The sequence below is a fragment of the Lissotriton helveticus genome, chromosome 1_2, assembly GCF_964261635.1.
Source record: "Lissotriton helveticus chromosome 1_2, aLisHel1.1, whole genome shotgun sequence".
Classification (NCBI taxonomy): Eukaryota; Metazoa; Chordata; class Amphibia; order Caudata; family Salamandridae; genus Lissotriton; species Lissotriton helveticus.
In genome coordinates this window covers 100,333,157-100,477,335 of record NC_136058.1, presented here as the reverse complement: position 1 = coordinate 100,477,335, position 144,179 = coordinate 100,333,157, and the positions used below count along the sequence as shown (strand labels likewise).

Here is a 144,179-nt window from a genome sequence, read left to right as displayed (position 1 = left end):
CATCAACATGCTATCTCTCACATAGCATGTGGTAGTAGGTACAAACTCTTTTATGAAGAAGTCAACATATTGACCCAAGGGTTCCAAAATGGACCCGCAGCCAGAAACTATGGGCCTGCCTCGTGGACTCGTGAGATTTTTTTGAACTTTTGGGAGCCTGTAAATCACGGGTATCCTGGGTGATTTAACATTTAGGAAAATAAATTCTTTTTTTATTAATGAACCCTTCATTTAGTGCCTCTGTAGTGATCTGTCTGATGAGGCCCTGTAGTTCTTTAGTAGGGTTGGTGGGCAACCTACAATAGTGGTCGGTGTTTGCAAGTTGGAGTAAGATTTCAGTTTTATACATATCTTTTTCCTGAAGGACAATCTCGCCCCCTTGTCAGCACATTTAATAATGAGAGACTCATTAGATTTGAGGGACTCAATAGCTTTTTTTCATCTTTCATCAAATGACAAATTATAAGGAATAAAGTGTCTCTTCTCCTCTAGTAAAGTGAGATCCTTCAATACCATTTTTTCAAATGTCTTGATTTCTGCTGGTATCATACTTGAAGTGGGAGAAAAGGTAGAGGGAGGGCGAAAGGGTGTGTTGAATGTATTAGTAGGTGTGGGATTCAGTTGGAAGTAGGCATGTAGACGTAGGCGTTGAAAGAATCTCAACAATTCCGTGTGCAGTTCCAGAAAGTTAGGATGAATAGTAGGCACAAAGGAGAGACCTTTACTGAGGAGGGATAATTGAGACTCTGCCAGGATATGTTTGGACAGATTAAAAATAGGTATGATCTGAAATTGTACCACATCAGTGCTGTTAATATTCACCATTGGTAACATTTCTGTCGCGTCTGGCGTTCGCCTGGTTAATTGTACGAGCGCTGTGTTCATTTTACTCGACCTCGTTTGGGTGTCTCGCGCTGGCCTCTGCCTAAAAAATTACCACTACCACCAGGGTTTCTATTGGAAGTACTTTGGCCTTCCCCAGCGTCTTAATTATCAGATGAGTCTGCAGATAGTCGTCAGACAATTTAATCTGTCAACGAGTAAATAGGAGCACAACAATGTTCCTCCCCTCTGCAATGAGTGTGACTTTAATGCTCTAGATCAACGAGGTCACCGAGTAGCGCTGTGAACCTTGACTGAATGAGGATAATAATGTGATAATTAACTTTGTCAGTAAACTATTTTTGCCAATATTTGTTATTTTTTTCTCTCCCTCATTTCTTTACAGAGACCATACTAGGTCAACATTTTTCACGCTTCACTGAGGGCCAACTCATGCCCAGAAGCTCAAAGAGGTGGCCGATTTGTGCTACCTTTTTGTAGGACAATAGGCATATCTCCTTAGAACTGAGTACTATATTAGAGGGACCATTAGAGGTCCTGATGAATAAGCAGTAGGGGACTGCTTATGAAACATGTCGACCAGGTAGTGAGCTAATAGCCCTACCTCACAAAACCCCTTTTTTAATGTTCCCAGCCAGAGAAGTTAATAAAATATATTTTTTCTACTTGCCAGGGAATTTTTAACTTTTTTATCTTGCACTCACTGAGTTAGGTCCCTACACTTCACTGATCACACCTACATTGCACCTACACATAGTCTGTCAAAAACAACAGTGCTCCCGCATAGTTCGTAGGTCGTAGCCCACCCCGCCCCGTAGAGGGACGGGAAGACCCCAATGATGAAGCATGACACTGAGGGATTCTTAGTGTGTGAAGGGTATTTTAAAAGCACATAGTGCCCTCGTCTTGTCACTCCAAGAGAGAGCCTAGTTCGCCATTCACGTATTAGTTTTCCACTAAAAGATAAAGATAAAAATAAAAAATCCACCATCACACATTGATAGAATCCTTTTGTTTTTGAATATTAGCCAGGAGGGTGATTCTATCATTACCTCTACACTCCCTCTATTGTTGTTTTGAAGTTATAGGCAGCGTGCAGCTGCGGGAGCTTAATAGAAATTGTGCCACCAGCACACTACGTGATTCTGCACTCGACGACACCACACAAGTGGGACTATTAACGAAAGTTATTTTTTCGGAAAATGGCTGATCTGGGACTAGCATTCACTGAAGATGAGATCTCCAACCTTATGTCATCTTTGGGTACTTTTGACGGTCTCAGTACTGCAGGCTCTTCCACAAGAAACAATGACTGGGATGAGTTGGAAGAGTTGAGAAGAACCCAAATTAAGACCGCAATCCACGGATTGTTAATGTCCGAATATCTTAGAGTGAACACAGCTCCATCAGGCCTCGTAGTTCGTAAGGAACCATTTATCTTCCTTGATGACAAGACCTTTAAAATTGACTGGTCTCAAATCTCATGGCGATGTACACGAGATTGGATTGTACTGATAATAAAAACCGCAAGCAGGTTAGCATCTGAACTCAAGGTTGAAATACAAACCATCGAGGTACGGCTGAAAAACTATGAAACTCCTGCAAATCTTAAAAAATACCTTGATGAACTAAACAAAACACTAAATGAATTTGAGTCATCACTTAAACAAAGTAAATACGAAAAACTAAAGAAAGATACCAGTAGGTGGAACAAGGAAAGAATGTATCCTCATATAAAAGATGACTATAGATCGTAGACTCTTCAAAATGTCGAAACATTCACTTGATTGATTAAACTGTGTGTCCGGCTGGACACCATGGAATATAGCATTAATATTGGTCTGTATTTATTATTTTGTCATAAATGCTTTTAAGGACCATTGTTACCAATATAAAGTTGACACCCAGGGTCCTTATTTACCTATTGGGTTCCCATGTTTCCCCACTACTTAGCAGCATTGAACGAAGACAAATAAAATTATAATAACTTGATGTTGTTATCATTTTATTTGTTCCTGCTATGGCATCTTGGCTAGGCAGGGCGGGTCTGTTCTGCTCACAGAGCAGGGTCAAGGAGGAGTGGTAAGCACACTTTTTTTTTTTTTGCAGAGTTTTATATAGCGCGAATTAGACCCGAACCGAATCAGGTATCAGAGCGCTTTACATAGCACCAGTTACATTACATGAGGACACACTTTAATTTTTTTTTTTTAGGCACGGGGAGATTAAGTGATTTGCCCAGAATCACAGGAGGTTTTTGCTGTCGTTACCGAGACTCGAACCCAGATCTCCAGGTCCGAGGTCGAGCGCCTTAGCCGTTAGGCCAACACCTTTCCACACTGTAAGTGCGCATGACACTTTGGTGGGTTGTTTCAGGCCGGTCAAAGCGTCATGCGCACTTAGCATGTTCTCCACCCAGGCTGCATTACAGCTGGGTGGAGAACATGGCCAGGCCCCCATTCCCTGGCTGAGCACCGAACCATGGCACTCAGACTAATCACAACTCAGCATTGCAGCGTTGTGATTGATTCAGGGGAGCCTGGGTGCCTTGTGCTACCTGTTCGCCCGGGACGCGGACGAGAGACACGTGGGAGAGACGCGGCAGTAGGGTATGTTTTTTTTCTCTTTACTTACACCCCCCCCCATCTCCGATCTGGACCGACCGCCACTGTCATTTCGGCTAACGTCTGCCACAATACACCATGATTCACTAAATCAAATGCACTGCTCAGGTCTGCAAAGCATAGGTGGATTTGTCCCTGGCGTGCTACTGTGTCTTTGCTTATTATCAGATGTAAATTGATGCCTTTCTCCACTGTGCCAATTTCTCTTCTAAACCCTTATTGACAATCAGACAATATATGATTGTCCGTAGCCCAGGATTCTAGTCTGGCCCGAATCACCTTCCCCATTATTTTTACAGAGGAGTCTAAATGGAATATCGGGCGATAACACATATGGTCTCTGTAATAAAGCTGATTATTTCATGAAATAAAGATGATTGCTGGAAGTAGTTTCACAGGTTTACTTTAATCGCCTCACCCACGAACAGCCAGATTCCAACTGACAATATTCACATAGGATTCTCCCATTCTAAGAATCATGGAAAGATCTAAACTCTAAGAGGGAGCAGGAACTCATGAGTAAAGTAAGACATCACACATCTCCCTCCTTTACATATAATGTTAAAACTAATAAGAATATAAAATATAAGAGGTAAAGATAAAGAACAAACAACTTATTGTTACTAATGATGGAAACAAAAGTGGGTCAAACATAATATTTCATATAAGACAGTGGTCTGCGTAGTCTCTGACTTCTCAAGCGATGATCGGTGAAATTGTTAGAACTGAAAACAGGAAGTTTAATAGAGGAGGAAGATTCACCATCAGGATCAGAGTCACTTTGAGAAACATTCCTTGATCTAATTATAACCACACAACTTTTGTTCCAGATCCTTCCATCTTGTGTCTTAATGGCATTACCGAATACCTTAATAACAGGCCTGACATTAGTGTATTTAGACCAAGATCCTCTCCCAACAGGTGCTTTAATCTTGACAAGATCACCTACTTTAATTTTTTGAAACTGAACACATTCTTTTAATGTTTTGTTGACCCTCTCAACTGCCCCATTAGTTGCTGGGTGATATAAGGAGGTCCGTTTGTGCACAATGCCACATTTATAAAGAAAAGCATCAAACATTGCTGAACAAAATTGAGGACCATTATCAGATAAAATACTGTTGGGAAAACTTTCTCTCATGAAAACCTCAGACAAAACTTTGATAACAGAATCAGAAGTTATCTCATTTACAGCACTCACTTCGATCCAACGTGAATATAAGTCAACTAAAACTATCAAGTACGGAGTGTCTGAGACACCTGTAAGAGGTCCCAAGATATCAATTGCTATTTCGTCCCAGGGATGGTTGGGCAAAACTCTGCAAACCATAGGCATCTGCCTTGTCTTCAGTATTTTGTCACTTGCACAACATTCTACACAATCTCTAACCATGCGTTCTATTTCTAAGTCCATTCCAGGCCACCAAAACTGTGTGCGTAGCATTTCTTTTGTTTTCACTATACCTAGATGGCCAGAGTGTGCATGTAACAATAACTTCTTACGCAATGTAGAGGGAGGCACAAGTCTCAAACCACGTGTTAAAAGGTCATCAGTAATGGACAACTCCTGAGCAACTAATGACCAAGGCTTTTCTAAACATTTATTGCCTCTTAGTAGGGATATTACTTTGACTAACTCCTCATCTTTTAACAATTCATCTTTCCATTCATCTTTCCCAACCACACCTTCAGTGACCTCACAGACATTGAGAAAGTCATCTACATTCTCAAATACCTCATCATTACAAAGTTCATCTCCTTTTACAAGTCTGGAAAAGCAATCAGCAGCTTTATTTGAAACGCCAGGTAAGTATTGCACCTCAAAATCAAACTCCTGCAACGATATGATCCATCTTCTAATCCTGGAAGAAATAGAGTCCAAACCTTTCTTACAAAAAACCTCTTTTAAAGGTTTGTGATCAGACCTTACAACAAACCTGGTACCCCAAATCAAATTCTTAAATTTTTTCAGAGCCCAGAAGATAGCTAATGACTCTCTTTCAATAACTGAGTAATTAAGTTCTGGTCCACGAAGACACCTTGAGGCACAAGCAATCAGAGACTCATTGCCATGCTTATTTTGCACTAACACAGCTCCCAAACCTTTGTCACTAGCATCTGTAAACACATAAGTTGGCAAACCAGGAACAAATGCTTGAAGACAGGGAGCCTCTTTCAACTCCTCTTTGATCTGATCAAATTCTTTTTTACAGTCATCAGACCACTCAAATATTACATTTTTCGCGATAAGTCTTCTCATATTCTTTGTTTTATCGGCAAAATGTAGAATAAACTTACCATAGAACTCTACCATTCCAAGAAATGACAGTAACTCATCTCTGTTTACAGGTTCAGCTATGTTATCAATAGATGTTACTAGATCTGACTTTGGAAATACACCTTCACTCTTAATGCAGTGACCAAGATAGTTTACTTCTTCTAAACCAAACTTGCACTTCTCCTTTTTAAGAGACAAACCAGCTTCAGATAATCTTTTCAAAACTTCACACACTCGTTCATTATGCTCTAGCATACTAGCACCATAAATTAATAGATCATCTTGGTAGCATTTCACCCCTTGAAGTCCTTTTAAAATATGTGTCATAATTCTTTGAAATACGGAAGCCGCCGATATTAAACCAAAGGGCATCCTTTTGAATTTAAAAGTTCCCATTGGAGTTATAAAGGCGGTCAAATCTTGGCAAGAGGTATCTAGCTCCACCTGGTGATAGGCAGATGCTAGATCCAAAGTGGTAAAATACTTTGTCCCTTCTAATGTTCCAACAATCTCATCTATGTTAGGCAAAGGAAATCTGTCTACTACTACTTCTTTATTTAATGCCCTTAAATCAATACATAAGCGAATCTCGCCAGTTGGCTTCTTAGCTACAACTATTGGAGCCAACCATTCTGTAGCTTCAACAGGTTCTATAATTTTGTTCTCAATCAATTTTTCAATTTCCTTTTGTACTTTACCTTGTTCCGCTAAAGGAATCCTTCTTACTTTTGCTACTACGGGTATTGCATTTATTTTTTAGCCTTATGCAATGTTTGTAACCTTTTAAACATCCTAACTGTTCTTTGAATACATTTGGAAATTTTCTTGCAAACATCTCAGACAAATTTTCCACCTCTTGTATTTGCACTTGAGGTGAAGCATTCGGATTGAGCGTAACTCCTAAGTCACGTTGGTCTCTCCAACTAATTAATGCATCACCAACACTAGTCACATAGATCTTGCCAGGAATAATGCGACTTCCCAATTCAAGAGTGGCCATGAAGTAACCCAATATTTTAATTGTTTTTTTTCCATATCCTAAAGGAATAATATCGCTTTTGAAAAGTTTGACACTCTTTCCAAAAGTCTTACATAACAGTTCTTCATCAATCATAGTGATTTGGGATCACGAATCGAACTTAAACTCAATCATGGCATTATCCACTTTCACTAAGTGCGAGGGATGACCTAATTGACCACTATTGACTTGGAAAGTAACAGTTTTCACTTGAGGCTGAGACCATCTCCTATTCACATTATCTCTCTTATTGCTTTTAGTTCTGCAACATTTTGAAAAATGACCTCTTCTACCACAATTATTACAAATTGACTTCAAAGCAGGGCAACTTGCCGAGTTAGCTAAATGACCAGTATTCCCACATCTAAAGCAAGAAAATTTGTTAGAAACATTAAAGTTCGGATTGAAAATATTCATCCCATTTTCATTTTTTTTACCATACATTTTTTCTTCTTTCTTTACTTGACACACAACTTCTTCAACTTTAGGTTCATCTTTCTTTTCAGATTCAATTGTCTTCTCCTTTTCTCCTTTCAATTCATCAACGCACTTCGTCATATGCTCAACTTGTTTTGCTATAACTAGAACTTCTTCTAGTGGTGGTTCATCCTTCAACCATAATTCCTTTCGAATACTATCGTGTGCGCATTTCAATACAAATTGATCCCTTATCCTTTCCTCCAAGGTCTGTCCAAATTTACACGATGAAGCCAACTTTCTTAGTGCAGAAACATACTCCTCAACCGACTCATCCTTCTTTTGCCCTCTTAATCCAAAATGATACCTTTCCATTATCGTACTCAATCTGGGGAGATAATGTCGGTCTAACTGTTCAATTGCTATTTCATATTCATTTAAATTCCTTTGTTCTGATGCGGTGAGTTCTGGTAAATGTTCTAAGACATCTTGACCTTCTCCTCCTAAACAGTGTAGTAGCAATGAATGTTTTCTTTCTGCACTTAAGTTTGTGCCACATACTCTTGCATAGTTTGCAAAGATCTTTTTCCATTTTTGCCATTTTACATTAGGTTCACCTGGACTTGTTAAAAAAAATGCGGGTTGCGTTACATTCTGCATCTTTTTTTTTTTTTTTTTTTTTAGTGTGAATTTAACTCATATATATTTTTTTTTAAAGTATGATATAAATGCTCCTTGTAAGAATGAAATAATTGCCTCCTGTTAATACCAAGAGAAGAATATAATAAACATCACTTAAGTGGATGATTCCTATTGTATTTCCACGTGTTTTCTGCAGCAATAACTCCTTTTTTCCTTGTTAAATTATTCTTTCTTTTTTTTTTATGCCATTATGAGAACATAAGCAGTGAATGGGTTCTTTATAATGCAGTTCTCCTCTTGCAAATGTTCTTAGAACTGTCACAATGCCATAGTGCAGACAGACGCAGAGAGTACGTTCTTTTTAGTTGTCTCTTCGTTGTCTGTATTCTGTTTACGTCACAATCCTCTTTGGTTCACTTATGCGCTGTAATTACAGTTCGTTCTCTCACAGATTGTTCAGTAAGCCGACAATATTGCATCAATGACACGCAGTTGATACGTCATTGAAACGCACGGCAAACACGCATTCATTTAGTGCGCACATACGTCATTGAAACGCACGGCCATTGTGCTTTTGATCTCTGCGCGAGTAACCAAGCTCTGATCTCAGCGCGAGCAGATGCGCAAGTTATTTTAACAGTTAACTTGAGCGAGCAGGATTTATACCCTTATATTTTCTTATTTTAATTTAATTAAAGCCCTTTTTTCTCTTTAACCTCCCGCTTTACTCCTCACCGTACAGGCTTCTTTTTTAAACGGTGATTGTGTAGATGAACTGCCGCTGGGAAGACAACGCTTCCTTTTAAGTAAAAGACAGCCACTGGAGAGGTCAGAGGAGGCTGCGTGTTGAGGCGGAGAGGTAGGATGATCGTCGCCAGTGTAATAAAGCTGATTATTTCATGAAATAAAGATGATTGCTGGAAGTAGTTTCACAGGTTTACTTTAATCGCCTCACCCACGAACAGCCAGATTCCAACTGACAATATTCACATAGGATTCTCCCATTCTAAGAATCATCAGTAAGGAAAGATCTAAACTCTAAGAGGGAGCAGGAACTCATGAGTAAAGTAAGACATCACAGTCTCCCCTCTCCCCTTTTTTAAAATTAGGGATTAGTAAGTGCACTGATCAGGAAAAAAGATAGGGTACTGGCACATTAAGTTTTTAATGATGTAATATAAAGTATATGCCTTAGTGAGTGAAGGTTGAGCATACTGGTGAATAAATTCATTGTCTTCTCATCGATTGCGAGCCTGGGCTGAATTTTTCAGCAATTAAGGAAGAAGTCTACTAAAACATATGTTTTCCTTTTTGTCTAGAAGTGGTAGGTAAAGTAGTCTGATGTTCTGTAAATCACACATGATGTTCAAGTAAAATATTTTAGCAATGGAATTTCACATTAAATTTGAATTAAATATTTTCACCAGAGATGTTCTTGAAAAAGATTGTGATTTTATATAGAAGAGCAATTCACCTATTTATACCTCTACAATAGAGATTATGGGGCTCATTTAAAGTGTGGTGGAAGCCTGCCAGTTCGTTGGAGATGCTTGCCTCCATCCCAATAGGGGAGAACAGCAACCACATTTAGAGATACCTGCCTTCTTGGTGGGGATCTCCGTGTCTTTAATGCATCCGCCAGTGCACTGGATGCACTAAAGGCAAGGATGAATGCTAAGTGATCATCATGTTTATTTTGCCCACTCAGCTTCCATTTTTTGGTTTCACTGAAGCAAACACTCAAAGCAGGAGCTTGTTTTAGAAAAACAGGTAGTCTTGACCCTGCCACTTATGATGTTCCCCCCGGTGCATAGGGGTCATTGTTGATTTTCCTTGTCTGGGTCCACATTGCTTTGCTCTGTTTGCCCAACCCTAAATAGGGTGGCATGGCCATCGCTGTGACCCGGTGGTCCAGTAGTGGACAGACTGCCAGTTCAAGGGTTTATCACTGTGGAAACACCTGAGAACCTGGTGTTGAAAACACAGGGTTTTCCCTGACTCTAAAGGAGGATGCAGCTCATGGGTTTGGCAGGACAGGAGTACTTCCAGTTTATGGTGGTGCTTCGATCCTTTTAAACTCTAAATGAGGCCCAATATCTGGAGTGAAGCTTTTTAAGGCTTAAGTGCAATGTGGTTTTTTGCAAGATGTAATGAAGCCAGGTTTAACCCATGATTAGAAAGATGTTGTACTCATAGATGGGCTTTGTGTGCTAACCAGTTGCAATACTTTAATTTTGAAACAGAGAAAAATTGGAGTGAGGGGTGTAAGTGTACTTTTTGTGGTAGAATGGGCAGACATTGTTTAGATATGAGGTAATGTTATGTTGTTTTTCCTGTCCCAAGGGGTTTTATTTAGCTCATAATTTACAGATTCTTGGATGGCTGTAGTGTAGTGAAGAATAACAACACTTTCATGTTGGTGTTGTTTTGGCCTTTTGGTGGTAGCTAGATTAGACTCCTCCTTTTATTCTGTGCTCCTTGTCTGGTTCCTATTTTTCTTCCACTCTTTATCCTTTCACCCTTCTTCTGTTGAAAGGATTCAGGCTCCTTTGTGTACATGTGTTTATTGAACAGTAGAGCCTCTAGTACATTTGTGTACCTGTGCTTTTATTGAGCATTACAGCCTCTAATACGCACGTTTCAATTTTCATATAGGGGATGTGCTAGGATTTTCAGAGTCCCTAGTAATTGCTTTTAGTTATCAGAATGGATTCAGTTTCTTGCTGGCATCCTGGAGGATTTAACACAGATCTGTAACACTTTCCCTTGTACTCATTTGTATGTTTTTCAGTTGTTATTTCACTTTTCTTAAAGTCGTCTGAAGATTTTCATGTTATACTAGATTATGTCATCATCAGTTTTATATTCTGTTGTAAATATTTTGGTTTTAGGAATTCACCTTCCTACCTTTGCAGCAGAGGATTAAAAACATGGACCAAAGGTCAACAAGTAAAACATCAGACAAAAATGTAGAACACACCAAAAAGTAAAAACATGAAAAATGGATGTGATATGGATGAGGTTATGTGAATTTTAGGGCTAGGGCTAGGGTTTGTCTAGGGGTAGGGATAGAGTAGGATAATATTGTCATGTTCATTAAGCTGGTCCTGTCATGGCCCCTTTTACATATATTGTCCCATCCACAATGACAATAACGGTTCTGAGGGGTGACCTTTTACCTAGTAGCTCGCCCTACGAAGATAGAGAGTGACCTCTCTATCTTCGTGAGAAGAGGTTGCTCCCCAAGCTCCCTGGCCGGACATCGCAGCGCTTGGCTCTGACTGCTTGCTCGAACAAGATTGCTGCCTGGGTATCGTAGTTGTGACTGCCTGGCAGTATTAACAGTGCAGATTGGTTATTTTGCGCTCGCATTGCTGGATTTAAAAAACAAATATCATTGCCTGATTGAATCGTAGCTCTGACTGCTTGCCTGTATTAAAATTGATGCTTGGTTATTTCTGCGCTCACATTGCTGGACTGAATTATAACTAGTATTGCCTGATTGTGCTGGTACCACCGCCCATAGCGCCATTCCGCTGTCTGCCCCAATCTCGTCCTTGTATCAGGTTTGTTTATCGCTGCCATTTTGTTTGTTGTGCCTCGTAGCGAGGATCCCCAGCCCGCACCCGCCTCCCAGCTGCCCCTCCCTCGCCCCTCCCCCTCCACTATCCACATATGACAGATGCCTCCGCGCGCAGCGGCCGCGCCCCATGCGCGCCGAATCGCGCCAAAGGTAAGCCCGTCTACGCCCGTCCGCGCCTGGACCCCACTCAGCGCCAGACCCACTGCTCCCCGCAAATCCCATCCCACCCTTATTACCTACGACGCCGCAACCCTCTCAGCCCTTAACCCCGGCCGATCACCAAACTGCTACCAAGCCGCACCAGGACACACCCATGGACCCTTCACCTGCCTCTCCTGCAAGTTCGATTGCATCAGCAACCACACCAAATCCACAAACTCCAAACAGAACTCCATCACTAACCACCTAAAGTGCATCCTGATCAACACCCGCTCAGTCCACAAACACTCCATCGAACTCTGAAACCTACTCGACACTACATCGCCGGACGTCGCCTTCCTCACAGAAACATGGATGAACGCCTCATCAGCGCCCGACATCGCCATAGCCATCCCAGATGCCTACAAGATCATCCGAAAGGATCGCACCAACCAAACAGGAGGAGGCATCGCCATCGTCCATAAGAACACCGTCCGCATCACGACCAGTTCCGACGACAACCTCGCTTCTGCCGAACACCTTCACTTCCAGATTCACACCAACCACAAAACCACACTCAGAGGCACCCTCATCTACAGACCCCCAGGCCCCCGCACGCAATTCAGCGAAGACATCGCTGACTTCATCAGCCCACATGCCCTCCCCTCCGAAAACTACATTCTTCTGGGAGACCTCAACTTCCACCTGGAAAAGAAAAACGACAACAACACCACCACCCTTCTGGATAACATGGCAAATCTAGGACTCAAACAACTGGTAGACGCCCCCACCCACTCTGCCGGACACACGCTTGACCCTATTTTCACCTCCTGCAAGCACATCTCCTTCGTTCGCACCACAGTTCTCCTTTGGACGGACCACAGCTGCGTTCACTTCAACTACAAAAAGCCCACGACACACAACCCCCCCCCAACCCAGCCCCAGAAGAAATTGGAACAAAATCACCACCGACCATCTCTTCACATCGCTTCACCAGAACCCCCCTGCCAATTCATTGGACCCTAACCAAGCAGCCACCAACTTCACACAGTGGATCACCCTCAGCGCTGACGAACTAGCACCCCTGAAAGACCATCTAGTCAAACAAGGCAGCAAAAAAGCCCCCTGATTCAACGATGACCTTAAAAAATCCAAGAAGTTCTGTCGTACTCTCGAGAAAACCTGGAGAAAAAAACCCAACCAATGACAACCTAGCCACCTCCAAGAACGCCACCCGCAAACACCATCGACTGATCCGATCCACCAAGAAATCTGCATTCAAGGATCGACTTGACAACAATGCCCAAAACAGCAAGGAACTTTTCAACATCGTCAAAGAATTCACTAACCCCACCACCGGCACAAACGACATTTCTCCCTCCCAAGACCTCTGCGACTCACTTTCCTCATTCTTCCACAACAAAATCGCCGAAATACATAACAGCTTCGACAACCAGTCCGACGACATGCCCACTCCACCCATTTCCAAACCAACACCGCCCTCTAACATCCTTTTCGCCTGGAACACAATCACCACCGAAGACACCATCCGCCTGATGAACTCCATCCACTCAGGATTGCCTACCGACCCATGCCCCCACCACATTTTCAACAAAGCGGACTCCATCATCGCACCCCATCTCTGCGACGTCATCAACAGTTCTTTCAACTCCGCTACCTTCCCGGAAAGCTGGAAACATGCCGAACTCAGCGCCCTTCTGAAGAAACCCACAGCAGACCCCACTGAACTTAAGAACTACCGCCCCATCTCGCTCCTCCCATTCCCTGCCATGGTCATTGAGAAAGCCGTCAATAATCAGCTCGCCGCCTTCCTCGAATCCAACAAATCCCTCGACCCTTCACAATCCGGCTTCTGAGCCAAACACAGCACCGAAACCGCCCTCATCGCAGCAACAGACGACATCCGAACACTACTGGACAACGGAGAAACAGTTGCCCTCATCTTACTTGACCTCTCCGCAGCCTTCGACACAGTCTGTCATAACACCCTAATACAACGCCTCAGCAACATCGGAATACAAGGAATTGCTTTGGACTGGATCATCTCATTCCTTACCGGAAGAACCCAAAGAGTTCGCCTTTCCCCCTTCAAATCAGAAGCCAAAGAAATCATCTGTGGCGTACCACAAGGATCATCACTCAGTCCCACCCTCTTCAACGTCTACATGAGTCCCCTTGCATCCATTGCGCGCCAACACAACCTCAACATCATCTCCTACGCAGACGACACCCAGCTGATCCTCTCCCTCACCAAAGACCCGAACACAGCCAAAACCAACCTACACGATGGAATGAAAGAAGTAGCCGAGTGGATGAAGAACAGACGCTTAAAACTGAATTCGGACAAAACGGAAGTCCTCATCTTAGGGTCATCCCCCTCGGCCTGGGATGACTCTTGGTGGCCACCAGCCCTGGGAACCGCACCCATCCCAATGGATCACACACGTAACCTGGGCTTCATCCTGGACTACTCCCTCTCGATGACCAGACAAGCCAATGCCGTCACATCATCCTGCTTCAACATCCTACGCATGCTCAAAAAAGTCTTCCGCTGGATCCCCACTGAAACAAGAAAGACGGCCACCCATGCACTGGTCACCAGCCGACTGGATTACGGAAACACCCTTTACGCCGGAACCACAGACAAACTACAGAAAAAACTCCAACGCATCCAAAACGCATCAGCAAGACTCGTATTGAACATCCCTCGGCAAGCTCACATTTCCGGTCACCTGAAAGATCTCCACTGGCTCCCCGTCAACAAGAGAATAACGTTCCGTCTCCTCACCCACGCACACAAAGCCCTCTATAACCTAGGACCCGAATGCCTCAACACAAGACTGTCCTTCTACACCCCCACCCGCCAACTACGTTCATCCAACCAAGCCCTCGCCGCCATTCCACGCATCCACAGATCCACCATGGGGGGAAGATCCTTCTCCTACCTAGCGGCCAAGACCTGGAATTCTCTCCCCACCCACCTCCGCCTAACTCAGAACCACCTCTCCTTCAGAAAGCAATTAAAAACTTGGATATTCGATAAGTAAATACTCCCGCCTCCTCAAGCGCCTTGAGACCCTCTGGGTGAGTAGTGCGCTATATAAATTTTTGAACTTGAACTCGCCCTGTCTCTTCGAGAACAGGCTCTTAGTATATTGTCAAAATAACGCTCTACCTGACGTACATAAACATGTCCCCAGGCACGTCATAATTACTCTGTATAAGGGTCACCACTTTTTTCATCCTTGGCCAACAGCCCGCTGTTCATGATTGCAATTGTTTGGAAAAACATTTATGATTGGTTTCAAAACATTTATGAATGTTTTGAAAACATTGATTCTAGAAGAAACCCTGGAGTGACCACTCTAGTATATAAGACCCTTATTCCCCTCTGAAAATTAGAGGAGAATTCATTCCAAACTGACACAGGTGCTGCATGCTGAATCTTCGATACGCAGCTGTCTGACATCCTTTGTGGTGTGTCATCCTCGGAGAAGAGACGGGGTCCTTCGTTCTCTACCATCTGGTGAGGGGGTTGAAGCTTCTCTAGGGGATTCTTGGCTACATACACATATGCACATATACATGCTACACCTACATATCTAGGCTAGGTACATTTAGGCAAATTCTATGGGGGGGCGCATTATAGGAGTATGCAAATGCTACTGTTTATCTGAACTGTATATGTTCATCTTCTTAGCACTTTGGTAGAAATGTATCTACTGTTTACCATATTGGCACTTGCAATTTCTTTTGTATGCTACTGCCTCCTGATTGTCGCAGCAAATATGTTTAACACTAGACTGTCGCTGGACCAATAAATACTTATTGAAAACATCCTAATCGCCATCCTGGGTACTTCCTGAGAATAAGTGAGCACAAGTGACTGAGTAAAAAGTACTGTCCTGTTTTCAACTATCCATGAGGGATCAGGGTTGTCCTGTTCAGTGGTTGCCAGAAACTACCTACACCACTGTAGGATACAGGGGGTGATAGTGGCACTGTAGAGCTAGCTGGTCTAATGGCTGATGTATCCTGTGGGGGTGTCCAGCCGGTTTGGACACCAAGACCTCAGTTTAGGTCATCCAAACTGTGCAGGTCCTGGGGATTCCTAAGAACTACACAACATGATGAATTATGTAAATTGCCATGTATGGATTAAGGTACAACTGAAAGTATGGGTAAGTACTGTGGTACAAATTATGGGTTAGGAAAAGGACTGGCTTTGGGTTAGGTTAACTTTAGGGACTGGGTTATGGTTAGGTTTACAGGGAGGATTGTGTAAGGAAAGGTGTTATGGTTAGAGATAGAAGAAGGTTTAGTGTTAGGGACTGTACTACTGAATATCAACAGGAAGAATATCGACATTCAAGAACATCGAGGTGAAAAATATTGAAAGGTAAGTGCATGTAGAGAAGTCTAGATTTACTATTCAGAGCACCACATTTATGTACCTTAAAGATATATGTACTGCATAGGTACATGAATGTGGATTTTAACACACTTACCTGTTGATTTTTGTTGTTGTTAGTTTGTCTTCGATATTTAGTACCCTCAAGATAGTACCCTCGATATTCCGACTTCAATATTTGTAATGCACCCTGTGTTAAGATTTGGGAATTAATAGGGTGTGAGCAGCAAATTAGAATAAGGTTTATTTGGTTAAGTGGCTAGAACATGGCTTGAATTAAGGTTATAGTAATGGAAGTTGTAACAGATGGAGTAAAATGGAGTGGGAGAAGGATAGCACAAGAATTACAGGGGTAACGGCAATGTTCCCACGCAAAATGGCAGAGACAAACTGGTGAAAAGAGAAAAAGATTAGGATTTGAGAGAAGGAAAGAGTGGTATTAGGAATGAGTTTTATGAATGTATATATAGAATTATCAAATGTAGTGGTAAAAATAAAGAATTTTCCCTCTAAATTTTCCACTGAAATACATGTTGGCCACAACTTTTGTACCAAGAGAAGCAAGAGAAAGTCACATAAATATGCATATTTAACTGCTGCCTGAACCTAATGGTTTGTAAACCATGAATGTTATTCAGAGACGTTTTAAGGCATGTGCAAAGTGGGTAATTGCTCAGGGTCCCAACCTTCCAAGGGGCCCCCCAGGTAAAGTAGACTTTATATTCATTTTACCTCTTTTTATTCTAATTATCTATCTAAACCTCTATCCCTCCCTACCTCCCTACCTCCATTTCAGACTCTGTCTCTCTTCCCAGTATTACAGGCAAGGTGTATTTCAACTGTTTTCTGTGATCCTGTTAAAGCTTTAACATATAATTTAATATTGTTTGGCATCATGCAGGCTTGAATTAGCAGGAAGTGGTTAATAACATTAAAATGTATTGTATAGAGGGGCTGCAAAATTTGTCTTGCCCGGGCCCCCAAAATCCTTCAGTTGGCACTGTTGTTATGTTCAGACTCAGACTTAGTTTAACACTCAGTACTCAACAGTTTTTTTTTTGTTCAAATCTGTTTTTATTGTGAACACAGCGATAAGCCTACAACCCCATTTCAGGGCCGGCCGCGCAGATATAAAAGGAAAAATCAATGGGCAGTAGTAACCGGGGGAGGTGGAACCATTAACACAGCGTTCTGCCTACAACCCCTGGAGGGGCCGGCCGCGTGGCTTAGGGGATAGAGCAACAAGAGGTGGTCAGATGACGGTAATGCATCGGTGCACGGGGGAGGTGCGTACGTAAGGGAGAGCAATGGTGCCACAGGTTCAAAGGCCCAACAGGGGCCGAACTGCCCCAAAGAGGGGTGGAAGCCAGAGTGGCAAGTAGGAAAGAAGAAAAGTCAGAGGAGGAGTGAGCTGTAGCGAGGTGGAGAGGGGGCCGGGGTGCGCGGCTGCAGTCGCCAATATGGGATGGAAAGCGCAAATTGGCACTGGGGGAGGCGACTAGGCGGCTAGTCTGGTCGGGTCAGCAGGGATGAGGGCATCCTCAAACAATTGCAGGGCGCGGAGCCTGGGGGGCATGTGGCGGGCATAGCTGATGGAGCACAGGTATCGCACGAGAGGTTCCCACACTGCCTTGAAGCGTATCCCCCGTGACTGTATCCGCGCCGTGAGTAGCTCCATGGTCAGGACGTGCCAGAGGCGCACGAACCAAGAGGCTATCGGCGGTGCCTCAGCCCGCTTCCAGTATAGAGCAATGAGTTGCCTGGCTGCACCCAGCATGTGGAAGGAGAGGATCCAGTCGCTGCGCGTGAGGGCCCTAAGTGTGGGGGGTCGTATGCCCAGCAGGAGTGTGCAAACCTCTTCAGGGAGGGGAAAACCCAGCACCTTCTTAATGTGACTAAGGACCTCCTTCCAAAAGACAGCTAAGATAGGGCACGACCACCAGATGTGCACGAAGTCACCAGTCGCAGTGCCACACCTCCAGCACAGCGGCGAGGAAGCGGGGAACATTTTGCTGAGTCTCAGGGGAGTGTAGTACCATTGTGTTAGCATCTTGTACGCGTTTTCCCGCTGTGATATGCTGCGGTAGATTTTGGGGATGTCGTTCCAGAGCCGAGTCCATTGAGATGGCGTGATATCAGCGCCCGTCACCGACTGCCACTGCCTCTGATAAGGATGTGTAGGCGGGGCGACGGGGTGTTGCAATATGTTGTAGATCTGGGAGACGAGCCGTTTCAGTCCCCCGAGGGAGCGCGCCAACTTCTCAAACGGGGTATATGCCCTGGTAGCAGCCTGATACATGTCGTCTCCCGAGAGCCAGTGGCGTAGCTGCGCATACTGTAAGCTAGCGGTGAGAGGAAGGCCAAATTCGTCTCTGCAGTCCCGCCACGATTTAGGCGACCCACCAAGAAAAAGATCTCCTGCGACCCTGCAGTCTCCTTGTACCCAACTCTCGAAGGCTCGGGTCTGGGCAGCAGGGGGAAAGTGCGGGTTACCTGCAATGGGGGTGTGTGGAGAGGGGAACGTGGGGAGACCCTTGGGCACTGCCACTCTGTCCCATACTTCAAGAACCGTCTTTGTGGGGACCGCCATATACGCACTTCTGGAGCGCGCCACACGCGGTAGCCATGGTAGGTCCCATATGGTGCGTCCCGTGACCACTCGGTCCATGTGGAACCAGTGCTTGTCGCTTTCGCGTGCACCCCATTCGATCACGAACCGGAGATGCGCCGCCCAATAATAGTGGAGGAGATTCGGGCAGGCCAGTCCACCCCTGTCTCTCGGCTCCATTAGGACTTTCTGTGAGAACCGGGGCCGTTTGCCCCCCCATACGAAGGACGTGAGGTCGCGTTGGAGGGTCCTGATGCAGTGAATCGGGATCGGGGTGGGGAGGCACTGGAAAACATACAGGATGCGGGGGAGGATCGACATCTTGACAGCGTTGAGCCGCCCCAGCCAGGAGATCATCAAGGGTTTCCATTTCCGCAGGTCCGCCAGGACTTCCTTGCAGCAAGAGGCCCAGTTCCTCGGGGACCACGAGTCGAGGTGAGGTGTGAGGTCGAGACCCAGATATTGAATGTGGTCATCCGCCCAACGGTAGGGTGTGACCCCCTTCAGGAGGGAGACCTCCTCTTCGGGGATGGTGAGGTTAAGTGCCCAAGATTTGGTTTGTGTGGTTAATTTTAAGGCCGGACGCCTGCTCAAACAGTGAGAGGGCTCCGTGCACCGCTGGGAGGGAGACCCGGGGATTCGTAAGGGTAAGAATCAGGTCGTCCGCAAATAGCGCTACCTTGTTAGAGCGTCCTCCGTGGGGGATACCATGAATATCAGGAGTGCGCCTAATCAGCTCCGCCAATGGCTCGACCGCAAGAGCGAACAGGAGCGGCGAAAGCGGGCATCCCTGCCTCGTGCCCCTGTGAATCGAGAGCGGCGATGTCAGCTGACCGTTAACCCGAATTCTGGCCTGCGGCCCAAGGTAAGGGGCCATGCACCTGGAGATCATGGTAGGGCCAAGACCAAGTTTCGCGAGGACCGCCCGTAGGAAGGTCCAGTCGACCCGGTCGAAGGCCTTTTCTGCGTCCAGCGAAAGGAGGCAGGCCGGGATTTTCCAGTGGTGCACCTTTCCCACTAAGTGTGCCAGCTTGCGAACGTTGTCGGCTCCCTGACGGTCCCGTATAAATCCCACCTGATCCGGGTTGACTAATCCCGGCATATGCGGGTCCAGCCGCTTGGCCAAGATCTTAGTGTAGATCTTGAGATCAGTGTTAAGGAGGGCGATGGGGCGGTAGGAGGCACACAGGACAGGGTCCTTCCCAGGCTTGGGGATCAGGGCAATTTCCGCCAGGCCCATATCAGGGGATGGGCCGACGGTATCGGAGAAGGAGCTGTAGAGCCGCAGCAGATGCGGGCGGAGTTGGGTCAAGAACAGGCGATAGAAGGTCAACGGCAGGCCGTCCGGTCCCGGGGTTTTCCCCACAGGGAGGTCTTTGACCGCTTCTGTTATTTCCTCCTCCTGTAGGGGCTCCTCCAGCGTGGCCGCACAAGCAGGGGACAGTGAAGACCCCCCGAAGTCCGCGAGGACGGCCTCACGCGCCTCCGCAGAGGTGGGCTCCTCAGCATACAGGGAGGAGTAGTAATCGACAAACGCGGCCTGTTTGGCCTTTTCTGAGGTGGCACTGGTGCCATCCTGCCGCTTGACACTGGCAATGTGGGCCCTAGCTGCGCGCGCCCGCAGCCTGCCGGCTAATAGACGACCAACCTTGTCCCCTCCCTCGTAATACCGTTGCTTGAGCGCTAATAGGGAGTGTTCCGCCTTGTTGGTGCGCAGGGCGCGGAGTTGTCCCCTGAGAATGGCGAGAGCTCTCTTTGACGCCCGTGAAGGGGAGTCCCGATCCCGAGCCTCCGCCTGTTTGATCTCGCTAGCCAGGTCGGTTTCCATCCGGAACGCTTCCTTCCTCCGCGCCGCCGCCAGGGAGGTGATATGGCCCCGAATGGTGGCCTTGAAGGCATCCCAGATCGTGTGAAAGGGCAGGTCGGGGGTGTCATTGATAGCAAAGTAAGAGTCTATGGCGGCTCGGATGCTGGCGACGTCATCCGGGTCCCGGAGGATCCTCGGCGGGAGCGTCCACCTGCGCTCACGAGTGGCACAGGTCAGGGGGTCCTGCAACAAAAGCTCCACGTGAGCGTGGTCCGACAGGGAAATGTCGGAGATAGTGGCGGCCAAGGAGTCTCGGGCCAATTCAAGGGAGGTGAAGAGGTAGTCGATTCTAGAGTACGTCCGATGGGAATGTGAATAGAAGGAATAGTCCCGGGTCCCCGGGTTGTGGTAGCGCCACACGTCGACTAGTCCCAGGTCAGTAAGCTGTGCTCTAAGGGCAGAGGACATTGCTCCCGCGCCGTTGAAGGGGGTTCCCGCCCGATCTAGCTCAGGGTCCCAGACCAGATTGAAGTCGCCGCCCAGGATCACATTACTGTCGCCCGATGGGAACTGTTCCCGCAGAAGCGCCTGGAGGTATTTGTCCTGCGACTGGTTGGGTGCGTACACACATCCTAGAGTGAACTGTGCTCGACCCATCTGTACCGTGGCTCGGAGGAAACGCCCGTCAGCGCTTTTGAAGGGTTTCACGGGTCCCCGCCTAATGCCAGCCCTACAGAGGATCGCCACCCCCGCTGTCTTGGTGTCAGAGGATGCCCAGAACTGTGTAGGGTATCTGGGGTGCGCCATGCGGGTGGTGTCTCCCCTGAGAAGGTGTGTCTCCTGAAGGAGGATGATGTCGGGGGAATGGTGTAGGAGGTAGCGCCATATCTGCTTGCGCTTGTTGGGGGAGTTGAGCCCTTTGACGTTGAGGGAGAGGACCTTCAAGGGCGTAGGGATGTTCGCTGCCATAGCACTAAGGGGGTGTGGAGTCGCGCATGACCCAACATAGCAGACCCACCCGCAGACAGGACAGCGGCAGCCTCATCTCGCCCCCAGCTCGCCAACCCCCGCGGGACCCACCCCGCCACCCCTTCGCAGGCGCGGGGGAGGAGTGATAAGAGAGGGTAGTGAGGGGTAAAGTAGGAAGAGGAGAGAGAGGAAAAAGAGAAAAGGTGCAGAGAAGAAGTAGAACCAAAACAGGCCAACAGGGCCAGTGTACATTGTCCCGGATACCGGACATCCTCTACCCGAGGGTTTGGATGAACTCAGGAATGTCACTTCCTATGGGACAAAGGGGGGGAGCGAAGAGCTAGGTAAGTGGAGTGAGATTAAGTCGTCTCAGAGCCCGTCCACCCCGCTGCTCCAAGGTAGTTCGGGGGCGTGTCGGGCCGCGGGGCCACTTGGTCCATGCAGGCGCCAATGGGGCGCTGGGGCTCCTTGATGCAGTACATGGCCTGGAGGAGGCAAAAGGTATCGTCCAGTCCTGCAGACCCCCGCAGGCGGGGGGGAGAGAGAGCCACGGATGTGGCCTGCCAGTGAGAGGGGGAGTGCCCCTCTTCCAAGAAGAGTGGGGTGGAATCTCCATGATGCATGAGGACACATCGGGGTGCCCAATGGGTGAGCGCATGCCCAGGGCATCTGTGAGCACAAAAGCAATGATCAGTGTTCTTCCGTAGTCGGGGGGCGATCTCCGCTCTCAGATCCAGAAGCGAGGAGCTGGGAGGCCTGTTCCTCGCGGTCGCCCTCAAGAGAGCGGATGTGCGCGATGATGTCCTGTTTGGTCTGTGAGGCAGAGAGTGCATCCACCGGAGGGGATCGTCGACGTTTGCGCACAGTGGACCATTCCGAGTGTGGAGGGGCCTTCTCCAGGTGGGGAGGTCGGGCTGGACTGTGATCCGGGGACTCCGGCATGCCTAGCAGTTGCGCCGCTTCCTGATAGGATCTGAGCGCCCTGCGCTTGTTCTCCCACCTGAAGATGAGCGCGAAGGGGTGGCCCCACTGGTAAGGGATGTTGAGGGTCCGGAGCCTCTCCGTGATCGGGCGGAAGACCTTCCGTCTGTAGAGGGTAGAGGGGGCCAGGTCGGGGGCCAGGTCCTGAAAGATCTGGATCTTGTGGCCTTCGTACTTCAGGTCCGGGTTGTCTCTAGCCGCCTTCAAAATGGCCTCCTTCTCAGTGAAATAGTGAAGCCTGGTGACGATGTCGGGCAGGAGACCCGCTTTCCCTCCCGCTCCAAAGACTCGGTGCGCGCGGTCGAGGCGCGGTGGGGGGGCGTCCTCCTCGCCCCACACCGCTTGCAGGAGTAGGGCCACATAGGCCATGGTGTCAGTCCCCTCTTCTCCAAGTGGCACACCCCGTATGCGGAGGTTGTTGCGGCGTCCCCTATTTTCCAAGTCCTCCTGCTTGACCTGGAGCTGGATGTGTTGTTCTTCGAGGTTCGCCACCCTCCGCCAGATCTGCTCCAGGTCTTCGGTGCGGGAATCGACCGTCTTTTCCAGGCCGTCGACCCGGTCGCCAAGGTCGGTGACTTCCTTGCGAAGTTCCTTGACGCATGTGTGGACCTCCGACCTGAGGGAGCCAATCTCAGTCTTCAGATCAGCCATGAAGGAGGACATGAAGGCCTGCGTCACCGGCGGGGAGTCGGCTGGCGGTGGGGGTTTCCCCCCTGAAGACGCTGAGGGCCCCCCGGAGGACGACGGCGAGCCCGCCTTGCCCCACATGGAAGCCACTGATGTTCCTCTGGTCGTCGTGGGCGGGGGGTCTGATTTGGTCCCCCTGCCGCGGGTCATGGTCCACTCAAGGCAGCAAAGGGCAGTGGGGGGTAGGGTCAGTTGCTGTGGACAATCTCTGGTCAGCGGCGGGGGATATGCTGTGGGAGGCCGCACAGGTACCCCGCGTTCCAGCCGTCCGGGTCTCACGATCAGGGGTTCAAGTCCATGAGGCTAGAGAGGGCAGTGCACGCCTTGGCCCTCCCGAGTCCAAACAGTTTTTGATTTAGAAATGTTTTACGCAATTTAGGCAGTCAGTTTACATGGAGCAGTGAGATGTGTTCAAGGAACTTATGCCTTAATTACTGCAAACATACTTGACTGAAAACAGATACCGCAAATTCCCACAGTGTTAACCTTTACGGTTAAGGTGCATTTTATCAACCTTAATTTGTTGCAACAATTGAAAAAAAAGTTCACTGCATTTCATTTATTCTCCGATCAGCTCCTATCCCTGGACATTATGTATTGCACTTCAGTCTATATGTTTGTGTGTGTGAGAGAGTGAGAGTGTGTGTGATTCTCTCAATCGGCGTTTTCTAATAACAGATCATTTCTTTTTGTCTAACTTTAATCTGGACCTGCTTGACAAGCATCATCCTTTTCATTGAAGGGTAAGACCACTTAGAGAAAGGCCAATAAGCCCTTGCACTGCTCAGCTGACGAGGGTGATTTGTCACCCTGTGCGGTGGTGGCCACACCAATGGATTTATCTCAAGGTAAATGGAGATGCTGAGACCTGGGACCAGGAGCTTTGATTAAGGCCCCCTTTTTGTTGCGTTGATAGATGTTGCTTGTGTTTATCTATTTCAAATGCCACTAAATCTGTGAACACAATGGCAAAAGAGAGTACCTTGCTGCCGAAAACATATTAGTGATTTATGCTTCACTAAGAAGCACAATAAAGAGACAGAGAGTATTAAAAGGAGCTATATTCATGAAAAACATGCCCCTTTAAGGCCATTACCAGCCGAGCCTTCATAGAGATGGCAGCACGAGCATATGCAATCTCATCCCCGCCTGCCGTCAGTGCATTAAAATACAAGTGACATATTTACACCGAGCTCCTAATAGGTTAACGAGAACCTCTTAGAAATGACAGATGATTTTGGAATATTTGTGCATGTTGACTCTGTTACATGCACGGCTCTTGCCTGTTTGTTAGCCCACAGGGATGCCGAGGAGTTTATACAGAATTCATACTCCTTAAAACCGGTCCACATTCCACTCACAATTATTTCCAGCATGTGGTCACAACATTCGAGGGGAAGTAACCGGCGGGGTGACACTTTAAGAGATTATAATGCATTGATATCAGTTCTAACATGAATCAATGTCACGAGCGCGCACCCATTTCAATGAATAGGGTCAAATGAGAGCGCTGTATCACCCTGACGCGTGTGACAGTTACAAATGCGTAACCTGGTATGCATAATAGGAGTGTACAAACCAGCAGAGATTTGTAAACTTGGTTCATCTCAAGCAGAACTGTCCCACAGGACCGGGACCGGGAGAAGAGCGCAAGCTGTCTGCGTAATAAGTGATTCCGCCGTTCGCTGTTTACCCTGGGCCTAATAATCAGCTTTCATCCTCTCAAGGTTGAACGGGAAACGCACACAATCATAACACCATTAAACAGCTCGTGCGCTGTTTGGGTAATGCATACGGATTTAATTTGAAAAGAAGACATTTCTGTCAGAGACGCAAACAGAAGCCCGTGGCTGCCTGCGCGACCCCTGGCAGCGTCTGCAGTGGAAATGTGTTGGAAGGGCCTGTGCTTTGTGTCACAAACGCATATCCTGAAGAGATTCCGTCTTCTTGCCCTAATAAACGAGTGAGTGGGAAAAGGCCACAGTGCTGCAGAACGCGCGCGCACCTGGCGCAGAGAACGTGGCGGCGGCGTCAGTTACGCACCAGCAGGCGGATGGATACTCCGTCTGCGGCTTGGCAGTGTGCTGACAGTCTAGGAAAAGCTCTTAAATCTGGACAACACCTGCACCTCATTTGCTTTGCAGAAGCGCCATGACCTGACTGCTGATGGCGAGCCTTCCCTGCCATCCCCGGGATTATGACAAGTTATTAATTGCCACCATTAGCCGCAGCAGCCTGCCCGAGATCTCTGCTGCTCTCTGGAGGTGAGAAATGGCGCGCATCTGAATGCGGAAAGCTAGGCCCGGAAGCATCGGGGCAAACAGCGCAACAATCTGCCCAAAAGGGATTGCAGGATGGTGAATAATTTATTAGAAAACATTTTTCTTTGTCCTTCCCGCAGACCCACAAATCCTCCCTGAGCGCTCTTTAGCAGCCTTGCAGATAATGTACTTACACATCTCAGAGCTTGCTAAATAGACTGGAGAGGCCACGGGGTTCAGCGCTGTAACACTGCTGTTTCTGAGCGCCCGGCGCGGGCTTGAAGAGTGTCATTATACCGTGAATGTTATGTAACGGGCTAAGAATGTAATAGGGAAAATATGGCGGCAAAAAAATGGAGTGTTCTTTTAAACAGTCCTGTGTTCGTTTTGTTGATCCCAGGACAGAGCCCGCCTTTGAGGGAGCCCAGCGCCTAACAGTCATTTATTGTAACTGCCCAGATGAGGCTTTGTCTGGCTGGTTCAAGCCTTATTGTAAACATGGCAGAGAGTACTGGCTTTGTGTTATTTTGAAATATCTCATTATCTTATTTCGGCATTCCAAACGCATATGGTTCAATACTTCTGTACATGAGGGCAAACCATAACTCACACTGCTGAAGAGAACACAGTTTGAAATCTGGTCTGTGGAGTATTGTGAAACAAGTGCAGGCTCAGCCAATAATGACAATTTACCGAATAGAGACAGGGAACCTGGTGGACTGTAACCCATGAACCACCTGCACGTTACATGAGGATGGTGTGTCCCGACAACGATTAGTGCTCCGAGACATTTGTTAAAACCTGAGTCGGGTCGGGGACAATCGATATTTGCCCGGCGGTATTGCCTCTGTGACCCTCTAGTTATTTAATCAATGAAGAGGCAGGCGCTGGAGACTGGAAAGCAGGAAACAAGGTTTTTATTCTCTCCGGAGGAGAACACAGCAAAACGGACAGCAGGTATCGTTCTAAGGTGCTCTAACTTACGTTTGAGGCCTGGCCCCTTATATACAGTGTTTGTGGTTTTTATTACAGTTTACATACATATGCTAAAGCTTTGATGTACGGAAAGACATTCCCGGAATCCCCCTTCGGGCCCGTTCCCACACATATCTACAGTAGAAGTCCCCACCCTGGTCACAGCAGGTGATGACTATCGCGCAGCTGGATATTCCGCCAATTCATGGAATGCGGGGTTCGATCGGATCTCATGGGGTGGGGGCTTTGATCAACTCGGGGGTCCTTTGATGAGGGAAGCTTTCTATTGCACGGGGAGGGGCAAGGGATAGTATCGGCAGAGCTGGGTGTCGGCCTGGGAACGGGGAAGACAAACGGGCACACGGGGAAAAGGGGGTTTGCATCTAAGGGCCGGGGATCATGAAAGGGAAGAAGGGAGGTGTCGCGCTGGGAACAGGATGAGGGCCTGGGGCAGAGCAGCGCCGAAGAGGGGTTTATGATTCAAGGCAGGTGCAAGCAGGGGGTTGGTCAGCGTGCAGGCTTAGTGAGGGCGAAGGGCTATGTCAGGGGCCAGCGGCATGCGAAAGGGTTCGTTCTGATCAGGGCATCTTAAAATGGCGGGTGCGCACGACAAAAGTGTGGCATCAGGGGAAGAGGCAAGATGGCGCAGATAATGTTCACCAAACCGTACTAATTTTCAACAGTCCTCCCTTTAACATATTCAAGACATCTTGCTGGTTCATTTTCTACTCGGTTCTATTGTGGTGGGCATGAGAAAGAAAACGGTAGGAACCCTAGATGAAAAGAGTTGTAAACAATACATTTTTTGAGATTTCTAGTTTTTAGGAGGTGGACCTATTTGATAAACTTTGATAAACTTGTTCAGCAGGAAAGTCATAGGAATGCAATACAAAAACGATTCTGTAGCGAGAGCAGCAAGTACATTTCATAACGTGGACTGGCAGGTTGTTACATATATCAGATTCGGATTGGAGCATGATCAATACAATGGCGGCTGGGATAGAAATGAGGCGCAGCAGGAATGGTGATTGAGGACGTCAAAGTGTTCGTAGTTAACGAGTTCTCAGTATTCTTTGTTGTCTTTTCGTTGGCGCTGTGGAGCACCGGCGATGGAGCTACGGGTCCAGCTCTATTCTAGGTCTCGCGTTGCAGGGCACGACCTTTCCCTCGTATTCCTGGTCGGAAAGGTCCTTTTCGCCCTGTGTCCTTTGAGGTGATTGTCAGAAAGTTCAGATGGAAGAAGAGCGTACAAAACAGTCCATAGGGTAGGTCGGAGGAAAAGGGGGATGGAGCAAGGCCAAATTAGGAACAAACTAGGGGAACGAGAGACTTCAGATGGGCGGGCTCGTGACCGAGTCTAGAGAGCGGGGACCTTTCGGCACACATTCGGACATAGAGCGGGGGCATCAGGTTAGCCCTTCCTTCTCACTTTGCTGGAGGTAGTGCCTCGTCCTGTAGCTCTGTTCTGTCGCGGTCTCGCCTTGGCCCATGTCGCAGGTGTTCCATAGTCTGCAGTCAGGCCTCGTGCTCCCACATCCGGTCCTTCTCTCTCCTGACAGCCGTACCCTTAAACGAGTTTGAAAAGACAGTCTTTAGAGAATTTGCAGAGGAAGGTAATCACAAAAGTCTATTTCTCTCCCAGCTTCAGACAGAAATGAAAACGTCCGTTATTTTAGGGTTCACAACTAACATATAAATGACCGATGACGGGCCTGTTGGATGTACTATGACTTTCCTTCATAATTATTTATTACAGTTTCGACAGTTTATCTGATGGAGACCCACCTTCGTATGACGGGTTTGACAAAGATATGCCGTTCTCTAGGGCTTTATATTTACCAAGGGTACTATGTGCTATCGACATGGTACTAAACAGGTATTTTGCTGAGGGACGAACATAGGCTAAACATTTCTTTTTATCAATGCGTCCTGTTTTTCAACTAAACATTTTTCACTTTCGGGAGGGTTCATTTCAACTATTTCTTCACTTTGGTCTAGTCTTTTAACCTTGTAAAACATCATTCTGGTTCCTACGTAGCTTCCTACGGCCTGATCACTTAATCAGAAAAGACAGGGGTTTTATGGGAAACAACTAGGGACATAGAAAAGTTATGGTAAGGGCGTAAATCGACCCATCTCTCACAACCGGGAGTGAGGGGTAGTTTCATAACTCCAGTTTGGAGCGGCTGATACAGGGGATGTAACAGGGGTGATCATTTTTCCTGTTTGGGTATTGCGACAATTCGGGGCGGGGAGGGTCGCGTATTCTGAGGTCCTTTTTTTTTATACCATAGGAGCCGTTGACATGTAATTCCCTTATTACGGGTCAGATTAGGGAACCTTTGTCGTCTTACCTGTCCTTTCCCTTACGGCCCAACCTCGGTTCATTGACTTCTAGCGGAAAAGGAGAGGTAATGACGCGGTCTCAGGGTGATTGTATTAAAGACAAGTTTTTGTGCAAATACTGACGGTATTTGAAGCCAATTAGGTGGTGTGCTAGGGGTGGCAGTCTGCCAATTTCGGGGCTAACCACTCGGAAGAGTGGGAGTGCAAAAATAGAGGGAGAGAGAGAGAGAGAGAGAGAGAGAGAGAGAGAGAGAGAGAGAGAGAGAGAGAGAGAGAGAGAGCGCAACGGCAGGCTAAATAGTACACGTGCAACAGAGAGGGTGGCAGTGTATTCAAGAAAGGCTATTTAGTGCATTACACAGTAAAGGACATTCACGGGTCTGCGTTAGAATCTTGTAATCATGCAGTTTGAGCATTAGACAGGGTAGAGGGGACGTGCCTTGAGAAAAAGGAAAGAAGAAAGGAGGTACCATTTTGTCGCACTTTCTCGCATTCTCGGTCCTTCGACCAGTTGGGTCAACGCCTCAGTCACACACACACACATTCTCTCATAGTTTCGCATCATACGTGACATGGGTTCATTCGTGTGGTCTGGTTTAAGGGTGATCACTTTTTATCAGGTCATACTAATTTTACGGGTTTGTTCGATACGTGAGTAGTTAGTAGGCGTGCTTAGGCACCACCTTGCAGCCCTAGTCTGCTTCGTACATTTAGACATGGCAAGGCTTCAGGTCTTCGCCATACCTCGGCTGTAATCTCTGATGTAACCTGCAGAGGGAGGAAAAAGGGGGTGGGGGAGACAGCATTCGCGCATATTCAAATACATGGATTCATAAGTCCTTTACTTACCTCTTACTCGTCTTTCCTCCTCGGGGCAGAGTCCCGGGGGTATGGTTTCTGGGGTCGGGAGGGGAGAGGGGCAGTGTGCCCTTATAGGTCAGGTGTAGGAAAACGTTAAGAAGAAAACCAAAGATACCTAGTGTGAGGTATCCAGTTGGTAGGTGCATCCAGCTATCGGGGTCCTTAAATCTCCTTCAACGTTGTGACATTCTGCGGTTCATTAGTTCTTTGGTCAACTCTGTTCCCTAGTACCTTCGAGCGTTGTACTTAATAATATTTACATCATTTCATTTCACCCTTCTTTTACATTCCCCATTTACACCGTTCGTTTTACCCATCCTTGGAAGTCGAGGTCTTCCTCCATGCGAGAGTTCATGACTCAGTCGCGTGTTTTGAAGGCAGAGTGTCGTGTTGTCGATCCGATCCGACCTCCAGGGCTGGGCAACCATCTTCTTTCAACCTTAAAGAGAGAGCAGAGTAGGGTGCACAGAAAAGAACTTTCCCACCGATCCCACATTTTTAAAAATAAAGCATGCAATACCCGTCCATAGTTTCGAAAACCTTTATTTGGCAAAATCATTTCAGCACATGGATTATGAGGGTGCGGTCGTATTTGGCCGGACGTGGCAATGGCTAAAGTGCGTACAGTGGGGGTGTCGTCTTGCAGCAATAAATACATTGGAAAGTTTTATTCATTCATTTGTAAGAAACTAAAACGTCTATTAATTGGCTGGGGGTTCGGGGGCATTTATTTCATAATTTAGAAGCATAATCATAATAGTCGCAATCAGATTTCCTATATGCATACCGTATGTGTGCGTCATAAATGGGGTTATACATCAGCAACGAAAATATAATACACCGCACATTTGTAATCGACATTTTTAACGGGACCCCTTCACAATGTTCGTCGAGTGAACTCTCCTTGTCTTTTCTAGCCAAGTGTACGAAGGATCATATAAGTCTCAGAACATCAAGTTTGTATTAGTGCGAAGGAACACCACGAGGTGTTCGCAAGTCCCTCTTGATACCGGAGCCATTTTGGGCGGGGCCGGCTCAGTCCGGAAGTAGCATCAGGGGGAAATGTTTCCCATTACTGGCAGTTGGACCAGAGTCCTTTTCGGCAGTTCTAGAATTCATGCTAACAGAGGGAGTGGCAATGTCACGTTTATTTCGTTGGCGATCAAGGCAGCCGTCCCTTACCGGAAGCCTGCAGAGGCCGAAGGCTCCGCCGAGGACCTTTGTAGAATCTTCAAGGCTGCGGAGATGCTGTTGGAGATGGGGGCTCGTGCCCCAGTGGGCAAGTGTCCGAGTTATATTGCTGGTCAAAGTTACTCTAGCGGCCGGGGCCCGCCTTCCAGCGGACCCAGACGCCATTTTGAGGCCCTACAGGGCCCACTCTCGTCGAGTTTGCAAGAGTGGAAGAGACCCTTCGGAGTGAAAGGAAGAGGGCTCTGTTTTGTGAGAGCGGGACGTTCGGCTGGGGTGCAGCTGTGATGCCCCCACCTGGGGGCGAGGGAGACTCGTTCGCGCCGTCTCCTTCTTCCGGGGCACCCCATGCTGCTCTTTTTCATCGGCCCGCACGAAGGTCTCTCCCCATCCGGTGCTTCTCAAGTCGTGTGCTCCGTGCCGTGGGAGTATGGCCATCTGTGGCGCACACTCGGTGCTCCGCAAGTATCGGTGCAGTCATTGCAGGTTCAGTGTTCCGAAAATATGGGCACCATTGCACGTTCGCTGCTGCGCAAGTATTGGGGCACCATCGCCTGACTGGGGGTGTTCGGCGTTGGGCCGGGGGCTGGGAGACCTCCTATCGGTGGAGGTGGGAGAGGCTCGTCCGCGTCGCCTCTCCCTCCCAGCCCGACCTGGACGCTTTCCTGCAGAGGTATGGACAGGGCATCCCGCCGCCCAGAGCTGCTGCGGTTGTTACGGAAGGGAAAAGAAAGAGGTGCCTCGTTCTTCTCTGGACATGTGGCGGGACTACCTACAACTGCCCAGGCTGCTGGCTCCTGCCTCTCCTCCGGCTCCCCCATACGTTAAGATTTCCTGACCAAGAGTTGGCAGCAGGGCCCGCCTTATATGGGTTGCCGCTGGTTGGGCGTAGCCGTAACCCTGCCCTACTTTGGAAGGTTCCAGAATGTGGGGGGGGCGAATGTTCTATTGACTTTCATGTTCTACAGTTTACCGTTCTTGTTTTTCTAGCGTTATTGTGTTTTCTCTTGCCTGTTATGTTAAAATAAAAGTTCGTGTTTATCAGTGGCTTACTGATTTCGTTTCCCATTTCTTTCTTTCCAGGTTGTTTCATGCTAAAATTTCTATTAACATAGTTTATGTAACATGGAAGCACGTGCAGGGGGATGACGCAGATTCATATATTACGTACACACAAACTCAGACGGGGGGTAGTAGAAAAGTATGACACGCAAGATCCGAAGACAAACATAAAACAGTGATTATTTGGCCAAAATTATCTTTTTCCGTCTGTTAACTTAGAACTAGGCTGGGTTCCCGTTTTTATATTGTCCGACCTAGGAAAACTCGAACATGCCGCTGAAATTGTTCTGGCGAAATCTGTGCCATCGGGCATAATCGAACGTGGTGGTTCTATCTGGTCTGTCCATGTGAGTCTGATTCTTCTTTGTCTCGCGCCCTTTCCCTTTCTGTTGGCCTGTTACTCCTGTCGGCCCTCTGCCCCTACTCACGCTCAGTAGAGTCGGGCATTGGGCTTTCCAGTGTCCGACATATCTACAAAAAGCACATTGGTCTGGCCCTAAGTCTGGCCGTCCTGTGCGTAGTGTCGGGGGATAACCTTCGGGTCGTGGTGTCCGGGGGTTGTCCTGTTGATATGTTCCTCTACCTGCTCTGTCCTCGTCTTTTTTCTGTCGTTGCATTGCCTCTCTTCGCCACATACCGAGACTGTCGAGCATAATAGGCGTCGTCTTATTATTACGAAGGGCTATTTCTAACGTTTCTATTTTATCAAGGTCGAAGGATCCTATCAGTGGCCACTGTTTGTCTTGACTTTCTTTGGTATACCTGTGCCACAATTTATTATAGGCTATGGTAACTAATCCATAGTTTATGAACATGCCCTTATTAGGGGTACCCTCCAGTGGGGCTAGATGATCCACCTCTAACAGACGGTCCGGGTTGAACCAAGTATCAATCAATGGGGAGAAGACAGACATGACGGCTCGCAACGAGGGACAAAAAGTCAGCACTGCCTATCTTATCACTGTGTGCAAAGACTAGACAGAATATTTCTATTCTACGTTGTTTGCAGGCAGTGAATACCTCATGAACGAATATCGAAGAATAATCAATAATAAAGAACAATCAATGATAAAGAACTAGAATAGAATCAATGGGGAGAGTAAGCAGGGGCGCAAAAGTCTGCGTCCTCTACCCTTTCACTATCCGTAAAGAGGAATCTGTTATTCCCTGTTTGCAGACAGAGAATCTCCAGAAGACAATCTGTGAACCGCAGTTCGGGGTCAAGGAACCCAGTTAATCAGTGTGGGAGAGGGAATCTCCTGAAAACCGTTAATAAATAATAGAATCAGTGGGGGAGAAAAATAGGTACGACGGCTGTGTTACCTATCCTTCACTGTTTGCAAAAGGGAAAGAGCCTACTGTTTCTCCGTGTGCAGACAGTGAATCTCCAAATAAGTCAAATAACGAGCAATACTAGTATTTAAACAATCAAGCAATTATTTCGCACTTGTCGTGTTTACACGACCTTACCCGGACCGTACGGACAGTTTCTTGTCTTCCGAATCCAGCGCCCGTTCGTCCTCTTTTTCTCGTATTTCTCGCGGCACTCCTAATGGTTCCCAGTCAGGACCGTAGATCACTCGAGAGAGGTCTGTTCGGAGCTAGTGAAGTTCGGATGATCGGCTGCCAGACGAGGGTCTATTGGGCAAGAGCTCTCCCGATCGTTGCAGTCGTTCACTCTGTCGTCGGGACCTCTCCCACTGGATCCACGAGTCGCTGATGGGCCCCACGCTTGGGACGCCAATTGTTAAAACCTGAGTCGGGTCGGGGACAATCGATATTTGCCCGGCGGTATTGCCTCTGTGACCCTCTAGTTATTTAATCAATGAAGAGGCAGGCGCTGGAGACTGGAAAGCAGGAAACAAGGTTTTTATTCTCTCCGGAGGAGAACACAGCAAAACGGACAGCAGGTATCGTTCTGAGGTGCTCTAACTTACGTTTGAGGCCTGGCCCCTTATATACAGTGTTTGTGGTTTTTATTACAGTTTACATACATATGCTAAAGCTTTGATGTACGGAAAGACATTCCCGGAATCACCCTTCGGGCCCGTTCCCACACATATCTACAGTAGAAGTCCCCACCCTGGTCACAGCAGGTGATGACTATCGCGCAGCTGGATATTCCGCCAATTCATGGAATGCGGGGTTCGATCGGATCTCATGGGGTGGGGGCTTTGATCAACTCGGGGGTCCTTTGATGAGGGAAGCTTTCTATTGCACGGGGAGGGGCAAGGGATAGTATCGGCAGAGCTGGGTGTCGGCCTGGGAACGGGGAAGACAAACGGGCACACGGGGAAAAGGGGGTTTGCATCTAAGGGCCGGGGATCATGAAAGGGAAGAAGGGAGGTGTCGCGCTGGGAACAGGATGAGGGCCTGGGGCAGAGCAGCGCCGAAGAGGGGTTTATGATTCAAGGCAGGTGCAAGCAGGGGGTTGGTCAGCGTGCAGGCTTAGTGAGGGCGAAGGGCTATGTCAGGGGCCAGCGGCATGCGAAAGGGTTCGTTCTGATCAGGGCATCTTAAAATGGCGGGTGCGCACGACAAAAGTGTGGCATCAGGGGAAGAGGCAAGATGGCGCAGATAATGTTCACCAAACCGTACTAATTTTCAACACATTCAGGATTGTTTACAGTTGGTAAGCTGCGAATTTCTTTTTACCATGAATGGACATACACAAATGTCCACACAAAGTTTATTAAAATCAAGTTCCTAGTGGTAAAGACACATCTCTGCTAGGCTCTACATATCGGGTACCTGCCAGTCTCGAAACACAAAAGCAGATGCGGCCCAGTTGATAACAGAACATCCAACCGACGATCGGAGAGGGTCTAACCCAGTGCGGTGTTGAAGATAGACTTGTTTCTGTGCCCTTCATGCCTTAATTTCCATTAGCTTGGGCTTGCTGACAGCATCCAAGATGGTGGGCGGACCTAGGTGTCAAGTGTTGGAAGTAGAGGCCGCCAGCTGTCAATAAATCAACAATAGCCGGAGGGGTGCCTAGTGACAGATGCACCTGCAAGCAACAGACCCCATGGTTTAGTGCTACCTGGCCCTCGGCTCAAGACGCTCAGGCACTGCCTTGCAAGATGGTAGACGCTTGTTCGAGTGATGTCCTGTGAAGGAAAGATGGCCCCTTAACTAAGAGTCTAGACCAGCGCTGGCTGTCCCTGGTTGATGGAGGACTGGGTAAGGAACCGGAGTTTGATAGGGCAGAGGTGAGCTTGCAAATAGACCAGAGACCCACTGGAGCACGCTGCCGATTAGTGCAGATGGGAGAGCCTCTGACTGTCCGCTGTGGGTACATGTAAGAAACCTCCCACCCTGGAACATCTGCGGGGATAGAGTGAAGGCCCAAGCAACATTACAAGGAGTGCTACAAGAGACAGGATCCTGCCTGGAAATCTAGTCAGAAAAACCATCGCCACACAGAAATTTCCCATTATGGAACCTGTGAAAACCAATAACATGGTGGTAACAATCATCTCGCCCCAATCATGGTCTCACTCCTGATGTGAAAAAAACTCAAAGTCCGAGCATTTGACCCAGGAGCTAGCAAAGCTAAGCGTATTTGAAGGAGTAGTGAGGGCCTTCCTCCTTTGGGCCCAAAGTTTACATGTCCTACAAAGGGACCAACGAAACTAGCATGTAACACAACACACTCGAGTAGACCTGATAATCCCTGTGCTTCAGCCACTTATTGTCTAAACTTGGACAGCAGGGTAAATGGCTAGTAACAGGGCAACAACTCAGAAACCAACATCCATTAAAGACCTGCTCAAGTGCCAAAAGGCTGGCATGGGTCGGCCATCCGGCAGTTCATGCACAACTTGGAAGGACCATCCGGATGACTAATTAGTCTCTCAACCGAGAGCCCCATGTTTGGACTCCTCACAGTGCAATGCTCTGGCAAAATTTTTTATAAACAAAATAGATAACATCTATGCAGATTTCAAAGACCCATCTGTTCCCTCAATAGCACCTGAATCTCCCAAAATGATTTCTCACTCTGACAATGCTGTACCGGACCCATCTTTAAATGACACCTCTCAGCACTTAGTAAACTGGGACTCGCTCAACTTGTCACCATTACGTGAGTTCATTAATAACATCAAATCAAGTTCCCCTTTGGATCCCTTTCCCCCACAAGTCTTCCTGACACTCGACACCCCCTCCCTCAATCTCATCCTGGAGCTCCTTAACTCCTCCCTAAGGGAAGCTAACGTCCCCAAGGCATGGAAACATGCTATGATAGCACCCTTGCTGAAGAAGGCTAATGCGGATCCAGATGACCCTTCTAATTTCCGCCCAATCTCGCTTCTACCCTTATTTTCTAAAATCTTGGAAAAACACATTGTCACTCAACTCACTCACTTTACGGAATCAAGGAATCTCCTTCACACATCCCAGTCGGGATTTAGGGCCGGATTCTCAACCGAATCGACCCTTCTAGGGGTCTCTGAGACCATACGCCGACAAGTTGACAATGGGGAAACCGTGGCACTCATCTTACTCGACCTTAGTGCCGCGTTTGACACGGTTTCCCACACCATCCTCCTTAACACCCTGCAAGTTTGTGGCATCTCTGGATCTGCCCTTGCATGGCTCAAAAGCTTTCTCAACGATAGAACTTTCCAAGTCTTCTCTTCCACATCCTCCTCAAACTCACATAACTCTCAATTTGGGGTTCCTTAAGGCTCGATTCTCAGCCCCATACTGTTTAATTTGTACATCAGTCCCCTTGCTACTCTAGCGGAACATGCCGGGCTGACGATTTACTCATACGCTGACGACACCCAGCTTATTTACTCACTTTCCGCTAACGCACACTCTAACCCGTCTTCCCTCTGCTCCTGCCTTAACAACATTGCCAAATGGATGCATGATAACAAACTTAAACTCAATGGGGGAAAGACTGAATTGCTTCTGTTTGGTAAACACACTGCCCTGTGGGGTCCCCAACATTGGCCACCTCAGATGGGACCCACACCCTCTCCTTCCAAAACCGCTCGCAATCTTGGCATCATTTTTGATGACCAAATGTCCATGAAACAACAAGCGGTCAGAGTTGCTGCCACTTGTTTTACCATCCTCAAGTGGCTCAGGAAGATCATATGGATGCTCCCCCAGGACACACAAAAAACCGTAGTCCAGGCTCTAAACACATCCAGACTGGACTACGGCAACATCTTGTACCTGGGAGCCTGTAAGGAAGTCACGAGGAAACTTCAAACAGTACAAAACGAAGCGGTTAGGCTGCTGTGCAAACTGCCCAAAAAATCTTCCACCTCCTCTGGTTTACGTAACCTTCACTGGCTTCGAATCGAAAGCCGCACAAAATTTAAAGCCTTGTGTTTCATGCACAAAATAAAATCAGGTAAAGCTCCATCTTACCTGAATACCCTTGTCCACCAATACTGTCCCTCAAGAACCCTCCGCTCCTCAAGCCAACATAAGTTTCAGGTACCCAGGATTAACCGAGTAAGAATAGGTGGTCGTTCCTTCTCATACCTTGCCCATTCCCTTTGGAACTCCCTCCCTATCTATCTTCGAACAGACTCATGCTACCTCCAATTCCGCAGGAACTTAAAAACATGGCTGTTTAACCAATAATCTTCCTATTAGGCCCTTCTGTCCCCCTACTGTATTCTCGCTTAACGTGTCTTTAGCGCCGGGAAACCTCCGGGTAGCTGCGCGCTCTATAAAAATAAATATAATAATAATAATAATAATAATGCCGGCGACCAAAGAGGACATCAACATCATCCCCCAGGAAATTTAAATGGTTCTGACCTCATTAGGAAAGGGCCTTTCTGGGAAAATCCCAGAATTACATTTCTCTCTCCATGGGGCGAAACTTTGGCTGGACTGGGCAGAGAGTAGCTTGGCCAAACAGTTGCACAAACAAGACAAACAAACCCTCCAGATCAGGGCCATAGAACAACACCAACAAATTGTGACATTCAAATTGACATCATCAAAGATCTGGTCCAGTGCAATAATATTCATCTCAGAGTTATTACCAAGGTCTTGCCAAATCATGATGGGGAGGCCGATGTGCAGGTGCTTTTCAAAACACCTGCTTCAAAAATCGCCAGACCAGTCAATTCTTCCCAACTGTGTCCATAGGTTACTTTTGTCCTTCCAGCAATGCAAAAACCTACTCCCCGTTATGCGGACATGGGTCCACTATTTCCAGAAAAAGAAAAAGATCTTTCTAGAGGCCTGAAAGCAAATGCACCCTCTCACTCTACCAAGATATATCAGTTATTGAACCACAGTTTCCATCCGCTGAACAGGCCCCATCCCCGACAAGCAGCAAAGAGGGTGGGTGGTGACAACACAAACTATAGCCCTATGGAAAAAATAACTGCACCATCAATTCTGTCTGTAAGACATTGTGTTAGTGTTTGAGGAGGGTGGGAGTCCTACTCAGGCAACAGCCATAACCCTTGTCACGGTGAAGCACAAAAGTCACTTTTTTAAAAATAAACTATTTTATTGGATGTTAACAGCCAAAGTGAGCCCAACAGGAACAAGGCACACATTTAGCTTATAATATCACATGTATAAGTTGCAATCAAGTGAGCCAGGACATATACATAGGTGAATCAAAAAGTCTCCCAGGAGTCGCAGTTTGGATACAGTAAGTCAGATGTGAAGCCACTTCCCCCACTCACAGGCGTGCTTTTGAGGAAAGCCCCTCACCTCAAACGCCACACTCTCCTGCTGGGCACACCAGTCTACTCCGTGTTGCCTCTTTCAATTAGCAGGAGGAGAAGGATTCAGCCACTTTGCTACTAAAAGTCACTAAATTAACCTGTGCTTATCCTTTTTGCGGCTTTCCACAAAGCAGTAAGGCTTAACTTAGAGGTAAAGCGTAAAGTATTTATGAAGAACACAAACAGTAATAAAGTGAAAATGTGATGCATTCCTATAGGTTCTGTATCGATCCCCCTATTCCTGACCCTATTCTGGTTAACAAGTTAACTAGCAGCCATCCCATGATGCAGAAACCGTTATCTGATTACGCCAGACCACGGCACAGGAGCGCGTTATCTGATTAGGTCATAACGCTTGCCATCTAAATAGGCAAAGCAATATTCCTCCAGCCCCTGATAAGGCATACGGAGTTCTCAAAACAAATCAAACCTATGACAACCTGGGAAAAACCCTGCGGCCATTGTTTTGATTTCACCGAGAACTTCAGCAAAAGAATGTGCTAACGACCAGTTCGTATGACATCCTTATTGACGTATCTATGTCCATCCTTATGTCAATCTCGGCACCTTACAGGTATAAATATTACCGATATTGCCTTAAGCAAACACACGCGGTGGTGACGAGATCGGAGCAGCCAGACTTGCCGAAGCCCAGAGCAGAGCAGACCCCGCTGGCGCAGCCCCGCCTTCCTGACGCGCTGAGAACGAGACGCTGCTTTCTCCTGCCGAGAAATCCAGCTCCGGCGCTTCCGGGCAGCCCTTGCAGGCAGCCTGGAATATCGAGACCAAAGACGAGAGATACCATCCCTCAACCATCCTAAATTCCAGGTACAGAACTGAATAACCCCTTGCAGAGAATTCTTGAGTCAGTCACTTGGTAAAACAAACTTAACTTAAACTGCTACTTTCTATTCCCGCCCACGTATTAGGCTTAGGTCAGGTACACCGGGGTAGGCGTAGTTAGAAACACCAGTTGAGTACGATTAGTCAAATGTATATGTGTATGTATCTATTTCATCCATTTTAAACCACCATATGGCTTAGAAACCATATAAATGTTTTTACAGTATTATTTTATACTTCTGCTTTTATTGTATGCACTTTACTTAACCATAAGTATTGCGATAATATCGATTCATTTCTCTTGTATGAGAAAAGAGACTGATCAATAAATACCATCTTTTATTGAACACGCCCGTCTCTTCCTTTTCTCTACAATCTGGTGAGACTAAGAATGCACGTACTGACTGAGTAAAATAAGTTGTCTTTTGTTTTCACACGACTCTAGAGATACACTCTTGATTAGGGGAGAGCAAAGTTGTCATGTTCTATGGTTGTCAGAAACTAAATCCCTTCTTGTCTATCCAGGGAGGTTCAACTCCTCCTTGCCTATTCGACAAAGTTTCTAGTGAACTCTGAGCTAGCTGGCAAACCCAAAACTTTAAGTCTAATATCGACAATAGAAGACCTAGTTAACGTCTGGTCTAGGCCTATACTATTGAAGGTATTATTCCAATGCGCAGAGCCTATTGGGATAATAGGAACTACACTACATGGCGCCCAAACGTTTGGAAAGGCGATAAAACTAACGCAAGACATTAGAGTAACTCAGTCGTGCTTTTTCACTCAGACCCCTTTTTTCCCATAATACTCCAAAGACGTCTGGAGTGGGTGAAAGGTAATATCCGCCAAACCTCGCAGGAGGAAACTCCTATGTATGGTTCTTGGTTTAGTCAACGTTGAAGGATAAACTGTTCCAAAATATTGTGCATCTAATCTTTGTTTCCATAAGAAACCTGATCTGCAAACAAACGGAATAACCTTCTGGACAGTACAATGTCAGACAGCGAAGGAGAAAGAGAGGCAGCTAGAATAGCAGCTGAACTCGTAGCAGCTGATAATACTATGCAAGAAGCAGACCCGGATATAATACTCATCCCGGTCAACATAAGAAAATCTATAACTTTAAAACTTATAGAAAATGGACTGACACCTAGAGGTGGCACAGTCATATTCGTAATAGAGGCACACGAATATCGGCAGACAGAGGTATTCTATTCATGGATACACTTTCCAGCAGCAAATGCTGTAACAAAGCACTTCCACTATTACAAAACAGAGGAACCTCCTAATGAATACACTCCTTTCGAGGAGGTGGAAGTACCACTTAAATTTCAAGAGCACCTGCTCTTGTTTAATGGCGCCCTAAAACATAATAATCACATCACCAGGCTCGGTCCATTAGGTAGACCAGGAGCAACGTGGCCGGTCCTAGCCGGATACACACCACATCCAGACATCGAAAGAATGTCTGCAGCAGATCTTTTAATACAACTAAAACAATTAACAAAAGTACATAGACAATTAGTCCAATATGTAATGCGGACTTCAACAATCCAACCAGCAATTAAAATTCCACAGCTGACCCCTCATCAGGGGAACACAAATAAAATTACACCACAGAACATACAGTCCTGCCTAGGTAAAGTACCAGCTAAACGGGAACAAATACCATTCTGGTTAGCACAAAAAATCACCCAAATAGAGGCGGTGTTTCCAGACACCACCCCGTTAGAAAAACACAGGATTCTGACTATCTGTCTTCCAATGGGAATCGCACCACACGTGGAGGACTGTGACACTTGGGGTACAGTCTTTGCTTCCATTTACACAAAAACGCATGGTGTTCCATCCATCTCGGTAATACCAGATGTGCTAAAACAAATTCAAGATGAATACGGTCCAGAACCCGCTTTAACTCTTGGTATGAAATTACTAAAAGACTTCAAGCAGGTCTCGGCAATACTACTAGCCAACATAAAGGGAGAAGCAGCAAACGTGGCGATCCGCCAAAGGTTAAAAGAGACAGATTTAGCAGACCAACCAGCTGAAGTTGCCAGAATTATAGAAAAATCCTATGAGGAACTAGGTAGAGATAGTTTAGGTGGAATACCAGTAAAACCCCGACTGATTGAAAGTCCTGAAAAAGTATTTTTTAATAATAATTTAACATCACAAAAAAAGAGCTGGGATGGAAACAAACAATCCAATCCTAAAGAAAAGAAATTCCAGTCCAGAGGAAGGTCTCCTCGGCGGAGAGAAAGATCTCCAAACCAAGGACACAGGTCTCCCCAAAGTGAGCCCTCTGGGAAAAGATACAACCTTAGAAATAGGGATAATATAAAGAAGCCTGATAGATATCAAGAAATTGATACACGCCCCTCTCAATCTTTTCAGACTTCCACGCAGAAATCGGAAAGAAGAGGACGATCAGAACAAAGAGAAGAGCACGTCAAGTCCAAAGACAAGGAACCTGCTCATCTAAAAAAGAAATTACAATTTCCAAAAAAGAAGGTAGCCAGTATTAAAGTAATTAACAATGCCGAGAATACTGAGGACACAACTGAAAAACGGAGAATGGGCTCAGACAATGCTAGACAGCGCAGCAGAAGTGAGCATAGCTCGCTAAGTCCTTATGAATCATCTGGAGACAGTGGACACGAATGAATACCTTCAAGTGGAAACTGCAGACACCAGAGTTAGCAAACCTCACAAAATATATGAAATAACTTTACGTATAGAAGGGGATAAGACTAGAAAAATAAGGGGCCTATTTTGGGATAATCTCTCCAAGGGCTATGACATCCTTCTAGCTGAAAAAGACTGGCCACCAGAGTTTGTCAGGGAGTGCCCACATGGCGAAGAAATAATTATGCCTGCCTTCTCAAACCATATTCCAATTCATAAAAAATATACACTTGCAAGAAAGTGGGCAGTAGCTCAAGCTCCTGCTTTATATAAAAATCATGTAGGATGGGATGAGGACTCTCCTCCTCACAAAATCCAGTTAAAATCACAACCTACTGCACAGAGACAGTACCCAATTAAGCAAGAAGCTAAAAAACAGGTAAAAGAGATCCTTGATCAACTTGAATACCAGGAGGTGATTGAAACTTGCACCTCACAAATGAACAACCCTTTGTTTCCTGTCTCCAAACCAGACAACTCATATCGTCTAGTTTTGGATTACAGACACCTTAACTCATGTTGCAAAACTTTTGCAGTGCAAAACTCGCATAGTGCAGCGCTAATGAATAACATAGTGCGCAAAAAATACAAAACAACATTAGACATCTCTAATGGATTCTTTTGTCAGAATATAGCACGAGAGAGCAGATACTTGTCTGCGTTCTCAATAAATGGCGCTCAAAAACAATTCTGTCGGTTACCCCAGGGGTACAAGAACAGCCCAGGATTATTCTCAGCGAGAGTAACAGAGTTACTACAAACATATGATGACGAAGCATTATCTTATGTCGACGACATATACCTGACAGATGATGACTTGGATACTCACTTGAAGAGAGTGAACACCATAATACTTGGGTTCGCAGCAGAGGGTTACAAATTCAACTTTAAAAAATCTAGAATAGCCCATCTAACAGTCCTGTTCTTAGGATATGAATTATCAAGTGAAGGCAAAAGCCTGGCTGACAATTTCCTAGAGAAATGTGCCGTACTCCAAGCACCTAGAACACTGAAAAACTTACAGTCAATTCTAGGCTTCCTAAATTTCGGAAGAACATACATTGCAAATTACGCAGAAAGGGTGAAACCCCTTTATGATCTAATAAAACCGGATTTTAAAAGAACCAATTGGACTCAAATACACACAGAAATTCTGAGATCCTTACAAACAGACATGTTAATTAAAACAAAATTAGAAACACGTGATAACACACGCAATCTTGTGATTCGAGTCATCCCAGGAAGATGCGGATTCACATACCTGACCTCTAATGAGGGAGAAAAGGTACCAATTGCATTCAAATCACACTTGTACACAGAAGCTGAAAAGAAGTTCAGCATTAAAGAAAACATTGTTCATGCAGTTCAAACAGCAATAGCTAGAGAAAAAGATAAAGCTGACGGTAGACGTATCACAGTCAGAACAGCAGAATCAGCCTTTGAGGCATTAACAACACCGTGTAATTTACCAACAACAGCATTGAATCCGGAATGGATACAATGGGTGAATTCAATTACAACGGACAGAGTAAAATACTACTTTGATCCAGAATTAAAAGAATTGAAAAATCTAGAATATGAAAGAGCATTCCCTCTGCCAATCGACATTCTGCCATTACGACAGTACGCATGTGTAATCTATACAGACGGACATGCTCAACCCTCCGTTTGGGGAGAACAAGCATACAACCCCACATGTGAGATTACAAAAGAAGTGTGGCGCGGAGGTAAACTAAGACCTCTATTAACAAAAACACACTCAGTAGAAACTAATTCAGAACAACAGACTGAAATAATAGCATTGAAAATGGCGCTAGATAATGCAGATCGCGAATTCCCGACACTCATAGTGTCCGATTCGTATTACTGCGTCAAATCATATAACAGCGATTGACAGAAATGGATTCAAAACGGTTACAAAGATGACACAGGTGCAACAATAAAACAAAAACTGCTTTGGGAACAAGTAGCTCTTTTACAAAAAGAACTATCAAAGACTCACGTGACACACTCACTGAGTCATCAGCGTGATGGCGTTCACGTTGCAGGGAATTCATTGGCTGAGACAGCCACAGCGGTAGCAACTAAATCGGCTTCCGTAGCTAGAAAAAAGCGTACAGTGAAATACATTGACGGTGAAACAGTGCTGGCGGTGAAAACGTCATCAAAAGGCGACTGCTCAGCGCTACCGATCAACTATCCACTCAATTATACATACATAATCGATGCAAACTCCGTCCCTTTTGCTCGAATCCCTGGAGTGGGGGATAGAGTAATTCCAAACATGGGCAGGAGAACTTTGTTAATTGTAGACGCACATATAGGTGAGGGTCTTAGTCATCTCAAACTAAAAGATTCTCTGGAAGAACTACAATCAGTGTACTGGTGGCCAGGCATGAGCCTGCAGCATCACATTTTTGTAAATAAATGCCCGGACTGCAACAGAGATCGCAGTGGCGAGAGAAACGGTATACTACCGTGGCGTTTCACTCCAGAAAGGATCAACAGTAAAAAGCATAGCGTCCGATTAACATATACAGGCTAGTTTCCACTTATAATGTAGATCCCCAACACTCGGCTGACGTCTGAACTGTTATAAAAAGATTTGCAAGTCTATAATGGCATATACGCTAGAAGCATGCTACGTTAGGCTAAAGTTTTTCCACGTGCCTTATTTGCGCATGGAAAAACAAGGTCAAATGAGCATAGCATGGCGGGACTCTTCTCACTTCCTACCTGAGGGAACGGGATGGTGTAAAGAAAAAACCAAGGCATAAAGCTATCTATAACGGAAAGGATATTAGGTTCGGGAGCTGGGTGGGTCAAACATCTAATAAGAGTCCAACGTAGTCTAAACAACCTGCCAAGAAACTCTCTGAGGGGATTCAGTCCGTACGAATTATTGTTTGGAACTAGGATGTTGGTCTTAGATCTTGACAGTCAGACTTCAGTGGTGAAGGAAAAAAGCTTTGATATCAAAGATCGTTTGGCTATTTTGCAGGACTTAAATGAAACAAGAAAAGACCTGAGCAACATAAAGTTGAAACAACAGCCAACAACCACTGAAGAACCACCACCTGTCCCAGCAAGACCTGTCTGGATTCCAAAAGTCGGGGATCTAGTCAGAGAAAAGATCGCGGTAAAGAAGGAATTTGGGCCTTCTTACAGAAAAGCAGTTCCTGTCTTGTCTATCAACGGGACAAGATCAGTTGTACTACCGCCACTTGCTGGTAAAAAGGAGAACCGAGTTGTATCCATCGACCTGGTAAAACCACAATCATGTGGCCGATAACAAACAGTAGGCCAAGTGGACTCCCAATAAGTAGCAGAACACCAAGATTTCCTACCAATACAGAGGTCCTAACTAAGAGGCTAATCACATTCGAAACGCCTACAGAACAACAACAAGGACTATGCAACAATGCATTGGAACTCAGACCTCTAAAAACTCAAATAAAAACATTTAGTAGAGACACACCAACATACAATGAAGTAACAAATGAATATGCTGAAGTTGCAAGAAACAGTAATCCTGAAGCAATTGGAACAATTGACAGAACGGCATCCGGCTACTTCATAAACTTCGATGATTCCTCTGAAGACCTCAGCGAATCAAAGACACAGCCATCAACAAAAACCTTTAAAGATAAAGCTAAAGAACTTTTGAAACAACTGAAAGAAACCTATCTGATTTCTCCATGGATTGAATTTTGGGTGGCCTTTGGTGCATTTATCCTCATACTTTGGCTCATCATGATACTATGCTTGGGACGCTTCATTGAGGGAAAATATGCTAAAATGGACACAGCAAGCCAGAAAATCAACTTGATCCTCAAACCACACACATCTTCACACGTCGAGAAAAGAGAACTTTCTTCAGTCAACTTCACAGCCAATCCTATACCGGGTGGGGTAGCATGGGACAACTCTGACTATGAAATTTATGGTCCGGTTGAAATCCTGAAATATCCACACCAAATCAAGATCTCGTTGAGTGACTTTGTAAAACCGAGCTCATTTGCTGATGATTGGGACTTTGAAAGTATAAATAATATGATGTCTGACCTAGTGATGTCTGCTAAATTTACCAAACATGATTATTTGCAGGGTTCGTCTAATTATGATAGTATGTACTGTTACAACCACTATGGTAACCATTTTTTACATAAATCTGCACAACCTAGAATTGTTTTAAATTATAATCAATGGGAACATTGTGCAACCCCTCCAAAAGGAAGCTCAGGAACCTTTTATGACAAATATTCATACTTTTCAGGGTTCAACACAAGTAATGCTGAAACATTTTATTTCAAATTGTCAAATAAGACAGGAACAAAAACCATGCAAACACGAAATTGATATATTCAGACTCATTTTTTGAACAAATGAATACTTTTGGTTTTGATTATTGGGACAAAAATGTTGAAGTAAAAAGTGTTTGGGGTACAAAAGAATGGCAAGTACAAGGTATAGAATCATTGTTTAGAGCCTGCATGATCCCAGAACAAATTATATTTTTGAATGACACTGTTCAACAAACTACCTGTCTTGGCCTAGCCAAAATCAAAGACTTAAATAAACCGTCTATTCCAAAGCCAACTATAAACAGCAATAGCTCTACAGATGAAGAGATAGACGTAAACTATGTATTAAACCAAAACAGAACACATCCTGATTGGAAACAATGGTTAATCTGGCCCACAGATACTAATACCTGTCAAGACAGATTCCTGAACAAAATACAGGGGTTCACATTGACCAGGCCAGATCCTAGATATTCCCAAAGACAACACCCAGGGATAATGACCACCTACAGTGTGGGCAAACTCTGCCTTCAATGGCTACAAACTTCCACACTGACAGAAATTAAGCAACACCTAACTTTACTTACTGATGGTGCTGACTTGCGTGATTTCATTATGGGACCACGCAAACAGCGTCAAAAACGCTTCATAGCAGCCTCTGTATATGCAGCTTACAACGAGGCCTGGAAGGTAACTCAAATTGAGACAGCAGAAAGTATACGGGAAATTGACCGTATTAATTTGGAAAAATCACTTTCTGTAGTGGACAATGGGTTAATGACTCTGTCCTCCAGAATTTTTTCTTTGGACAGCATTGTGTCTTCAGCAATCGACATAATATCGCAAGACTTACTGTTATTACAACACGGTCAGTCGCAATTGCGTTCTATTGTACAGCTTGGCTGGACGTTACAAAACCTGCGTTCAGGCTATGTGCCTTGGCGTTTAATCAACACAACGTCACTATTCAATATCTTTAACCTTACTGATAAACAAATCAGTATGGCACAAAAGGGTGCTGATTATACAATCCTGAGCATTGAGAAACTCGAGAGATTACCAGTGACAATGTCAGAACGACCTGTCAGTGAATGGATAATACATGGGATAATTAATATTCCAATATCAACCTTCAGGTTTCAATACTGCCAAAAATATATACAGGCTGGCATGTACGAAAAATTGGGAAAAGGGTACATTAAGACAACATGGAACTTGCCCTATTCACATGCATGTGTTAGTAATAAAGGACAGAAAGTGTTTCTTAGTGGCAATAATTGTGCGATGTCACTAAGCGGTACACTTCTGTGTAATGGAATTAGTTTGCATGGAGCCTGTGAAGGGAACTCAAATAACCTTTCATGTCACCAGCTAGGCGCACCTGCAACAGAGATAGAACCATTCTTTAAAAGACTCTATAACGGGAGTTACATTCTAATTGTGGATCGCAGATGTTGTAGTTTACTGCCCGGGGTTCCTTATCTCATAAGTACGACTGCGAAGGTCATGTGCTGTGGACGCTTATTGTTCCCCAGCTCCTTTCCAGACAGGGAGGCAAGGGCATGGCCTAATTTGAAAATTACTTCTATTCGAATAGATACTTTAAGCAGAATGAAAACAGTGCTTCTTCAGACGCCGACCAGGCTCACGTCATCAAAAGAAACGTATGATCTCCTAGTCGCAAGGACGACTGCAGAGATTCACTCATTGCTATCAACTAATTCCCCCATACATTTCGCAGAAATCCTGAATGAAATCTTAAATATTTCTGATACCAGTGGAGTCTCAGATGTATTTAAGACAGTATTTTCGATGGCATTAACACCATTCAAAGCCATACTGGGTATTTTTCCAGACTTCGTCCATTCGATTTTTGGCGGACTGCCCCTCATTTTGGGACTAATTGCAGGAATCCTATTCTTGGTCCTTATATTTCGTTATGGCAAACCATGTCACAGACAAAACACCTGCGACAAGGGAAGAAACAATCCGAGCCATTGGATACCGGGACCGGATATCAAAAATCCTGGGACTTTCCCGGCTTAGAGACCTAAACATGACTTGGTTTCTTTCATTTCGACCAATGTGGCATCGATGTGTTTTACCTGTATTAAGGTGCTTGCTGTGCGGAGAAGAATGCGTGTTGGACACCTGTCTGACGCTACAATCGGATGCGCCAATGGATGCAGAAGCATTGTTGGGTCCGGTACCGGCCCATGCATTGTGCTGCCCTCAACGGCTGCCAATCCTGATGACGGCATTCGTGGAAACTTCACCACTACGATTAAGGGGTAGTGAAGTTCAAGATGAAAGCAGCATCGATCAGGTACGACCTTCTGTTAGCAATACTAATCAAAACGTCAATGGAGACAATCATGCACACGAATGCATGGTTACATCTTTTTCCGAGTTAGTGGAACTTTCACAGGAAGCTGTTGACAGCTTTTTCGACAGTCTCAATGATATGATGTTCTCACCAGAGCAGAAATAACGACTTTTGAGCAGGCCAGCACACGGCGTTCCCAACACCCTGAATTTGGCCTTCAACTTTAATAATAAAGTAACATGAACAATTTTCCCTCCAGTTCACGGACAGCAATTTTTTCAGCAGCCCCAAAATATTTTTACGATTTTTCGGGACACTTATCTTCTGCTTAAAGTAAGAACTATTCTTAGAGAACTAAAATTTCTACTTTTAGAAACTTTATAGACATTAGCTGCCCGCTGGTATGTTCATAATTATTTTATTCTGCGATGAAATGGTCTCGAACTTTTCTTCTGTATTAAGAGCCATTTCATGTGTAATTCTCATATTCAAATTAGTAATAATGTATACATATGCGTGATTAATTTAGCATTATTCTACAGCTTGAGTGCATATAGTACATGTGACTATTTTTTTTCCGTATATTACATAATTTCGAAATGCATTATATGTATTTTGGGGTGGTAAGGTATACACGATACTCTACAGTATGTTTTACTATGCCTAGATTTGTAAATATGGCCATAGTTAGCGTGGAGTGGGTGTGATGTATTCCTATAGGTTCTGTATCGATCCCCCTATTCCTGACCCTATTCTGGTTAACAAGTTAACTAGCAGCCATCCCATGATGCAGAGACCGTTATCTGATTACGCCAGACCACGGCACAGGAGCGCGTTATCTGATTAGGTCATAACGCTTGCCATCTAATTAGGCAAAGCAATATTCCTCCAGCCCCTGATAAGGCATACGGAGTTCTCAAAACAAATCAAACCTATGACAACCTGGGAAAAACCCTGCGGCCATTGTTTTGATTTCACCGAGAACTTCAGCAAAAGAATGTGCTAACGACCAGTTCGTATGACATCCTTATTGACGTATCTATGTCCATCCTTACGTCAATCTCGGCACCTTACAGGTATAAATATTACCGATATTGCCTTAAGCAAACACACGCGGTGGTGACGAGATCGGAGCAGCCAGACTTGCCGAAGCCCAGAGCAGAGCAGACCCCGCTGGCGCAGCCCCGCCTTCCTGAGGCGCTGAGAACGAGACGCTGCTTTCTCCTGCCGAGAAATCCAGCTCCGGCGCTTCCGGGCAGCCCTTGCAGGCAGCCTGGAATATCGAGACCAAAGACGAGAGATACCATCCCTCAACCATCCTAAATTCCAGGTACAGAACTGAATAACCCCTTGCAGAGAATTCTTGAGTCAGTCACTTGGCAAAACAAACTTAACTTAAACTGCTACTTTCTATTCCCGCCCACGTATTAGGCTTAGGTCAGGTACACCGGGGTAGGCGTAGTTAGAAACACCAGTTGAGTACGATTAGTCAAATGTATATGTGTATGTATCTATTTCATCCATTTTAAACCACCATATGGCTTAGAAACCATATAAATGTTTTTACAGTATTATTTTATACTTCTGCTTTTATTGTATGCACTTTACTTAACCATAAGTATTGCGATAATATCGATTCATTTCTCTTGTATGAGAAAAGAGACTGATCAATAAATACCATCTTTTATTGAACACGCCCGTCTCTTCCTTTTCTCTACAATCTGGTGAGACTAAGAATGCACGTACTGACTGAGTAAAATACGTTGTCTTTTGTTTTCACACGACTCTAGAGATACACTCTTGATTAGGGGAGAGCAAAGTTGTCATGTTCTATGGTTGTCAGAAACTAAATCCCTTCTTGTCTATCCAGGGAGGTTCAACTCCTCCTTGCCTATTCGAGAAAGTTTCTAGTGAACTCTGAGCCAGCTGGCAAACCCAAAACTTTAAGTCTAATATCGACAATAGAAGACCTAGTTAACGTCTGGTCTAGGCCTATACTATTGAAGGTATTATTCCAATGCGCAGAGCCTATTGGGATAATAGGAACTACACTACAAAAATACAATACAAGAAAAATCCCAAACCAATTTAGAAAAATAAAAACCACCGCAATGGAGCGCACACCGCTAGCCCCTCCTCCGGATCGCCCCTCGGGATTCTGGTACTTGTAGTTCAATAGTGGATCACCCAGGTGGGTGCAAGTCGGTACTTGTTGGACTGATGAATCTCTAGACCCGATACATGTCCCGGGTTTTTGGGTATCGCCCAAAACATGGCTCGGGTTTTGGGATAACTTCCCTCATCAGTAGAGAAATGGTTAGGGGTGGAGGAGAAGGCCTCCAAACAACCGTCAATGGCCTCGATGCCCGAACCGGCACGCAGGGCAGCATCCAGGAGCCCGTCGGCTCAAAGCTCAAGGGAGCCAATTAATAGAAACCACCGCAATGGAGCGCACACCGCTAGCCCCTCCTCCGGATCGCCCCTCGGGATTCTGGTACTTGTAGTTCAATAGTGGATCACCCAGGTGGGTGCAAGTCGGTACTTGTTGGACTGATGAATCTCTAGACCCGATACATGTCCCGGGTTTTTGGGTATCGCCCGAGACATGGCTCGGGTTTCGGGATAACTTCCCTCATCAGTAGAGAAATGGTTAGGGGTGGAGGAGAAGGCCGCCAAACAACCGTCAATGGCCTCGATGCCCGAACCGGCACGCAGGGCAGCATCCAGGAGCCCGTCGGCTCAAAGCTCAAGGGAGCCAATTAATAGAAACCACCGCAATGGAGCGCACACCGCTAGCCCCTCCTCCGGATCGCCCCTCGGGATTCTGGTACTTGTAGTTCAATAGTGGATCACCCAGGTGGGTGCAAGTCGGTACTTGTTGGACTGATGAATCTCTAGACCCGATACATGTCCCGGGTTTTTGGGTATCGCCCGAGACATGGCTCGGGTTTCGGGATAACTTCCCTCATCAGTAGAGAAATGGTTAGGGGTGGAGGAGAAGGCCGCCAAACAACCGTCAATGGCCTCGATGCCCAAACCGGCACGCAGGGCAGCATCCAGGAGCCCGTCGGCTCAAAGCTCAAGGGAGCCAATTAATAGAAACCACCGCAATGGAGCGCACACCGCTAGCCCCTCCTCCGGATCACCCCTCGGGATTCTGGTACTTGTAGTTCAATAGTGGATCACCCAGGTGGGTGCAAGTCGGTACTTGTTGGACTGATGAATCTCTAGACCCGATACATGTCCCGGGTTTGTGGGTATCGCCCGAGACATGGCTCGGGTTTCGGGATAACTTCCCTCATCAGTAGAGAAATGGTTAGGGGTGGAGGAGAAGGCCGCCAAACAACCGTCAATGGCCTCGATACCCGAACCGGCACGCAGGGCAGCATCCAGGAGCCCGTCGGCTCAAAGCTCAAGGGAGCCAATTAATAGAAACCACCGCAATGGAGCGCAAACCGCTAGCCCCTCCTCCGGATCGCCCCTCGGGATTCTGGTACTTGTAGTTCAATAGTGGATCACCCAGGTGGGTGCAAGTCGGTACTTGTTGGACTGATGAATCTCTAGACCCGATACATGTCCCGGGTTTTTGGGTATCGCCCGAGACATGGCTCGGGTTTCGGGATAACTTCCCTCATCAGTAGAGAAATGGTTAGGGGTGGAGGAGAAGGCCGCCAAACAACCGTCAATGGCCTCGATGCCCGAACCGGCACGCAGGGCAGCATCCAGGAGCCCGTCGGCTCAAAGCTCAAGGGAGCCAATTAATAGAAACCACCGCAATGGAGCGCACACCGCTAGCCCCTCCTCCGGATCGCCCCTCGGGATTCTGGTACTTGTAGTTCAATAGTGGATCACCCAGGTGGGTGCAAGTCGGTACCTGTTGGACTGATGAATCTCTAGACCCGATACATGTCCCGGGTTTTTGGGTATCGCCCGAGACATGGCTCGGGTTTCGGGATAACTTCCCTCATCAGTAGAGAAATGGTTAGGGGTGGAGGAGAAGGCCGCCAAACAACCGTCAATGGCCTCGATGCCCGAACCGGCACGCAGGGCATCATCCAGGAGCCCGTCGGCTCAAAGCTCAAGGGAGCCAATTAATAGAAACCACCGCAATGGAGCGCACACCGCTAGCCCCTCCTCCGGATCGCCCCTCGGGATTCTGGTACTTGTAGTTCAATAGTGGATCACCCAGGTGGGTGCAAGTCGGTACTTGTTGGACTGATGAATCTCTAGACCCGATACATGTCCCGGGTTTTTGGGTATCGCCCGAGACATGGCTCGGGTTTCGGGATAACTTCCCTCATCAGTAGAGAAATGGTTAGGGGTGGAGGAGAAGGCCGCCAAACAACCGTCAATGGCCTCGATGCCCGAACCGGCACGCAGGGCAGCATCCAGGAGCCCGTCGGCTCAAAGCTCAAGGGAGCCAATTAATAGAAACCACCGCAATGGAGCGCACACCGCTAGCCCCTCCTCCGGATCGCCCCTCGGGATTCTGGTACTTGTAGTTCAATAGTGGATCACCCAGGTGGGTGCAAGTCGGTACTTGTTGGACTGATGAATCTCTAGACCCGATACATGTCCCGGGTTTTTGGGTATTGGCAGAGACATGGCTCGGGTTTCGGGATAACTTCCCTCATCAGTAGAGAAATGGTTAGGGGTGGAGGAGAAGGCCGCCAAACAACCGTCAATGGCCTCGATGCCCGAACCGGCACGCAGGGCAGCATCCAGGAGCCCGTCGGCTCAAAGCTCAAGGGAGCCAATTAATAGAAACCACCGCAATGGAGCGCACACCGCTAGCCCCTCCTCCGGATCGCCCCTCGGGATTTCTCTACTGATGAGGGAAGTTATCCCGAAACCCGAGCCATGTCTCGGGCGATACCCAAAAACCCGGGACATGTATCGGGTCTAGAGATTCATCAGTCCAACAAGTACCGACTTGCACCCACCTGGGTGATCCACTATTGAACTACAAGTACCAGAATCCCGAGGGGCGATCCGGAGGAGGGGCTAGCGGTGTGCGCTCCATTGCGGTGGTTTCAATTTAGAAAAATAGAATCCATTTTAATAAATAAAATATCAGAATGACAACGAGAATGTGGGTCCCACACAACAATCACACTTCTCAATAGTAATGTCAAGGTCTTTGCTTTCATTTTGGTTTCTAGCCTCCCCCTTCTCTGGCTTACTATAATCTCCACACAACATTTGGGCTTTCTAAGAGGCCAACAAGCAGGGTACTATTTAAGATTAGCAACCAATCTACTCGAAATAGCTGGTCAAAATAAGCAACAGACGGTCTCGTACTCGAGTTGGAGAAGGCCTTTCATAGAATCGACTGGAGGTTCACGACTAAGGTCCTAGATAGAACTGCGATGGGATGGAAAATGAAGTATTTTATCCATGCCCTTTATGTTAGCCCACCCAGTAAAATAAAGATGCCTCTTAATTCCCCTGCTCTTCCTTGAGCAGTTGGTCCAACATATAATGCATGGCCCGAACATCAGGGGAATTTAGGTGGGATGGTCTAACACAATGGCTTTATTCCGGGATGACATTCTGTGCTTCATCACAGATTCTGACTCCTCTCTGTGCTCCCTTCAACTAGAAGTGGCCAAATTCTCAGAGGTCTTGGGGTTCCAAATTAAATACAAAAAATCACAGGGGATGGGTGAGGCTGGTGCCCCAGCAGTAAACCAAACATGTGGTAACAGTAGTGGTGTTCACCTGGACAGGAAACTCTGTAAAATATTTAGGCATATATCTTCCACCTAGAATCAGACACCTATATTGTTGCAACATCCCACCACTACTTCAGTCGCTCTTTAAGGATCTATATAGCTGGAGCAAGCATGAAATATCGTGGATTGGACAGATCACAAGCCTGAAAAGGAATTTTTGTCTTGCCTACCACATGTAGCACAAACTTTGCCTTTAGGATTTTCGGCCCATTCTATCCCCAATTCGGGACAAACTGTATAAATGTGTTTGAAAAGCCAAAAGGCGCAGAGTCCCCAAAGCAACCCCTTACTCAAGCAAAGACTAATTGAGGTCTTGGTCTCCCAGACATGCGCTTTTACATAAAGGCGAGACAAATCCACCCAGCGCTGGATTGGAACTACAATCCAAACCATAAACTTTGAATTCGGGTGGATCAAGAGTTTCCCCCCATTCTTCTATAATTCATGTTGTGGCTCCTACAGAGGGCACACCCAAAGGAAGGATCACTCTTACTTTCAACAATTCATCCTGCTAGAATACTGGCTACTAGTATCCCGCTACAAAGGGTCCACACCTACAGTTTGCCTTTGATGCCAATTACCCACAACCATGACTTTTCCCCAGGCATATCCGACTCTCAGTTCTGTTCCTGGAATTCTGGGACTCCACTCAGATTGGGGGAGTTCTTTGAAGATGGTGATTTGCTACCCACCATGGGAATATACTAGCATTTTCCCCTTCCCCTCAATGAAAATTTAAGATTAGCACAACTGGGACTTTCGGTATCCTATAGGACATAAAGGGGAAGCTTGCTAGATCAACCACTCCACTAGAGGCCCTATTAACAAAAACATTTTGTGGCTATACAAGAGCCTCTCACTCCGTTCTCAAAGCAAACCTAAGTATGATATGAGAGCAAGACGTGGTGATGGAGATACAAGAGAACTCATGGGCAGTGATATGGTGCTGAGCAATCAAGACATCAATTTGCATACATCACCAAAAAAACACCTACAAAATCAAGACTCGCTGGTACATATAAAAACAATGTTTAAGGGTTCAGACTTATGCTGGAGGCATGCAGGAAGGAGGGTACTCTCCTTCACACTTGGTGGAAATGCAACCATAGCAGCCTGTTCTGGAGCGAGGTTTCATCCAATTATGTCAAAAATGGGGCAAATTGGCCCCTCCAGCCTTTGATACTCCTACTAGGCAACCCTGGAGAACACAGTGTGTTCCCCCTAACCGCACCCCTGGACAAACTTATTTTCTACTTGTTACTTTCTGCACAACTCTAAATGGATCTTATAGGGAAGCAGACGCTGGTGACCCCTCCTACTCTATAGTGAAACAGGGTGTGTGATGGAAAAACAATCAGCCATTGTCCACAACAGAGTTTGCAAATTTGACTGAACGTGACAGCCCTTTATTACACACATCAAATGATCCCAGGTTTTGGGGGGGGCACCCTACAGACATGTCTGAGGTTCTCAGGCGATCCCATATTTGCAGTCTATCTTCACTTCAATGCACGAACAATGAACATTTCACACGAGGACTGAGTATTGAGTTGGGCTGGATCCACTCCTGTGGAAGTGGAACTCATCCGTCCCGGAGGCAGCCGCTGGGAGCACCGTCTGTTATGTTGATGCAAGGTGGGCCAGGTATTCATGGTGGCTAACTGTGAACCAGCAGCTGAAAACCTGGAACATTGTTTTTTTAACACTTGTGGTTATTGGCATTTTGGCAATTACAGCAACACATTATATTTGATATCAGAAATAAATACAGTGGAAGGTGGCTTGGTAGCGTCAGCCATAAAAGTCTCTTCCTAGCATAGAGGTTGACAACAGCATAATTGAGGGATCACCAGTCATTTGGTAGTACTCGCTACTCAAAGGGAGTAGGGGTGCCAAGTAGACCCATATGCCACAGAAACAATAATAAGAAAACATTCCAAATTACGTGTAACTTAGAATTGGGTCCATGTATCTCTTAGTCTCATGTTGAAGTGTGCAAGCAATATCTGAGGAGGAAAGGAGGAAAGAATAATGGGAATAAATGATGGTGAAGGGCCAGGTCAAGCAGGGGAGAGTACCAACAGGCATGGCATTCCCGGCGAGGGGTGTTGCATAGATCTCCACCTATCTCTCCATCTATTCCCTAACATGTCCCACCTACAGCTCTAGTGTCTTTGTGTATTTAACCCCTGCAGTATGAGGCTCCTTGCCACCCCGGCTCAAAACTACTTAATCAATCCACTCTGCACTATCTTGAAATGGTTTGTCAACGGACCCAGGCGATTCCCATTCATGAACTACCTCTATCCAGAGAGACGCAATAGGTTGGAGGCAAACCCCTAGTGCTTCCTCTCTGTGTAGTGCTCTTTCCTTGGCCTGAGCCCAACTTGAGACATCATTCAGTCAGGTTTCCAGGCAAGGGCCTCTGGGTGACTTTCAAGCCATGGCTACTCCCCATCTGGCTAAGGCCAGAGCCAAGTCTATACATCTATTACCCACCTTTTTAGGGACCAGCCTGTGGAAGAGGCCCAGGAGGCAAATCGCAGGTGTATTATCAAGTGATCTATTCAGTGTCCTATTGAGTCTCGCTACAACCTCGCAGCATAACCCCGTGAGTCCGGGGCATTCCCAGGTCATTTGGTCAAGTGGCGCACAGCAAGGACACCTCCTAGAGTTCCCACCGTATACAATCCTAATCCTATCTGAGGTAAGGTAAGTCTTATGGGTGTAGGTGTATTGTATATGTTTAAGACGTGAGTTGCGAGAAACCCTGAGGAAAATCAAGTCAGCATCCTACACGTCACTGCCCAATACAATCATCCAGAGGGCATTTAGTGGTTTCAAGACTAGTCCATTGAGTGCCCTGTAAAACCATGTGACCAGGTGGGTCCCACTCCCAGCTTCTGGAGGAGCCGGAGGACCAGATGAGTGGGCGGCTCCACTTCCGCAGTGCTGCTTCTTAATTAAGAAATTGACACAGTGGTAGGCCAGTCTGTTCCACCAGCTCTCCAAATGGGACTAGGGCATTCACCTGGAAGCAGTCTCCCAGGGTCACAAGACCCACCTCTTTTCTGCCCATGAATTAAATTGCCCTTCAGTAAAGAAGCTCAGAGGCTCACCATGAGGAAGCCACACCAAAGTGAGCTCGGGGTATAAGGTTTCGCCATCCGAGTGCAGCGCAGAATTAATCTCCAGCAGGTCAGGGCAGAGTACAGCAGGAAACCTGGGTCGGAAGCTCATATCGCTGGGCATAGCAGCTTCGTCAGCAATAACCTGGAACATTGTTTATGCATCCACAACTTTGTTTATGCATCCAAAAAACGCTTGTACGCATTTCAAAATCTGTGCCTTTGTTATAAAATTAAAATAACGTAATTAAAAAAATCAATGACCTAATCTATTACAGATAATATGAAGATATGTACCGATAAAAACAAACAAAATATTGTGAATAAATGTAATTAATAAGCAGAATATTAAAACGACTTGCAATATTCCGCTGATTTCCTATATATGAATCATTTTAAATGAGATTCAGTATTAGAGCCACCCTACCCACCAGCACCTTGAAACCCTCACTGGTGAGTAGCTGCACTTTACCAACCCTGATTGATTAACTGATGTGACATCATTTCCAAGGTACTGTAACGGTCCCTCGCTCCATCGCAGTCAGCCCTGAAATTTTGAGATTCGACTCGATCAATTACATCATCAATAGCCCAGTTGGAGCTATTGTGTTTGTAAGCGGTATAACTGCATTTAATCTTTAAGGATTCATCATTTTAGGTGTGTAGGTTGGATTTTTGTCATTTTGGTCTTGTTTTACTTATATAAATATTGGCTAGTTTTCTAAACCACGGTGGAGTACTTTTGTGGTGTTTTCGCTGTGTTACTGAATGTATGTACCAATACTTTACACATTTACTAATAAAAAAGCGTATTCGGAAGGTGTAACCTGCGTACCCTGGCTAGAGTCAGGGTGTTCCCGTTCGATAATGTCCATTCCACTGCCAACCAGAGACCCAATTTCTAACACTTATCTTTACAAAATATTTATATGAAACCTTAAAAACATTAATAAAAAAGATTAAATTATTGTAAATGAATACAAAACACGTCACATTTAATTACATCCCAATTATTAATTAAATATTAAAACGCAATAACAGTTGTTATATTTGTAGTAAAAATATGTATACATTAAGATATATTATTTTTAATCAACCTTTACTTTGATGATTTATTATGCTGCAACACTTCAGTTTATTATTTCTAGGTAAATAATACTTTAAAATGATTTACAAATTATATTTTACATTAAAATAATTTTCATTTTAAACAATTAATAAATATTATTTTAGGTAGACATGACTCCTCTGAGTTTGAGTTTGAGTTTGAGTTTGAGTAGGGATTTGTAGCATCCCAGCGCTAACAAGACCAAGTGTTCCAAAGGGGAGGGGGGTGAGGAAAAGGATTTAAGGGAAGAGCCAGGTTTTTAATTGTTTCCGAAAGGAGAGGAGGTTGTGTTCTCTCCTCATGGCTACTGGGAGGGTGTTCCATAGTTTTGGTGCGTTGTAGGCAAACAAGCGGCCGCCGGATCTTGACTTTTTTATTCTAGGGATACTGGCAAGGGCAAGAGAGTCAGATCTCAGGTTTTTGATGGACTGGTGGGGTTTCATCAGGGGTCTGAGGATTGGGGGGCCTTTGTCGTGCATTATCTTGTGGGAGATGCACAGCGTTTTGAAGGCGATTCGCTCCTTCACTGGAAGCCAGTGAAGGCTTTCGAGAGCTGGTTTCGCCGAGCATCTTGCTTTGGTTCCCGTTAGGATTATAGCTGCCGCGTTCTGAGCCACCTGCAGTCTCTGAACGACTGATGCCGGGGCTCCCAGGTACAGGACGTTACCATAGTCTAACCTGGAGTTAACCAAGCCCTGCATCAGTAGCTTCCTGGACTGGAAGGGGATCAGGTGGAGGATCTTTCGGGACATGCGGATAAGGCCAAAGCAGGTCCCTGAAGTTTTTCCGGCCTGGGTTTTAAAATTAAGGTCCTGGTCGAGCCAAATGCCTAGACTTTTGACCTCGGTTTTTGGGGTTGGGTGAGTTCCCATGCAGGGTGGCCAGGAGAGGTTAGTTGGGAGTTTGTTAGGATTACCCAGGAGAAGGATCTCCGATTTGTCTCCATTCAATTTAAGTCGGGAGTCACACATCCATTGGGAGACTCTTTCTAGACACCTGGAGAGATTTTCTAGGCTGGTGTTTGATTGGTTGATGGAGACCACCAGCTGTGTGTCGTCAGCGTACATTACTGTTTTGACGCCGAAGGGGGTGATAATGTCCTCAAGGGGGGACATATAAACGTTAAAAAGTGTGGGGCTCAGGGAGGAGCCCTGAGGAACCCCACACTGCATAGGTAGAGCCTTGGACGTGGCGGTGCCGTCAGATACCCGAAAGGTTCTTTCCTCCAGGAAGGATTTAATCCAGGCAAGGGCAGAGTCGGTGATTCCAACTAGACTTAACCGGTGGACCAGGATAGCGTGGTCCACCGTGTCAAAGGCGGCGCTCAGGTCGAGGAGGATCACTGCCACTGATCCTCCTGCGTCTATGATACTTCTCGCCTCTTCGACCACTGCCAATAGGGCAGTGTCGGTGCCTTGCCCCGGTCTGAAACCGGTCTGAGAGTCACGTAGTAGATGATTCGTCTCCAGAAAATTGGAAAGTTGCTGGTTTGCTATCCGTTCGGCCACTTTGCTGATCCCGGGGAGGAGCGAGATGGGTCTGAAGTTGGAGGGGTCCGTGGGGTCTAGGTGGGGTTTTTTCAGGAGAGCTTTGACGGTGGCTTTCTTCCAGTTAGCTGGAACGGAGCCCTCTTTAAAGGAGGCATTGATGAGGTTGGTGATAGTTGGGGCTACAGTGGGGGCTACCAGTTTTAACTTACTAATGGGAGCTGGGTCCGATGGAGAGCCACTTTTCACAGTTTGCAGGGTGGCTAGGAAAGTCTCCGTAGTGATCAGAGTAAAGGCTCGTAGGTGTGGAGCTTCTGGATGGAGGGGTGGTGAGATGTCAGAGTGAGGGGAGGTGGGGATCGGGAGTGAGGTCAGGATTTTCTCGATTTTCGCGGAGAAAAAGTCGGCCATCTGATTACATCTGACGCCCTCTGGGTCCGGAGGGGGTAGGGGGTCTTGGATTTTTGTAAGGAGACGTACAATGCGGTAGGTTTCCTTCGCAGAATTTGCTGCTGCTGCTATCTTTCCTTCAAAGAAGGTAGCCTGTGTTATTTTTATGGCATTTTTATAGAGCTTGATGGCTGCTCTGTACTCATTTTTGGATTCCGGCGACCAAGTTTTTCTCCATAGGCGTTCAAGTTTTTTGCATGTCTTTTTTTGGTTTCGTAATTCTTGAGTGAACCATGTTGACTTAGACGTTTTCTTGGTGCTGGGGAGGTGTTTGAGTGGCAAGGTAGTTTCTAGGGATTTGTTGATCCACTCCTGTAGTTGAGCGTCTGCTTTAGAGGGGTCTTGTTCAAGTACAGGTATAGAGGAGGATAGGGCTTGAGCCCAGAAATTAATGTCCAGTTTATTCCATGGGCGAGAGGGGGGTTGGGGTGGAAGTCTGTCAGGGGCCTTAGTCGCTAGATGTAATTTGAAAGGGACCAGGAAGTGGTCTGACCAGGGAAGGGGGATGGGAGATTGAGTTGTTAGTCTCGGGAGGTTGGAAAATACGGGATCCAACAGATGTCCCTTGATATGGGTGGGTAGGTTGTTTAGTAATTCGAGACTAAGGGAGCTCAAGTCTGCTTTAAGGTCCGCAGCAGGTTTGCTGGCGGAGTCGTCGAAGTGGAGGTTTAAATCTCCCAGCAGCGTGAAATTCGGGGATAGGCAAGCGAGGGAGGAGATGGAGTCAATAAGAGAGTCATTAAAGCGTTGTACCGGTCCCGGTGGGCGGTAAACTAGCAACCCTGAGAGGGTGATCGAGGGCGGCCGGTGGACGGAGAAGAAAACGTTTTCGCAGTCTAAAATAGGGCTATCTTTGAATTGGCAGGAGAGGTAATCTCGATATAAGACCGCTATTCCTCCACCGATACCTACGGGTCTGTTGTGGAATTTTATGAGGTATTCCGGTGGGAGAGATTGTATAATGTCAGGTTCTGAGCTGGCTGTAAGCCAGGTTTCCGTAAGGAAGAGTACTTCAATGTCCGAGTCCCTTAGGAGTAGATTAATTTCAATTTGATGCCTAGGGAGGGATCTGCAGTTTAGTAGAGCCATGTTGAGGCAGATTGGTTTTAAAGGGGACTGAGGAGAAAACCTGTATGGGCAGTTTAGGCACCGGGAGTATCCTTCCTCTAGGGAAATTGAGCCGTTACATAGGGGAGCTGGAAGGCTTCTTAATCTGTGCAGGGTATCGCTAGAATATTTGGTGGTGGTTTGAGTGGGGGAAGCAGGGGTTCTGGGCTCTGGGCGTGGTCTGGCGCGGACGGGCGCAGACGGGCTTGCCTTAGGCGCTCCCGTTGCGCTCGTCCGCTGCGCTCGTCCGCTGCGCTTCCGTACAAGGCACATTTTATAGGTGCTTGCTGGTGGCGACTGTGAGGGGCGTGGCCTAAAAAGAGGGCGTGGCCTGCGTCCTCGCGGTGCTCGTGGAGGGGGAGTGAACAATGTCAGGCAACGCGGTAGCGTTAAGCTCCGCTCCCCGTGCCTGGTGTTCTGCTCGTGAGTACCCTCGAAGTGGTGAGTTTTAAAAAGGACTTTTCCTGTTACAAGTGCGCAAAATTAAACAATTTAAACAGTTTTTAGAAACAAGGTGCTCTCCCGGCTACCGCCTCAGGAGTATGGTCGAGTATTCTGCCAGGCGCTTGTATTCAGCGTATATATCCTGGAGGAAGGGGGCGTGGCCTAAAAAGAGGGCGTGGCCTGCGTCCTCGCGGTGCTCGTGGAGGGGGAGTGAACAATGTCAGGCAACGCGGTAGCGTTAAGCTCCGCTCCCCGTGCCTGGTGTTCTGCTCGTGAGTACCCTCGAAGTGGTGAGTTTTAAAAAGGACTTTTCCTGTTACAAGTGCGCAAAATTAAACAATTTAAACAGTTTTTAAAAACAAGGTGCTCTTCCGGCTTCCGCCTCAGGAGTATGGTCGAGTATTCTGCCAGGCGCTTGTATTCAGCGTATATATCCTGGAGGAAGGGGGTCGTGGCCTAAAAAGAGGGCGTGGCCTGCGTCCTCGCGGTGCTCGTGGAGGGGGAGTGAACAATGTCAGGCAACGCGGTAGCATTAAGCTCCGCTCCCCGTGCCTGGTGTTCTGCTCGTGAGTACCCTCGAAGTGGTGAGTTTTAAAAAGGACTTTTCCTGTTACAAGTGCGCAAAATTAAACAATTTAAACAGTTTTTAAAAACAAGGTGCTCTCCCGGCTTCCGCCTCAGGAGTATGGTCGAGTATTCTGCCAGGCGCTTGTATTCAGCGTATATATCCTGGAGGAAGGGGGCGTGGCCTAAAAAGAGGGCGTGGCCTGCGTCCTCGCGGTGCTCGTGGAGGGGGATTGAACAATGTCAGGCAACGCGGTAGCGTTAAGCTCCGCTCCCCGTGCCTGGTGTTCTGCTCGTGAGTACCCTCGAAGTGGTGAGTTTTAAAAAGGACTTTTCCTGTTACAAGTGCGCAAAATTAAACAATTTAAACAGTTTTTAAAAACAAGGTGCTCTCCCGGCTTCCGCCTCAGGAGTATGGTCGAGTATTCTGCCAGGCGCTTGTTCTCAGCGTATATATCCTGGAGGAAGGGGGCGTGGCCTAAAAAGAGGGCGTGGCCTGCGTCCTCGCGGTGCTCGTGGAGGGGGAGTGAACAATGTCAGGGAACGCGGTAGCGTTAAGCTCCGCTCCCCGTGCCTGGTGTTCTGCTCGTGAGTAGCCTCGAAGTGGTGAGTTTTAAAAAGGACTTTTCCTGTTACAAGTGCGCAAAATTAAACAATTTAAACAGTTTTTAAAAACAAGGTGCTCTCCCGGCTTCCGCCTCAGGAGTATGGTCGAGTATTCTGAACCTGACTGAATAAGCAGAGTGGGGTTGTGAGCACCTTTTTTGACATTACTGTGTCAAATCTTCATGAACAGGTCTGATAGGCTCACATATAACACAGGGGCACACTTGAAATGAAGGGAAATAGGATGGCAACACAATTCTTGTATATCCACTGATTGGTTGCTGGAAAACCCTGCTTTATTGTACCAGACACATATCTCTGAGTTTATTAGGAGTACTGTGGCTGCTTCAAACTGGATTTCGGAATTCGAGGTAGGAGGACACTATGATTACCATTGTACACTACCCCCCTCCCACACACACACAGACAAAGCCCTCAGAGCCCAAGTATAATGTGGTCAAAATCTTTAACTATCGTGAAAATGCCCTATGTAGGTAGATTTAGCTCTGGGAACTTTTAGCCCATTGGTTAGAGCATGCCTATGAGTCATTCCCACCCAGTAGCTCGTGTCTAGCATAAATGTGGCATCAATACACACTCACTTAAGGGTAATACTGGACCTTAGTTATATTAGAAGAGGATTGAACCTGCTGTCTGTGACCTGAGAAGAGTCTTGAAGGACTAGACCTGCTCTTGTACTCAGGGCGAAGAAGTGGACTCAAGTTGACCTGTTCAAGGTACAGGGATACTAAAGCTACAAGAAGCCTTTCCTGTAACTGCCCAGCAGTGGCAACTGGACTTTGACTTGACCCTGCTACTGGCTTTTCCCCAACACCCTGTCTCTAAACTCCTCCCCTGAGGTCCTGGTTGCTTTAGAAGTTGTACTCCTGTGGTTGATTGGGACTGAAGTCAGAAGGTAAAATCTTTGACCAGGATGAACCTGGCTGGTGTATCTGACCCACGCGCTGTGTACAATTTCACCTATGTCCCGATCCACTCCAATCATTGACTAGCATTGACACTTTGTGCTTCTAGGCGCTATCCCTACTTAAGCTTTACAAATTCACATTCCCGCTTCCCCAGATTGGATTTTTGCCATTTTATTTTCATTTTTTTTAATTACATTTTTCTTTGTTTTTCTAATTTGGTTTGGAATTGTATTGCTTTGCATTTTTACTTTATTACTGTTTTGGTACAGCATACATACTTTACGAATTACCCCAAGGTAAGCCTGTTCTCTGTGCTATAACTACTGGGGTGAGCTCAGTTTAATTGAGTCTTTACCATGACATTATTAATTGAGGTGGGTAGTCTCCCACCCCAAACAATAATCCAGTTTCGTACACTCATCTTTTTAAGCATACCTCTAACATCCTAAAAGTAAATATGTAAGTACAAATATCATAATACATACAATTGTGTAAATCAACACCTATATGTGCAGATCAACTGGTCATTTAAAAAGGGGTTTTATAAGAGGTTAGAGGTATATCAACCACGGAGGTGAAACAACTATGTAATGCTTTTCAAAATGCATATGAGCTCAGTCTGGTCAAACAGCTAATCTTTACTTGAGAAATTCATTGGAGACACCTGGATAACAATTCCACCCAAAAAGCTGGCATCTACTGGAGTATCCATTAAGGTGACTAGGAAAGATGCCTATAACTACAAGGCATTAAACTATACCCAGATAATGTAATGAGTAAAATATTACAGTAATGTATAGGTAAACATTAAATAGAGCAGTTAGTTTCAATATATATATATATATATATATATATATATATATATATATATATATATATATATATATATATATATTCCACTCCTCCTGCTTCTCCACGCTGCTCGCACGGCACGCAGAATACAAGGACCACCACACAGCTTGTCCAGTACAAAAAGGTTAGTTTATTATCCCCTTCGTTTCTCACTGGCCTGACGCGTTTCGGGTATGGACTACCCTTGTTCATATAATGGTTCAGTGGTACCGGAGACCTTTTATCAAGCACACCACGTGATTCATAGAAAGTGAGAACATACTCATACAAAACAGGATGAATCGCTATTTCAATATTTGTTCAGCACATTTGTAGCGTTTAACTATCTGAGCATATTATTTATAGTTCTAACAAATTATAGCAGCATAAATGCGTTAGTGGTAAACATGGACTGGATTTGTACAAATCTACAAAAATCAGTTATAATGGCATACAACATTGTAATGTAAACAATTCTAAAAAGACATTTCCTTAAAAATTATTTACTATATACACAGTGCAATAAATGTATTTCAATAACATACAATTCAAACATTTCTTACAGCATGAATGCTGAGAATGTATGTGCAAAATAGTGCCATTTAGTAAACTTGACTGTTCTATTACCCATTTATACCATTTACTAGTTTGCTTGGGTATTACCCTTTATGCAAATTTCCTGCCTCAATGCAGTCACATATGTGCAAATTAGCTATCTGTGCAAACTATATCAGATTCCCATCTATACATGTGCAAAAATGCTGGATTGATTCGTAATGACTATTAACAACTGGTCCCAGTTGTCACAAAAAACTCTCTTCAAATCCTGTATCAAAAATTATATTTAGTGTTCATGAAAGTGAATGCTATGCAATAATGTGTTTAAAAGATATATATGTATATATATACAGTGATGCTTTCTGCAGATTAGTTAGCGTTTCTTTATACATTATATTACACATGCTCTCTTGAGCGGTCAACGGAACACATTACAAATGGATTTCACCACACAAACCATATACCTTAAGTCCCAGTAGTTAAATTCACTTTTATACAGTTTATTTATATCAGATTTATCCAGATAAATCAAAGTTCTGCAATCCTGTAGAACACGTCAACCCATTGGCAAAGAAGACCAGTGATAAGATTTTTTCTTTTTTTCTTCTTGTTCATCTATTTTTGGGATCCTCTTTTCAACATGCTAGAGAATGTGGAGGCAAGTTCAGAGAAGGGAAGGCAGTGAAAACAAGGCTATAAGTCATGTAAATACATAAACCAATATATGACTACTCAACTGATTAATCTAAAGAAATGTGTGTAGGTCCTCCGTGTTATTGAGGCCCTGAGGGAACTCACTGTTTAGGTTTAAGATGTATTTAGTCTCTAATTGTCTCCAAAGAGTTTCCCTGTCACCTCCATTCCTGGGTATAGGGACGTGATCAATTACATAATATTTTAAACAGTTGATGTCTTTGTTGTGCATGGCCTTGAAATGCCTGGCTACTGGGTAGGCCGGATCACAGTTAACGATTGCCCTTATGTGTTGTAAGATTCTCACTTGCACTTGTTTAATGGTACTGCCCACGTACCCGAGCCCGCAAGTGCACGTGAGAACGTACACCGCATAGTCTGTGCGGCAATCAAAGTTTCCTCTAATCAGTTGTTCTTGTTCCCTGAATGGAGTGCTATATTTCGAAGTGTTCACCCCAATTTTGCAGGCCCGACAGGTTGCACATTTAAAAAATCCCTGTTTAGCCGGTAACCATGTTTTGACTGAGGTTCCTTCCATCCTCGATTTTGCTAGATAGGATTCCATGGTTTTACATCTTCGAAATGTCACTGTTGGTTTCTCAGGTAATCTATACTTTAGGACATTGTCTGTTAACACTATGGGCCAATTTTTTGTTAGGATAGCCTTGATCTTACGCTCCTGCATACTATAGGTGGTCACTAGCCTAGGTGTTTCCATGTCATTGCCTTCCTCCATTGTGCTCACTTGATTCGTTGGAAGGAAGGATTCTCTGGGTCTTTCATTAGCTTTCTGAACTGCTTTATTTAGTAAGTTATCAGTGTAACCTCTTCTTCTGAAGCGATCTAAGGTTTCATTTTTACATTTATCATACTCATCCTGCGTACTACAGATACGTTTCAACCGCAGCAATTCCCCAAAGGGAATGCTAGCGATCAGATGCTTAGGATGGGAACTGGTGGCATGCAACAATGCATTTCCTGCAGTGGGCTTTCTAAATTCACCAGTGACCAATTTCTTATCCACTATCTGCACTCGTACATCCAGGAAGTTCACAGCAGTAGAACTGCTGTTGGATGTAAAATGTAGGTTACATTCGTTAATATTGATTTGATCAATGAAATCTTGAACACTGATGCTGTCTCCCTTCCAAATCATAAAAACGTCATCAATAAAATGTAACCAAACAATGACCTTCTGTTCAAAAATGTCCTTGTACTTGCCCATGAGGACTTGCTTCTCCCAGAGCCCAACGTGCAAGCACGCATAGTTCGGGGAAAAGCAAGCCCCCATTGCCACACCCTGCCTTTGTCTATACATGTCCTTGCCATAGGAGAAGAAATTGTTTTCAAGACACCATGCAGTGAGTGATAATAACATTCTGTTATGCATTACATAATCTGCAGATCTAGTATTTAGAAAATATGCCACCCCCTGAAGGCCACAGTCATGCTGAATACTGGTGTATAACGACTCAATGTCCAGAGTCACTAACGTAAAGTCGTTACACCAGGTAAAATCATTGATATGTTTAAGAAAATCCCCAGTGTCTTTTATATAGGATGGCATGGCTCTTACCAGATCTTGAAGGTAAAAGTCGATGTATTGGCCCACCCGTTCTGTCATGCTGTTGATGGCTGATATGATCGGACGCCCTGGAATTGGCATCTTCCCCTTATCTATCTTTGGTAACAAGTATATAAAGGGTATCCCAGGGTTTGCATTATGCATGAAATTATATTCCTCTGAGGTGATCAGTCCTTCATTTTTCCATTTAAGGAGTTCCTTCTTCAAATTATCTTTAGATTTACTGTATGCCTTCATAGTTGTTTTTTCATAACATTCTGTGTTCGTGAGCTGTCGCATTACTTCTTTTTCATAATCTGCTTTGGGCCATAGGACAATGTTCCCGCCCTTATCTGATTTTTTTACAATCACCCCTGGATTTTTTCTGATTTTGTCCATAAGTTGGTTAAATTCCCTTTGTTTGTGGTCCATTTGCCGCTTTTTGAAGTTTACTTGGATGTTAAGTTGTTTGATGTCCTCAATCACTCGTTCATGGAACACATCAATTGCGTCTTTCTGCATTAGCAGAATGAAGGTTGATTTTGGCTTAAATGGACTTTCGCCAGCGCCTTTTTGGAGTAGGTCCAGCTCTTTTAGTTTTGTCTGTGTGGAGACTTGTGAAGTGTTGGGCTCTTCATTGCTTAACTCATGCATGGCCCATAGAGCAGGGATTTCAGCAACGGTCAACGTTGAACCTGTTTCACTAGTTTATTTGTTTTTTCTATCGTCCCACCCATTTTTGAGCGCGAAGAATTTTTTCAATTTAAGTTTTCTAATATAGCAGAATAGGTCCACACGTGTTGAAGCATAATTGAAGTTAGTGTTGGGGCAGTAATTGAGACCTAACGCTAGCATTTGTTCCTCTGCCTTTGTGAGTGTTAAGGTCGTCAAATTAATGATAGTTTTTTCCTCCACCCTTACTTCTTGCGCCAATAGTTTTGCTTCTTTTTTGGCTTCCCGCTTGCTTTTCCTGCGCCTTGTTCGCCTGATGGTGTCACGCTTTTTACGGCCTGATTTGCCTTGGTCCGAGGCCTTAGCGTTTTCATCCGCTCCTCCACTAAAAAATCAACCTCCTCCTCTAGGCTTAAAATCCTTGTATTCATCGCACTGGTGTTGATATCCTCATTAATGCTTGAACCGCTTGTGAGAGAGTCAGTATCTGTTCCGTCAGTTGTTTCATTTACAGGACCCACCTGTAACACATTAGGTTTATTTGAATTTTCACTTTTTTGTTTGCGTAAACTATCAAACTTTCTAGCGAATGTGTATATGTGTCCCAAGCGGTAATCCTCTAAATCACGAGCAAATTTTTCACCTTTCTTGTTTGGATCTTTTCTTTATGTTTCTTGAGGCGTTCTTTGATCTCTTTCTTTCTCGCTGTAATCCAATCCTGTTTATCGGACTTGCTGAGTTCAATTTCTATTGCCTCAATTTCTTCCACCAATTCTAGGCGGTCTATTTCTGCATACTTCACGAGCATTTTCACGAGATTCATGGAAGCGTGCAGATTACTTTCGCCCCACTCGCGCAAAAGAGCCGGATTAGGTTTCTCAAAGCTCGGGGCTAATAGTATTTGCAGTCCTCACGGCACTCTGCCCGCCTCTACATATTTGCTCAGCGATTTATGTTCCCACCACTTGGTGGTTTCGGATTTCATTTTCTTTTCCAAGTTTTTCAACAACAGATTCACATCTTTATTGACGTCCTCGCTGATTGTTGCAACATTAACATTCACTGTGTTTTGCTTCGTAATATTGTTGTATAGCGCATCTGCATTAGCCTCACGGTCTCGTACCGCGTCCGTTAACATTGTTGCCATTTTAGCTGAGAAACAGTCTTTAAATTATTTTCTGCACCGTAGTGCTTTCTTAAGGAGAAACCAACCGTGTCTGTGAGCTGTGATTAGCCCTGTCCCGTGAATTTGCCTACTTTCACTCACCGAATCAGCCAAAGCTCTCCTACACGAGTCCTCTGACTCCAGCGTCGGCGTCTTCCGCTATCGGTGTTCGTGTTCTTTGATGGCTCACGGGGGGTATCACCAGCCTTAATTCCTTCCCAGAAAGTGCAACAACAAACGCCGGTTTCAAAGGCGGTCACCAACTTTCAGGGCGGGGTCCAAGAGGCGGAAGAAACCGAACTTCCGCAATTGCTATTCCACTCCTCCTGCTTCTCCACGCGGCTCGCACGGCACGCAGAATACAAGGACCACCACACAGCTTGTCCAGTACAAAAAGGTTAGTTTATTATCCCCTTCGTTTCTCACTGGCCTGACACGTTTCGGGTATGGACTACCCTTGTTCACATAACGGTTCAGTGGTACCGGAGACCTTTTATCAAGCACACCACGTGATTCATAGAAAGTGAGAACATACTCATACAAAACAGGATGAATCGCTATTTCATTATTTGTTCAGCACATTTGTAGCGTTTAACTATCTGAGCATATTATTTATAGTTCTAACAAACTATAGCAGCAAAACTGTTAGTAGAAATTGACAGACCTAATAAGGAGATTGAGCAACTGCCAGACTCACCTCTAAAAAAAAATATCGAGATGACATGGAGGCTCGTCTGAAAAGGGAAGAAGATGTGATTAAACGGCGCAAGGCATTTAAGTTCCAAAGGGATCGCCTTGACTATGAGAATGGCCACATTTTCACATTTGCCAAAAAATACGATCATCTTAAAACATCACAGGCAAGACCAGCCACCAGACCGCCACCTGCAAGACAGACCTTAAAAGCATCGCAAACGACAGGGGCAGAAGGAGTTGAATGTTCTTCTGTCTCAGATGGCAGTTCGAATATAGACAGTGAGTTTGACAATGAGTTGGCAAGAGCACAAAGGGTGGGGGTTCGAAAATTTATGCTGGCACAGGAGTTAGAGGTTGTCCAGCAGGACCGAAAGCAGACCCTCCGCTCTGGTGCCAAAAATGTAAACACAAACAAAACGCTAACACAAAGCGGGCAGCAAGGAGGCGCTGCAGTAAACGACGGAGGGGCAACCAACAAGCCAAGAAAAACGCGGAAACAATGGAACCGCAGATAAGTCAGGGACCTGACTCATCACAAACAGTTGTCAACCTCACGGACATGCAGCTTACCCCCAAAGAAATTTCAATACTCTCCTTAGGTCTGTCGTATAGTGCCAAGTCTAATTCTGATTATGCTGGAACCAAAATTGAGCTATACAAATATGTGCGCAAGCTCAAACTGTGCAAATATCACTGTTTACACAAAGGACGACCACCCTCTACAGATGCTGTACCTGATTCTCAGCCGTCAACATCAGAGACAGGCGACTCAATTTTGCTACAAGAGTTACTAGATATGGGTAACGGCTCTGATTTGCCTTTATCTAGCCCGGGCTCGGGCATGAATGTTTCCACAATAGCTACCAATTTTAAACCAAAGTCAAAATTCTGTCCATTGATGATGAAAGACAACATTGATGCATTTCATGATAAAGTTTCCCGAGAACTAAGAGCACTCTTTCTGAAACAAGGCACTTTTTCTAAAAAACATAATTATCATGATTTTGAATATCATCAACTTATTAAAAAATTGCAAAAGAATACTAACATAATCATACGGCAATCTGACAAAGGGGGAAATGTTGTTTTATTGCCTCGGACAATGTACATGGAGGTGGCGTTGGGGCAGTTAAACGATCGAACATGCTACCGACGGACAGACGCCAACCAAGTGCAACAAGCAAAGTGTGACATCTATTCTAAATTGATGGCGTGGAGGAGCACTGGCATTATCACCATGGAAGAGTTTAAGTTCATGAAGAAGGAAAATCCAGTAATGCCAGTAGCTTACTTCATTCCCAAAATACACAAAGATAGATCTGCACCTCCGGGCCGTCCAATTATCTACGCTTGCAATAGTATACTAGAAAATGTGAGCAAGTATGTTCACTTTTTCCTGCAAGACTTTGTCAGATCATTACCATCTTTTGTGCTAGATACAGGAGACTTTCTGAACAAGATTAATAATGTACAGTGGAAACAAAGTTATTTGCTAATTTCACTAGATGTGACTTCATTGTACACTAGCATTGTTCACAAGGACGGGCTGAGAGCAGCTCAACATTTCCTGGATTCTAGACCTGAGTGTTTAAAGGACCACACAAGAATGATTATTGCCATGATCACACTGTGCCTGGAAAACAGTTTTTTTCTGTTTGGTAAACAATTGTTCCAACAGATTAGCAGTGTGGCGATGGGGGCCTGCTTTTCTCCCAGTTACGCCTCTTTACACATGGGTTACTGGGAGGAGCAGGTCCTCACGCCCAAATTCAGGGACATCATGAATACCAAAATTATAAGGTGGTTAAGATACATCGATGACCTCTTTTTAATTTGGGATGGGTCACAAGATGAGGCAGTGGAGTTCGTTGACAAATTAAATGACAATAACCTCAACTTACAGTTTACAGCCCAAATTAGTGACACATCAGTCTGTTTCCTAGATGTAGAGATTTTCCCTCGTGGGAGCAAATTAGAAACTAGACTATACCGCAAACCAACTGCAGGTAATACTGTCTTGCATGCAGGCAGTCACCATCCAGGACACCTCATAAGGAGCATCCCCTATGGGGAAATGCTCCGTATTAGGAGAATTTGCAGTGCAGATGTAGATTGCACAGAGGCCCAAGAAGCATGCAAGGTCATATTTCTACAAATAGGTTATTCAAAAGAGATCACTGACAAAGCCATCATAAGAGCCAATTCCTGTGACAGAACATCTTTGTTGTCTACATGTACGCAAAGCAGACGCAATATTTCTACAGTTACAGACAATGAAACTGGACTCATTCTAACATTTAACAATCAACATTTGATTATTAGAAATATTGTCAAACGTAACTGGACACTTATCTCTTGTGACCCCGTACTAAGTGGGCATATCAAGAGCACACCGAGCATAGCCTATAAAAGAGCTAGAACAATGGGGAACTGTTTAGTATCTAGCAGTCCTGAGATCCGGACCACTGGCTCGTGGTTGGACTCAAGTAAAGGTTTTCGTCAAGTGCTCTTCCTGCAAAGCGTGCAGAAATGGAGTCAGTAAAAAAGAATATGTAACTCCATTCAGCAATAAACCCACAGTAATCAAGTGCCAACTAACCTGTCGCACGGAGTACACAGTGTATGTGCTGGAATGCCCCTGTGGTCTACGCTACGTTGGTAGTACAAGACCACAGGTTTACAAACGCATTCTACAGCACCTCAGGGCCATTACCAACGGCGACACTGCGTACCCGGTCGCGAGGCACTTTAAAGAGACACACGGGAAGAATCCGGCTGGATTAAGATATTTTGTCATTGACACAGTACCACCACAAAGGAGAGGTGGGGACCGTGAGCTGCTATTGCGTAGGTTAGAGACCAGGCACATCATTTTATTAGACAGTAAGACGCCTAATGGTCTCAACTCAGGGGAAGACTGTCACTCTTATCTATAAATACTGTTTTTATATTGACCAACTGTACGACTATGAACATACCTACCGCCTCAACCAATCAATTTTTTATAGTATTGTTTTTATAACACTTGCACAATATTTTATGTTTCACTAGGTAGCACTATTTTGTATTGTATATCTTGCCAATATTTATTGCTGTTTTTGCACATAATTCCATTCAGGCTCATCTTTTTGCACAGTTGTTGGCCTAATTCACTATGATGTGATTTCTAAACTGTTGGCGTTTATTGTACGCACGTAATTAAGAATAGGCTTAGATTTTTGAGGCGTTAGCCTTAAGGACGGGTATTTCATGGGATTATGGACCCGTTCTATGCTTGAATTCACACATGCATTAGAAAATATAGATTCATGTGTTTGGTCTCAAACCCTATAGGATGGAATATTATCAATTTTAATTTAACTATACATCAAGTTATTTTATTGTTGATATTAGAGTATTCTGCTGCTATATTTATATCTGTATTTACAACATTTATTAGATATTTATGCATTCATGTATTTATATTTTAGACAAATATACTTCCATCTTTTAGTTAACTGTACGATAAGTTACAATAACACAATGTATATTACACAATGTTTATTATGTGCATATCTGCATTTATGCAGTAAGTGATTGAGGCAATATGTCTTCTATTTCTATGACAGCAATACTTGGCTTGTGGCATTAGCACTTTAAAAGGAGCACATACGCCCCTGCACGTTGGCATGTGATCAAGGGCCTGTTTGGCTCGAAACGCGTAATGGTGGTGTGGTGTGGAGCTAAATAAAAAATCAGCACCAGTACCTGGGTTTGTCTCGTCTATTAACCTGCATGACTGCTGGAGACGTTTGTATGCCGTATATATATATATATACATTCTATTGGGAATAACTTTGGCGCCGGTGGACGAATTTTCTCAAATTAGGTGGCCAGCTCCGCTCCGCTCCTTCCCTGAAAATTTGGGGGGATTCGTTAAGCGGGGGCCGAGATAAAAGGGGGGTCCCAAAACGTGTTTTCCCCATGTTAATTTCCATAGGGCGGTTGGACTCACTTTTAGCCCGAACGGCTGAATGGATTCCCACGAAACTTGGCAAAATTGTAGGGACTGGTAGCCTGATGTGCCTTTGCTATGTCTCAAGATATGTGCTCCAGAGGATTTTGAGTAATTTAGGTTAAAAAAATATATATATCTATAAGCGCGCCCCGGTACGCGCCCCGGGGAGCGCACCCGGCGCGTAACGGGAGTTCGCGCGCGGAAAGCTGATTGGCTCTCGGCTGTCTGTCAACATTCCAAACAGTCCGGAGCGGCCGCTATCTTGTGTCTCGGTAGGATCGAAACACAAGAGGTGGCAAAAACAAAGGGGGAAATGACCATAAGGGGGCAGGGTAGACCCCCCTGACCCCCTAGGTTTGATGTGGGGGCCATAAAAGGGCCCCGCGGGGCAAAAAAAAAAAATGTTAAAAAAATTTCGATTGGAGAGAAAAGAATGACAGTTTCCAAAAAATTTTGCATATTTTTTATTAATTAGAGGTAGTTCTAAAAATAACTGTTTTTTTATTCTTTTTGTTTTATATTTTTTGTATTGTTTTTTTGAACATTTTTTACTTTTTTTGGTTTTTCTGAACAGTTTTATATTTTTTATGGGGATAAACAAAAAACAGAGAATTTTAAATGGCTCAACTGGAGCAACAAAAAAAAACAGGAAAAAATTAATGTTTCTTCGGGCACTTGTAGTGATCCCAAGCACGGGTGATAAGTGTAATGCTTTGCTCACCATAGCATATTGTCGCTCCACAAAATATACAAACGATTTTAAAATTGGAAAACTTGGTTTGAATAGTTGTGCTCATCTCCCTCGCTTCTGGACCCGATGGGGTGGGTTGATTACTTTGGGAGGTGCTGGCAGTAGATTGGGCAGGGTTTCTGGCAAGTTCCCTGACCTCTGCCCTAGCATAGTTATTAGGGTGCCGGCGTTGCATGTGCCGAATCATGGAGTTGTTGCCAAAAGAGTATTTTTTTGTTAGGGTTCCCCCTTGAAAGTTCAAAACCACAGATTAAACAAGTCGCCTTTGGCGCATTAACTTTCTTCTTGTCCTTTAGGATGGAAAAAAACTGCCAGATAAAGTGCTCCTTTGGCTTATATGGGGTATTATCTTCTGGTAGGAACCCCCCCTCCTCTTGCTCCTCCTCGTCCTCCTCTTCTTGGTCTCCACCACTGTGGTGTTGGGGTTGTCCTTGTGGTGGAGGTGGTGGTGGAGGTGGAGCAGATGCTCCTGCAGATGCTGCTACTGTAGCCATTTTTCAGACAAATAGGTAGTGAGGTCTTTCAACAGGTCTTCCTCACTCAAAGTACAAAGTGAGAATGAGGAAAATAGGTGGGGGCTTTCATCATTTGGAAAACAAAACTGTCCTGAACCAATGAAAAGTGTTACTTTCAGGTCACATGACTCGGGCCTTTATCATTTGGAAACCAAAACTGATCTCAACCATTGATAAGTGTTATTTTCAGGTCACATGACCCGACGCGCTTACGCTACGCGCCCGGGGACGTTGCGCGATCGTATACGTCCGGGCGCTTCCGGGTGCGTTTACGCCGTGCGTCATAAGACGCATCACGCGGCTACGCGAAATGTCACGATGTTGTTTTCGTTCGCGGCAATAGTGCTAACGGGACGCTCAGCGGTACCCGCCCCGGGGCGCGCCCAAACACTGCGCTAACCGGTGAGCGCATCGGTACGCGCCCCGGGAGCGCTCCGGGGCAAATAAAATAAATAAATAAATAAACATAAAAAAAATGCTATTACATAATTACACAATATAAAATTCATTATAAAAAATATTACATTTCATACCTATAGAGATTTGCTATTAACAAACCTTTGAAATTCACTGAAAAAACCATAGGTTTCACACCAGTTATAGTTAGGAATTAGCATTTAAAAAACCTATTAAATTCACTGAAAAAACCATAGGTTTCACACCAGTTATAGTTAGGTGGAAATTTTACTCGCATAAAACCATTGAAATTCCCACGTTATAGTTAGTTGGACTCACTATAACTCGTGCGTGTAATGCACTGCTGATGACGTCACATATTACATCACTCATGACATGGTCAGTGACATCACTCATGACATCACTGATGACACCATCCAGTGAATGTGTGTCTTTCTGAGAAATAAATATGTGTTATATATGTATATGTAAAAGTTGATGGAAGAATAAATGTTTAAATAAGTGTTTAAATGGATGTTTTTAAAAAAAAAAGATTGGTTAACTGGTTTATTAAGTGTATCTTAGTGAATACATATATTAGAGAGTAATGTTTAAATATTTAAATATATGTATTAGTGTTTCACTTTGTGTATAAGTGGCTGCATGGGTTGGTGAGTAGCTACATGTGTATGTATATGGGTTATTAGATGTTTTTCTTAGTATGAGTATGAGTGTTTGTATGGTTTGGTGGGGGTATTACTTAGCACATACATGCATGAATGACTGACTCTTCTTTGTATGTGTTTTGAAGACAGCATATGTGCAGGACTGTATGGGTGGAAGAGTGTGTATATGTGTGTGTTAGTGAGTGAATGACTGTCTCACTAGTGTCTTTATCAGTAACTACATATGTTTTAATCTAGTATATGTGAATATTGATGTATATAAGTGAGTATATGTGAGAGTGAGGGATTGTAAGAGCTCCTGTTTAAATTAGTATGTGTTTCTATAAGTGATTGTTTCTGAGAGTAAGTATGTGTAAGTTTCCTTAGAAGTAAAGTGGTAGTGTGTGTATAGCTGTATATGCAAATAAATGGATGTTCAATAGTTTATTTACATGTGTGAGTATGTGTGAGAGTATCTTTTGGATGACTGTCGGTGTGTAAGAGGATGTATAAGTGTATCACTACATATGATGAGTGAGTATATGTATGAGTGACTATATAGAACTGTTGGTGAATGAGTGGATGTGTATATAGATGGTGGAATTATTGAATTGGTTGTTGTAACTGGTATGGGTATCTCCATTTTTTTGAAAATGTTAGTTTCTATTTTTGAATATGTGTTCAAGTGTTACATTACAGTGAAAGGAGGTCTGTCACTCTGTCACAAGGATGGTGTCATCAGTGATGTCATGAGTGATGTCACTGACCATGTCATGAGTGATGTAATATGTGACGTCATCAGCAGTGCATTGCACTCGCAAGTTATAGTGAGTCCAACTAACTATAACGTGGGAATTTCAATGGTTTTATGCAAGTAAAATTTCCAGCTAACTATAACTGGTGTGAAACCTATGGTTTTTTCAGTGAATTTAATAGGTTTTTTAAATGCTAATTCCTAACTATAACTGGTGTGAAACCTATGGTTTTTTCAGTGAATTTCATAGGTTTTTTAATAGCTAATTTCTATTTTATAATGAATCCTATATTGTATATTTATGTAATACTATTTTTTTTTTTTTTTATTTTTTTTTTTTGCCCTGGAGCACTCCCGGTGCGCGTACCGGTGAGCGCACCGGTAAGCGCAGTATTGCTGCGCACCCCGGTTCGCGTACCGGTGAGCGTCCCATTAGCGCTATTGCCTTGAACGAAAACAACATTGTGACGTATCGCGTAGCCGCGACGCCGTGCGTCATAAGACACGTATCGCGTAGCCGCGAGATACGTTTTATGACGCACGGCGTAAGTGCACCCAGAAGCGCCCGAGCGCATACCATCGCGCAACGTAAACGCCCCGACGCGCTTACGCGTTGCGCCCCGGGGCGCGCCCCCGGGCGCGTAGCGTAAGCGCGTCGGGTCATGTGACCTGAAAATAACACTTTTCATTGGTTCCTAACAGTTTTTTTAACAAAGAATGAAATCCCCACCCATTTCCTTCACTTCTTCTTTCACTTTTGTGACTGCAAGACCTGCCTTTTTGCTGTCGGATCTTTGTGGGATTAAAATCTTGGATTATCATGGCTGCCAGACCATCCAGCAGTGAAGATGACTCCAATGAATTTCTTGATGAAGAGGCTCCTCAGCCGAAAGTAAAAGAACACTTTATTTGGAAGTTTTTTTCTATTCCTGATGACCAGAAAAAAGTAAATGCTCCAAAAGTGGAGTGCAGGATTTGTCACACTGTCCTGTCACGGGGTGACCCCACTAAGAAATATTCATTTGGTAACTCCACAATGATTCGCCATGTGGAGAGGAGGCACATTTTAGAAGCAGACCGCAGGTCCTATGTACAAGGATTCAAAGTCACTACTGAAACCTTACTATTTCACAAAATACAATTCCTCTATCTTGCAAATGTTGATACCAAGCATTATCAAAAAACATGACACAAACCAACAAGAAAGAAGCTCAATCTGCTTCCTAATCTGAGGTAACACAGGTGACATGATTGTGAAAGGTTCTAATATATTTATTTAATCATGCAGACCCATGGTACGCTCCCCGGTACGCGTACCGGGTGCTCACCCCGCAAAAATCGGAAAAAAAATATTTTTTTCCCGCGGGGCCCTTTTATAGCCCCCACATCAAACCTAGGGGGTCATGGGGGGTATACCCTGCCCCCTTATGGTCATTTCCCCCTTTGTTTTGCCACCTCTTGTGTCTCGATCCTACCGAGACACAAGATGGCGGCCGCTCCGGACTGTTTGGAATGTTGACAGACACCCGAGAGCCAATCAGCTTTCCGCTCGCGTACTCGCGTAGCGCGCCGGGTGTGCTCCCCGGTGCGCGTACCGGGGCGCGCTTATAGATATATATATTTTTTTGAACCTAAATTACTCAAAATCCTCTGGAGCACATATCTTGAGACATAGCAAAGGCACATCGGGCTACCAGTCCCTACAATTTTGCCAAGTTTGGTGGGAATCCATTCAGCCGTTCGGGCTAAAAGTGAGTCCAACCGCCCTATGGAAATTAACATGGAGAAAACACGTTTTGGGACCCCCCCTTTTATCTCGGCCCCCGCTTGACGAATCCCCCCCAAACTTTCAGGGAAGGAGCAGAGCGGAGCTGGCCATCTAATTTGAGAAATTCGCGAAAATTCGTCCACCGGCGCCAAAGTTATTCCCAATAGAATGTTGCGGATTTCCTATGGAAACTAGGTCCTAACTATAACTACCTACTGGCGACTTAAACTGTAGCGGTGCAACGAGGTTATTAACCTCAGCCTGGGCAGGTTGCATTCCTTCCTGCCCCCGCTTTATGTATACTCGTGCTGTAGGTCGAAGGATCAGGAGGGGACTTGAGTGACATTTTTCACTTTTCTTACTGGGATTTCTACAGCGCTGTGCACAGTACTGAACTATCCGCATAAATTTTTGGACAATTCCAAGCATGACCCTCGGCAGCACTTACCTGGATTCCAATGGTGTATCCTGGGTGTTTGAGACCTGGATTGAGCTAGGACCTACACAATCGAGTGATTTCACCTGTGGAGGGGCGGAGCGAACACTGCACCAACCGGTTTGCAGTAAGGTATGCAGAGCGCCTGAAATTCCTCTTAACACACCACGGCGCTGACGAGGCCAGATGAGGCCGAAATGCATACGCCAAAATTGAAGAAATAAAGGTGCCGCCGTCATTTTCCCTTTGTGGCTTCTGCTTTTTTCAACTTTGGGAGGAGTTTACTTTTTCATATATATATATATATATATATATATTTAGTTCCATTCATCAAGGAGTCTTGTTCATCTGTATTAAAATCCACTTTATTGAAGTCATTTTTATAAACGTACAGCAGCCCTGCCAACGCGTTACGGCCAACAGGACTTCATCAGGATTGAAGTTAATTCTCCACTAGTCAATGAGTCTCCAAGAAGTCAAAAAAAGGGATTCAGTACCTAATGTGGGATTTTAGTATATGGACTGATAAACTAGACAGACCTTTCCACAGCTTCCTACAATCTGTGCAAATGAATCACTCCAATAACATCAGCATTTATGCAGGTACAAATTCCCTTGCCCACTGTCCCAGTCTTCCTCAGTTTCCAAGTGTATTGCTTCTCTTCTTGTTCTGTTTTTCCACTGTCCTAATAAGATTTTCATCATAAAATGTTCTTTCATCTCTAAACTGTTTTGAACTTCAAAACTAACATATTAACCTAAAATATTACTTTTATTCTCAGGCACTCTCAGTTTCAAAGCACTCAAGCATATACATTCTCAACTATACATTTTCTCTGATACAACCTTTTGAAGATGGAAGGACTCAATTAGAAGTGAAATAAGATTTATTGAAGACACAGTGCAGCAACCCTCAACAACTGGCTACTACTGCTCCAGTTCCATCTATCTGACTCCCAACTGCATTCTCGTTGTCACAGCAGCAGTTGCTAAGATACAGAAGTCAGAACCTTAAGAACACTACAGAATCATTATTAAACACATGCTAAGTAACACAAGTAAGGAAAATACAACATATCCTCTTTCCTTTAAATACATATTTACACTAATCACAAATATAATCTTTTAGTTTGCAAGGTGGTCTGAATACACGTTTGCCAATTTCCTTATCAGCATAAGAATTGTCTTTGTTATAAGAATTATCTTTGTTGGAAACAGCAATATTAGTAGAATTGGATTTTAACCAAGCTTGTATTTCAGTTTCATTACATTTGGTTACACGATTGGTGTTCCACCATTTTCCGTCAGATAGTTTCAACAAATCTCCTTTGACAGTACTTATTTCTATAGGATCGGATAATTTAGAACCACCTTTACAATGGAACGAATCAGATTTCACTCTCACAAACATGCCAACTTCAAAATGTCTAGGTTGCTTGACCAATTTGTTGTTGTGCCTTTGTTCATACTGATCTTGATACTTTTCTACTTTCATTCTCAAAGCACCGTCATTTACTACCTTCCTTCCACATTTTCCCATCCAAGCCGGCACTGCAACAGAACAAGGTATTCTGCCTTTCAACAAATAAAAAGGAGTTTCTCCCGTGACTGAATGTGTAGTTAATCTATAATTCCATAACATGTTTTTCACTTCACTTTTCCAACATCCACCATTTTGTACAACTATTTGAATACACTCACCGATCACACGGTTAAAGCGTTCAATTAAACCATTCCCCCTAGGATGATATACAGGAGTTTTGCAATGTTTGATACCCCACTTCTTGAGAAAATCAGTGAATTCCTTAGATATAGATTGTGGACCATTGTCAGTTAACATTTCAGCAGGACATCCTTCGCTGCAAAATATTTCCTCACAAAATTCTATCACATTACCAGATTTCACTTCACACACAAACATCAATTCCGGCCACTTAGAAAAATAGGCCATTAAAACAATTGCATCTCTGTTGCCCATTCCCAAAATATCAAATGTGCCACATATATCCATCGCTACTTTTGCCCATGCCTGTTCAGGAAATTTTACATGGTGTATAGGACTCTCTTGAATGGTATGCTACTTATCACTGCGCGAACACGCTAGACAATCCCTAACAAGCCTTTCAATCTGTTTATCCATCCCTGGCCACCAGAAGTCTTCTCTGGCTTTCCTTTTCAACCCTGTCATTCCACCATGACCTTCATGCAAGATCTCCATTAATTTTGATTTCAAAGACATGGGAAGTACTAATCTGTCATACCTTCTCAAAATACCATTAACTACAGATAATTCCTCCCAAACTTCCTTGTATTGTACAGTGTCTTCATGTAATTTCCATCCGTCACTAATTGATAAACTCTCAATAACCTTTGATAAACCCAAATCATCTTAACATAGCCTGCTTCCATTCAGTCTCCTCAATGGCACCGCATACATCTCTAAGATCAGCCACAATCCAATCATCTACATCAGAATTACTTACCTCATGTTCATACTTCACCACTGGGAGACGGGACAAACAATCGACATTAATGTTCCTTACACCAGGAACATACTTCAGACAAAAACTAAATTCTTGTAACTGATAAATCCACTTTGCTATACGTGGTGTGGCCCTGCCCGCTCCAGTGGTGGAACATATATCTATTAAAGGTTTGTGGTCCCTATGCAAATCAAAACAGGTTCCCCCCACAAAGATCCTAAAATGCTGTACACCCCACCAACATGCTAGGACCTCTTTTTCTATTGTGGAATTTGTACTTTCAGCACCCTTGAGTGTACGTGACGCAAAAGCTATTACACGCTCTTTGCCTTCATGTATTTGCATCAAAACTGCACCCAAACCATATCCACTAGCATCAGTCACTATTATACTTTTATCATTGGGGTTAAATGGTTTAAGAGAAACAACATGAGCAACAGCATGTTTAACAGTTTCAAATGCCTGTTGACATTTTTCAGACCACACAAAACTTGCATTCTTCTTCATATGTTCCCTAAGTGGGTGAACACAAGTAGAGACATTGGGTAAAAATATGAATAGTACTCAGCAACACCAAGGAATGATCTCAATTGATCCTTGTCTTGTGGAATAGGTGCTTTCTCTAAGTCTTCCACAAGTTTGAATTTGGGCTTGACACCTTCTGATGATAAGGAATGGCCAAATACTCTATTTCAGTTTTACAAACTGTACATTTCTCCAAACTTATAGTTAAGCCAGCTTGCTCTTTTTTGTTTAAAGCTATTTCTAACACATTGTCATATTCATTTTTGTCTTTCCCCCAGACCAATATATCATCCTGAAATACCAATAAGTTTGGTATATCCTTCACAATGTTCTGCATAACTCTTTGGAACACTGCTGAAGCAGATGCAAGACCGAAGGGCATTCGGACAAATTGAAATGCACCCTCTGGTGTAATAAATGACGTCAAACGCTTGGTTTCAGGTTGTAACAAAATCTGATGATAAGCACTTGACAAGTCCAATGTGGAGAAAAACTTGCCATTGTCAATGTTCGATAACATCTTGTTAATATGAGGTAACGGATAACGATCCACCCATATGCACTGGTTCAAATCCCTCAAATCCACACACATGCGGATATTACCGTTGGGTTTGCGTACAATAACTATGGGACTTAACCACTCGGAGGCTTCTATGGGCTCAATTATGCTTTCCTCACATAATCTATTTAATTCCTCTTTCAGAGAACCCCTCAAAGCTAATGGAACGTTTCTTACCTTGTGAACTTTGGGAATAGTTCCTTCCTTTAAAATTATGCGATGTCTACATTTTCTAAGGCAATCCAACTCTTTTTTTAAAGAGATTGGGAAATTTTGTTGTCCAGATGTCACTCTCTTGTGTTCCTGTCAGTAATACTTGGGATGGATGATTGGGGTTCAGAATAATGTCTAAATTTTTCTGCTCTCTCCATCCCAGCAATGACTTCCCTTTTTCAACTACATAAATATTAGCATCGGTTACTCTTTCTTGAAATTTGATTTTGGTAGAAAAATACCCTATTACGGGTAATTTCTGCCCACAGTATCTTACTGGATTTACATCAGTGGTTAGTAGAGATGTTGAACCTAATTTTGTCCATACCTGTTTATCAATAAGTGTAAATGGCGCTCAGGAATCTGCCCACATGGGAATCATTACATAATTTACACAAATTTCACATTTAGGAGGTTTGTACTCATCACCAGTTTTCACGCCTACATCATTAACATCCTGAATAACATATATCTCAACTTCACTATCTTCAGATTCTACAGTAGAGTCATTACAAATAACGTTTACATTTGACTTGGACAGATTAAAAGCTGATCCTTTGCATACTCTCGAAAAGTGCCCAATTTTCTTGCATTTGTAGCACCTACTCTTGGCTGCGGGACAATGAATAGCATCTGACGAATGTCTATTGCTACCGCATCTGTAACATACTTTGTTGACAGCCATAAATGGTTGTTGTTTCTTCTTTTCTGCCTTGTTTTCAGATTTTTTACTAATAGATTTGTCAATCGTGTGCACTTCACACACCTTAGAAGAATTTGATTCGCCTTGAGCGCCTGTGCTTGTTAATTCCTTCACATATTGTGACGTGTTCTCAATACGTTTAGCAATTTGAATTGCCTTGTCTAACGTGGGATCTATCAAGTCCAATAATTTTTCTGATCTCTTATTATCTCATCACGTAGATCTTTGAATCTGCAAGTGGTAGCTAATTTCCTTAAGGCTGCAACGTATTGTTCGATTTTTTCACCTTGTGCTTGCTTCCTGGAAAAAAATGTATGCCTTTCTACAACAATACTCATTTTTTTCTCCATAATTTTCTTCTAACATAAGCATAGCTATCTCATAAACATCTTCTTCTTCATCTTCCGAATTAGAATTGTTGTTATCACCGCTCCTTACTGCGGAGACTGGTTTCAGAAGAGTTTTTAAAACATTCCTGCCTTCTACACCTAAATGGTGTTTTAAAATCGCTAGTTTCCTGTTAGAAACATAAACTTCCACACCGATAGCCTCCAAATATGTAACAAAAGACTCTTTCCAGTCTTCCCATGACATGCAAGGAGTTCCTGGGTCTTGTAAAAATGTAGGAGGTGGACTGATAGTTTGGTTAGACATGTCGAAGAATGCTAAATAATATTATTATTCGTGCCTATACAATATTAAAATAATAATATCAACACTGTAGAAGGAATAACATTGATAACTTATATAAATATAAAAAATGTATTTGCCTTTATACATGAATTAAATAACTATAATAGCAAACTTCTTCGAAGGTAAAGAGTCTTCCTTACAGTAGGCACCTTTAATTATAAGTTACTTTCATGAAGATAGGTGCTGGAAATGTGGTAGTGTATTGTTTTTGTGCGAGATAACTAGTCCTTGAGCTTCCTTTTAAAAGGGTCTTTGAATTATAAACAATCAGTTTTTGAACTTCTTTTCAATAGCTCCTTTGCTCATGTTAACTCCAAACGGCTACTTATACTTCTCCAGAATGAATATGTTTTCTCTAATGTTTAATTTGTGCCCAATAGTGAATGAGGAAACCGATGAAAAAATGATGACTTGCTTGACTTCGTGATCGTTATCACAGAAACATATTCCTTCATGAATAACAACAGAAAGCACAAAATGGATGCGCGTCAAACGTAACCTTTGAACTTGCGAGGTTACGCATACCGCGCAATGACTCCTGGAAATGGACTTGGAGCGTGAAGCCTCAACTAGCAATGGAGAACTTGACAAACGTTCCCGAGAACGTTGAAAAGAAAATACGGCATGCGCTGTTGTTTATCTTCAAGCGCGATCGTTGAAACCCAGGTAACGTTCACATAAGTTGTACATAACTGTGCCAATTAAAAAGGTAAAGTTTAAAAGCAATTGTTGAAATTTTCATATCGTGAATGTTTCCTATACAGTGCTCCACTTTAAATAAATATTTGCCGCACTTCAAACACCGCTACTCTTTAGCACTTCGCCTTAATGGTAAAACTTTGCCGCACATCAATGCACTACTACACTTCCAATTAGGACGACCTCATTTAGAGATTTGACAAGGTTTAAATGTGCTGGCACTTCACGGATATTTCAAAATTCTTGTATTTCCGATACAATGCAAAATAAATGTACCTTCAGTTCATCCTCACGTAGTTGGCAGCTATTTCCCTTGTCTTCTTCTGAAAAGTTCAGTTAATCCATACAGGGACACACCAAACGTGATTATGCATAAAAGGTACCTTGTTGAGGATCTTTAATGCTTGTAAGACAAACATGTAACTGCTGCTCTGAAACTTCCAGATCAAACTTCCTTCTTCTTCTTGATACTAATTCACCATCCCATCCTTGTCGCCATTTTTGAAGATGGAAGGACTCAATTAGAAGTAAAATAAGATTTATTGAAGACACAGTGCAGCAACCCTCAACAACTGGCTACTACTGCTCCAGTTGCTACTCTCTGACTCCCAACTGCATTCTCGTTGTCACAGCAGCAGTTGCTAAGATACAGAAGTCAGAACCTTAAGAACACTACATAATCATTAATAAACACATGCTAAGTAATAACACAAGTAAGGGAAATACAACACAACCGATACAAACCTTTATAACTCTCAATTTGAACAACTTGGGTATGTTTTAAATGTAAACTTTCTTAACCTCAAACTTTTAGAACATCATACTTTTAAAGTACATTTTGCACCACAGAAACAAGCCATTGAGAGAAAGAGTTGCAGACATGCACTTATGTAGGTGTCACACACTATGGTGTCATCATTACAAATATCCTACCAGAGGTGGATGGAGTACATTTCACAGGTGTTTGTTCATGTCTTATGCTTTGCAGACAACTGTATGGAAGGGTGGTGCAGGTGCAGTGCTCAATTTGTAAAATATTAAGTGCCAGGTCTCTAACCAGGAGGCCACTGCGGCTTGCACCACCTATCTCCCTTGTCATCACTGCCAAAACAACTACTAACCATCTCTCTCGCATGTAAATGCCACAGTTCAGATTATTCCAGGTTCCCAAAGCTAAAGGAATGGCTGGGGAGGCAGGTATTAGCAATGTTAATGTTTATTGTATTCCTAAACTACCGTCTACTCATCTCTAAATTAGATGAGTAGCGCCACCATGTGGTGGACTGTTTTAAGTATGGTGTTGACAATTAGGTGCCGGTGCCGAGGCCTGGAAACCAATTAAGTGCCGGTGCTTAGCACCGTAAAGCCCTGGCTCTAATTAAGCACTGTGCAGGTGGTTAAGAAAGCTCCAGAGACGGAGAAGCTGCAGCCTACAAAACAATCGGCCATAGTTTTGGTGTCCATGCATTGGTAGAAGGCAGTTCCTTTAACTAAAATTTGAAATAGAGCTGGGGAGATTCATGCACATAGACACTTTCCCTATAGGCGTCTCGTTGAGAAGTGAGAAATTTGATTTAGAAGTCTGATTAAAAATATCCCAAATATAAGGTAAGAAAAAGCATAAGACATCTATGTCTGTGGTGGTACCATAACATTGCTCATGGCAGCCTCAAAGTATGCCTTCCCTCCTATTATCTACTTCACAACTCAGATGAACTTCTACTTACCAAGCCAAGGACCACCTCTCTCTATCAATTAAAGTTTGTTTGACCCTTAGCCTGTAGGGAAGACTAGCAAAGACTTTCTACCAAAGTTTTCATTATTAATCATGCTCAACTGCCACATCATAACTTGATCACTACAATCTTCACCTGCTCGCAGCATCCACAACCTTTTGTACCCGCTCATTCTTTTTCTTATTATGCCTATTAGATTCTCTGCACTGGTATATCTTCCCGGACAGCAATTAAGACAAATACTGTATAGTGATGCATTGATATTTTCATTCATGTAGGAGTTGTGTAAGGCAACATTTCCCAATTCAAATTCCTCATCTGTTCATTGTGAATTATGCAAAGTTTCTCACAACATTCTATTAGTGTTTACAGCATCTTGCACTCCTATGTTTTATAAAACCGTTTAATACAACTTTACTTAGGGAAGATAACAGCTGCTTAATGCAGTCCCAATGCCTTGTGCATTATTATGTAAGTAACTAGGGGCGCATGTACAAAGGATTTGCAAGTCGCAACTCGGTCGTAAATCGTTTCGTGAATGCTAAAATGGCCATACAAAATGTACGACAAGCATTCGCAAAACAAGAATAGCGATGCTACCAATTTGTGACTAGGTGTTTTTTGCAATCAGAATTATCAACTCGCAATTAGTAAACCGCTAATTGTGAGTCGCAAACGGCATGTACAAGTGAATCGCAAATTGTGATTAGTTGCAAAATGGCCCATTTGCACATGCAATTTACCACCAATTCAAATCAGGTGGTAACTGGTTCTACATTATAAAAGCATCCCCAGATTGCATCGGGGCTTCCACAATGGCTGCCCTGTACATTATTGCTAGGAGGATGCGCATACTGGCTGCTCAGCAGAGGAGGCGGAGACAGGAGATTGTGTTAGGCTAATCATGTTTGTGAAGACAGTGGAGGAGATATATGAACAATACAGGCTGTGTAGCAATGCTATTCGGGAGCTAACAGGAACCTTAAAGCCACACCTTGAAAGCAGCACACAGCGCAGCAATGCAGTCGCCACCCATGTCCAGGAGTTGTGCTCCCTCCACCTATGGCCAGTGATAGCTTTGGCTGGAGGTGTGTCTCGGGGGAAACATCCTTTACAACGCAACTTTTACCACGCAGTGCTTTTACATCGCAACTTTTACAATGCAAAACATTACAACGCATTGCGCTGGGGGGCGCTCTAGGATAGGAAATAGATTTAATTTACTATCCAACACCTTCCCTACTATCCACGGGGACTGGAGTTGGAATAGTAAATTAAACTATTCACTATCCAGCACCCCAAAGCGATATGCGCTGTAATGGTATGCGTTGTAAAAACTGCGATGTAAAAGCATGCGTGGTAAATGCATGCGTTGCAATGTCATACATCCGTGTCTCGGAGTGCGCTTTCACACTTCTTTCAAAAATTCCTAGATGCTTTGCTCCTCTGCATACACCAACATATTTACCTGCCCTCGGGTGATGTGGAATTGCAAACAAAAAAAATGCAATTCTACCGACGAGCCAGATTCTCACAGCTCCTAGGGTGTATGGACGGGACCCATGTGTCCGTATGTCCCCCTTCCCACCTGGAATACCCATCCCCTGAACATCCAAGTTGTCTGCAATGCACACAGTATCATCACAGATATTGTGGCACAATATCCAGGGAGCTCCTGCATGTTCAGGGACAGTGGGATTAACTGACGACTGGAAAGAGGGGAATTCGGTGAAGGTTACCTACAAGGTACTCAAAAGTAATGTTACGACTGACATGTTATTGGCCAACCATCACTCCTTGTATGTTGTCTCACACACTTCTTTAGTTGTCAGGGGACAATGTATATGCCCTGAGGCCATGGATACTCACTCCCAACAAGCTCCATAAGAGGTGGTACAACACAGCATATAGGTGCACCAGGTCGGTGATTGAGCGGACATTTGAGCTCCTCAAATCCCACTTCATGTGTCTAAACAAGAGTGGAGGTCTGTCAGTATGCCCCTGAGAGTGCCTGCACGATTATTTCAACCTATGCTATACTTCACAACATAGCCTGCAGAAGAGGGTTAGCCATTGAGGTGACCAGAATTGACTCAGAGGAGGAGAATCAGCCAGACCTTACTTTGCATGGTAAGATATGTCCATATACACATTACTGACAGAAAATGTGACACCGAGTAATTGTTTGCTCAAAATTAAAGTGCCCTTTAATGCCAGGGTTCAACAAACGGAGACAGACTATCTGTCTGTCACACATTATCATTCATAGATTGAGTGCACATATTAGTTGGTTACCTCACCCCCAACTGAAAGGGAAGAACAGAAAAAATCAAAAGAATATTTAGAATTTCAGCTTGCAGTCATTTCTTTGAAACACATCCAGTATGTGAGCTGGTGCCATGCCTAAGTAATGAAGTGCGACTGCTACTCCGGCGCAGCACACGGGTATTGGAGGATGACACCCTGCTGAGGCTTGACTCCTCACTCTCTGGATCCTAAGGCACCCACTCCACTGCCAATGTGGCCAATTTGGGTGGCCTCCACAGCTACTGTTATATGTATTAGGCCCTGTGACTCATCCCCACTGTAGTGACCCATCTCCACCTGTAGGGACAGGGACACAGTGTTTTTTGACAGGGCAGTGGTAGCCTGTGCTAGACTCCTAAGAGACCTAGTCATGGCATCCATCCTACCACCTCTGCTCTTCTCCCTCCGCCGTTGCAGGCTTCTGCCCTCTAATAGCTCAGTGCAGAGTTTTGTGGCGGCACCTGTCAGTGTCCATTTTGGAGTCCACGTGGGTCTGATTTTCTTCTAGCTGCTTGGTGATGCTATTGAATCTCAGGGTTAATTTTCGATTGAGCAAGTTTATTTGTTCATGCTGTAGATTCTGAACCTGAAGCATCGCCTCTTCCAGCCTGGTATACAACACCTATTGGCTGGACGTCGACTGGGAGATGGATGCCACCTTCTCAAATGGCACCAACACCCATGTGGAGTGGAGCGCTGCTGTTGGACCCTGCTGAATGGAATGTGGCTAGGAGTGTGTGGCTGCCTGATATACTTCCCTTACTGCTGCTGTCTGGGGGAGATGGACACTGTGCCGGACTACCCAGATGATGTGTTGGGCACACTCTCAGGCTCTCCACTTGGAACTTCATCCATCTGACCCTGGTCTTCTTCCTCATCTGCAGACTCTTCAAGGAATTCCACAGATGTCCCTAATTTGATAATGGGAATGACAAATAAATGTTACTTGTGGTGTACACTATCTAATTTGTCTGACAACATTATTCTGATGATGACTGACACTGAATGCACTGTTGATGTGACTACATTTCCCATAGTGCACCATGTGTGATTTTATCTACATGTACCTGGACCATCTAAATATGTCTGAGTAAAGTTGTTTTACTTGTTTGTATACACCTGCTTTAAGAGCATAAGGGGTAGTATGATAGCAGTTCCACACTTACTTGGTGATGGTTGAGGGGCTAACATGTTCAGACTCCCAAATCGTGCAAGGGTCATCCCCTCCATTGCCTCTGATGTTGAGGGTGGGGGGACCAGCAGTGTTGCAACCCTTTTCATGGCACGTGAGCACAGGTCGTACCGACATTTTTTTATTTCTTCCACTAACCCATCAGCCACTCCAACAGCATTAATTTGCTGCTGCATTTCCCTTCAGATTTTCCTCTTCTATGTCTCTGGCACAGACATGGAGGCACGCCCAAATAGCTGCTAATGATAGTTGCAGCACTCTTATGTTAAGATCTTGAGTTCCCTTTCTGAGACTTTAATTTTCTTTTTCCCTCTGCCCTGCATCCTGCTCTCCCTGTTGGCTAGCCATTTCTAGTAGTACATAGGCTGCTTTTTGTGCTTCTCTGCTCAATTCGGCTATGTTGCTGGCCTCTCTTCCTCACTGTGCATGCTCTCCTGGCTTCTTCTAGGCTGCACTTCCTGTATTTGGGGTTCTTCACCTGACCCAGGAAGCAGAGAGACCATTTTTTTCAATGCAGTCGCTAATTGCAAACAACATCATAATTTGCAAATGCATTTGCAAATTGCAGTTTATTTGGGACTCGCTATTTGAGATCTCATAAATTGCGATGCGACTTGTTACCAAGTTGCTAATTCGGCCCTGCATGGAACCATGTGTGCGATTTTGCAACTTCCCAATTGCGAGTTGCAAAGATTCACAATTAGGTAGTCACAAAATGTACTGTTCGTACATGTGGCCCATAGAACCTAGGATATAGGTCACTTGTCTTGTATCACTAGTGATGCACTGCTGTTGGACTCTGCCTCTGCAGGACTTACACGTGTGTTTGGAGGAAAGATTTGTTTTATGTTATGTTACATGGCAGTTGTATAGCACATTTACGTTATTGGTAGAGGCTTGTATTGATGTAGGTTATTTCCACTAGAATGTGTGGTATCATCCTACAGTGCATACAGACCCAAATCTGAATAGTGACAGAGCAATGTGATTTTCTCCTTTTTCCCTTTCAATGTCAGTCTGTCTTAATGTCTTGTTATTACTTTTTCAATTGCCTGTGTGTCGTAGACTATCCATCTCAGATGTCTGTGTCTAACATTGCATTAATTTCCCTGTCACACAATGATTTCACCCTTCTAAAACAACATATATCAAGTGCTGGGATTACCAGTGAGGCAACAAATATTTAAGAAAAAAAATCATATGGAAGTTGTGGTGGGATGGATCAATGAGTGAATTGGAAAGGCCTTCAGCAGGGGTTTTGTTTGCTTGTTTGCTTATTTGTTAAGTTAGCATTGTATATATTCAAATTCTTTTTTCTAACTCTCTTTTGGAGCCTCAGTCTTTTTGTTGTGCTATGAAATAAGGGCTATTTTTGGTTTTCACAAAAATAAAATTTTCAGTTTTTTAGAACACAATTCAATATGCTGGTTTATTTTACTATAGCTGTCCATCAAATGTGCATTGTACATACCGAATACCCCACAAAATGGGGAGATCTGAAAAGGCTGGAAATACGATTCAAAGCACATCACAATCAGAGGTAAAGAGTGTTAGGATTCTGGAATGTTGAATGCGAATAGTAAAGATTAAGGAAAAGGTTGTTACATCACTCATCCATGCCATTGTGGTAGTATGGAACACACTTATACTCTAAATATATCTTCTCAAATCAACAGTGTTTTCACATACTAAAGGCCTAGCCGAGAGTATTTGGTGTTTGGAGAGGTAATACTACAACTGTAAATACCAATCCCACCAAGTTGTGTATTTTCTTGGTGCAGTATTACCACCTCACCAAATAAAACAGAACAAAACTAGTTAGGCTAAGTGGACATATAAAGATTCTAGTGTAGTAGAAATTCACACAACACAGTTGTGTCGTGTCCAGTAATTTTATTGGAGCATCCTGAATCATCAGCACAAACTAACTGTCACCAGAAAACACGCAGGTTCCCAAACATATTCGAATAAGAACATTCCAAACCAACACTCCTAGAATATTGGTCGTGCATTGGAACATTGGAATGTAATAAACAGAAAATTCCAATATTCCATCACAAAGACCCAAGACCTAAATACTACATATCTTCCTTATATAAATAAACAGAAAAAGAAATAGTCAAATAATAGAGTGCTATAACTAAAATAACACAAAATCTTTAACTTCCTTTTCCTCTCCACCAAATTTGAAACAACAGGAACAGCACAATCACTTTCTGAACAAATTACTTCTTTGTTAACATCTCCAATAGCCGACTCACTCCCAAAATCTGGTTCAGAAGTAGAATCAATAAACTTGTTAATACATTTGTTTACTTTTGCTCATTTCGAAATACCCCACTGCTATCCATTTTCCAGTAATGCAGACGTCTTTCCAACTTTACGCACTTTAAACACCCTTGAAAATGTTGTTTGTCCTTTTTTAACATACACAGGTAATTTGATCGGAACTGAAACCCCAACTTGTAATGGACTCCTCATATTTTTCTTAACTGTTATACTAACATTCTTTTTAAGTCTGAACTCACAATTCGATCTTGCTTGTCTATACATTTCTCTAACATCATCATTTTTGTCATTGTTGATAATTCCATTTAAGTACAATTCATATCTCGGTTTCCTTCCTTTGAGAAACTGAAATGGAGTGAACTTTTCAGTGCAATGTGAGGTGATGTGACCATAACAAATCTGAAATGTGTCTCTTCAAATCAATGCGTGCTTTCAATTCCAATTGAATATCTTCTACTACAGTCTTAATAAATCTGTCTACTAGTCCATTCATATTTGGATAATAAAGTGCAGTACTTACATGTTCAATGTTAAAATCTTTCAAAAATGTAGTCAATACATGAGATGTAAATTACGTTCAATTGTCAGACACTATTCTTACTGGAAAACCCTCTCTTCTAAAAATATCCTTCAAAAACTAAACAATAACCTGAGAATCAACTTGAGAAACCGACTTTGTTTCCACCCACTTAGAGAAGTAATCTATGACCACTAAGATGTACACCTTACCAGAATCAATTCCTTCATACGCCCCCAAAATGTCAATAGCCAGTTTTTCCCATGGCTTCTCTGGCACGGACGATCTTATCATCTCAGTATGTTGAACCTTAAGCACTTTATCGGAATCCATACATAACACACAATTTCTTACAAAACTGACCACTTCACTGCCCATATAAGGCCACCAAAATAAATCCTTGAGCATCTTACTGGTACCTGTTTGACCAGTTTGACCTAAATCGGCAATAGAGATCAATTTCTTCCTGAAACCAACAGGTGGTAGAAATAATTCACCCTTCATGACCAACTCATTCTCAAAAGAGAGTTCAACTCTCACCTTTCTAAAAAACACAACCTTCTTTAGACAAAAGCTTTTCCAGAGGCCAACCATCTACAATATACTTCTTGCGCATCTCTAACGTTTCATCCTCTAAACTTGCCTTAAACCATTCTTCTTTAGACACTACATGTGCTACAGCCAAAACAGCATCTTCAACTGTGGCAACAACACACTCTTCCTGCTGCAAAGTACACTGTGATGACTGATTCATTGCTAAGTCTCGATAAACAGTCAGCTTTGACATTCTGTAGTGCAGATATATAAGTCACTACAACACGGAACTCATATAACTTAGATAATAACCTCACTAATCTTGATGAGGTTTTTCTTACAGCTTTTTTTGACAGCAACGATATAAGTGGTTTGTGATCTGTCTGCAATTTGTAAGACTCCCCCCATAGATACATTTTGAAGTGCTCACCAGATCAGGCACATCATAAAGCTTCCGGTTCTATGGTGGAATACTTTGTTTCTGTTAAAGAAAGAGGTCTAAAAGAAAAAGCCATAGTGTTTTCCACCCTACCTTTAACTTGACTCAAAACTGCGTCAAGACCAGTGGAACTTGCACCCACCATGATCCCATTGTTCGCATACTGTGAAAATGGAGAGAGAGGTTTGTATTCCAAAATAGCATTTTTAATGGCACTGACAGCTTGAGCATGTTCCAAAGTCCACTGAAAAACTTGACCCCTTTTTTAAGCAATGCTCTTAAAGGAAGAACTACATCTGAAAATGTGCGTACAAATCTAGAATAATATTAAAGTCCAAGGAATGATTTAAGCTGTTCTTTGTCCCATGGTTCTTCTAAACTACAAATTGCCTGTAACAAATATTTCTTACGTGAAATACCTTTCTAATTTATTTGATGACCCAAGTATTCCACTTTTGATGCAAAGAATTTACATTTATCCAAACAGATTGTCATTCCTTTCTCTTCTAAGATTGACAGTACATTATTAACCATTTCACGAAGTTTGTCAAAGGAATCTGAATAAATAGTATATCACCTTGGAATCCCACTACACCGTCAGTGTTTCCAAATTAACACTACTTAGGTTTCTGAAACACAGACGCTGCAGATGACAGACCAAAAGGCATCCTAACATATCTGAATGTGCCTTCAGGTGTTATAAAAGTAGTTATATGTCTACAATCATCTGTCAACTCAATTTGGTGATATGCTGATTTTAGATCTATGGGTGTAAAATACTTAGCACCATCTAATTTTGCTAACAGTTCCTGAATCTTAGGTAACGGATGACATTCGGCTACCATCTGCTTATTAACCTACCTCAAATCAATGCACATCATAAGTTCATCATTTTTTTTAACCAAAACGATTGGAGACACCCACTCTGAAGCAATAACAGGTTCAATAACACCATCATCACATAACTTGTTAATACATTTGGACAATTTATGTCCTACTGATAGTGGTACTCTTTTCTCGAGTCCCCTGACACGGTTCAATCATTGTGAAATCTACCACCGATTCTTGGTTATCATCGTTTTGGACGGTGCAAGGCACGTGCTACCACTATCCAGACTAAGGAGTTTGAGTACAAACAATGCAAGATAAGTTTAAAAAGCCACACTAACTGCAACACAAGCAATGTTATCTACAGGATCGTATGCCCATGTGGCCTGATCTATATCGGTCAGACGCAGCAGAAGGTGAAAGTGAGAATTCTAAAGCATTTCAGTCGGATTCGCTGTGAGGTACTTGGAGCACCCCTAGTAGAACATTTCAAAAGAATGGGGCACACCCCTGATAATCTACAATGGTTGGTTCTCGAAAAGGCTAGTTTGGGACCCGGAGGAGGTAACATTGGACTAATATTGAACACTAGGGAATGAAAGTGGATGTCCCTATTTGATTTGGTTAACAATGGGCTCAATGAATTAGATAGCAGCCATGCACAGCTAGCCACACTCTGTCCCTAGAATGCCACATATCCCCATCCTCTGAATGAATCGCACAGACACTTTACCCTCCTGTGTTGTGAGGTACGTGTCTTCCTGTCATGGTACACGCATTACTGTCTGTATGAATATGGTCATCTCCCAGACACTTTACCCTCCTGTGTTGAGGGGTACGTGTCTTGATGCTATCTCACACTCTTGTCTTGGAGTGGCACTGATTTGATTTATTATGTCAGCATGCTGCTAACTTTCACACAGTAACGTTGAGTGTTGTGCTCTTTGACTTCTCACTCTCTTGTGCGAGGGCTACGCAATGTGTATGCCGGGGTCCCGCCCCCCTTTCACCATAGACACTTTAGCCTCCTGTGTGAGAGGTACATGTCCCGTTGTCATCCCACCCTATTCAATGGTACTGATTTATTACAACATCATTAACGTTCCTTTGCTCTATACTGCCAATTTACACCCCGTAACATTGAGCCGTTTGTCCTTGGGCGCTTTCACCCTCCTGTGCGAGAGGTGCGCGCTCTCCTTGAGAAGCTTTACTGTCATGTTTTTGATGCCCGCTCTGCATTTATCGTTGGTTTTGCGGGTTCTGTGTGATTGGGTGTGTCATGCTCTGGCCATCTTTTTCCTGCATCTACCGAGACCCCAACTTGCTTATATGCCTTGGTATCCACAATTTGGCTGTGACCGTTTTTTATCATCGCTCCTTTACTTCCATTAGACTGGTTATTTTCTGCACAAGTTCTGCATATTAGTCCGCCTAGTCTGAATTACTTATTCCTTCACATACAATGGCACTGTTTACCCGGGTCGGCATGGTTACCACTCCCTTTGTTGGGGCGTCTAGTCTTTTTTCACTTGCTACCCACCGTGTAGCACGCATACCGTGTGTAATTACGTGCACGCTTTGCTTTTTTCAGTGCATAAAACAGCCTTGTCACTCAGCCGGCACTCTGATTGAGCGCGGCAACGGCTGTTGGGACTTGGACCATGGAGCCCTCACTCCCAGGTAATTAAGCTTGCTCATAGTGTGTGATCCTGTTATATTGCTTATCACACTTGCGAACTGTTGGACCTGCGATGGGCAAGCCCAGCACAAAGGGGGTAGCTTGGCTCAAGTGACAAGGCAAGTGAAGGCTGTAGTGTTAAGCCGGCTCTGACCCAATAATAACTCCTTGTACATCCACACCAAAAAGAAGGACACCACACCACTGCTGTAGAAAAATACGATTCCTTTATATAAAAGTTCTTTGTTGTAAATAGGGTTGACTGGGAAAGCACATATACATTTCTTTTGGTCATACAGTTCTGGTAATAAATAGTATTAATAAATAGAATAACTTCAGGGATGAGTATCACAATAAATATCAGAATAAATATCAGGATAAATATCAGAATAAATATCAGAATAAATATTGGTTCATTTAAATAAACAACCACATGTTTCTTCTGGTATCGCTGCCACCAATTAAATACTTTAGAATCATTACATGTGCAATACGCTTCAAATGGGAAGATAACTCTTACAGTTTATGCTGTTTTTAATGACCGGGTATACGGCTTCTCTGAGCACAAAATAAGGTTTGGGACTCTTTAATAATCACTCAGGGCGTATGCGCGTATATCTAAAAGGCAAGGAAACACAGTAAATACATCATTTGCACTCGGCGGTCACCGGGATAGGATCTCTGCTTTGCCGGTGAAGTCTATGCGCGCCTACGGGCTTTAGCACCACTTGAGCACAGGCGGCACCAGTTCAAAGTCTTTAGACTGACGAACGGGCTGCCGGAGAGGTCACACAACCTTCGCGCACAGTCAAATGAATGCCGGTTCACAGTTCCTTCACAACGCTGCATTCACTATGAAGAAACGGGCCCACCTCACATCGGCTGCAATCAAAATACGATTCAGTCGGGCACAGCACTTCTCTCGTTAGCGACGGGGCTCTCAGGGGCTCCACGGACCTCCCTCCGACTTCCGCATACAGGGTGGTTCCCGCCCACAGCTTCAGCTCCCGGGTCACTGGGGAGTGGCAGAGACGCTAGTCCCGCCCAATGAAGGCCGGCCTTTCCCCGCCCCGGCGCACCACCTCACCTTCAATCTGCGCAGGAAGCGCTCTACGCTGGTGGGGCTCGGAGACGTCCGAGCTCCCCTCTAGAGGCACCTGTCGCGAAGGGGGCACAGCTGACGATCGCAGTCGCGGCGAACTTGCTCTCGCCTCGCGACTCGATAAATCGATCACAGTTCACCACCGGGGGGGCGGGGAGGCGCACGAATCTGGCCACAGTCTTTTGGGGGCAATGAGGTACTCGCTGGGCAGGCGTTGTAGGCGCTAGATCACTTCTCACGTAGCTGACTGGAACGCCAGTCAGACACAACGCCAGCAACCCTTTGCTGCTCTACTGCCTGCACTACCAGCCACCTCAGGGGTCAACAGGGCAGGTGTCAATCTGGTGTCGAGTCTGGAATCTCTTAATCTCCTTCTCTAGTCTGAACAATCTTCATCTACATCTCCAATGGCCGCCAGGGACTGGGCCTTATATAGCCAGTGCCCTGGGGTACCGGCACGAGCCAGAAGGTTCTAGAACCTTCTCTGGCTGTGACAATGACAAGGCACTCTTGAGGGGTATTTAGGACACTCACAGCCACCGTACTGGGGTTCTAGAGCAGCCATTTTGTGTACCTGAGGAAAACAAAGGAATTCCTGTCAGAAATGCGCGCAAAACAAAGGGCGCCAAAACCTCAAAAGGCCAGGGTTCATGAAGGCTCCAATGGGAGTCACTTCACATGAGGAAAAAGGGTGTCCACCATTTTAGGTTCATTTATACAGGTTGACAACCCCAGTTTGTAATGCCACAGGTTTGGGCCAGGCGCCTTGTAAATAGGAGCCACAAACCTTGTGAGCAACTGGGCATCAAGGAACATCTAACCCCATGAGACAACACATAAAAAGTCCTGGTAGACAAATAAAAAACGACAAATTTTGGGAGGTACAGGGGAACAAAAGAAATCATAGTGGTGAGGGGACTCTCAGAAGCAGACGGGTCTAACACGCGTCCCCCCCGCTGAAAGTGGGGAGAGCTACCCAACCCCTTGGGAGTCCTCAACACTAAGGCGGAAATACCTGGAGAGACCGTCTGCATTGGCGTGGTCAACTCCGGGCCGGTGTTCCACCCTAAAGTCCATTCCCTGTAGGGAGATAGACCACCTCAACAGTTTGGGATTTTCCCCCTACATTTGCATGAGCCAACGAAGGGGTCGGTGGTCTGTCTGAACAAGGAAGTGTGAACCAAACAAATATGGTTGCAGCTTCTTCAGTGCCCAGACCACCGCAAAGGCTTCCCGCTCGATGGTACTCCACCTCTGTTCCCGGGGAAGCAGTCTCCGTGACAGAAAGACCACGGGTTGATCCAGACCCTCTTCATTGAGTTGCGATAGCACCGCCCCAATGCCAATGTCGGATGCATCTGTCTGGACAATGAACTCTTTTGAAAAATCTGGAGCCTTCAGGACTGGAGCTTTACACAATGCTTGTTTCAGAGTGTCGAAGGCTCGCTGGCAAGCCTCCGTCCAAATGACTCTCCTGGGTTGCTTTTTGGCCGTGAGTTCTGTAAGGGGTGCCACGATAGTGCCATACCCCTTCACGAATCGTCTGTAGTAACCTGTGAGGCCCAGGAAGGCTCGGACCTCAGTCTGGGTCTTGGGGGGTTTCCAGGCCATGATTGCCTCAATCTTCGCCTGAAGGGGCTGCACTGTTCCCCGGCCCACCAAGTGTCCTAAGTACACTACCGACCCCTGTCCAATCTGACATTTGCTGGCCTTGATTGTCAACCCAGCCCGTTCCAGGGCCTGGAGAATGGCTTGCAAGTGCTGCAAGTGATCCTCCCAGCTGCTACTGAAGACAGCTATGTCATCCAAGTAAGCAGCAGAGAATGACTCCATCCCGGTGAGGATCGTGTTCACCAGCCGCTGAAAAGTGGCAGGAGCGTTCTTGAGCCCAAAGGGCATGACGCAAAACTGGTAGTGTCCATCAGGTGTGGAGAAGGCTGACCTTTCCTTGGCTCCATTAGACATGGGAATCTGCCAGTACCCTGCAGTGAGGTCAATGGTACTGAGATATTGGGCAGCTCCCAACCGGTCAATCAATTCATCCGCCCGAGGGATCGGATGAGCTTCCGTTTTGGTTACCGAATTTAGTCCTCGGTAGTCCACACAGAATCTCAATTCTGGTGTGGTGCCAGGTGGGGCAGCTTTAGGAACTAACACCACCGGGCTAGACCAAGGGCTACTTGAAGGTTCGATGACTCCTAGCTCCAGCATCTTAGCTACTTCGCTTTGGATACTGGCCTTCACCTTGTCAGACAGCCGGTAAGACTTTGACTTTACAGGTGGGCTGTCCCCTGTGTCCACGTCATGGGTACACAGGTGGGTCTTACCCGGGACAAGGGAGAACAGAGGAGCGAATGACCCCAAGACCTGGCGACATTCCTCCTGCTGCTCAGGAGTCAGGGTTGGCGAGAGTTTCACTCCCTCCACTGACCCATCCTTTTCTTGAGACGCAAAAAGGTCGGGGAGAGGCTCCGTGTCCTCTTCCTCCGATCCGTCAGTCACCATAACCAACATGACTTCGGGCCTCTCGTAGTGGGGCTTGAGGCGATTGGCATGTAACACCCGATGCGGATGCCGAGGGGTCTTTACGTCCACCAGATAGGTAGACTTGCCCTTCTTCTCCAATACCTCATAGGGGCCTGTCCAACGGTCCTGGAGGGCACTCAGCTCTCCAGGCTCCATCACCCACACCTTCTGGCCAGGCTCCAACTCCACTGGGTGAGCGTTGTGGTCATACCACGCTTTCATGACTGCCTGACTGGCTTCCAAGTTGTCAGAAGCTTGCTTCCACAACTTAGCCATTTGGCTTCGGAAGGCCAGCATGTAGCTCATCACATCCTGGGGAACTTTCCGGGGAGATTTTTCCCAGGAGTCCCTCACCAGGCTGAGAGGTCCACGTACAGGGTGCCCGTACAAAAGCTCGAAGGAGCTGAAGCCCACTCCCTTTTGCGGCACTTCCCTGTAGGAAAAGAGCAAACAGGGTAGGAGGACGTCCCATTTCCTCCGCAGGCTTTCGGGTAGACTTCTGATCATACCCTTCAAGGTTTGGTTGAACCTTTCCACAAGACCATTGGTCTGTGGGTGATAAGGAGTGGTGAACCTGTAAGTCACTCCACACTCCTTCCACATGGCCCGCATATATGCTGACAGGAAGTTGGTCCCCCTGTCAGACACAACTTCCTTGGGGAATCCCACTCGGGTAAAGATCCCCATCAGGGCCTTGGCCACTACTGGTGCAGTAATGGTTCTCAGAGGAATTGCCTCTGGATACCTTGTGGCGTGATCCACCAGGACCAGGATAAACCTGTGACCGGATGATGTAGGTGGATCTAGGGGCCCAGCAATGTCGATGCCCACCCTTTCAAAGGGGGTGCCAACGACGGGAAGTGGTTCCAGGGGAGCCTTCAGCTTCGTCCCTGTTTTCCCACTGGCTTGGCATGACACGCACGACCGACAGTATGTGTCGGACGCCACCCTCATTCGAGGCCAATAAAAGTGGGGGACAAGCCGGGCAAAGGTCTTGTCCTGACCCAAGTGTCCTGCCAAGGGATTCTCATGAGCCAACTCTAATAGGAAGGCTCGGTAACACTGTGGGACTACCAGGGCCCGTGACAATCCGTGCACTGGCGCCCTGGGTTCACTCTAGAGGAGACCATCCTCCCAGTAAACACGATAGTTCCCAGACTCGTTACCTGCTGCCTGGGCTTCAGCCTGTTGCCTCAGACCCTCGAGGGTGGGACATTCCCTTTGTCCCTTGCTCAGTTCCTCCCTGGATGGTCCTCCTTCCACTCGCCGCGGGGATAGGCAAGTCCTCCAACGGAACCATGTCCTCCTCCGCGGACTCCGGGTCCACCTCCACAGGTGGCCTATCCGTCTCACGGGGCATGGACATCGAGGCAGGCTCCTCCTGTCCTCGAAATGTTCCCTCATCAGCAGCTGGGTGGGCCATTGTTCCAGGCTCCAACCCACGCGACTTCTCCTCCCGAGCAGCCGCAGACCTGGTACTCACACAGGCCCAATCAGGTGTACCCAGCATCTCAGAATGAGTCCGGTATTCCACCTCCTCCCAAGCATTGTGCTCCATATCATTGCCCAGCAGACAATCGACTGGCACAGCGGGGCTTACGGCAACTCGAAGTGAACCTGCAACCCCTCCCCACTCAAAGGGAACCTCGGCCACAGGATAGTGGCCCATTCTGCCGTCAGCCATCGCGGCTGGATGAAGTAAGCCTGGAATCACCTGCTCTGAGGACACCAGATGACTCCTTACCATAGTCATATTGGCTCCTGTATCTCTCAGAGCTTCCCCTCTATGGCCATTGATGGTGACCCATTGCCCATACTTGGTAGTATTTGAGGGCACCTGGATCTTTGGAACCACCTCCCGATCACCCAGGGACACTAAGGTGACACCCGCCCACTCCCCCCCTTAACTAAGGGCATCTCCTCCCCGAGCGCTACACTAGCGACTCCCGGGGCCTTTCCTCCAGTGGGAGGGGGTGGTCTCTTTGGGCATTTCACATCTCCCTTATAATGTCCAATACCACCGCACTCATAGCAATGGATACCCCTTGGCTGCTGACTCTGGCCAGGATTAGGGTTCTTCTGCGGGTTAGCCTTAGAAGTGGAGAAGAAACTTTTCCCCTTAAAGGTATTTTGGGGGCCTTTGGAGAACTCCTGCTTCTTGTTATCTCCCCCCTCTTTCTTCTGGGGAGCGCCCTGTCCGGACTTCTGAGAATCTCCTCCCGTCCCCTTCGTGGACACTCGGGTACTTGCCCAAATGTCCGCCTCCTCAGCAAGCTTACGGGGGCAAGTAAGTTTGCTGTCTACCAGGTGTTGCCTCAGCTCAGGAAGACATTTCTCGAGTAGATGTTCCTTGAGTATCAGGTCGTACAACCCTCGATAGTCCTCCACCTCATTACCTTGTACCCACCCATCCAGGGCTTTCTTAGCAAAATCCAGGAAGTCAACCCAATTCTGTGAGCTCAGCTTGTGGCTGCCCCTAAACCTTTGCCGGTATTTCTCGGGGGTCAACCCAAACTTCCTGATGAGCGCCACCTTCATGGCCGGGTAATTAACCTGTTCCTCCCGGTCTAGGGCCAATAGGGCATCCCTACCTGTCGGAGGCATGTACCGGTATAATCCACCACCCCAATGCTTCTCATGGATCCCATGGGCTCTTAAGGAGACCTCATAGGCTGCCAGCCACTTGGCTATGTCGTCTCCAGCGGTATAACTGGCGACTACGTCCTTGGGTAAATGGGGCCTGGGCTCCCTGGCAAATTCCTTTGACTCGACACCCTTCGGAGTGATGTTAGGGGCCTGGAATTCGAGTTCTCGTAGCTTGAACTCGTGTTCCATCGTTTTCCTTTCCATCTCCAGCTTGGACTCATGTTCCAACCTCCTCCCCTCCCTCCTTTCTTCCAACTCCATTATTGCTATTTCCCACCTTAACAGTCTTTCCTCTCTCCTGTCAGCTAACTCGGTTTCTGACAACCCTCTCGATGACACACTGCTGCCCTCCCGTGAGGTTGCCTTGGGGCTGATTGACATCTCACCCACCCCCGGGGGATATTCCGCAGTCCTATCAATGACAGTACCTCTATCCGATTCCTCCTCCTCCACCGTTCCCTCCGTGTGTGCTTCCACCCATGCTCGCAGACTAGTACGGAGCTCCTCTCTTTTGGCCCCTCGCCTGACAAACACTCCCCTCTCCTGACAGAAATCCTTGAGCTGTGCCACAGTATAGGTCTCCAGCTCTGACATTTCGAATTCCATCTTGTCAGTGAAAAGTGTGAACAACCACCCCGAAGTAGGTGACCAGGAGAAGAACTTTGAGGGTCACTTCCACCCACCTCCAGGAAAGAATTTGAAAAAAAAACAAAACGTTGAATTGGAGGGCCGCTAGGAGAAAACTCCGGGTGTGTACCTGTGGTGCACACTGAATTATTATGGGGTTCAAAACAAGCACGGCTCGCAATCCCACCCGCTGCCACCAATTTTATGTTGGACCTGCGATGGGCAAGCCCAGCACAAAGGGGGTAGCTTGGCTCAAGTGACAAGGCAAGTGAAGGCTGTAGTGTTAAGCCGGCTCTGACCCAATAATAACTCCTTGTACATCCACACCAAAAAGAAGGACACCACACCACTGCTGTAGAAAAATACGATTCCTTTATATAAAAGTTCTTTGTTGTAAATAGTGTTGACTGGGAAAGCACATATACATTTCTTTTGGTCATACAGTTCTGGTAATAAATAGTATTAATAAATAGAATAACTTCAGGGATGAGTATCAGAATAAATATCAGAATAAATATTAGGATAAATATCAGAATAAATATCAGAATAAATATTGGTTCATTTAAATAAACAACCACATGTTTCTTCTGGTATCGCTGCCACCAATTAAATACTTTAGAATCATTACATGTGCAATACGCTTCAAATGGGAAGATAACTCTTACAGTTTATGCTGTTTTCAATGACCGGGTATACGGCTTCTCTGAGCATAAAATAAGGTTTGGGACTCTTTAATAATCACTCAGGGCGTATGCGCGTATATCTAAAAGGCAAGGAAACACAGTAAATACATAATTTGCACTCGGCGGTCACCGGGATAGGATCTCTGCTTTGCCGGTGAAGTCTATGCGCGCCTACGGGCTTTGGCACCACTTGAGCACAGGCGGCACCAGTTCAAAGTCTTTAGACTGACGAACGGGCTGCCGGAGAGGTCACACAACCTTCGCGCACAGTCAAATGAATGCCGGTTCACAGTTCCTTCACAACGCTGCATTCACTATGAAGAAACGGGCCCACCTCACATCGGCTGCAATCAAAATACGATTCAGTCGGGCACAGCACTTCTCTTGTTAGCGACGGGGCTCTCAGGGGCTCCACGGACCTCCCTCCGACTTCCGCATACAGGGTGGTTCCCGCCCACAGCTTCAGCTCCCGGGTCACTGGGGAGTGGCAGAGACGCTAGTCCCGCCCAACGAAGGCCGGCCTTTCCCCGCCCCGGCGCACCACCTCACCTTCAATCTGCGCAGAAGGCGCTCTACGCTGGTGGGGCTCGGAGATGTCCGAGCTCCCCTCTAGAGGCACCTGTCGCGAAGGGGGCACAGCTGACGATCGCAGTCACGGCGAACTTGCTCTCGCCTCGCGACTCGATAAATCGATCACAGTTCACCACCGGGGGGGCGGGGAGGCGCACAAATCTGGCCACAGTCTTTTGGGGGCAATGAGGTACTCGCTGGGCAGGCGCTGTAGGCGCTAGATCACTTCTCACGTAGCTGACTGGAACGCCAGTCAGACACAACGCCAGCAACCCTTTGCTGCTCTACTGCCTGCGCTACCAGCCACCTCAGGGGTCAACAGGGCAGGTGTCAATCTGGTGTCGAGTCTGGAATCTCTTAATCTCCTTCTCTAGTCTGAACAATCTTCATCTACATCTCCAATGGCCGCCAGGGACTGGGCCTTATATAGCCAGTGCCCTGGGGTACCGGCACGAGCCAGAAGGTTCTAGAACCTTCTCTGGCTGTGACAATGACAAGGCACTCTTGAGGGGTATTTAGGACACTCACAGCCACCGTACTGGGGTTCTAGAGCAGCCATTTTGTGTACCTGAGGAAAACAAAGGAATTCCTGTCAGAAATGCGCGCAAAACAAAGGGCGCCAAAACCTCAAAAGGCCAGGGTTTATGAAGGCTCCAATGGGAGTCACTTCACATGAGGAAAAAGGGTGTCCACCATTTTAGGTTCATTTAAACAGGTTGACAACCCCAGTTTGTAATGCCACAGGTTTGGGCCAGGCGCCTTGTAAATAGGTGCCACAAACCTTGTGAGCAACTGGGCATCAAGGAACATCTAACCCTATGAGACAACACATAAAAAGTCCTGGTAGACAAATAAAAAACGACAAATTTTGGGAGGTACAGGGGAACAAAAGAAATCATAGTGGTGAGGGGACTCTCAGAAGCAGACGGGTCTAACACGAACCATTACAGGTTTTCAAGTTTTTAATGTTGGGTCTTGCATTTCTGTTTATCTTTTCCCAGAACTAATGCGGGTTAGCTTACCGACATTGGCAACTTTTTTGTGAATTTGTTCCTACAAAGGTAGTTTTGATTCCTTCTATTCCTAGTAAGTGTGTAATTTCCCTACCACTTTCATTGGAATGCCATTCAGCACGATGTTATCTCTGCAGTCCTTGAGCCCTGTCTCCTTTCATATCTTGACTTCAGGTAAAGTACTTGCCGCACCTGTTCTCTTTGAAACTGCAGAGCCTACCGCGCCTGCAGCACCTTGCAGATCTCACCGTGATTATCTGCATCACCGTAAATTTCTGTTGTGTTTTTAAACTTAGTTTCTCAGTCGCTTGGTGCATTTATTATTTCAATTCCATTTGTTTGCACCCCAGGCATTTGGCCCCCTTGCCCCACCCGTCCCCCCAAGCCTAAGGAATACCCCCTGTAAGGCCTCCATTGATCTTTCACCACATTGGGGTCGAAACTTCGACAACCTGTCATTCCGCCAGCAAGTGCCTCAGTTTTAATGCGTTCATGAAGGTCGCCTAAGCATGGCAATCTGAATGCTGTTGAACATTTATGTGGTTCTCTTTTTGGCTCCGTATGGAAGAAACTTATCTTTATTTTGACTAAAGGTCGATTGACCGGCACTTGGATCCTGGAAATCCCCCCCATCCTTGTATGCAATCACACCGACCCACTCCCCTCCTTTCTCCCCCATCCCTTTGGACACTAATTTGTGTTCTTTCAAATAAGCAATGTATTGTTTATGTGAGGTCCATTGTGATTATATAACATTGTATCCGCATGATTATCTGACTTTGCTTTTGTTCATGTTGCACAAATCTTTTTCCTATCTTTATTCTTTGTTTTAAAAAAAAAGTGTACTGGGACCCCTTCTCAATGTACTTTGTAATATGGACCTCCACGAACAAACGCTCGGCAACACCACTCCACCTGCTGATGAATTATTTAAATACCACGCAAAGTTTTTTAGATTAGTACGTGACCCGTACTCAGTGTTTGTTTCTCCCAGGATGCTCCAACAGTAACCTCTGGTTCAGCCAAATCGTCACGAAAATATTGTAGTGAAATTCACACAACACAAGACGTGTAGTCCATTTGTTTTATTGGAGCATCCTGAATCATGTACAAGCATGAACGTACTGTCACCAGAAAACTTGCAGGTTCCCAAACATATTCAAATAACAGCATTGCAAACCAACACTCCTAGAATATTGGCCATGTATTGGAACATTGGAATGTAATAAATAGAACATTCCAATATTCCATCACAAAGACCCAAGACCTAACTACTACAGATCCTTTAGAATATTTTCAATTTTTGACAAAATCTGAAGAACTTTCTGCTGTGAAGCATGAAATACCTTGCATTTTCACGTAATTTGGCTGGAATTCCTTTTGTTGTGGGCTTCTCAGCAACTCTTGACAGCCACCTTGTGACAGGAAACAGAAGTTGGACACAATGGCATTAACAGGGCACTTTAGTGGCAGGAGTTTCATCTGGCAGTGTGGCAGATCTACACCCTGTGCCCCAATGGTGGAAGAAATTGCCCTGCACTTTAACTTTCCGGTGATGGTCTTGAATGTTTCTTTGCAAAGCAGTTGGTTCCGACTTAAGAGTCTGACCAAAATTCCGCCAAAAGGCGATTGGTGCAATTTTGGCTAGGATGTAGCCTTACAGCCAGAGTGGTTTACCTCGAAGCTGGGGAACCGGGTTCGAGTCTCTGCGACGACGCTCAACATCCCGTGATTCTGGGCAAATCACTTAATCTCCCTGTGCCTAACAAAAATGAATGTGTCCTTCTGTAACAAAACTGTGCTCATGTAAAGCGATCTGATACCCGATATCCTCAGGTCTAGTTCACGGTATATAAAGCTTAAAATAAATAAATAAATACCTAAACAAACAACAATTGAACACTGATGATGTCCCTCCATACTGGGAGTGCATTTTCAGTATTCACATGTGTAGTCTATCTCATTTTATTTGGTTGATTCACAGCATATTAAACCTATCATATTGTACTTTTAGTGAAAGTCTGCAACCATTTCCGGGGCATTTTTTATGGATTTAACTAAATCAGACCTGAGGGGGTTAAGCTTACCCCTAAATTAGCTTATTTCTATAGGACCAATTACCCGCCCCTGTTGGGACAGATTAAAGAGGATCTGAATAGATGGAAAGCTGCCTTCACCTCCTGGATAGGGAGAGTCAAAATGCAATCAAGATGAATGTCCTCCCAGGTTATTCTATCTCTTTCAAGGCTTACTGGTGCCGGTGGACAGGGAACTGTTCATAGAACTGAAAAAGATGATCACTAAATTCCTATGGCAGGGACAAAGAGCCCGTTTATCCTACAGAGTATTAACCAGTTCGCCGGCAGAGGGAGGCTTGGCCCTTCCGGACTTCTTGGGGTATTACAGAGCTGGCCAGCTCCGAGTGCTGACGGATTGGTCCCTCAGAGGGTCAGAAAAACATTGGCTCCATATAGACCGACAAATAGCAGGCAGGACCATCTGGGATCTCTTATGGATAAAGAAGCAACATAGACCCCCAAACACTTACCTCAGCAACCCCTACGGGTCTGGGACTTTCTTACAAAACACTGTCCCTGACAACCTTCTCATCACAATACACCCCCATTCACTTCAACCCGGAGTTCCCCGGCACTTCAGGAGGTACCATTTAGGAAATGGAGGTTAGGGGGTGCTTTATGATCTCTCATCTATACAAAAAAGGGAAACTCCCGACATTTGAGGAATGCGCCAAAGAATTCCAGTTGCAACCTAAAGAAGGCTACCATTACACATAGCTCAAACATTGGGTGCAGCAACCCCAGGTTCGGCTGGCCACGACCTGGGACCTGCTCCCAATTGAGGAAATTCGCACAATCAAGGGCATCCACCGAGTGGACTATCTCTTTTCTGTACTCCCTTATTAGGGCGCTGAGCCCACAGTTGATCCTGAGACACAGGAAATGTTGGGACTCTACCCTCTTCATGCCGCTGGTGGGGAAATAATAGCCGCCTGTATAAGGCCATAGCCAAACACAACCGCTCTATACTCTTGAGAGAGGCTCACTATAAAATTATGTACGACTGGTACTTGCACCCCCAGAAATTACACAAAATATTCCCTAACACTACGGACAGGTGCTGGAGGAGATGTGGGCTCCTGGGAGACTTCTGACATATCTCAGCTATTCTGGAATGAGATACTATCACAGATCAAACTGATACTAGGATACCCCATCCCAGACACCATAGACCATACCCTCATGGGGATCTGGGACCAGATTCTGAAATGGGATCACTTCATCATGTGGTTGTGCCTGGGTGCCGCTAAGATGGCTATTGCAGCAGCCTGGAAAATTGTGGAGGCCCCGTCCATCACGCAATGGCATACTAGATTGTAGCGAGCGTTAGCAATGGAGCGGTTGACAGACATAGCAGAGGGATCAATAACGGGTTCAAGTACCATTGGTCCCCGCTGATGGAATATCTGTCAGAGGGTCTGACCTTATTCGCATATGGCCCCAGACTGCAAGCACTTCACCTTTTTTACACTAAACTGAAGGGGGCATGCTTCAGGCGGCAAACAGTGAGAGAGAATTGACCCTAGCCCCACCCACAGAACCACCCCACCATTCGGCCTGCATTGGAACATAATCACCATGATACACTATACACTAGTTCTGTCCACACTTGTTTTTTGGGGTTTTATTTTTCCTCTTCTTTACTTGCTTTTCCTATGGTTCAAAGTTGGGGTAAGATGCACAAGCGCACATTAGCAAAGGTCCCACATCACGGCAATTTGGTCAACAGTGCAATGCAAGATATTAAAGATTTATTTTATTTTATTTATTTTTGTGTATTTTGTATAGCGCGCAGCTACCCCAACGGGATGTCCCGGCGCTCCTGTGTGATTGTAGGCTGGATCTGACTCAGGTGGAACTAGCAAAATAGGAATGATTTTTGGGGTTTTCCGAATGGAAGCTCTTCCTGGATCATTCGGATGGAGATGGGGAGCTTGTTCCAGTGGGAGGCAGCACATACTTGGAACATTCTACCCCCGTAGCGTACTTTTTTGAATCTGGGGGTGATAAGGAGATTTTTTGAACTGGATCGAAGGAGTCTGGCATTGCTGTAGGGACGGAGGCAGGAGGAAAGGTATGCAGAGCCCTTTCCATTAACTGCCCGGTGGGCCAGAATTAGGGCCTTGAATTCTGCTCTTTTTTGAATTGGTAGCCAGTGGAGTCTTCGCAGATGTGGCGAGATGTGCTCACAAAGGGAGATGCCACAGACGAGCCGGACTGCAGCATTCTGGACCGTCTGAAGTCGATGACAGAGGCCAGAGGCAAGTCCTATGTAGAGGCCGTTAGCGTAATCTAGGTGGGACGTGATCAGTGCCTGGACAATTGTTTTCCTGGTGTTACAAGGTAGGAAATTGATAAACTTTTTGACCATCCTGATTTTTGAGAAACACGCAGCGGACACCTTGGATTTGTTTATGGAATGAGAGGCTGGGGTCCCATCTAACCCCTAGGTCTTTTACTGATTCCTTGGGTGAGGGGGGCATGCTCAGGTCGAGGGGCCACCAGAGATTGGAGTCTAATGGAGAGGGCTGGTGGAAGAAGAGGACCTCGGTTTTTTCGGCATTGAGCCGAAGGAAGTTGTCATCCATCCATCGGGCGATGTTACGGAGGCAATTTTTTAATGGATCAAAGGTGGACTGAGTGGGCTTGTCATAGTAAAACAAAAGCTGAATGTCGTCAGCATACGAGGTAGCCTTTATACCTGATTGAGCAATGATCTCGGCCAGGGGGGAGAAGTAGACATTGAATAGGAGGGGGCTTAGTGAGGAACCCTGCGGGACTCCCCACTTAAGCGGGCGGCTATCCGAGGTGTAAGGGGGGGTAAACACCGCCTGTGTCCGATTCTTCAAGAAGGAGGCAAGCCATTCCAATGCCTTACCTTGAATGCCTTTAGACCGGAGACGGTCAAGAAGGACAGGTTGAGAGATGGTGTCGAATGCTGCCGACAAGTCGAGCAGCACCAACACCGCTCTAGACCCCTCATCCATCTTCCATCTCACGGAGTCGGCCATTTCTATTAGCGCCGACTCGGTACTGTATCCGGGTCTAAACCCATGTTGTGAGTCATGAAAGGCACCGTGGGTTTCGAGGAAGCCAGCTAGTTGCTGGTGAACTAGCTTTTCAAGTACTTTAGCAGGGGCGGGTAATAGCAAAATTGGCCTATAATTGGCTGGTTCGTTAGGGTCAGCATTGGGTTTTTTAAGAATGGAACCAATCTGGCGTGCTTCCAGGAGTCTGGGAAAATGCCTGTCCGAAGGGAGTCGTTCCATATACCATTCAAAATGGGGTTGAGAAGAGGGGCCAGGGTTTTATATTGTTTGGCCGTCCAGGGGTCAGTGGGTGACCCTGATCTACATTTTAATAATTCTGCCAGAGAGCGTTCTAAGGTAATTTCTTCAGAATTTGTGAAGACAGAGTCGGAGTCTGAGTGGACTGTACATTTGTCGATAGAACCTGGGCTTATGATTGGTTATCCTCTTCCTATAGTCTTTAAGGGCTGATTTATATTTAAGTTTACTATCAGGAGAGTATGATGGTCTCCAACATCTCTCCAGGAGTTTACATGCTGATTTGCATTTACGCAATTCGTCAGAGTACCAGGGTGCGGAGGGGCAGCTCGAAAGGTTTTGATGGGCCTAATGGGAGCAGGAATATCCATGGCGGAAGAGATCCTGTTATTAAAATCGGTTAGCCTAGAATCCAAGTCTGTGGCTTCAATGGGGGAGGCCAAAGTAAAATGACCTGCTAAATTATCTGGAGTAATCTTACTCCAGTTACGGCCTACTGTTTTGGCCGGGAGTCTGGGTCTGTCTTGGTGGTGTAAAAGGATGGAGAAAGGGATGAAGAAATGATCCGACCAGATCACTGGGAGGGGTTCACTAATGGAAATGTCTGCCAAGTTAGAGCAGATCAGGTCCACAGTATGTCCGGCCTTGTGGGTCGGGCTAGAAACCAAATGATTTAAACCACCATCAGATAAGGTGGAAAGGAAATTAAAATTGGTGGGGTCAGAAGCATTTTCCACATTGAGGTTAAAATCCCCAAGCAGAGTAAAATTTGCATAGCGGGAGCTGGCCTGAAGAACATAGTCTAAGAGGACAGGGAGATGAGAAGGCTTGGATTTGGGAGGACGATAGACTAGTAGGCCTGAATATGTTATGTTGGCGGCGAGTTTGTTGCAGAATGGTAGTGCTTCGATGGAATCCATTTGAGCCTAGGGGAAGGAGGAAATAGTCCATTGTGATCTATAGATTATGGCTACACCTCCGCCCGGATTATGACTCTATCTATTGGCGCACAGGATGTTATATTCAGGAGGAACGGCAAGACATAGGGCGGGGTTGGTTACATCCCCCAACCAAGTTTCAGTTAGAAAGAGGAGATCCCACATATTGTCCTCCAAGGTTTGGGCTATGTCTAGAGAGTGTTTAACTAATGAACGGCAGTTAATTAAGCCTGCTTTAATACTAATGTTATTACTGGCAGGGGGGTGTCGGGCGGGTACCTGTAGGAGGGGGCATTGCTTCATGGAGTTACATACAGTCTTTCCAAGGCTGCAGGGAATGTAAGGAAGGGGGTAGGTACTGAGGTCGGGTGATGGGATATGTGTGAAGTTACAATATTTGGGATTAAGATTAATTACCGTAGGAAATGATGGGGCTGGTGCCGAGACCAACTGAGTTGCTAGCCACCATGGCCGCGTCATGGTCACGGACGGGCGCGGACGGACGCAGACTGGCAGGACTCTGGCACGACTCCGGCGCAGGTCCGGCACGTCCGCTGGTCGCGTCCGCTGCGCAGAGGCATGCCTGTCCCTTTTTATGCAGGCCACTAGAATGCCCAGATACTTAACCGGGTCAGTTTGCCATTTCAGTGGATATTCTAAATTGGGCTGCGTTGTGGCTTGTGTAAGAGGTATAACTACTGATTTGTGCCAGTTTATACGGAGTCCTGAGTACTGTTCAAATCGTATATATTCTCTTATAAGTTCATTTAAATGAATGTCTTGATAGCAAGTGAAAAGAACCATATCATCAGCGTTTAGTGAAATGCTGATGGGTCGAAGATGAAACTGCAATGCAGTCTCGGAATGTCGTTGGCGGATTTTACAAGCTAATGGTTGAAGAATCAAGAATCAACGTGAACAAAATGGGTGAAAGTGTCAGCTTATACTAATGGAAGTGGATATGTGCCCATTGATTCTGACTCTAGCGATGGGGTCTGTATAAAGAAAGTCGATCCATCTCAGAAATGATTCTGGAAAGCCCATTCTGCGTAAATTGTAAACATATATACCCATTCCACAGAGTCAAAGGCTTTTGCAGCATCTATTAAAGCTGCGTCTGCCGGTAGATCCGGATTTAGATGGTGATATAATGCAAAGATAGTGCGTATATTCTGAGTAGTGGATCGCGTCGGCACAAAGGCGGCTTGGTCTAGTAGGATCAACTTGCCCAGTACAGGCTGGATTTGCGCTGCTATAATTTTGGCTAATATCTTTACATCAATATTAATCAAAGATAAGGGCCAGTAGGAGTCACATTTAGTTAAATCCTTATCGGGTTTGGGGAGCGCTATTAAAAGTGCTTCTCTTAGCGAGGTCGGGAGTTTACCCTCCTCATGTGCCTCTTCGTACATTTCTGCCAAATGCGGTATCAATAGGGCCCGATATTCTTTACAGAATTCTCCGGGTAGTCCGTCAAGACCCGGAGCTGTGTTGTTTGGTAAAGAGTTAACCGCTTCTATAATTTCGTCTCTTGTGATATGATGACAAAAGTATTCACGCTGATTGTCAGATAGCCAGGCCAGAGCCACATCCTCCAAATATTGGTCAATGTCTATTGGGGTTGTATTGGATCTTGTTGTGTAGAGTTGGAGATAGTAGTCTTTAAAGCAATCTAAAATTGATGAGGTATCGTAAAGTATGTGATTTTGCGGGCCCTCTATCTGTGTTATATAAGCTGTTGTTGGTGCAGGTTTGATTTTGTTCGATAATGCTTGCCCTGGCCTATCTCCCTCTCCATAGTTCTGCGCTGTGTACCTACGCGACTTATATTTTATCTCATCAGCAGCATATTCTTGGTAAGCGTCCATTTCACCCCTTATGGTCGCTAATAATGTGGGATTTTGTGTTTGTGTATATTTCTCTTCAAGTTTTTTTATATCTCTTTCTATAATTGTTAATTGCTGTTGAATGTCTTTCAAAATGCCAGTATGTTTACTAATACAGTGACCCCTGATAGTGACCTTAGAGGCTTCCCATAGTGTCCGTGCGCTATCCACTGACCCCGAGTTAAGGTCAAAGTAGTCTTCTATTGCTTGATGTAGTTCACTATGGAATACTGGATCCAGGAGGCCACTTCCCTGAAGTCTCCATGTAAACTGTCTTGGTATGTGTGTGGGAATCTCCAGCGGGAGGCAAACTGGAGCGTGGTCCGATATCGTTTTGGGCAAGTGTTCCACCCCCCATGTGCACGTACAAGCATCTTGTGTGATCAATTAATAGTCTATTCTGGGCCATGTATTATGTGTCATTGACGTACATGCACCTTCTTTACGCTCTGGGTATCTCAACCTCCATATATCAAACATCATCCACATCTCCATTCCCTCTTTAAGCACTTAGCCGGTTGTTTACCATATCTTCCATTCCCAGTGGATCTGTCAAGAGCCGGATCTAGACATGTATTAAAATCTCCTCCCCATATTATTGCTGTAGTCAGTAAATCTCGCAGTCTAGACCATATACTTGTGTAAAAACTGGGATCGGCATTGTTCGGGCCGTAAGACATGACTATCGTTAAGACAGTACCCCCAAAATTCCCCTGTACTATAATATAACGTCCTTGGACATCTTTAATGGCATGGATGAGCTGAAATTGGGTGCTGCGCCTCACAAAAAGCAACACTTCCCTAGCGTATGCTGAGAAGGAGGATGCCATGCTGTACGTCACCCACCGTGTGCCTATTCATCCTTCAGTTAGGGCCGTAAGATGTGTTTCCTGTAAGCAGGCAACATCTATACCATGCCTGTCCAAATACGCCAGTACCTTACTTATTTTCTGCGGATTATGGAGTCCGCGAACATTCCAAGTAATGAATGTCAGTCTGCAGTTATGTGAGTTAGTGCCATGTGTGCCGTCCTTCATACATCGAAACCACTGCTGCCTCTTGAATATTGTGCAGTTATACAGGTAAATGATTATTTCTTCAAAGCTGACTTGAGTTTTTTGTCGTGTCCCCTCCCCACCCCCCTCTCACTCCGCCCTTTCCCATGTAGCAGAGACAATTCCCAACAATTGCAACATAATCCCGTCCTTCCCCCCTTCCTTAGTAACTAAAAAAACTAAACTGGTGTGGTGCACACAAGTGGGCGGAAGCTTCCACCCCAGTTTCTTGTGGATATCCCACATGGGTGGATGCCATATCTACACGAACCTAAAAAACAACAGGGCCCATCATATCTGCAACTTGCAGCTAGCAAGACATTTGCCACTAATTGCATATTGTATTGAAACCAAAACTCAAACAACCTAATATGCTCAGTCTGTAAATTACACTTGAGGAATTTTCACAAGTTTTATGTATCAACTTATCTGCCCCCAATGGAGTACGTTCCTCAAACTGTTCATCAGGATGAGTCCACCTCCTCCGATTGCCCCCCATGTTTACTCTTCTCTGTCTTCCACAGCATGAAGGCTGTGTCTGTAGTGCAGGTGCAGCAACTCGGTTTGGTGTATCAGCCACTAGTCTAAGTATTTCTCTGAGCAACCAGTTTACGTGATGTCAAGCGTGAAGAGTGTCTGTAGCAGTTCATACGTTTTTATTCCACATCTGAGGTCTTTGCTTGTTCTTTCAGTTCTCCTCTTGGGGATTTCCTGCGCATGCTGCGTTGTCCTTTCTGCTGGAGGAACTTCATTATCTCTTTGGGCTCATTGTAAATGTTCGACTTCCCTTCGTCAGTGACGCGAAGTCTGGCAGGATATAGCACAGCGTATTGTATATTTAATTCCATCAGTTTCTGTTTTGCAGGACCAAATTTCTTCCTTGCTTCTTGGACATAGCTTACCCAGCTCTCTGGCTTTATGAAGTGTCGCATCTCGATCCCTGTAGTTTAAAATCCTGGCTATTATCGGTCTTGGTCTAGATCCAGGTGGCGGTGGTGCTGCTAAGGATCTGTGCGCTCTCTTGACGATAAAAACTTCAGAGAACGTTTGCTTGCCTAATAAGGAAACGAGCAGCTGTTCAACATAGCGCTCCATAGGACCTGTGTTTGTGGTTTCCGATATACCCGTCATGCGGATATTGTTTCTATGGGACCTCGCTTCCAAATCCTCCGCTTTCGCCGTCTGGGCTACCAGGTGCTTGTCCATTTTCCCTTACTTATTTTCCATCTGTGTCTGGGTGCCTTCAGCTTCAGATATACGGCGCTCCGCTATATCAAGTCTTTCCGTGTGTTTGTCCAATCACTCAGACATGCGATCAACTCGATAGGTGAGAGTCTATTTTCCCATCAATATTAGTTAGGGCTGCTTGGATCGTGGTGAACATGGCTTGCACATCATCATTTGTGACTCCGCCAGTTGCACTTGACGTCGATTGAGCTGTCTGTTGATCATCCGCACCCTAGTCTGTTTGTTTTTTGGTCTGTTCGAAAATGATTTTAGGCTGATTTCTGTCCGTCTTACCCATGCTTTTGGTAGCTTCCGTTCCACTATGCTGGATGCTGCAATTTCTCCAGGCAAATGGCAACTATCGCAAAGCAGACGTTGTGGACATTGTAGCAACTTTACGCTCCTTACGTAATGATGGATATTGATATGCAGAGCAGATTAGTGCTAATGTCCGTTCAGGCTTTACCTATCAAAGCAAAGCACTCTATGGAGATCCAATCCTCCAGTATAGATTGCAAAGTCAGCAGATGCCCCCAGCAGTACGTTTACCACCTCCGCCACATCAGCAATTGAGCATCTCCCTGAAGGCTGTATTATGTGCATACTATCAGACTTGTTCCGTAGGGCCCACTATAGGCACGCTATCCCTTCCTTCAGTAGCGTTCACAGTTCTGTTCTCGCCTCCGGTTGGGTCCTGGTCTAGAGTGAGAGCCCACTCCAATACCCAGTTTGTGTGGTCGCTCACGATCTGCCGCGCAGTACATAAGATAAAGGCCGCGCAACTTGCCCTCGCAATTCTCAACTGTGCAGGACTAGGAGCAGCACCTCACACCTTTATGGGCATAGCACCTTAGCCTGACAGGGAGAGTGTTCATAAGTTATACTTTTATTAGTAAAAGTACAGGCAAGTGCAGAGTAGCCCCGAAGAGGGAGATGGCCAGTCATGCATTATGGTGTGTAATATACTCTGCTGTAGAGCGCTCAAAAGCAGAAACTGTAACATGCAGTATACCGATGCCTGAATCTTCCAGTACAGTCGGAGAACTGCACCCGCTCCCACCATGGGACCGCACTGAGCTGCACTCACTTCTCAGACATCCCGCTGGCTCCACAGGTGCAGCGCCGGTTCTGATATGCCGCTCCCGCCATCCACTCACTACGCCATGTGTACAAATAGCGGCTTAGCTCACCTTAGCTTCCGCGAGTGCTCGTCTCCGTTTTCCCCGGCAGCATGCAAGTCAAGCGGTGCACGCTCTCACCTCTGTGATGCTCAGATCTGCCCTCTCTGCATATATATTACCTGTGAGCTCCACCAATACAGCGCCAACCCCAGGGGACGTTTTCACTGTTGTTTAATGGACCAGGATGTGCTGCCTGGTCCCTGATCCCACAGCCGGGTTGCTTGCCTTACTTTGCGTTCTTTCTGCTCACGCAAGCTTGCAGCTTCGGTTTCAATTTGTGCCAGCAATGCCTCGGTGGTGTCGTATCTCGTTCCGTAGGTTCCAGGCACTTCGGGGCGATGAAAACAAGTTATAACAGGTGCCTGCCCTTACGATAATAATATGTCCCAAAACAGTGAGTGCTCATGATTCTAGTCATGCAGGATCTTGCAGGATGTTGTGGCGTCCGAGTGTAGCTCGCTCAAGCTGCGGCCATCTCTCTTCATGGCTAGCTCAGCCCCCCAACTTCACTTTAAAATTACAAGCTCCCGATCACGTGGTCCGCTACTTCCATTGCAATGGAAGACAGACTCTATAACATTTCGTGATTTAAACAACCATGCAAGAGATGTCATCTTGGTCATTTTTCAATCATCTTAAATTCATTTTTTTCACTTTTGATTTGTTGCAAGACTTATTCAATAAATATCGATTATTTGGAGTCTTTCATTTCCTGTACATGCAATATGCAGTCAATGAAAAAAGTTACCCCCTTTCTCGAATTCCATTAAAGCTGGGGATTTAGGCAAGTGCAGATTCATCCTACAGCTTTCAATCAAGCATACTCATCTTATAAATAATTAAAATGTGCATACAGATTATAAAATATCATTAAAATGTTTTCAATGTTAAAAACATAAAAGTACATATTAAAATCATACGCATTTCATATGTTTCCAAAACAAAAAACCTCCAATAAGAATTCTCTGGCGGGTCAACTCGGATAAAGTGCAAGTGCATCGAAACAAGCATCTTCATTTTCATATTGTCTATATGGGTGATAGATAGATAGATAAGTAGTGTAAGTTAAAGTGCAAGTACTTCTTTCAATCTCTACTCTGAAGTGTAAATTCAGACTTATAGTGAGTACAGTACATACAATAACAAAGTGCCAGTGCTTAACCAGCAGTTGATCCATTATTTATCATCAACTTGGCAATATTGAACCCCAGGACAATATGAAAAAATGCTAGTGCTTTTTAAAATATATCTTCACAATGTCCTTCTCTCATAGTCTCCAATGACTACGCCTTTAGATAAATAAGTAATTTAATTACATCAATATTTCAACATATTAACTCCCTGACTCCAAATGCTAAAATCATACAATTTCTTCCAATTATTTTGCAACTTCCTTTCAACACATCTAACCCATTTGTCAATCTCATTATGGATTACGGAGCTTGTTGTTAAAATTAGCCATCTCTTCTGGATACTGCTAGTGGCCTAGGTGCAAATCCTCATCTGTATTCAATCCCGCAGGGATTCTGGTGTTGGGTAACATTATGTATTTTTTAATCCAGCTGTCGCAATTTATTCTCTCTATTTCCCCTTCTTCTCATTTTTGCCACCTGGTCAACTGCAAAAAAGGTTAGACCTTATAATTTGCCCTTGTGGATCTCATTTATGTGTCGTGCCACAAGATAGGTTTTATCATTGTTTTTGACTCCCCACATATGTTGGAGTATGCGAACATGGACCATGTGGATGGTGCTTCCTACATATAGCTTTGGGCAGGAGCACTGTAAGATGTAAACTATATGGTCACTTCGGCAGTTCAGAAAATCATCTAATTTGCCATGGGTTTACCATTAATGGGGACATGACTGATTTGGCATTTTGGGCACTTGTGCATGCTCTAGACTTTTGACACTTATAAAAACCTGGGTTCACCCTCAGCGCACAGACTGTCTGTGTTCGCGTTTGCAGGTCAGAACAGGCACCAAGAAAGTAATCCGGAGTCCAGTGCTTGTAGCTCACTGGAGAGCTTTATTTGTGCACTATTGGTGTTCAATACCGCAGAATCCACTTGAGGACATTAATTAATGCTGTGGTAAAGCTACAAGTCCCAGAATGCTGTCATTAACTGAAGCCCACATGGGAGCGTAACCTATCGGAGGACTTGAAAAGGATGACTCGTTTTCCATGCCCATCTGCCTAATGATAATTTTGGATGTCCACTATCTGAAATGAATATGAAAGATCAGTAACTCAGAAGCAGTATTCCCTGATCTGTCGATTGAAGTTTCCAGTGAGAATCTGACGATGAAACTTTATCGTAAAGATACCGCTGGAAATACACTGCTTCATGCAGATAGTGGACATCCAAAATCACATATTCGAAGCATCCCGTTTGGCGAGTTCCTCCGGGCTCAGAGGAACTGCAGCAGGGATCATGACTTTGCTGTAGAGGGAGAGTGCATGAAGGAACGATTTAGGGAAAGAGGTTATCACCCTAATATAATTGAGGGGGCATATCAAAAGGCTAGTAAGATCAGCCATGCCTCATTACTGATTCCCGCAGATAAGGCAACAGGGCAAGCCAATGAGACGATTAGATTCATCTCTACTTACCACTCTAAATCATGGAAGACCCAGAAGAGTCTCAAAAAACATTGGAAGGTTCTCAAAACAGAATCTACTTTGATTGACGTTTTGGGAGATGGCCCAAGTATGACATACCGGAAGGCAGGCTCACTGAGAAATAAGGTTAGCCATAATGAAATAAGTACCATCAGACCACGAACCAATGATATCCAAGGCTTCTTTACATGTATGAGGTGTAAAGCGTGTAAACACAGTGCAAATGTAAAAAAGGTATATTAAACCAATAGAAGGGAAAGAGAAGAATATTGGAAAACATCTCGCGTGCCTTTCTGAATACTGTGTATATATCTTGGTTTGTCCCTGCTCCAAGAAATATGTGGGGAGCACCATGTTCCCAGCCAAAACAAGGGTGTTACAACATATGAGGGCAATCAATAACAAGGACCAAACCTCACCCGTTGCCCGTCATTTCGAGGAACATCACAACAGTAACCGCAATTTACTAAGATTCTTTGTGATTGACAAACTGCCCCTGATGAAAAGAGGAGGAGATAAAATTAGCAAATTGCGACATATGGAAAACAGATACATCATTGATTTAGACACCCGGATCACCGGGGGACTTAATTCTGAGGAAGAAATGATATGGCATCTGGGTGATTAAAACAAATTCATTGATTGTTCTCTATGTATAGGATATTTGCCAGGCAATATGTAATGTGTAATGTGTCATGAATTACATCAACCTGAGTCTCCTACTAGATTACTCGTTTTTAATTCAATTTAATTTTTAATTTGTATATATGTTTGTCCTTATGAAATTGTCTTCACTGTTTATATTCTCACTATTGGTAGAAGGGGATTGACATGGAACACTCATTGTATGACTATAAGGAGGAGAGTTATAGCTGGAGTTTGTGATCTGATTAGTCGTTTTTCTTTCCCTTCTTTTTGCCTAGGACTTGCGGTGAAACAATTATCCTGAGTTGGTCCCTCGCTGTGTTTGCAGCATGAATATCTCTTCCTGGAGTTAGCTTATCATCTCACTGGGGAAACAGGACGAATTGATTTGTGGTGTACCTTGGTGTTGGATATTGAATTTTCGATGTAGACTCACGACCTTATCCGTGTTAATTTACATTCTGAGCCATTAACTCACTTGGGTAGTAGGATATAATATTTGAATATTGGCTCACATATAATTTTTATGTGTTATGGTTGCGCACTATGGTCGGTTCACTCACTTTTTAGTCCGTGAAACTGAACGAGACTATCCGATATAGAATATGCACTCAATATGTGAATACACCGAGGGGCATTTATAAGTGGTATTTTCCATTATATATTACAATTGAAGGTAAAATCAGGATAATTCATGCCTCGCAGCAAGGCATATATACAGGGAATGTGATATGCATATATTCTTCACGCAGATAACTCGAACAGCAATACGATGTATGTTTGCTTCACACCACTCTAAGATGGCCGCTAAAATGAAATGTTCCATGTCCTCTGTTTATGTTTATTGCTAGAAGTCACATGCACACTTTGTTTGATTGCAACTTAATTTAAATACATGTATTTCAAATTGTTAACCACCCGTGACCAAGGTGAGTCGTCGCCGAAACGCGTTGGGGTTTTCCTTACTCTTAACAACATGCTGGAGTGGAAATGATTAAATATTCACTTTGAATACACGCTTTGTTTTGGAGTGGTTATTTGATAAGACTGGACTTGGAGTGCAAGGGCACAGCGGTTCGTTGTGCCTGGTGGAAGCTATATATATATATTACCTACTGGCGGTCGCCAGTAGGTATATATAGTTAGGATTTTTTCTCTATGGGTTTTTTGAAAATTCTATGTCTAATAACTTTGGCGTTTGTGGACGGAATCGGCTGAAATTTTCAGGAAAATGGCACATTTTGTTTCTGAGCAGCCCTTGAAAATTTGGGGGGGGGTTCGTCCAGTGGGGGCCGAGAAAAAAGGGGGGTCCCAAAACGTGTTTTTAACATTGAGTTTTCCATAGGGCGGTTGGCCTCACTTTTAGCCCGAACGGCTGAATGGATTTGCACGAAACTTGGCAAAATTGTAGGGACTGGTAGCCCGATGTGCCTTTTGTAGGTCTCAATATATGTGCTCCAGTGGATTTTGAGAAATTAACGTTTAAAAAAAGATATATATCTGTAACAGCGGACCGGTTAGCGCTCTGGTTCGCGGACTTTTCGCGCAACGGAGCTTTGTGAAGCGAAGCTGATTGGTTCTCCGGCGTCTGTCAACATTCCAAACAGTCCGTAGCGGCCGCCATCTTGTCTCTCGGTAGGATCGAGAGACAAGAGGAGGTCAAAACAAAGGGGGAAATAACTATAAGGGGGCATAGTAGATCCTCGCTGACCCCCTAGGTTTGATGTGGAGGTTTTAAAAGGGCCCCGCGGGGCAAAAAAAAAACAAAATAATAATAATCGAACGGCTGAATGGATTTGCACGAAACTTGGCAAAATATTAGGGACTGGTAGCCCGATGTGCCTTTGCTAGGTCTCAATATATGTGCTCCAGTGGATTTTGAGAAATTAACGTTGAAAAAAAGATATATATCTGTAACAGCGCTCCGCTTCGCGTACTTTTCGCGTTACGGAGCTTTGCGAAGCTGATTGGTTCTCCGGCGTCTGTCAACATTCCAAACAGTCCGTAGCGGCCGCCATCTTGTCCCTCGGTAGGATTGAGAGACAAGAGGAGGCCAAAGCGAAGGGGGAAATGACCATAAGGGGGCATAGTAGATCCTTCCTGACCTCTTAGGTTTGATGTACCATTTTGCCAAGTTTGGTGTAATTCCGTTCAGCCATTCAGGCTGTAGACGTATGTAAATGTCCTATGGAAAATTGCATGGGGAAAACACATTTGAAAGTGTTGAAATTTAGAACCAATTAAAATGTTACTTTGGTTTTGTATTTGTGTGTGATGAAAGTTAATTGGTTATGTATATATGTCAAATGAGAGGAAACCACAGCCATTTTGTGATACTACTGTCTGAGGTACATTTGTGAGGAATTTTTGGTGGTGAATTTCTGGTGTTTGATTTACACAGTACTAACACTTCTGCTACTTTTAAAAAGGTGAGTTGTTAATTTGTAAGGGGAACTATGTTGTACACTTGAAGATAATTTGAAAAATGTTTTCTGTTATTTATTTGCAGTCCTTCTGTTATACTAAATACTTGATGAAGTTAGTTTTATATTATGTATTACTAAAAACGATAAATGAAAGTGATTATTTTTTTCTGCAATTTACAGCAAGCAATTTCAAAATAAAATGGCTCACAATGAAGAGACCGTGGCAATTTCTTTTGAATTGTCCACTACATTGATTGAAATTGAGAGCACCAATAATGAAATATTGTCACAAGGAGGACATGACTTGTATGATTCCATTAGATTGATTGAAATGGACAGCACCAAGAATGAAATATTGTCACAAGGAGATGACTTGAATGATTCCACTACATTGATTGAAATTGAGAGCACCAATAATGAAATATTGTCACAAGGAGGAGATGGCTTGTATGATTCCATTAGATTGATTGAAATGGACAGCACCAATAATGAAATATTGTCACAAGGAGGAGATGACTTGAATGATTCCACTACATTGATTGAAATTGAGAGCACCAATAATGAAATATTGTCACGAGGAGATGACTTGAATGATTCCACTACATTGATTGAAATGGACAGCACCAATAATGAAATATTGTCAGAAGGAGGAGATGACTTGAATGATTTTTTTGATCAATCTCTTGATGGCGAATTTATCGAGTGTTTGGAGACCATAGAGTTACAAGAATCATCATTGCAGACTTTTAATGAGGAGATTCCAGATGAGATGATTGAAGAGGAAATTACTGATGAGGACATGTTACTAGTTGTTTCAAATTTAGAAAATTCTGAAGAATAAATTTATATTTAGAAATCAAAAATTGTTTGAGACATTATTTATTTTTATTTTTAATTTATGAGGTTGTAGCGAAGTGATTGTAGTATAAAATGAGACTTATAGTATAGAGTGCAACATTTTTATGTTACATGGTAAGTTTACTCATATTTACTTCCCTTCTGCCACTATATTATCTCCAATGTGTATTTGACATGTCTTCTTCATCTCCGGCCTCCTTTCTCTCAGTGTGTGTCTCCGATGCATCTTATCGCTGGTATTTTGTGTAATTACAGAAGAGAGTAAAATAAAATAGTTCGGAACGTGAAAAGGGGGCAAAGTAGAGTACTCCTCACCCCCTAGGCCTTTTTAGGCGGTCCCAAAAGGATCAGTTTCTGCTTTCCTGAGAGATTATGGTATGAGTTCCATATACCACAATAACTTGCATTACAACATGCAAGATATCTATCTCCTATTACCAACTTTTGGAGATATTCGCGCTAAGCGCGAATATCTCCAAAAAGTAACACCTGCCCTGAGCAGTTCTTAGCCATGTTATCCAATGGGAGGTGGATAACATGGCTAAGAGTATTAGCTCGGTAATGCATGAATATCGCTGAGTTTTTAGCGATATTCATGCATTGCGGCCGTTTATTATCGCATTTGCGATAAACCTTGATAATAGTAAGGTTTATCTTCGATAATTTCTGACGATGCTTAGTGGTAAAAAATTGGTTGGTAAGCATCGTTAGCGATAAATATCGCTTAACTTTGGTAATATGCCCCAACGTCTGTTAACGTTCGATTCGAAGGAAATGAGGAAGTGTTGAAAAACATTGTCTGCGCCATCTTGCCTTTTTTGAAATGCCACACTTTTGTCGTGCACGGCAGCCATTTTAGATGTCTTGACCAGACCCACTCTCTGCACGCTGTCGATTCGTAGCATGGCTCCTCACCCTCGTAAGCATCTCCCCCAGGCACTGGTCACCACCGCTCTCTGTCTTATGCATGGGCAATAAACCTTCCCCCATCTGCGCTGCTCTTCCCTGAGAATCACACTCTGTGCCCGCCCGACACCTCCCTTTCGCCCTATTCACTACCGCACCCTCTGACACTCCTCTTCCTCTGTGTCCGAATGTCCAGGCCGGTCCTAGGCTATCAGCTAGCCCTGCAGATGTAGTTTATGGCCCCAGCTGTAAAGAATCACCCCTCTTCAAAGGAGTTATAGTAGATCAAGGCCCACACCCGATGTGATCCGTCACAGCACACGCGTTCCTACTATCTGAAAACCATCCTGTATTGTGATTGGGGAGGGGACCGAGCCTGAAGCGGAAGATTCCAGGAATGACTCTTTGTACATCAAAGTTTTTACAATTATGTGTCACATTAAAAATATATAGCACTCCAACAAAGTAGTAGGAATATAAAACTTTAATAACATATAAATATATACAACAAAACAAAAACAGTAAAAACATTTAAACAACGAAGAGACCGTGGCAATTTCTTTTTAATTATCCAATAGATTTATTGAAATTGACAGCACCAATAATGAAATATTCTTGTCAGTAGCGGTCTGTTGTGCGAATAGTTCCAAGGCAGCAGAACGCGCTGAAATCTAGATGGCACGAAAGTGATGTCTAGTAAGTTGCCGCCCAGCAAAAAACGGCGTGGGGCGCCGCGGGGGTGAGTGAGTCCAGTAGGCACCACAGCTATTCTTACCGGCATTGCAGAATTACTGCTGGGGACAATGCCTGTGCTGTAGCAGGGTCACAGCAGAAACAAAAAGGATTCTGTTGAAGATGTTGTTGGTTTTCAATTTGAAAACAGTTCTGGTGTCAACTGCTATGCTAATGTAGTGGTTAATGTTTTGTTTTCTCTAGAAAATGTAAAAGAGGGGGAGGCAGTCCAAAGTTCCGTTAAAAGGGCAAAGGAAAGGATCGGTGGTTTGAACTATCAGTCAAAAAGGGGAGGGGGTGCAATAATTTTTCCTACCGGGTCACACTGTGCTTTCACCGGAAGTGAGGTCTGCAGGATTGTAGTAATTCAAAGTGAGGCTGGCGCCAGCATGGGAGCGCCGACGTCCCGCGGATACAGTTTCGTCACTCCACGGGCGATCATGGCAGTCATTCCCCATCGGGGGTCGGAGACTCCCGCGGCTCCTCTAGAATCTTCAAGGTCGTGGAGGACTACGGTGGTGGAGTCAACCAGTGACCGGGCCATTTCTTTATGTTGGGCCCGCTCTTGCCAGGTCGACCGCCATTTTGAGAGTTCGGCAGCTACCGGCGATCGCGGGGTCACATGAGCGGACGGGCTCCACCCTGCCGGGCGAGACGTTGCAGCATGGCCACAGTGGAAGAACCGTTATCTAGGTCGTTCCGAAACTGTGCAGCACTGTAGTTGTTAGGATGCCACCGCCTGGAGCGCTGAGGGTGCAGCTGGGAAGCCTCCACCTGGGGAGGCGGGAGAGGCCTGTTCGCACCGTCTCTCCCTCCCAGTGCACCCCACGGCGTCTCGCTTGAGATTTGTTATGGCCGGACCAGGCGATGAGGACGAGGGGGGGGTCGGAGGCATGTGCAAGACATCCCCCTCCAGTGTTGTCGCAGCCATTATAAAAGAAAGAAGTGTCCCGTCCGTCTTCGGGCCGGGCTTCCGGTGGATGTCGGCCGGACGCCCCTGGCTCTGGCCCCATGAACGGGTTTCTTGGTTTATCGGCTGCAGCCGGATCCCGTCGGCCTCGGCCCCCCGACCGTTGGTGGTCGGACCGGAAGAGCATGTGGCGGGACTACCTGCAACTCTCAAGGGCCACCGCGGCCGGACTGGGAGAGAGAGGGGAGGGTCGAGGAGACATTCCCCCCCCCTGCAACTGTTCAGCGTTGTAAAGGCAATCCCCTGGCCGGGTCCCGCTGGTCTCGGCCTCTCCTCCGGCTACACCCTACGTTAGGATCTCCTGGCCGAGGCGTGGCAGCAGGACCTGCCTTATATGGGCTGCTCCCGGCTGGGCGTAGCCGGAACCCTGCCCCACCTTGGAAGTTTCCAGAGTGGGGGTGGATGTTCTACTGACTTGCATTTTCCCTAGTCTATCGATTTTTTTGGCGTGGCAGGCGGTGGGACAGCGAGGGGTGATTTGGTTTCTCTTACTGTTTTTCTGGTCTCTCACCACTGGCATATTTTAACGTTTTCTTGTTTCTAGGACATTAATAGGTTTTATCATTACGTTATGTTATCGTTTCTTTGTTCGTTGTTTAATAAAAGTTCATGTTCATCAGTGGCCTACTGATTTTCGTTTTCCTATTTTTTTCTTTCCAGGTTGTTTCATGGTAAAGTTTCTGTTAACAGGATACAGTGATCACTTCGTTATTATTGCATATGTCCTTTTCACTAGGGGTGCTCTCTGGTCGGGCCAGATGACGTATCTCTAGTAAATGGTCCGGGTGAAAAAGGTGCATCAATCAGTGGGGAGTAGATAGGCATGACAGATTACAACGGGGGAGAACGGTCCGCATTACGTACCCTTTCACTACTTGCAAAGATTTTCCTACGTTTATTTGCAAACAGGGAATACCTCCAAAAAGAACTAATTCCCAAACAGTCAATGTTCGGACAATCAATCAATCAATGAGGAATGAAATAGGTACGACGTGTTAAAGGCTTGCGTTACCTACCCTTCACTATCTGCAAAGGGAGATAGAATATTCCTATTCTTCCTCGTTTGCAGGTAGAGAAGATCGTTAAGAGAATTAACTTCGAACAATTCAATGCTCGATTGAAACAATCAACAAGGGGTACTGTGAACACAAATGAACGCCGCTTATATACATACGCATTGCTATTTTCAACAGGTTGTTCCTAATGTTTCTATTTTAGCGAGGTCAAAAGAGATCCCATTAGTGGCCTACTGATTTTGCTCGATTCCTTTTGTTTTTTTACACGATTTTTCGCTATCTGCAAAGACTAAACAGAGTATTGCGACTCTGTGCTTGTTTGTAAATAGAGAATGAACCAAAGAGAACAATCAATCAAATGGAGAGAGAAGCAGGCACGACGGATTACAAAGGGGGAAAGGGCTGCGTTAACTACCCTTCACTATCTGCAAAGAGAGAGTACTCCTAATAGAAATGAGGGGTGGGGGGCAGCAATCAAAGCAGATCAGTGTGCATAAACACGAAAAAAAAAATTCTTACCACGTACTTGACATTCGACAGCTTATGATATTTGCTATTAAAAAACCATTGAAATTCACTGAAAAAACCATAGGTTATAGACCATATATAGTTAGGAATTAGCATTTACAAAACCTTGAAAATTCACTGAAAAAACCATAGGTTATAGACCATATATAGTTAGGAATTAGCATTTAAAAAACCTTATTTTACTCACACAAAACCATTGAAATTCCATATATAGTTAGTTGCACTAACTATATATTGCGCACCCGCAATCCACTGCTGATGATGTCACATATTACATCATTCATGACATGGTTAGTGACATCACTGATGACATCACTGATGACATCTCAAATGACATCACTGATGACATCACTGATGACAACATCCAGTGACTATGTTTCTGTAAAGTTAAAATATGTCTTACATATTGAAGAATGAGTGGATGTATAAGTGTCTGGACGAAGGATTTAGTAGGTGCATGACTGAATGTATGAGTGAGTGATTAAATGTGTCTCACTGAGTGCATGGGTTAGTGACTAAACTGTCTTAATTTGTGCATCATTATGTCTGTTGTTCTGTAAACTGCTGCATGTGTTGATCAGTAGCTATATGAGTAACTATATGGGTTATTGATTGATTGCCCAAGTATTTGCATGGGAGACTGAGTGTGTGTGTGGCTGGATGGGAGGTGTGTGACTCTGTACAGATCAATGTGTACTTGTATCAATGATTGTATAAGAGAGTAAGTATGTGTTAGTATATGGTTGAAAACGTAAGGTGCTCTATGTTTAACTGTATAGAGTAGAAAATGGAAGTGTGATTGATTCTTTACAGGACTGACTAGGTGTGTGAGTAACTCCATGGATGAGTGGCAGAGTGTGAGTGTCTGTATAGGTGTATGAGTGCATATGATTGTGTTGTAAACATGAGTGATTGTATGTATGAATGATTGTATGGGTGAATGAGTGAATGTGTGTGTAGACGTAGGAATCAGTGAGTACGTATGTAGTAACTAGTATTGGTGTGTCAATGGTTTCAAAAATTATACTCTGTTTTTAACACTGGGTGAAACAGAGGTTATATTAAAATGTGAGGAGATGCATTGTATTGTCACATGAATGATATCATCAGTGATGTGGTCATTGATGTCAAATGAGATGTCATCAGTGATGTCATCAGTGATGTCATTTGAGATGTCATCAGTGATGTCATCAGTGATGTCACTAACCATGTCATGAATGATGTAATATGTGACATCATCAGCAGTGGATTGCGGGTGCGCAATATATAGTTAGTGCAACTAACTATATATGGAATTTCAATGGTTTTGTGTGAGTAAAATAAGGTTTTTTAAATGCTAATTCCTAACTATATATGGTCTATAACCTATGGTTTTTTCAGTGAATTTTCAAGGTTTTGTAAATGCTAATTCCTAACTATATATGGTCTATAACATATGGTTTTTTCAGTGAATATATATATATATATATATATATATATATATATATATATATATATATATATATATATATATATATATATATATATCTATGCAAAGACTCCACAAACGCCACTTCCTGATCCACCCAGGACCGGCGAGGCAAAGTAGGAAACGGACCACGTAATTCACAGGCTCTTCACTTTATTGCAGCTGATAAAAACAGGAGGGCAATACGCGTTTCGGGCTTCAAGAGCCCATGTTCACATGCAAAGAACTAGTGCAGCTTTTTGATTTTTATAATGCTCAAGTGACCAGTTTAAACACCGCCCTTCCCATGGTCACATGACCATAGACATAGACAACATCTTCTATGAAGAAAAGGTTATTCCTTGTGCAAATACCCAAAAAAACGTCCTGGCATAATTATACATATGTCAGTTAGTTATTGACATATAACATTTGTCATTTCATTCATGAAATTAATTTTATACACACTATATTAAAATGCAATTTTATATATATAAAAAAATATATACATCTGAAAGAGTGAGTATATAACAGGATAAATCCAAAAAAAGAGAGGCCAAAAGAACGTTTTAACTCCATAGTAAAATTTCAAATGTTGTTAGGGCAGGTTATGAATAAAGTGGGAAATACAGTGCTGGACTAGATCAGTGTCTAACTGCACAAGAAGTGCAAACATACGTGCTATAGGGAATTACAATATTTAGATTATAAAAAGTACATGATAAAGTGACCTGTGTGAAAAATTCATGAATGCTTAAATTGACAATTGGGAATCCTCATAATTTTGTCATTTATAAAAAGCATCGGTATAAAATATTTAATACAGGTAAAACGACATTATCATGTTAAAAAGTGATAAAAACACCCAAGCATAAAAAGTGCTAAAAAATCCTAAATAGTGATAAATATAAATAACTATCTAGAGGTGAGAAGTTGGTGACTAGTGTTCGCCGTGGCTAACAAGGAACTTGACTAACCACGGCATGTAGACAGATAGAGGAAATAGAATATTACCAAGAAAAATTGGATTATATGAGTCAATATAAAGAATAATCAACTCTAGGTAACAGGGAACCTGACTACCTGAGGATAGAGTTTGTTGAGGCATGGGATACAGTTTTACAGAAAATTACGCAAATCCTCAGTGTTATTGAGTCCATTAGGCCACTTGCTGTCATATTCCAGAATAAATCGAGATTCTAGTTGCCTTAGTTTTAACTCTCGATTACCACCCCTTCTGAGGGGGGGTACTGAAGCTACCACATAATACGATAGGCAGTTAACATCTTTATCATGTGTGCTCTGGAAATGACGGGCCACCGGGTAAGATTGATCACAATGCAGAATAGCTCTGATATGCTGTAAGATTCTGACGTGCACCTGCTGCTTGGTACTGCCAATATAGTTAAGGCCGCAGGTGCACGTCAGAACATACACAGCATGATCGGTCTTGCATGTGTGATTCCCAACAATAGGCGTTTCTTCTGATTTAAAAGGGGTGCTATAATGAGTTTTATTGATGCCAAATTGGCACGCTCTACAAGTAGAGCATTTGCGAAACCTCGATGCTGGTTGTAACCAGATAGCCTTTTGCTTCAATTCTGGGCTACTTTTATCAAGTACAGTCCCCATGCTCTGTGCTCTCTGGAATGTTACCAAAGGTTTGTTTGGCAACATACTTCCTAGCACTGTGTCAGTCAAAATAGTGGGCCAATTGCGATTGATTATTTGTTTAATCTTTTTTTCTTGGTTGCTGAATGCAGTGATAAATCTCGGGCAAGTATTAGAGATTTCCACATCAGGAGTTAAAGACTCAGAAGTGTTTTCAGAAACATCTGGGAATAATGAGGATCTGGATCGTTTATCTGCTCCAGCCAGAGCACGATCAAACACCAAATCAGAATATCCTCGAGCTTTTAATCGTATCCGTAGATCTTTAACACATTTAAGAAAGTCAGACTGAGCGCTACATATTCTTTTGATCCTGAGAATTTCCCCCAAAGGTATATTGTCAATGGTGTGCATAGGATGGAGACTGGACGCATGCAGGGTTGTATTGCCTGCTTTGGCTTTTCTGTGTAGGGTTGTTTGTAACCTGTTGTCACTATCAACATATACACTGACATCTAGAAATTCAATCTGTTTGGCACTAATGTGGGACGTAAAATTCAGATTAAGTGTGTTATTATTAATCTCATTGATGAACTGACTGGCTTCCATTATGTCTCCCTGCCAAACTATAAAGATGTCGTCTATATAACGTAGGTATTTAACAATTTTTTCTCTGACCCACACTTGGTGTGTGACGTTGAGGACGCGCTCCTCCCACCAGCCCACGTGTAAACACGCGTAGCTGGGGGAGAAGCAAGCCCCCATCGCCACACCACGAACCTGTCTCCACACCTCCTTTCCAAAAGAAAAGTAATTGTTATGTAGACACCATTCAATTAAACTCAGAATCATTTTGTTATGCTGGTGAAATTCCACTTCTCTTTGTCCCAGAAAATACGCAGTTGCATTTGTACCGCAACTGTCGGCAATGCTCGTATATAATTGCTCAACGTCCAAAGTTATCAATAGCATGTCTTCCTGCCATTCCAGGCCCTCCATTTTTTCCAAAAAATCACTTGTATCACGTACATAGCTTGGCAGTTTGCTTACCAAGCCCTGCAAGAAGAAATCTATAAAGCGACCAATATTTTTCCCGCTGCTATTAATCGCGGAGATGATTGGCCTGCCTGGAATTGGTATTACTCCTTTGTGGACTTTTGGTATTAAATAGAAGACCGGTAGAGCAGGAAATTCATTGAGCATAAATTTGAATTCGTCACCTGATACAAGGCCTTCCCTACGCCATCTCAGTAACAATGTTTTCAAATTTTCATTAGCCTTTTTGTATTCTTTCAAATTGGATTTCACATAACATGCATTGTCTTGTAACTGTCTTTGTGCCTCCTGATTGTAGTCTTTTTTCGGCCAAATCACGAGATTTCCGCCTTTAACCGCGGTTTTTACCACAATATCTGGATTCTCATTCAGTTTTTTAATCAATTCATGGTACTTGGCTCTTTTTTGATTAAACTTGTGTCTTTTCCGATTATTGGTTTTCTTGTATAGTTCTTTTATTACAGTGATGATGCAGTCTTGAAAAACATCCACCGCATCCTTAGTCATGAGCGGTACAAAGTCAGATTTTCCCTTGAAAGGGGTTATGCCTGCCCCTTTCTGCGCCATATTAATCTTTTCCAACCTTCTTTGGGTGTTAAGATCTTGTTCCAGACCCATAGGTTGTGAGTCTGTGGCCTGGTTGAGGTCATGACATGCAAGAAGTACTGGAATATCTGATGCTGCCAATTGGGGATAGTTGGTGGAACATGTCCCCCTGGCCGGATTAGCAATGTCTGTGCTTGTTTTTAGATGTTGTAATGCAAAGAATTTTTTAAGTTTTAAATTGCGAATATAGCAATAAACATCTATTCTAGCAGAGGCATACTTGAAGTTTTGTTCAGGACAGAAATTCAGGCCTAAAGCTAATAATTGCTCTTTAGCTTTAGATAAGACCACATTTGAGAGGTTTATTATTGATCTTTCATTAGTTAAGTCATCTTCTGCCAATGTTTCTTTGTTTTCTTCTTTTTTTGCGCAGCGTTGTTTTTGTAATCTTCCTCTTTCTCGTCTTTTTTTGTTTCTGTGGACATTGCCTTGTTTTTTTGTCGTGGCCTCAGAGTGCGAAGCCTTTCCTCTACTAAAAAATCAAGCTCCTCTTCTAGATTGAGTATAGGCACTGCTTGCGCATCAGTAGATAAATCATCATTTGATCGACGTACTGCAAGAAGAAGTAAAATCAGAGCTCACATTTTCCACTGCTTGGTTCACTCCCATTTCGGTGGTACGTGCGGACGGTTGAGCCTGATTTCCTTTATTTCCTTTGTTGCTGTACTGTTGTCTTTTCGTGGCATTATATTTCCGCGCAAACGTGAAAATTTGACCATTCGCATAGTCAGCTGCATCTCGAGCGAATTTATTAACTTTCCGTATTTTTATTTTGTTTTCGTGTTTTTTTCAGTCTGTCCATCATTTCATCTTTTAATTTCTTACTGGTGTCTGTTTCCTCTATTTTGTCAATTTGATCTTGAAGTTTGTCAATAGTTATCAGGATTTCTTCTCGGTCAATGGCGGCATATTTGATTAGCAAATGGACCAAATTCATGGAGGCTGTTAGGTTTAGTTGACCCCATTCTTTCAACATCAGCGGGTTCGGGTTTTCAAAGCTCGGTGCGAGCATTATTCTTAAACCTCTTGGGACTCCCTGTGCATCAGCATATTTCGTAAGTGAGTAATGTTCCCACCATTTGGTTAATTCTAGTCGTTTTTGTTTTTCCAGTGCCTTATATAGGGTCTTAATGTTACAATCTTCCCGTGCCTCCACAGTCGGTAATGTTTTTTTAGACACGCCGCCATGAGCGGAAACCTGGTTAAACAACTCCTCTGCTTCCTCCACCCTTGCACGGAACACTTCCGTAGACATTCCTCCTTTACAGCTGGTAATGGTATATATGCAATTTAGTAAACGGTTAGCCGTTGGAAAACTGTGATTAGGCAATCGTGTTTACTTCGTGATAATCCCTCGTTAAGGGAACCTCCCCACCTCCGCACTGCCTCTATTACACGACTCACCGCGTAAGGGATGATAGCGAGCGTTGGTAAAATCATCCGACCTCACCGTCGAAAGCTGGTCACCATCTCACGCTTTCCGAGTCTTGTTCTTCTTTGGCTGCGGGAGGGGGCATCCGCTGGAACTTTTCCGACGAAGGAACTCAAAACCAAAGTGGCTTGAAGTCGGATGCCGCTTTTTGGGGAGGGGGTCCGTAGAACGAAAGCAAGCCGGCTCTCGCAATTAAATATGCAAAGACTCCACAAACGCCACTTCCTGATCCACCCAGGACCAGCGAGGCAAAGTAGGAGACGGACCACGTAATTCACAGGCTCTTCACTTTATTGCAGCTGATAAAAACAGGAGGGCAATACGCGTTTCGGGCTTCAAGAGCCCTTGTTCACATGCAAAGAACTAGTGCAGCTTTTTGATTTTTATAATGCTCAAGTGACCAGTTTAAACACCGCCCTTCCCATGGTCACATGACCATAGACAGGATAATTCATGCCTCGCAGCAAGGCATATATACAGGGAATGTGATATGCATATATTCTTCACGCAGATAACTCGAACAGCAATACGATGTATGTTTGCTTCACACCACTCTAAGATGGCCTCTAAAATGAAATGTTCCATGTCCTCTGTTTATGTTTATTGCTAGAAGTCACATGCACACTTTGTTTGATTGCAACTTTATTTAAATACATGTATTTCAAATTGTTAACCACCTGTGGCCAAGGCGAGTCGTGGCCGAAACGCGTTGGGTTTTTCCTTACTCTTAACAACATGCTGGAGTGGAAATGATTAAATATTCACTTTGAATACACGCTTTGTTTTGGAGCGGTTATTTGATAAGACTGGACTTGGAGTGCAAGGGCACAGCGGTTCGTTGTGCCTGGTGGAAGCTATATATATACATATATATATATATATTTTTTTTTTGACACTGACGAAGCTAGATTAGCGAAACGCGACTGTCTGGGGTGAGGGGGGTCTGCATTAAAATATTTGAAATCCGGATACCAGCGTGCTTGCCGTTTTTCCGATTACATTTTCGGATTGTTTTGCACTATATATATATATATATATATATATATATATATATATATATATATATATATATATATATATATATCCAACAAGAAGCTCCTTTTGATTACCTCGGGCCCCTCGGGAATTGGCACACACGCCGGTGGAGCACGCCGGAAATTCAAATGTTCAATAAAGTTCCAAGTGACGAGCGCTCTCAATAACCCAACAACGCCAGCACGTGAGCAAGGCTTTACAGCCGAAACATGTTGTTGGAGGAATTAACACCCCGAAATCACTGCTGGCGTTGTTGGGTTATTGAGAGCGCTCCTCACTTGGAACTTTATTGAACATATATATATATATATATATATATATATATATATATATATATATATATATATATATATATATATATATATATATATATATATATGACGCTCAAACTCTTCGTACGTTGCTTCAAAGAGGCAGCACTCACAAATCAAGAGGTGTCCAAGTTTATTATTCAGGAACAAAAAAAGCACAGACGCGTTTCGGCGTTAGCCTTCGTCAGTGTGTCACTTGTTACTTTCAAAAGATCTCATACAAATACAGAAATCTGCAAAAGTTGACAGAAACATAGGACTGTAACCCTTTGTGCCTCTATGGGCGCCATATTGGAAGGGTGTATATCCAAATGTTGGATCTATTACAATTCATCCCTAAGTGCTAAGGTTAGTTGAAAATAAAGCCGTGGATCGGCTAATGTCCTATGTTACAAAGTAAATGTCATATTTACAGAAAGAACAGTGCAAAAGATCGTGCAAAAATTAGTGCAAAAAATAATAATGATAATAACACAGAGAGAACGTTCAGAGTACAGGGACGTAAAGGAGAAAAAAAAAAAGAAAAAAAAAAAAAGAGATGGAAAAAAGATGGAAAAAATTATATATGTAAGTACGATGTATCCAGTGTGGTCAAATCATCATTGTGCTGCTATTCATTACTGATTACTCTGGTTATTCAAGACCCTTAATTGGGAGCAGCAAAAGAAACAAAGTGAGAAGGAAAGACTACTTCTCTATCCTATTAGGTTTCGATTTGAACCAAATACCCTCCGTACATACATATTTCCATATATTAAATATATACATATCTACATAGTTACGTCCTTGCTTTGAATTAACGTTCCAATGGAGCGAATAAAGCGCAATCTAGTGGTCTTCTACAAGGAATACAGTTTATACAGTTAATTTAATATCTATGTCATTTCAGCAAGGAGAGTTGATATTTTGGGGTTTCTTATGATGTTATTCAGATACCGTATTTACACTATCCACAAAATATACAAAATATACATTTTACAAGATGTACAAATGATCTTCCAACTGGTGATGGACAGATGGTGCTTATTAGTAGTCCTACTGCAGGCCATAGTGCTATTTCCCCAAATGACATGCAAGCTCCTCACCGCTGTTCATCCCTCCCGGATGTTTAGCTGAGAGGTCTACAATATATCTGGACTCGAGTCTACGGAGTCTCCTTAAGCGGTCACCTCCTCTTGCATTTGGTGGGACAATGTCCAATCCAAAGAATCGCAGTTTAGTGCGATCTTTGTCATGCTCCTCTGCAAAATGCCGAGCAACCGGGTATGTAATATCTACTTTTTCGATTGCCCGCTGGTGTTCAAGAATCCTCATTTTTAGTTCCTTTATAGTACTGCCAATGTAGCTAAGGCCACACGGGCAGACTAGGCAGTAAACTACAAACTGTGTACTACATGTTATAAAGTGTTTAATTTGCACTTTCTTGCCGGTGTCTGGGATAATGTATGATAGTACACGTTTGCTGCCACTGCAAGCCTTGCAGTGACCGCAAGGAAAAGAAACCAGCCATCTGTTTTAAAGAATTGGTTTTAGGAGGAAGTTTGTCTAGATGACTCGAGACTAACATGTCATTTAGTGACCTTGCCCTACTGAACGTAATCAAAGGATGTGCGGGTAAGTCATCCTTTAATATACTGTCAGTCTTCAGTATATGCCAGTTCTTATTAAGCATGGCTTTCAGATCTTTCGCTCCCCTTGAATACGGAGTGATTAGTCTGAATTTTCCACTCTCTTTGTTGATGTCTCTATTCCTTGTCACGTTTGGATCAGCTGTGACCAATAAAGTGTTTCTCTGTATCCTCCTTACCTTATTCAGGGTCTTTTTCAATAAGGTATTCCCATAGCCCCTCATTGAAAATCTCGCTAGGCCTCCGAGGCAGCCGCCTCGAAGTCAGAGTCTTTGGAACAGTTCCTGCGGATTCTAAGCAATTCTCCGTAGGGAATGCTATTCTTTAGTGGGGTGGGATGGCTGCTGCTGGCAAAAAGTGTAGAGTTACCAGCAGTTGCTTTTCTGTACAGAGTGGTCTGTAGGAGGTTGTCTTCAATGTACACTCTCAGGTCCAGATACTCCGCTGCCACCGGGCTCACTGAACCCGAGAAGTGCAAATTGAGACAGTTGGTGTTAAGAATCTTTACGAACTCTGCTGCCGTTTCCATCCCTCCATCCCACACAATAAACAAATCATCAATATAACGATACCAGCATTTGACCTGTCCTGTGCCAACTGTGCAGCTCCTGGGCACCTGCTCCTCCCACCAGCCCACGAACAAGTTCGCGTAGCTGGGAGCGAAGCAGGTACCCATCGCCGTCCCTGAGGTTTGTATATACAGTTGGTCCTCAAAGAGAAAAATGTTATTAAACAGACAGAATTCAATGAACTCTAGAATCATTTCGTTGTGGCGTGCATATTTCAATTGGCGTTGTTTTAAGGCATATGCGACTGCTTCGAGACCCTGCTTGTGATCTATACAAGTGTATAGACTTGTGATGTCTAAAACCATTAGCAGGTATCCAGAGTCCCATTGGAAGTCTTTCGTATCCCTTATATACGATTTTAGCTTGATCACCAATGGAAACAGAACGTTATCAACGAAACGTGACAAGTTATCCGTCAAGCTTCCAATCGAAGATATTATTGGACGACCGGGGGGATTAGTCATGTTCTTGTGAAGCTTAGGGAGGTGGTAGAAGGTAGGTAGCATGGGGGTGTGGTTCCTTAGGAAGAGGTTCTCATCTTTCCCGAGCATGTTCAGGATGTACCATTTCTGTATTAGTGCATCATAGTTGGTGATGCTCCTTTGGTACGCTGTATTAGTGCATTCCTGGTAAAAATTTCTATCGGCAAGTTGTCTTAATGCCTCAGTTCGATATTGTTCCCTGCTCATTAGGACCACGTTACCCCCTTTGTCCGAGGGCTTGATTACCAGAAGTTTATCATCCATCAGATTCTTTATTGCTTTGCGTTGACATTCCGTGATGTTATTTGTTAGATGGGTTGGTTGCGATTTCCTGTAGTTAGTTAGGTCTCTTTTCATTGCCTCTGTAAACACATCAACTGCGTCCCATGTTGCTTGTGGTACAAAGGTTGATGCCGGTTTGAACGAGCTTTCCTCTCTTACTTGTTCTACCCCTTGTAGAACAGCTCGTTGAGCAATGGTCAAGTTAGCCAGTTCGTGATCAGGCTCACGGTCCAACCGTAAGTCCTCAAGTACTTCGATAACTGGTAGATCTCTGGTGCTGAGTGTGTCCAATTCACTTACTTTAGTAGTTTTCTTATTAGCTTTTAAATGCGGACGCATTTTAAAGTGTTTATGGAGCTTCAGCTTCCTGGTAAATCTAAACAGATCGATTCTAGTCTGTGTGCACTCGAGGTCATTCGTCGGACAAAAAGTGAGACCTAAACTTAACACTTCAGTCTCCGCATTTGTAAGTACCCTTGATGTTAGGTTCACTACAGTGAGACTGGCAGAATCGGTGTTGTCATTATGATTCACATTTGTTGTTTCTTTGTCGTCCGGCGGTTTTGCCATGAGGAGGTTCTTGCATTTCCTCTGCCTCCTCTTGCCGCCACCTGCCCTCCTCGTCCTCCTCCTCTGGTTGATGTTGTTGTGGCATCTGCATCCGCATCGGGTGGTTTGTTTTTGCCGCCCCTCAGCCAGGAGCTCTTGATCACTTCGTACTCCACCTGAAAAGGAGTCTTCTTTGGGCGGGCCCCTTGTAGGTCATATAATGCACCTTGTGAATCTTGATCATTCTGCCTCCGTTGTTCGTCTCCCGACTCATTCTCTGTCAGGTCTGATTCAGTAGGTATATATAGTTAGGATTTTTTTCCTATGGGATTTCTGAAAATTCTATGTCGAATAACTTTGGCGTTTGTGGACGGAATTGGCTGAAATTTTCAGGAAAATGGCACATTTTGTTTCTGAGCAGCCCCTGAAAATTTGGGGGGGTTTCGTCAAGGGAGGGCCGAGAAAAAAGGGGGGTCCCAAAACGCGTTTTTCCCATTCATTTTTCCATAGGGCGGTTGGACTCACTTTTAGCTCGAACGGCTGAATGGATTTACACGAAACTTGGCAAAATTGTAGACATGGTTTGCCCGACGTGCCTTTGCTATGTCTCAATATATGTGCTCCAGTGGATTTTGAGAAATTAATGTTTTAAAAAATATATATATCTGTGACAGCGCTCCGGTTAGCGCCCCGGTTCGCGTACCGGACGCGTAACGGAGCTTCGCGAAGCGAAGCTGATTGGCTCTCTGGTGTCTGTCAACATTCTAAACAGTCCGGAGCGGCCACCATCTTGTCTCTCGGTAGGATCGAGAGACAAGATGTGGTGAAAAACGAAGGGGGAAATGAAGGAAAGGGGGCAAGGTAGACCCCTTCTGACCCCCTAGGATTGATGAGGGGGATATTAAAGTGCCCCGCGGGGCAAAAAATAAAAAATACATTTTTTTGGCGATTTTTTGCCGTAGAGGCGCGTCCCGGTACGCGAACCGGGCAGCTAACCGGCAGCGTAACGGGAGTCTGAGGAGAAGCTGATTGGTTGTCAACATTGTAAACAGTCCGGAGCGGCCGCCATCTTGTCTCTCGGTAGGGTCGCGAGACAAGAGGTGGAAAAAAAAAAGGGGGAAATGAAGGAAAGGGGGTAAGGTAGACCCCTCCTGACCCCCTAGGATTGATGAGGGGGCTATTAAAGTGCCCCGCGGGGCAAAAAAAAAAAATGTTTGCGATTTTTCGCAGTAGAGGCGCTTCCCGGTACGCGAACCGGGCAGCTAACCGGCAGCGTAACGGGAGTCCGCCATCTTGTGTTTTTGGAGCGTCCGGTTCGCGTACCGGGTAGCGTCCCGGTAAGCGTAACAAGGGGAAAACCAAGAGAAACAGTAAAAAAAAATTTAAGGGAATAGATCTCCACCAAACTTGGCAAAATTGTAGGGACTGTTTGTTTGATGTGCCTTTGCAAGGCCTCAAGATATGTGCACGTGTGGATTTTGTCTAATTAAGGTTAAAAAAAAAATATATATCTGTAAGCGTGCTCCGGCGCGCTTACGTTACGGGTTTTGTTTGCGCTGCAGAGCCGATACGTCACGGTTATGCGACGCGTCATGAGGCGTCTCACGTGGCTACGTGATACGTCACGTAATAAAGAATATATTTTACAGCTATAGATATTAGCTTTTAAAAAAACAATGAAATTCACTGAAAAACCCATAGGTTATAGACCATATATAGTTAGGAATTTGCATTTACAAAACCTTGAAAATTCACTGAAAAAACCATAGGTTAGAGACCATATATAGTTAGCTGGACATTTTATTGATATAAAACCAATGAAATTCCATATATAGTTAGTTGCACTAACTATATATTTCACGCATCCGCAATCCAATGCTGATGATGTCACATATTACATCATTCATGACATGGTCAGTGACATCACTGATGACATCTAAAATGACATCACTGATGACATCATCCAGTGTCTGTGTGTTTTTTTAAAGTTTAAATATGTTTTACATATTGAAGAATGAGTGGATGTATAAGAGTATGGATGAAGGATTTGATTGTATAAGTGAGTAAGTATGTGTTAGTATATCTGTGAAAATGTAAGCTGTTCTGTGTTTAACTGTGTTTAACTGTATAGATGAAGAAATGAAAGTGTGATTGATTCTTTACAGGACTGACTAGGTGTGTGAGTAACTCCATGGATGAGTGGCAGTGTGTGAGTGTCTGCATAGGTGTATGAGTGCATATGATAGTGTTGTAATGATGAGTGACTGTATGTACGAGTGATTGTATGGGTGAATGAGTGAATGTGTGTTTAGACGTAGGAATCAGTGAGTGCGTATGTCGTAAATGGTATTCGTGTGTCAATGGTTTCAAAAATGATACTCTGTATTTTACACTAGGTGTAACAGAGGTTATATTAAAGTGTAAGGAGGTGCATTGTATTATCACATGAAGTATATCATCAGTGGTGTGATCATTGATGTTAAATGAGATGTCATCAGCGATGTCATCAGTGATGTCATTTGAGATGTCATCAGTGATGTCATTTGAGATGTCATCAGTGATGTCATCAGTGATGTCATTTGAGATGTCATCAGTGATGTCATCAGTGATGTCACTGACCATGTCATGAATGATGTAATATGTGACATCATCAGCATTGGATTGCGGATGCGCGAAATATATAGTTAGTGCAACTAACTATATATGGAATTTGATTGGTTTTATATCAATAAAATGTCCAGCTAACTATATATGGTCTCTAACCTATGGTTTTTTCAGTGAATATATATATATTCAGGGAGTCAGTTTTGACATTAATCCGCGCGGTTCCAGTACTGCGCTTCAGAGGCCCTCGCAGCTTCAAGTGGCCCTGGTTTGCTGGACACTGCTTCGGCGGATTTGCGTTTTTTCCAGGTTGCTGGATTTGCCAAGGCCCACCTTCAGGCACAGGAGGACAGGGGGCGGAGTATGCGGTCACTGACTGCACCGTGGCGAGGTGTACCTACACTATTGCCCACGCTGAATTGATGCCTGATGTCTGGAGGTTGCTGCAACGTGGGGACCAGAGGAGAAAGCGGAATTCGTTTTCACACGGACTTTTGGAGTTTGGTGCACATCACGCTGCTGTTCCACCCCCGCAATACCTACCCACCAAGTACCAAGCATTGTGGGACATGTAGGCGCCAGCCACTGGGCGGCCCACACAAGGTATTAGCGCATGTGACTCACCTGGGGGAGGAGCAGCGGAACACCTATCAGGACGGGGCCGGGTACTTGAAACCCGCAATTCTGCACCTGTATCCTGATTACACTCCGGGCGCTGAAGAGGCTATGACGCCGAAATGCATCCGCCTTCCTGTGTGTTTTTCGATTAAAGCTGGCTCCGAAACGTCCCCTGTGTGGCCTCTGCTCTTTCTTCGAGGGAGTCAGTTTTGATATATATATATATATATACATGTCATGTAATAACTTGGTTACGTTATATAGATGATTTATATGTGATTTGGGATGGCAATATGGAATCAGCAGAAAGGTTTATTCAGGATATCAACATCAATGACCTTAATTTACACTTTACTGCCACCATCAGCAATTCATCTATAACCTTCTTGGACGCAGAGGTATTTATTGAAAATGCCAAAATTGAGACCAAACTCCACCGCAAACCTACGGCTGGTAATTCAACCTTACACGCCAAAAGTTCTCATGTTAAACACCTGATCAACAGCATCCCCTATGGGGAGATGTTGAGGCTTAGTGCAAATTCACAGTAAGGAAAATGATCTGATTTTAGCCCAAACAGCCAGTAAAGCCAGATTTTTGGAGGCTACTCTGAAAGAATAGTTAATACTGCCATTTCCAAATCAATGTCTAAGAACAGGTTAGATCGCTTAAAGACAGGTTCTAAAACCACAATGACAGCTGTGGATTGTTCCGATACTCTGACTGACTTCAGAATCATAATCCAATATAGTGCCCAGCATAAACAAATTCAATCCATCATCAATAAAAATTGGCCTTTGGTCTTATGTGATCCTATAATTGGCAAGGATCTTCCTAAAAAACCCTCTATAACCTACAGCAGGGGTCAATCCATGAAAGACGCATTGGTAAAAAGCAGCCCTGAAATCATGGAATCCAATAATTGGCTTCAAACACATGGTGGGTTCTTTAACTGTAAGGTTTGCAAAGCCTGTCTACAAGCAGTAAACAAAACTTGCTATTTGTCACCTTTTGACCTGAAAGAACACAAAATCACTAAAGTACTCACCTGCAAGACTGAGTACGCAGTTTATGTCTTGTCATGTCCAATTAACTTGCTCTATGTGGGGAGCACCAAACTCCCCGTACATAAAAGAATTTTACAGCATATTAGAGCGATTTGCAACCAAGACAACACATATCCAGTGGCAAGACACTTTAAGGCCAAACACAGTTCTAAAAGTGGGGAATTAAAATATTTTGTGATAGACTATGTTCTTGCAAGCAAACGAGGCGGCAACAGAGAAGAAAAATTACGCCGCCTCGAAACCCGCTATACAGTAGAACTCAATACCAAGCAACCATCGGGGTTGAACAACACGGAAGATCTTTATACATGCCTTTAATTCACCCCCAAATAAATTACTCTGATATTTAGCA

General features: G+C 44.5%; 1 long non-coding RNA gene across 1 annotated transcript; it reads left to right on the top strand.

Moving 5' to 3' along the window:
- Window positions 1–25,089: 25,089 nt before the first annotated feature.
- On the top strand, window positions 25,090–122,098 carry LOC144807779 (uncharacterized). The gene is made up of 3 exons (XR_013606439.1): window positions 25,090–25,291; window positions 85,170–85,455; window positions 121,373–122,098. It is a non-coding gene; the product is annotated as an uncharacterized LOC144807779 (long non-coding RNA).
- The last annotated feature ends 22,081 nt before the right edge of the window (window positions 122,099–144,179 follow it).